Below are 121,896 nucleotides of genomic sequence, written 5' to 3'. Positions count from 1 at the left end.
TGGGCTGGGGTTGTGGCTCAGCGGTAGAGCACTCGCCTCGCGCATGCAAGACCCTGGGTTCGATCCACAGTACCACATTAAAAAAATAAATAAATAAAACAAAGGTATTGTGTCAAACTACAACTAAAAATTTTTTTTTTTCTAATTAAAAACTGTAGAAAAACAACTCTTCCCTAATACTTTCACTGAGAGCAAACCTCACCTCCGCAAGGACCTAGGGTTTCTGGAACCACCCCTCTCAGAGGTCAGTCCCCACTACCCCTTTCCCTCTTTGTGCCCCAAGAAAGGCCTTTTTCCTTTATCATATTCCTCTCCTATGGCCTCAGGACCTTTGCACTTCCCAATCCCCTTGTAGAAAGCCTGCTCCAGCTCTGTGACACTCTTCTTAAGCCAACCATCCCTTTTCTGGTTCCTCCTTAGCATTTCAGTCTCAGCTGGAATGTGCTTCTGATCATCAGTGCTACCTCCATAACTTTCAGGTATTACAGAAACAGTCTGTATCTCATCAACTGTCCTACTGAAGTAGTTATCACATTTACCTGTTTACTCTCTGTCTCCTGAACCAGAGTGGCAGCTCTGGCCGGCAAACACCCTAACTCAGAGGAGAAGTCCAAGAAATGTGACCCCAAATATGCTTCTTTGGCCTGCTGATCACTTTGAGATGAAGACAAGTTAAAGACAACAAATGCTGGTCTTCTGGTTCCAAAACTTCCTTTCTGTTTCAGAATAGAAGAATTGATGGCCACTAATGCCCTCCAGGGAGTTTTCATCAACCCTGGGAAGATTAAGCAACAGAGAAGGGGAGGAAGAGAACTCTAAACCTATGCAAACTTTGTTATGAAACATCCCTCACTTTTCTAAGGACCATTAGTCTTTGCCCCCACATCATTCTCTCTCCTGAGTTGCCTCCCTACAAGAGCGCACATAAGCTCCTAGACCTTACTGTTTGTTTGCATATTCACTCTTCTTCGTGTAATGCCCATCATAAGCCTGTCTACATTTCTTCCTCTGTACCTGCCAGTCAAGTGGTTTCATAGATTCAGTCACGGAGCCCTCACAGGGCAAAGGGAAGCTCTTCCCTCCCCTTTACTTGACACATAGACAGGCTTCCTTCCCAACGAATACTGGCTGAATCGGAATTATAAAATCTGGTATGGATTCATCAGTATTCATTTTTATTATTTTTGGTGCTGGGGATTAACCCAGGGGCGCTCTACCACTGCGCTACATCCCCAGGCCTTGTTTTTGAGACAAGGTCTTCCTAAGTGGCTGAGGTTCAGTTCGAATTTATGTTCCAGCCTAAGTCTCCCCAGCAGCTTGGATGACAGGCATGCACCACTACGTCCAGTCCAGCTCCATTCTAACCACTCTCAACGTGCGGAGCCGTGAGGCACGTTCACTGCGGTGCGATCAACCCCTGGGCTACCTCCAAACTCACATCTTCCTAGGCAGAAACTCGGTGCCCCGTAAGCACCAACTATTCCCAACCAGCCCTGGGCAGCCGCCTGGTCCTTTTTAAGGATAAGCACATTACACAACAAGCAGGTGCCCTCCAGCCTAGCTAAAAAGATACAGATGCAAACACCTAACAACCTGTGGAGGTACTAACCACACTCCAAGGCATCCGCCTGGCCGTGCGCGGCCAAAGGGACCGGCCACGCCCGCCACGTGACCGCGTTCGCTTGCGTGTGAGGGCGGCGGTCTCCCGCGGACTGAACCATAGTGCTAGTCAGAACCCCGGGAAGGCCCAGCTATGGCCGCGGGGCCAGGGGAGGGCGTAAGTGACTACCGCCACTGTCATACGTTTTTGTATCGCGCCAGACAGAAGTCGTCTTAGTAGTTTTGGCCTTCCGTGGTTTCCCGCGAATTCTTCGTGTATTTTGGAATCGTCCGTTCTTTTGCCCCCGTCAGTGGACGAGTCTAAAACACAGAGACGAGGGGGGGGTTGAGTCATGTAAGCTTAACAATTTGCCTGTCCAAAGACGAAACTAGCACAAGGAGAATCGTTTGTTACGCCTAAAGTTTTCTGTGGTACTGATTTTCGAGTTACATCATATTTTCATGCAACTCTGCATATTAAAGTGATTTCCCCGATTCTGCCTTCGGCGCCTCAAATTGTTCAATCTTCCCTCCGCAGCGCCGGATGGGAGAAGGAAGGGAGCGGCTGCCATTTTGGGCGAAACCATCCGCTCTCACGAATGGGATGGTTGTGGATTTCGGCGAGTGTGAGGACTGCTGGATGAAGCCGTGTTGCTTGGGATCGAGCACATTGTCGTCACGGACGCCGCGCTACTCTCGTTTCTGAACACTTTCTCTGGTAACTGCGTTCCTCTGGGCTCGACACGAGGAACCACAGCGCGGGAGCCCCTCCGCTGTAGCTTGGTTGGGCCCCTGTCGTACGCACGTGGCTGGGCGCTAGCGGGCGCGCGAGGCGGCCTGGGAGTCGGAAGCGCGGCGCGGAGCCGGGAGAGGAGCAGCGCGGGCCCATGCAGGACGCGGAGAACGTGGCGGCCCCGGAGGCGGCCGAAGAGCGGGCCGAGCCCGCGCGGCAGCAGCCGCCGCCGGAGGAAGAGCCGGCGGGGCCCGGCGCGCCCGAGGCGGCGCGCGTCGAGGACGCTGAGGAGGAGGCGGCGGCCGGGCCAGAGCCAGAGCTGAAGGCCCAGGCGGAGGAGGTGGTCCCCGGCCCGGCCGCGTCTCCGCCGCCCTCCCACGAGCCCGCGCCGCAGGCCGAGCTTCCCGCCCCCGCGCAGAGCTCTGCCTTGGCGGAGCAGGTCAGCGACCCGCCTGCCGATGGCCCGGCTCATGCGTCGGCAGAGGAGACTGGCGGATCCGAGGGCAGCGCGGCCGAGGCCGAGCCGCGCGTGGTGGAGAACGGCGAGGCGGATGAGCCCTCCTTCAGCGACCCCGAGGACTTCGTGGACGACGTGAGCGAGGAAGGTGAGGCGCGTGAGCATGGCGGAACCTTCTGGCTGGTTCCCCTGCCTGGGCACAAATCCGGTGAGGGTGTGCGCGAAATTCAGCCAGGCCGGGAGGGGTGCCCGCCTGCAGCTGCTGTCGCTGCGTGCATCGGGTGTCCGGACCCTGCTCTTTCCTCTCCAGACGGGGTTCGGAGAGCTCTTAGGAGCTCGGTGTGTATGAGTAGTACCATCTGGGGGGCAGAGCCTAGCAGAATGCACCCATTTCCGGGCCCAGGACCCCGGAGCTGACCAACCAGATCTGAGCAGGCCGAAACGAAGGGATAGGTGGTGCAGAACTTGGTGCAGTGTTGTTCTACTAATTTCTTAATAGAACAGTGCCAGGCAGAACCTGCCAAGTTCTCATCCTCTTTTTTTTAAGTCTACAGAGAAGACCATTACTTTTTCAGATTTAATGGCATTTAAACATTTTTAAGCGGCTCCCAGTTACTGTCATCGTTGTTTTACAGTTTTTTGATATAAAAATATTTTAGCGTGAGGAGCAGAGTAAACACCACGTACTATGATATAAAGACTGTGAGCATCTATTCTGCCACTTTTCCCTGAGGAAGTGTGTCCCTTCGGGTAAACTAGGTTACTAGGATTATAACCGGACTCTTTGTCCAGACCGGTGATTTCTTTAACACACCAATTCCCGCCCCGCGCCCCATCCCAATATTCTTATTTATTTATTATGTGGTGTTGAGGATCAAACCCATTGCCATCAAGCGTGGGAGCTCCACCTCTAAGCTACAACCCCAGCATCTAACACACCAGTTTTGTTTTCTAATTTTTCTTAGTTATACATGGAAACAATATCTTTATTTTGTTTATTTTTATGTAGTGCTGAGGATTGAACCCAGTCCCTCACATATGCAAGGGAAATGCTCGGCCACTGAGCCACAATCCTAGCCCTGTTTTGTTTTTTTAATCTAACTTTTGTTTATAGGCTCATTTTGAAGCCTTGGTTATTTATTTTGCAGTTGAGTTTTAAAAAAATCATTCTTTAAGACCATCACTCACAGATTGGAGGGGTGTGTGTGTGCCCGCGTGGGCGCGCCCCCTGCTAACATCATAAGTTCAACCAGGCTGGGTGAAGTCCTAGTGGGTTTCTGGGAGCCTGTATGATCCTGATATTGCAATGTGGTCCATAGGGAAGGGAGGCTTCTTGGTCCTGAGGAGCCATGTATTTTTCAGTGTATGTGTTCTTTACAATATATATATACATATATACACACACATATATATGTGTGTGTGGTGTTGGTGCTATACCACTGAGCCACCCCCCTCCCCCACTCTTAAGGCCATAGACTGGTAAGGTAAGACCATAGAAGTGTCTCCCTTTAAAAAAATGGACTGTTTTTAGGAGGAGTCGTGCAGAGTCTGCCTTGTCCTGTTCTTTTTCTTTTTGAGACAGGGTCTCCTAAGTTGCCCAGACTGCTCTTGAATTTGGGATCCTCCTGCTTCTGCCTCCTGGATAGCTGGAATGACAGGCCTGTGCCTCAGCTGCACCACAGTTCCACAGTCACATTTTAATCTTTTTAAAAAATTAATTATTTTTTTATTTATGTTTTGGTGTTGAGGATTAAACCCAGGGGTGCTCAACCACTGTCATATCGCCAGCCGTTTTTCACTCTATAGAGACAGGGTCTCACTAAGTCACTTGCCAAGCTGGCTTTGAACTTGGGATCCTTCCGAGCCACTGGGATTATAGGCATGTGCCATCACACCTGGCTCATTCTTTAATTTTCATCTTCCGTTCTGGCTAAAATTTGAGCCCCCTCGAGTTTGGCCATACAAAAATGTGAACAAAATCTCTTAACTTCTAATGTCATCTTCTTTGGTTCATGAAATATTATTTACCTGTATATTTGCTATTTAGTTTTGAAAATTGTTTCTTTTTTTCTGGAGCCAGATGGGGAATCCAAGAGCCAGGAGTAACCCAACAGTGATCAAGATAGGTCTCCCATTGTGTAGTTACTGCATTTATTCCCTTCCCAAATACGGGCAGATTCTTATAGACTAGGTAGATGCTTTGAGCTTGTGGGAAGGAGGCATAGTTTGTAAAAGCTGAGGTTTTTATTATAAGCCTTGTAAGTTCAGATCCGGCTTAACAGGCCTCCTAATTGTATGGTGAGCATTGCTTTAAAAATAACCCAGAGATTTTACTACAGTGTCTTTTTTTTTTTTTTTTTTTTTTAATTATTGCCATTTTAGGGCTGGAACTGTGGCTCAGTTGGTAGAGTGCTTGCCTGGCTTGTGTGAGGCCCTTGATTCAATCTTCAGCACTGCATTTAAATAATAAATAGATGAATGATAAAAGATCCATTGACAACTGAAAAATATTTTAAAAATTATTGCCATTTTTTATGTTTATTCTCAGTGGTCTTTTTAATTCTGTTTTGAAACCACGATTGTGCTTGGTTCCACTACAGTTTCTACAGTGAAGATTTCTGAGATTGCTGTTTCTCTGAGCTGCCTCTTTTCAGCTTTTTTCCTTTTTGACTAGTCTTCATTTTGAAATTCAGGTGGTGGTTATTTTTGGGCCAGGGGTTGGTGGGAGGATACTGGGAATTGAACCTGGGTCCTGTGTGTGCTCTCACTGAGCTTCACACCCCCCATCAATTACTTTAACTTTTTTTGTGGAAAATTTAAAACATATACAGAAGCTGAGAGAATTCACCTTTAGCTTGTGAGAATGGAATGGAATATTTTATGACATCTGTCACGTTTAGCATGTTGAAATTCTTTTTCTGTGGGGGTTACCAGGAATTGAACTCAGGGGCATTCAACCACTATGCCACATGCCCAGCCCTATTTTATATTTTTTAAAATTTATTTATTTATTTTTTAAAGAGAGAGAGAGAGGAGAGAGAGAATTTTAATATTTATTTTTTAGTTATCGGCGGACACAACATCTTTGTTTGTATGTGGTGCTGAGGATCGAACCCGGGCCACACGCGTGCCAGGCGAGCGCACTACCACTTGAGCCACATCCCCAGCCCCTGTTTTTTTAAATTTAGAGACAGGGTCTCATTGAGTTGCTTAGTGCCTCACTTTTGCTGAGGCTGCTTTTTGAAACTCAGCCTCCTAAGCTGCTGGAATTATAGGTGTGCACCACTGCACCTAACTAGCATGTTGAGATTCTTGAGTATAATAATGAATTAGGGTATAGTGTTCAAACAACTGGAAATATGTATAAGAAGCCATTCTTCAATGATGTTTAAAATTACCTGGTAATCTCATATTGACTGTATTTGCTGATGTGGTTTCATGTGATGAGTATGCTTTGAAGGCAGCTTTAAAAGGTATCTTTATTTTCTAGCTCTTAGTAATTTACTGCTTTCTAGGCGCTCTACCTGGGTTTAGTGCTTATATAGAATGCATATTAAAAATATAGAATTTGGGCTGGGGATATAGCTCAGTGGTAGAGCCCTTGCCTTCGATTCAATCCCTAGGACCACAAAAAATAAATTTAAAAAATATGGGATTTACTTTACTCCATCTGATACTCAGTTTTACTTCCCTTGTGCCCATCTCCAGCTGGAGGTCCGGTATTTTTAACAGTTGGCAGTGCCCCAGGGTCATTGTGTCACCCACCAGTATGTGGGCTCCAGGCTGCTTTCTGGGACCTGTTTATTTCTCTCTCTCTTTTTTTTTTTGGCCCTAATACTTTTTACTCATTTTCTCTTCCATTTCTTTTATTCTAGCTGGCCTTTTTATGGAAATGAATCAGTTCTTCAGCAGAAGTTTGAGAACTGAAGTTTTGGGGTTTAAATGCCTGTCTGCCTTAGTACTGTCTTCCAAGAGCCTATTGAGATATTGAAATAATAGGAAGTAGCATTTACTTTTACTCTCTGCCCTTGGTTCCTGGCATACAACTCTTAATAACCTTGGGATTGCCAATATATTTTTTGTATTATATTAGGTGACTACTGGCTGGAGATTCCTGAGTAACTTTGAGGTGAGGATGCTGGTTGCTAGAGGAACAAACTATGTAATCTTAGGGAGAAGGGCTGAAGGTTGAGTCCATTACTAGTGGCCAGTGACTTAAATCGGTCATGCAACATAAAGTGTTTTTTGGATTCTATGAGCAGCTCTAGCAGATAGTGCCTGGTGGTGGGCTCTGACTGGAGAGGCAAGATAGGCTTACTGAAACAGTCCCTGGCCTGTCTCCTTGTTGGATTCCCTGGTCTAAGGCTGGATAGCTCACCTGCACAGGATAGTAGGCACTGGTCTGGAACTGGAGAGTGGGAGGAAAGTGGGTGTTCTCCACACATTTATTTCTCTTTTTAATTATTCACTTAGTTCACTAAAAAGATATTTCTTCCTCCCTAAATTTTCTAGTAATTTGTATTCACTAAAACAAAAGTATTGTGAATATTTCTAGCACCTCAATATTTGCATATTTGCTAAACTCTAACATGAAAAACTTACTTTAGTGTCCTGCATTGTTGACACTGTCATGGAATTTTGCCCAGTTAATTGCTAGAAACCTTTTGAAATCTAGGGATCTTTGGAAGATCTAGTATTTGGTCTTCAAGTTTTCTGCCTTGTTTGCATTTTGCATTATTAAAAATTTTTTAAATTACTTTCAGGTCTTCATTGTTGCCAGAATCAGTGGATAGATCTTGACTGTTTATAGTTATATCAAAGGCAGTATGTACAGTTTTCTTGATTCTTCCATGTTTAAGTTTTTTTTTTTTGTTTGTTTTGTTATTTTTAATTTTATTTTTTTTTTTGGTACCAGAGATTGAACACAGGGGTGCTCGACCACCGAGCCACATCCTTAGCCCTATTTTGCATTTTATTTAGAGACAGGGTCTCAAGAGTTGCTTAGTGCCTCGCTTTTTGCTGAGGCTGGCTTTAAACTCTCCATCCTCCTGTCTCAGCCTTCTGAGCTGCTGGGATTATAGACATGAGCCACCAGGACTGGCTCATGTTTAAATCTTGAAGTGAACTGGGTCATGATTTTTTGTGTCATAGTAAAAGCATTTAAATTAGATCATTGATCCCCCTCCCCAAACTTGTCAGTCTTTTTAGTAAGCTAATGTATTTTTTGGTTTCAGAAAGTCATTTGACAATTCTTTTACTCACACAGAATTACTTGGCGATGTACTCAAAGATCGTCCCCAGGAAGCAGATGGAATCGATTCAGTGATTGTAGTGGACAATGTTCCTCAGGTGGGGCCTGACCGACTTGAGAAGCTCAAAAATGTCATCCACAAGATCTTTTCCAAGTTTGGGAAAATCACAAATGATTATTATCCTGAAGAGGATGGAAAGACAAAAGGGTAAGTCTGCACTCCTATCATTGAAATGCCATGTGTGTATTTTGCTGTCCACATGATTATAACCTGTTGTGGGAACTCACTGTGAATGCATGCCGCAATAGTGGGCATTCATTTATTTAGGCCACCCCCAGTTGGAAACTCTCAGAAGCTGGATTTTGGTCCTGGGGTCAGCATGGAGGTAGAATGAACAAGGTGACTTGTGTTGGCTGCTGACTTGGGAAGAGTCAGAGTCTGATGAGCTTGAAATTGTCCCCCATAGTAGTAACAGGGATAAGGGTTTGGCTGATCTGGATGCTGGCAGAGTGTCAAGAAAATTTTACATGTGGAGTTTTATGCTGATATCCTTTTATCCTACATTTTAATTTTTTTTAGAGTTTTAGATGGACACAATACCTTCATTTATTTTTTATGTGGTACTGAGTATCGAACCCAGTGCCTCATTTGCCAGGCAAGTGCTCTGCCACTGAGCTACAACCCCAGCCTCTTATTCCACATTTAACATCTCTGAAATGGGGTGCTTCTTGCAATCTAGGTGAAATTGTTGCATCACTGCTTAATTAACATTTATTAGTGTTACCAAAAAGAGTGGTATATTTTTTAAAAATAACGGTAGTGCAATTGCTTTTTCTGTTCAGAATTAGATCTTTCATGTCGATAAGTTATATTCTGATTCCTTTATGTTGTTTTTTATGGTGATGGGGCTAGAACCCAAGCCTTAAAGCACATTAGGTTAACCCTGTGCAACTAACCTAGTCCTCCATATTGGCAAATTTTAAACACTGTGATACGGTTTTCTATTATGACTTTTCCTGTTTTTTTTAACCCAGTGTTTTACCATTATAAAAGTCCCCTACCTGTAATCTCACTGCAAGTGTGTACCTCTCTGTTATATACCCAGGAATCAAGATTGTTGAGCTGTGCAGACTGCCTGCCCATGGTGCACTGGGTGATGTGCTGTGTATGGTCCAGTGTCTGCTGCCAACAGTTTTGGGGAGTTTGTTTACTGCCTCCCAGTCTTGTCAGAGCTTCTCCGTTAGTCTTTCATGTAAATGCCAGCTTTTGAGAGCACAGTCATCTCATGGGAATGAGAAGATGATAAAGTTGTTTTTAAGTAAAGTTTTGAAGTTTTTAAAACTACCTAGGATAGTTTGTTTCTGGAAAAAATATCAAGTAGAGGTGGTGCTGCTGACGTTTTACATTTTGGGAAGTAGGTTGAAGGATGACTTTTTTGTCCGGGAGTTGCTGTGCTATAAGTTTTCTTAAAATTAACATCCTCTGAGGTCCTTTGTAACTTTGCATTTCATACATAATAGTAGACTTAAAAAAAAAAATGTAGTTGTAGATGGACAGAATGACTTTATTTTTTTTTGTGTGTGGTGCTGAGGATCAAATCCAGTGCCTCACGCACACTAGGCAAGTGCTCTGCCACTGAGCTACAGCCCCAGCCTAATAGTAGACTTTTTTTAACAGCTTTACTGAGATAATTTATATCTAGTAAACCTACATCATTTTAAAGTATAATATTCGGTAAGTTTTGACATAGCTGTACACATCTTGACATCACCAAATGTTTCCTATATTCTTATTATCTTGTCTATAGCTTATAACCCCTAAAGTAGAAACTTTGAATCCTCTAGTTAGGAATTTCATTCTTCTTTGGGAAACTACTTGGTCTGTCAGTTGTACTTGGTTCTTGTTTGACTGCCTAGTGTTTTATTTATTTATTTATTTATTTTGTACTGGGAATTGAATCCAGGGATGCTTTACCACTGAGCTACATCCCCAGCTCTTTTTATTTTTTCAGTTTGAAACAGGGTCTTGCTAAGTTACTGAGGGCCTTGCTAAGTTGCTGCCTTCAAACTTATGATCTTCCTGCTTTAGTCTTCCTAGTTGCTTGTGCCACAGTGTATGACTATAAAAGAGTGCACAAGCTGAAATTGCTCTCTTTCACACTTCAGGTATATCTTCCTGGAATATGCGTCTCCTGCCCATGCTGTGGATGCTGTAAAAAACGCTGATGGTTATAAGCTCGATAAGCAGCACACATTCCGGGTTAACCTCTTCACCGATTTTGATAAGTAAGTTTAGACTTGACTGGGGAACATGAACATTGATATGTGCGAGTGTGTGAGTGGTCACCCTTCCTCAGTGGGTGCTACTGCCTTAAGACCATAGATGTCTTGTTGGTCAAACAAAATGACAGTCATGAGTCTTGGCCCCATGCTCTTGTCCAGCAGCTCCCCTAACCAGTCCTAACACTAGCAGACACTTAATTCCTTCCCTACCTCTGGTGTGGGCTGGGAGGGGTGCAGCACTGCCTGGGCTTGCACTGTGTTCTCTAACCCTACCCGGTCGTCAGTGTGTGCTGCTCAGCAGTGTCTGTTCTCCAGGTATATGACGATCAGTGATGAATGGGATATTCCAGAGAAACAGCCTTTCAAAGACCTGGTAAGTTGTATAAAACCCATATCTAAATAGTTAAAAGGAATGCTGGATATTTTGATTTGAAGTTAGTTATTCCTTGGCAGTTAAAGACGTTCACAGAGTTTGTTCTCTCTCTAGGAGTTAGAGTTATAAATGATATTTTTTCTTTGATTAAAAGTAATGCACCAGGGGTTGGAGTTGTGGCCCAATTCTCAGCACTGCATATAAACAAATAAATAAATAAAGGGGGGCTGGGGATGTGGCTCAAGTGGTAGCGCGCTCGCCTGGCATGCGTGCGGCCCGGGTTCGATTCTCAGCACCACGTACAAAGATGTTGTGTCCGCCGATAACTAAAAAATAAATATTAAAATTCTCTCTCTCTCTCTCTCCCCTCCCTCACTCTCTCTTAAAAAAATAAATAAATAAAATATAAATAAATAAATAAAGGTCCATCGATAACTAATAAAACATTAAAAAAAAAGTAACGCACTGTTATTAAATCCCTCCTTTTTTTTTTTTTTTTTTTTTAAAGGGAAACTTACGTTACTGGCTGGAAGAGGCAGAATGTAGAGATCAATACAGTGTGATTTTTGAGAGTGGAGACCGGACTTCAATATTCTGGAATGATGTGAAGGACCCTGTCTCAATTGAAGAAAGAGCGGTTTGTATTTGCAGCCCATGGGTCCTTAGTTATTTTGCAATTCCTTAACAAAGTAGAACTTTGTTTCCATTAGAAAGTAACAAAAGAGCTAGGTGCAGGGGAGTACATCTGTAATCTCAGGAGGCTCAAGAGACTGAAGCAGGAGGATCACAAATTCAAAGCCACCCTCAGCAACCTAGGGAGACACTTTCTTTAAAAAAAAAATGAAAAAAAGGGCTAGGGATGTGGCTCAGTTGTTGAGCGCCCCTGAGTTCAATCCCCAGTACCAAAAAAAAAAAAAAAAAGAAAAAAGAAAAGAAAAATTAACGGAAGAGCAGGTGTGTTTTTTTTTTTTTTTTTTTCCTTTGAGATAACTCTTTTGAGAACAGCTTCTTTTATTCTTCTTCCAGCTTTGAAATGAGTCCTGAGAAGTATATGGTAGATTCACTGACCCTACCTTTTTCCACAGAGATGGACAGAGACATATGTGCGTTGGTCTCCAAAGGGCACCTACCTGGCAACCTTTCATCAGAGAGGCATTGCTCTTTGGGGTGGAGAGAAATTCAAGCAAATCCAGAGATTCAGTCACCCAGGGGTTCAGCTCATTGACTTCTCACCTTGTGAAAGGTAAGCTGGTAGCCTTGTTAGCAGCCTTCTATGGTTAATTTTTTTTGTACCTGGAATTGAACCCAGTGGTGCTTACCCACTGAGCCACATCCCTATTTTTATTTTGATAGGATCTCACTAAGTTGCTTGCTGAGTTGTGTGGCTAGCCTTGAACTTGTAATCCTCTTGCCTCAGCCTTCTGAGTTGCTGGGATTAAAGGCATGAATCACCTTGCCAGTCTCTAGGGATAATTTTTTTGCAGGGGGCTGAGGTTTACCAGGGATTGAACTCAGGGGCGCTCAACCATTGAACCCCATCCCTTGCCTTATTTTGTTTTTTATTTAGAGTCAGGGTCTCACTGAGTTGCTTAGTGCCTTGCCGTTGCTGAGGCTGGCTTTGAATTCGAGATTCTCCTATCTCAGCCTCCCAAGCTGCTGGAATTACAGGTGTGTGCCAATGCACTCTGCTCTAGAAATAATTTTTAAAACCTTTTTATCTTGTGGTAATTTCAAACTTAAAAGGAAAATTGTGGGAAGAATACAAAGAACTTCCATGAACTTTTTCTACTGAAATTCTTCAGTTAGCGTTCTGTTACTATTGCTTTGTCATTTTCTCTGTGTATGTATGTAAAACTTTTTTTACTTGACCTTTTTGGGAACATAGCAGTATGTGTAGTTTAACATTATGTAGTTTCCCCTTAAATGTAGTTTCACATTATTACAGTTTTATTTTCTTGTTACTGTCTTATTTATAAATTAAACTTATCATAGATATGTGGCATAGAAAAGATAAACAAGTATATGTGGTTTGGTATGAGGCTTTAGACATAGTTGCAAACTCTGTACCTGGGCCTGGTTAACGTGTAAATGTTGTGTATGGTAGTTGTGTCTCTGAAGACATCTTTCCCTGTCGTTTGATTTTCATATTGACTTGTTAAGACAGAATCAGATATCCTAAAAACTTTTTTTTTTTTTAAGAGAGAATTTTAATATTTATTTTTTAGTTTTCGGCGGACACAACATCTTTGTATGTGGTGCTGAGGATCGAACCCGGGCCACATGCATGCCAGGGGAGCGCGCTACCGCTTGAGCCATATCCCCAGCCCCCTAAAAACTCTGTATGTTCTGGATCAGTCTGATTACTTGAGGCATCATTTAACTTATTCAGTCTTATGGTTTTTGTAAGCTAAATTCTGGTGGATATTTCTTAAAATTGATATAATAGTTTTTATGTAGTGTATTTGGAGCACCCAATTAATTCCTAACCATTTTATTTATGTCTGGTTCAAAGTAATTGATGTGTCTCATTTCAGCAACAGTATATTAAAACTGATAGAGACACTTAGCCTGAGACATACAGGCATACCAGGCTTTATCTACTGTGAAGCCTTTCTCAGTTCCTTCAGGCAGCTAGTTCCACCTGTATTCCTGTAACTTGCCACATTAAGTTATAATTGATTTGTTTACACATTTGTCTAGATCTGCTTGAACAGAGTCTGGGATTTCTCATTCATTATTGGTGAAATGCTTGGATGGTTGGATTCTTTGATTATATAAATTGCAGTGGGAAAAGTCTATTTTTAGTTAAGGGCTTCATCAGTTGCTGTAGTTTAAGGGCAGTCTGAAAGATCCAAATAGGGAATTTCATACCTGGTGGTAAAGGTGACTCAAGCTGTGATTTTTAAAATTTTTATTTATTTTAAATTTTTTTAGTTGTAGACGGACACAGTATCTTTATTTATTTTTATGTGGGGCTGAGGATCGAACTCTGTGCATCCTTCTTGTGTGGCAAGCACTCTACCACTGAGCTACAACCACAACCCTCAAGCTGTCATTTTTAATTTGGCTGATTAATCTGGTGTCAGAGCCACACCAGGAAAAGATGCAGTCATTGAAAGCCCTGAAGAAGCTGTTTGCCCTGCCTTTCTCAGTCTGCTTGCTTCTGCTTTTCTGCTGCACATTGTGAAGAGGGGGCAGTCTGGTTAGGAAATCTGCACTATGTGTGAACAGGGACCAGGTGTTAGGTAAATAGTTGATGTTTCCCTTTGGAGGTATACTTGATTTCCTTTGTAGGTATATTTGATTTTTGGATCCTGTGTCCATCTGTTCTGCTTACCTGGTTAGTCTTAATTAACAGTGGTAAAGATGCTGTGAGAATCGCACACTGCTCCTTCCTCTGGGCCAACCTACTCACGCAGACTCTCATTTGGGGTGTGTGTAGTCTGCCCTGTGCTGATCTTGGTGGAGACCCCATTCTTGGGGACTCTTGCACCACCCTGGTACTGAGAGTGGATGAATGTCTCACACCTGCGCAGGCTGGCTTCTCTCCCTCCTTTGAGAATGCTTTTTGAGGGATCAGAGAGCATTCTAGGGGAACATGGTGTGTGGGAACAGTGCTGATCCCTCAAGTCTTGACTGCTTATTCTGGGTGTTCTATGCCTGTGACTTCCTGTAGCTGTCTGTGCTGGAGCTCAACCTTCAGCCCCCACCAAGGGGAATCACACTCATTGTACACCAAGTCACAACCTCACCGTGTCTCCTTCTCTTTCAGATACCTGGTGACTTTTAGCCCGCTGATGGACACTCAGGATGACCCTCAGGCCATAATTATCTGGGACATCCTTACTGGGCACAAAAAAAGAGGATTTCACTGTGAAAGCTCAGCCCATTGGCCTATTTTTAAGTGAGTAGATCAGAGCAGTAAACTGTGTATAGCTGTTTCTTTTTTCATTAAGGTAGCCTGGCACTTCTTTTTTCTTCTTAGGTGGAGCCATGATGGTAAATTCTTTGCAAGAATGACGCTTGATACCCTTAGCATCTATGAAACGCCTGTGAGTGATTTTAAGGATCTCAAAGACAGACTAAGGTGTCTGTTGCTTATAGTTGTCAGTACTCTTGCTCAAGGATATAATGCTTTTCCTTAATCTGGTGTAGTGAAGGGAAGGCGGGGCTCGACACACACCTGGTACGGGTGCTATACTCTCCCAGTTTCTCATGTTCTGGATGGAGCTCTTGAATGTTTTCTGCCTTGAATTGTGTGCTTTAGGCAGTGGCTTTGGAAGTGTGTGTTTTGCTTTTGGGTAGGGGGAGGTGGTTTTGCCCTCTTTGCCTATTACCCTTGGTGTTATACTGTTCCCCAGGTAGACTCAGTGGGTACTCGTTCCCTTTTTAAATAATTACATGTACTATTGAGACATTGGCATGATCTAACTCAACTATAATCCTCGTTGGTTTTTTTTTTTTCTTTTTTTGCAGTCAATGGGTCTTTTGGACAAGAAGAGTTTGAAGATTTCTGGAATAAAGTAAGTAAAAATTTCTGTTAGATTGGTATAAATGTGCTCTGGCTGCTCTAATAAAACATCATAGACTAGGTGACTTCAACAGAACTGTATTTTTCTCAGTTCTGGAGTCTCAGATAAGGGACCTACAGATTTGGTGTCGGTGAGGGCTTCCTCAAAGGTGAATGTCTACTCCCTAACCTCGCATTGTGAAAGGGTACTAAGCTAATTCACTAGGGCCCCAGCCTCATAACCAAATAGTCTTGGGCTGTACCTGTTTTTGAACTGGAGACTCTTCAGGTACAGAGGCTTCAGCTTCTTAAGGATGAGCATTGGATGAAAGATCTTCCCTATTGGTCCAGTGATCTGGGAAGTGGGAGTGGTTAGGTACCAGTGAACCACAGCGTGTTCTCATTGTCATGGACAAGCATTCATGTTTTTATTCATCTGAATGCTCTTGCCACTGTAAACTACCCCTAGTCCAAGGATGTTGATGTATCTTACTCCTTTTGTGTTTCCATTCTTTGGTATAATTTGGGCTTATAATTAATAATGAAATCAGGACCTGGCTCCCAATAAATATAAAACAGGATTTTGCACATAAAAAGATGTTCTTCAATATAGAGGAACTCACAGATTGTTTGTTAAAATAGCCACTTTATGGGGAAATTTATAGGGTAGAGGGATTTACGCCAATTCTTCAAGTTTTGACTTGGGTGCTTTCCCCTTTTGCACCTTAATTAACCTTTAAATTTCATGTAGCTAGATCCATTAGCCTAAAATTAATTTTACTTGCCTTGTAGCAGCAGTACTTGGTGGCTAAGAGTGTGGGAGTCAAGCTGCTATGTGACAGTGAGTAGGATTAGTAACATCTGTTTTTCTTACAATCAAAATGAGTGTAACGACGCCTCAGGGTTATAAGGACAGCTAGACTTCACACAGAGTACCTGCAACAGTCTGGAATGTACTGTGTGTGGTGAACTAGGTATCAGTTTAGTGTTAGCTGGTCCATATGCTAGTGTAGCTTTTACAGAGTGAGTTCTGTTCTTTCCTTTTTCAGTTTTATAATAATTTAGTTTTTGTATAACATTTTATTTTCTTTGTCCTGTAGAGACTTTTCTTGGTCTCCTGGTGGTAACATAATAGCCTTTTGGGTCCCTGAAGACAAAGACATTCCAGCCAGGGTAACCCTGATGCAGCTTCCTACCAGACAAGAGATCCGAGTTAGGAATTTGTTTAATGTTGTGGACTGCAAGCTGCATTGGCAAAAAAATGGAGATTATTTGTGTGTTAAAGTAGATAGAACTCCAAAAGGAACCCAGGTAAGTGGACATCAGAGGGAATAGGTTGTTCCTTGTACTTGGTTGTAAACTAGTTGGTCTTTTTTTTTTGGAGGATGTTAGCGGAATTTTTTAGATTTTGAGATTATTTTCAGCCCCACTTCATACTGAAAGTAGTTAGCTGGCATACTTTAGTAAGAACTCTTTGACACAGTCTACCTGAGAAATATAACTTCTTTTCTCCATGAAATAACTTTCTGGTCTGTATTTATTATCTTTGACATGAAAACTCTGAGGAGATGGAGGTTTTAGTGTTTTGTTTTTTTGTATCAGGGATTGAACCCAGGGGTACTTAACCACCGAGCCACCTCTCTTGTCAACCCTTTCTAAATTGTATTTTGAGACAGGGTCTCATTAAATTACTTAGGGCCTTGCTAAATTGCTGAGACTGGCTTTGAACTCATGATTCACCTGCCCTCAGCCTCTCAAGTTGCTGACATTACTGGCCTGTGCCACTGTGCCCAGCGAGGCTTTATTCTTTTAAGCCTGTTCTGTTTTATTTGTTAATAGATAATACACTCAGTTGCTTAGCATTCACATCGGTAGTAGAAAAGAATGCATTTTCTTTTTAAATACAGAAAACATTTTCTTTACGTAGTTCCATACCCAGATTTTTTATTTGTACCATTTTATTGTTCGCCTTATCAAATTACCTGAATTTTCCTTTTGGTGGAATTATTCACCTTCCCTTTCCGTTAATTTTTCCCTTTTAATTTTATTAGTAGTTGAATAACTATTTAAAATTTAAAACATTGTATTGCTTATTTTATTGTTTTGAGGGCAACATTTGTTTTCACGAATCATGTAATCAATATTCAAGGTAGTTCTCCTTTATTGAGACATAGAATCTTATCCTCATATAATAACATAGGCTAGGCATGCCTGAGTAACTCAGTGTAATTCAGGAGAATGTCAGATTTCTAGGAAGGACAATAATGGGTTTAGAAAAGAGTTCACAAAATGTCAGCAATGATAATGTCTTGGAGAAGGTTGTGTATGAGATTTGAATTAGGAAAAAATAATCTCTTTAATATACAAGAAACAAATTTGATACAACCATCTGGATTACAGGAAAGTTGAATGTAGCTTTTTTATTCATTATTACCCATATGATGGTAAAGCGGGGGGGGGTAGTTGTAAGTTAGTTAGAATGAGGAAATATTTAGTACACATCTGGAGCTTCTTTGCCTGAGAGAGTATACTGTCTGAAAGTATAAAAGAGGATCAACAAAAGCTTGAATAAATCCATGAATGACAGACATGGTTGGGTATGAAGGCCAAGTTCAGGGCATGCTCCTCATCTCTGAGCCTTGAAGTAGCAAAAGGTCACCATCAAAGTCATTAATTTTTTTTTTCTTAAGGTGCAGTTAACACGATACATGATAAAACTCACCTTTTAGTGGTAAGCCAGTTCAGTGGCTTTTAGTATATTTACAAGGTCATATAGCCACGGACTGTTAATTCTAGACCATTTTCTTCACTCAGACGAGAAACTCTGTACCCATTAGCAGTTACTCTCCATATCCCTCCTCACTCAGGACATCTGGTAATCTACCTTCTGGCTCTATGGATTTTCCTATTTTGGATACTTTCCACAGTCTGTTCTTCTGTGTCACATCTTTTATTTCACCTCTTCACAGTTCATCCATTTTGGCATGGATGAGAATGTGTAAGCATTCATCCTTGTTTATGACTGAATAATACTTCATTCATGTTCACTTTTGGATGTTGGCTGTGGTGAGTAGTGTAGTGCCCTGCTTTTGGACATACTGCTGCTTAAAGATCATGGTGCAGATTGTTCCACTGTATCAATGTAATTTGGTCTCTGTTAATGGACCTTAAAGGGCACTTGGGAACTTCTTTAAACAAGCCACAGTGAGTATACCCTCAGGGTAGTTAGAGTCAGCACAGGTCTCCACTGTTCTCTGCTGCATTTGTGTCAATTTATACTCATAAGCATCAGGCACCCTTCTTCATGGGAGAATTTTAATCCCATCAGTTATTTGGGAGTGGTTTACTAGTTGTAAGAATTTATTCTTTTATTAAATTCTTTAAGTCTTTTTCTCCTGCTTTCAATTTCCAGAATGTCACCCCCTCCCTTTTTTTTTAAATCAGGGTGTTGTCACAAATTTTGAAATCTTCCGAATGAGAGAAAAACAGGTACCAGTAGATGTGGTTGAGATGAAGGGTAAGCTTCATTTTATTGTCTTGTGGTGGGATGGGCCTCCTGTACTGTTTTGCTCTTGACTTCTGCAGCATTCAGCTGACCCCCTAAGCAATTGTAAAGGGTGTACTTGCTCTGTGAATAGCAATCTCTAGACCTGAGCATGTGGAATTGCAGTGGCTTTTGTCCTTTTCAACAAAAAACAGCCTTTAGGTTTTATAAATGCTGGTTAAAGTTGCCCCACTTTTTCCCCCCACACCTCTGTGACCTGTAGCACAGGAGCCAGGAGGTGTAGTTGTTTTCATACTTAGAAGAGAACATGTGAAGAATGGGTTTTCTTTCCACATTTAAGACGCATCACAAGTGGTGTCTCAGAAAATAAAAGTAGTTCTTGATCTAACAAGAGGCAAGCCTTTTTTGTTTTTGTTTTTTGTAACCTTAAAGAATATATATGTGTCTGATTTCTTGAATGAGTTTCCTTTTTACATTTTGGTGTAAAAAGGGTCACTTTACCATGGAGTTATACCTCCAGTCTTCTGTTTTTATGTTTACTTTTTTTATGTGGTAGTGCTGGGAATTAAACCCAGGGCCTTGTGTATGCGAGGCAAGCACTCTACCAATTGAGCTTATCCCCAGCCCTATTTTTAACTTTGAAACAGGGTCTCACTAAGTTCCTGAGGCTGTTCTTGAACTAGTGATATTCACACCCCTTGCTTAAGATTTGACGTTTGAGGGTTGGAGTTGTGGCTCAGTGGTAAAGCGCTTGCCTTGCACGAGCAAGACCCTGGGTTCAATCCTCAGCACCACATAAAAATAAAGAAAGAAAGAAAGAAAAAAAGAAAGATATTGTGTTCATCTACAACTAAAAAATATTTTTTAAAAAAAATTAGACGTTTGACTCGTGTGTATCTTTGTGTGTATACTGTGGTCTCTGAGGTTGCGAGCAGCAATAGTCAAAATAAGGAATCTAACATGAATTCCCACTGTGTATGTTCCCAGTGAATAATTATCCATGTTTCACTGTTAATGAGAAAACCTGACTTGTAACAGGGTTCCTTACTGTCACGAACAGTGCTGTTTTTGCCTTTATCTGGGAAATTACTATGTGTTCTGTTTTGTTGTTGTTGTTCTTCCATGAAGAAAAGGAGAAAATACAGAAATGAAAAAATGGTGAAATGTGGCCATTGTGTCAGGGCAGAAAAGTCATAAGATTCTACTGCGGGGGACTGGGGTTGTAGTTCAGTGGTAGATCACTTACCTTGCATGCATGAGGCACTGGGTTTGAATCTCACCACATAAAAATTAATAAATAAAGATATTGTTTCCATCTAAAACTAAAAAAAAAAAAAAGATTCTGCTGCAGGCCTAGCATTGAGTATAGGAAGGGGGTGCCCTCAGGCCCACCAAACATTGGCCAGACCTACTGTGGGTGTGACTCTTAGGAAAGCAAGAGCTTCTGGGACGGAGGATGAGTTTCACCTAAAGCATCTCATGCAAATTAGATCAGCTTCTTGTGTCGCTTATGATGAAGTCTTGTGTTGCCCAGAGTGGCGTGGAACTCCTGAGCTCAAGTGACCTTTCTGCCTCAGCCTTAGAGTGCTGGGCTCCAGGCATGCACCACTGGGTTCAGCTAAGTCTTTTGCTTTCAGCTTCTGTAATAGTTGCCTTTTCTTGCTGTCACTTGTTCTGTGGGCCTTTTAGTAAATTTTAAGAACTTTGGGGGCTTTTATCTGGTTGAATAGTGAACATCTTAACTGATTAGAATGTTCTCGTAAATGATCACAAAGGATGCTAACTTTTTTATTGATTATAGAAACCATCATAGCCTTTGCCTGGGAACCTAATGGCAGCAAGTTTGCTGTGTTACATGGAGAAGCTCCACGGATATCTGTCTCTTTCTACCATGTGAAGAGCAATGGGAAGATTGAGCTCATCAGTAAGTGGCCTGGCCCATCTTGGGCCCCCTTTCCTTGACAGACGAGCGTAGGTGATAGGATTTGGTTTTTGCCAAGAGTGAGTGGTGTACTGAACTGGTCACACTTCTGAGCAGGCCTGAGTTTGATGTAAATATGGCAGCCATGGTTCAGGTGATGTGCATTTATTAGTGAGGCTGAGATTCTTCATGGGAAAAGGCAGCCATGGTTCAGGTGATGTGCATTTATTAGTGAGGCTGAGATTCTTCATGGGAGAAGGCAGCCATGGTTCAGGTGATGTGCATTTATTAGGGAGGCTGAGATTCTTCATGGGAGGGAACTTCATGACCACAGAGCCTAAGCTTCTGTGACCCTGGATTTTTTTATAACTTGGGGTTTCTCAGACCCCATCTTCTTTCATTGGTCTGAGTGAAGTTATATTTTGTCCTTTTATAGCTAGGTGTTTGGTGGGGGGGTCACTTGATTGCATACATGTGCATGTCACTTGGCCTTCGGGGTCCTTCTGACCCAAGGCCTATCATGTCTCTGATCACCTAATGGGTACCATGAGCCAGAATGATGAACATTTATAATAAGGGCAATTTTTTGTCAAATTGCCTTCTGAAATTAAAAAAAAAAATTTTTACACATATATAATTTTTATATATGTATGTAATGTTCTATGTATAATGTTCTACATCTAAAAAGAACTCTTGTGCTCTTTTTCTTTTTTTTTTTTAAAGTATAGATTGCATCTTAGATGCACCTAAATGATGGATTTTCTAAAATTGTTTTTCAGAGATGACCAATGGTATGATGTGTGTGTGAATTCTGTACGAGTCCGTTTTTATCAGACCTAGCCTAGAGCAGTAACAATGTATCTGGGCTGTAGAACCATGCATAGGCTCCTCACAGGCACCTCCTTTCCTTTCAGAAGTGTTCGACAAACAGCAGGCAAACACGATCTTCTGGAGCCCCCAGGGGCAGTTTGTTGTGCTGGCTGGTCTGAGGAGGTGGGTCCAGCAGTCCTGTTTTTGTAGCTACACCCTGACCCAGGTCTGTGGGTTGTAGTAGACTCTATGTCCCTTTTCTCTTGCTTAAGAGATGAAATGGTATCGTTGAATTGTGTCACTGTCCCAAACTTGGGTGAGATCAGGCAGATTTCATGGATGGGTATGAACATCCTTCTGTGATTGAGCAAGGGACCTTCCCAGCAATCTAGTTACCCTCATGGGAAGTCCCACATCTTCTAGCATGACTGCTATTTAATTAGATAGCTGTGAGATTATCTTTTAGCAATGAGAACTTTTCAATGTCTCTTTTCCCTACTTCCCTACCATACCAGTTGAATATTTAGAAATAGTAAAGATATTTAGCATTTTACACCTCAGTTAAAAGAACATCAGTTTGTTGCTTAATTCCCTTGCTATTGCAAAGAGGAGTTGTTACTCCATTTTGGGAGGCGTGGTTAGCCTTGGTGCACTTTTTTTCAGAAACAGTAGCATAGTGCCCCACAACCAGCAGTGGTCAGTTGGCTTCTGGTCTCTGCATATTGCCCTGGCCCTCATGCCCCTCAGAGCAAGGAAGTGGGAATGAATATGTGGAGCCTGACTGCTGTGTGTTGTCTCTGCAGTATGAATGGTGCCTTAGCATTTGTCGACACTTCGGACTGTACTGTCATGAACATTGCAGAGCACTACATGGCCTCTGACGTCGAGTGGGATCCAACTGGGCGCTATGTGGTCACTTCTGTGTCCTGGTGGAGCCATAAGGTAGGGGCTGTGAAGCCTCAGCAGGAGAACCAAACTGACTGTTTGGGGACCTTAAGAAAAAGAGCGTTGTGCCTTTCCCATCCCATCAGAGAACATTGGCATTCTTATTTTTAACTTTTTTTTTTTTTTTTAATGTTCTTTGTAGTTGTATATGGACACAATACCTTTATTTTTTGTTTATTTATATGTGGTGCTGAGGATCGAACCTAGGGCCTTAGATGTGTGAGGCAAGCACTCTACCTCTGAGCCACAACCCCAGTCCCTTCCATTCTGTCTTTGACAAAAGAGCTAAGGTTGGTGTCAGTGAAAGGAGGGTTCAGGAATTGTAGAAAAGGTGGAGCCTGGCACAGGAGCAACATCTGGGGAGAGTCATATCCTAAGCCTGGGATTCTGGAGAAGGCTGAGATTGTGTTACTCACACGCCTTTTGGGGGAGAGTAGTATGGAGGTACATCCCAGCTGAGCAGTTTCCTCTGGAGTCTCACAAAAGATTCATAACCTGAGGACTTTTCAAGGGAGCGTTTCTCCCTGCAAGGCCAGTCTGCAAGAGTACAAGTACATCTCCCCACCTCAAGTTCATTGTGCCAGGTCTTCCAAGAACTTCTCTTTGTATTTAATGAGTCTCTTGTTGGTGTATGAACATCTGACCTGATCGTCGCAGATGGAACCTTTGTGATCAAATGGGGTGATTCTGTTTAGTGAGGCAACAAACTGGTAGGAACACCAACTTCCCAGATCTCTCTGGGAACAGTGTCTTGAGTCACAGTCTCTGTGTTCAGATTAGGGTGCCTGGTCAAGGCCCATGTCCAGACCTGTTCAGCTGTCACCGCAATAAGGCCTGCTTTCACACCTACTTAAGGTCCTTATAAACTGCTGGCCACTGTTCTAGATAACTCACTTAGCTAAAGAGTAATGAGGCAGTGAGGAGTCATACCAACACATGAGCTAAGGCACTGCATCCTGCATTAAGGAATGAAAAAACAATGTGGCTGGTGGTAGGTGACTTGCATTCTGGGGCAAGTTCCTTATTGCAGTAGGAATAAACAGGCTTATGCTTTCCCAAGTACCCTGTAAGCTGTGTTCTGCAGTTCATCTGTCTCGTTTGTTCACTGTCTTGTTTACCCCTGCTGAGGGGCCCTTGTTTTTTTCCCTATTGGATCTCAGATACCCAGGATGTCATTGTGTAGCTGCCAGGGTTGCTATTATGTGCAGTGAAGGTTCCAGGGTCTTTTGTCTCCCTGCTGGAGCAGTGACTCACAGCACACACTGTGTTGTAGGTGGACAATGCTTACTGGCTGTGGACATTCCAAGGACGCCTTCTGCAGAAGAATAATAAAGATCGCTTCTGCCAGCTGCTGTGGAGACCACGGCCCCCCACACTTCTCAGCCAGGAACAGATAAAGGTGTGGGATCTCTTGAGCTTCAGTGGAAGCAGTGTGGCCCTGTTTTTTCCCCATGATTGTGGAGGTGGTGGTGGAGGGTAGAAACAGGATATTTCTGGACAGGCCTTTGAAGAGATTCAAGAACAGTGGGGACTAAATGGAAAAGAATAGTTTCAGGATTCTAACATAAATTTTCGGGTTGTTTAAGGAAATTCCGCATTAACTGGGAGGGGTGAACAGAAATGCTAGGAGCTGTTAACAATCTGTGTGGGATTAGGAGAAACACATCTGGGATTTACATAATTGTTAAGTAGGTCAGTGGTATTAGACCAACACTAAAGAAAATAGAAATCCCAGGAAAAAGTCACTCAGGATGAAGTGAAAGGGAAACCATGGTGTTCCTCGTGGCACCAGGTGACTCGCTCTGAAATCACTGAGCGTTGTTTCATGTTGGCAAATTTGAAGGCTGCGTTTGTGGTTCTTGCTTTAAATGTTAAACCCTGAGTGACTTGGTTTTGTTTCAGCAAATTAAAAAGGATCTGAAAAAATACTCCAAGATCTTTGAACAGAAGGACCGTTTGAGCCAGTCGAAAGCATCAAAGGTAAGCCTCACTCTGAAAACTGAGGGGAATGCCGAAGCTGCCATGGCACTGGAGAACCAGTGTGGGTGTAGGGGAGGGTGTGCTACTGGTCTCCATGGGACAGATGTGGGCGCTGCTCCTCCCCTGGACCATTGACCTGTTCTGGGGCAAGGCAAGGGGGTAGGCCAGCAGCATTGGGTTTGGTGTCCACCTTGACCTTGTTGCTGGCTGCTTTTTCAAATATAGGGTCAGGGAGAGGGACAGGAAGAACACTGAGAACTGACATATTCCTTGCGGGAAGAGTTCTCTGTAAATGGAGTGGTGGGTACATTGCTCAACAGGATGCAGGCTGCTTGTGGCAGAACGCTTTCACTTAGGTTAAGCAAAAGCACATGAAGATGAGTTCTGTTAATTCTGTGACTTTCCACTTACCTGTACTTAGGAATTGGTGGAGAGGAGGAGAACCATGATGGAAGATTTCCGGAAATACCGAAAAACGGCCCAAGAACTCTACATGAAGCAGAAAAATGAACGTCTAGAACTGAGAGGAGGTAACAAAGGTTCTGAGGGTGTCCAGCAGTGGAGAGGGCTTCCCAACCCATGGGTGGTGCGACTCCTTAGTGCAGTGCCTCTCTCCTACGCCAGGCTGTGGCTGTAGCTTCTGCAGCTGCCGGTGAGCATCTATGATCCAAGGGTCAGCACACTTTGTCCTCTCAGGGGTGGATACTGACGAGCTGGACAGCAACGTGGATGACTGGGAGGAGGAGACCATTGAGTTCTTTGTCACTGAGGAGGTGATTCCTCTTGGGAACCAGGAGTGACCTGAGCACTGTGTGGTAAGACTGTCCTTGCTGTTTTGTTGCCCCATGTTAGAAAATGTTGGTTGAAGGTGGGTGGAGTGGGCCTCAGGGTCAGCCAAGACTGTGTGTGTGGAATGTGAAGAGCAAGTTCAGAGCTGCTCTAGGGACCTGACAGAAAACCTGGTCAGTTAGAAGATGTCATGAGACACCTTGGATTATGAATGAGGTTGATGGGAAGAGACAGAAGTCCAGCCTGACCATCTCTGGAGGGCTTTGCTAGTGGACAGCCTCAGGGTGCCCACAGGAAGAAGAGTTGGGCACAGCAGCTGTGACTCCCTATGTCAGTCACTGTCAGTTCTGAGATAGAACTGCTTAGTGATTGTCTCTTGTCCTCACTTCATGGCTGTCTAGGGGCAGGAGTACTAAGCCACACAGTTCCTTTGTGTTTGGGTGCTTTGTGGCTACCTGCAGTGGGCCATGGACTCAAATGATGGTGTTTGCGCTGGGAGCTACCAAGGGGCCTGCTCGGCGGGGAGGGCAGCGGCACCTCCTGTGGTTCACCTGTCCCTTTGTTGCAGCATCACCACATCGTGCCCTGAAGCGGAGGCCACCCTTTTGCAGAAAGCCTGCACAACTCTGAATCTGCACCTGTGCTCTCGCTCTCTCTGGGCTGTGAACGCACCTGGGATTCTTCCATCCTGACACTTTTTTGTGCCTTTAAACCCCTGGTGTGCACAGTGGGGAGGTTTCGAGGCACTGCTTTGGTTTTTCTCATCTGGATTTGTCGACCACAAGTGGTTGCTGAGCAAGACTCGCAGCAGTGCTCCTGTCGTCTCCTCTCTTCCTGCGGTGGTGTTCCAGGGGTTCCACCTGCTGCTGAGCTGGGTTTTAGTTCAAGGACTCACTATTCTCTATGTGGGCCAGTGTTGGGTGCGTCCTGGTGACTGGCAGGGGGACAGCATACTGCCCGTGTCCCACCGAGCTCAGGTGCCATGGCTGTGGACTCCGTGGTGCAGGTGTGGCAGATTCTCTCAGCAGGTTGAATGTGGAAATAAAGCAACCCTGTATGAAAAAGCTGTCTTTTCTCCTCTTTGCATGTAGGTAAGCGCCTTGACTCTGGTGCCTCTGTTCCCCTTCTCCCAGGACTAAGGGTCTGTAGCCAGGCCTGGTTGCCCGCAGGGGAGCTGGCAGTCAGTCACTCCACACATACAATTGGCTTCCAGGGATCCTGATGGCAGCTTGGAGAACCCAGCCTCCCACCCACTCTGCTGCCTTACCAGCCATGAGTTGGTCTAGTGGGTCCAAAATAGTTTCTTCAATTTTTTCATTCTATGGGGAAAAAAAAAAGTGCATGTCATTTCTGAGAACCCTTTAGTCTTTCTGGAGTTAGAAAGTTTGTATTGAGTGCATCAGTTCAGCCACTGTGATGTCGTCACAATATTTACTTTTACTATCGAGAAGGGAGAGAACAGATCCCTGTGGCTTCAGTCATTTTCTCTGTAGTGTCTTGCCACCCATCTGTGCCTTGTGATATTGCATTCTCTCCCACCTCCTTCCCTGCATCTCACAGAGCCTGAAGTTGTGCTAAAATAGCAGGACACACGGGAGGGGCTTTCTAGTATCCACAGCCATGCGACATCTGCAAATCTAAGGCATGCTTGAGATGGCAGGATAGGCTGATCTACAGGCAGGGACAGAGGCCAAGTACTGCACTTGAGACACTCAGTTGGCCCCTGAGAGGTTGCTGCCTGGTCCCAAGCTCCTAGCTGAGTGTCCTCAGGAGTGAGGCTGTGCCCCAAGCTTATCTGGCCTGTCATGGAGGCTCCAGGGTGACTGACTGGGTTTCCCTGGGGCATGGAAGGGGCTTTGTACCTTTCCCTTCTTGTGAGACTTCCTCTCCAGGTTTCTCTAGATTCTGTCACTGTTATAGTTCTGCCATGTCTCACCCCTCGTCCCTCGCCCCTCAGCACCCATTTTTATAGTATTCCTGTTCACTCTCAGTGCTTCAAACTCTAGAATGCTCTTTTCTAATTTCATGGCAATGAGAAGGCGGCACACTGTTCTATCATTAACAGGTTTTTAACAACTTTTAAAAGTTTTTTCACTGTTTTAATTTGTAATTGTTTTACATGATTTATAAATAAAAGGATTTCTGAAACACTGGTGCTGGCTCTTCTGAAGTAGAGATGGATTTCCCAGGATGACAATTTTTAGGGGAAGTTAACTGATCGTTCCAGAGCCAGAGGAGGGGGTGTCCCCATTGCTTGGGGGCTGTTGGGTGGGCCTGGGCCCTCTGAAGCCTTGTCTTGGTCCTGTCTCTATGAAGCAAAAAGAGTGCCTTGTTCTGTTGACCAGGCTGGGGCTTTTACTTCCAGGGCAGAGGTTGGGAGACTTAGCTTTTAAAGGGTTGCTCTCCCTCCCTCAAGGGAGGGTATCTGGATACCAAGAAGGGGAGAGGAAAATGACCAAGTGTGAACTGTTCCCTCGCATGAACCATCCAGTGGTTTTCCAAAAGCAGCACAGTGGTTTATGGAACAGGAAGGCTTAAGAGCTCCTGGTGAGCTTAAGGGATTGATTAGCTGGGGCTCACCTCTGCCAACTGTCCAGCTCTAGTTGGGATCCTGGAGGGGGCTCAGACTTGGGCTTCACAGGCCCTGGCTTTGTGTGACTTCATCAGCACGCAAGGGCATTGTCCTGTTTGTAGCGCATCTCTGACTTTGGGCTGGGTCTTCCTGCAACCCCGCTGCCTGCATGGCCTGACAAGTGCAGTCTGCTGCACTAGGTAGGTTCATAGGCAGTGCCTTCCCCAGGGACTACAGTGGAAAAGTTGAGCATAGCGTATAAGCAAGGAATACAAGCTGAGCAGCCTCTAATCAGGCCCTGGGTGTGCAGATGAACCATGTGGGAGGAGAGAGAGAGTCATGTGGAAAAGGGCATTTACAGTGTGGTTATTTCCTTTAGCTGTTGCTGGTTGTCCCTTGAGTGGGAAAGCCCCAAGATGACCATGATCTGCTGCACTGAGGCAGCCCCTGAGGTGGGCTACGGCTCCTGTGTTCAGGGTGGGAGAGGGGAACTCTTACAAAGAGTAGGTGCAGGCCTGTCAGGGCAGGCTCACCATAGACCAGTAAGACCCATGGACATGGGGGTTGCTATGGCATTAGGTGGTACACAGATAGGAAGCCTGCGCTGACTTCCAGTTACTGGCTCATGTGCTCCTGTCTTGGTCTTGGAGAGTTTCTTTCTTTTTTTTAAAAAAAAGAGAAAGAGAATTTTTTATGTTTCAGTTCTCGGCAGACACAACATCTTTGTATGTGGTGCTGAGGATCGAACCCGGGTCGCACGCATGCCAGGTGAGCGCACTACCACTTGAGCCACATCCCCAGCCCCTTGGAGAGTTTCTTAAGCATCACCCCTGGGACCCAGCTGATGTCATGGGGCAGGGCGGGGCTGAGCTTAGACCGCAGCTGGCTCTGCTTCTGCCAGGATAACGGCCAGACCCTGTTCTGCAGCATGCCTTCCCACCAGGTTGCTGGCCCTTCCCCAGCCCAGGGTAGCCCAGCCTTGAGGGAGATGGAGCCCAAGGACCAGCAGCTCATGGTAAGCACCCCTCTCTCACCCTTTGTGTCCCTTAGCCTCCCAGTTCTCACTCCCTTACACTCTGAACCCACCACCCTGGGACAATCTCTTAACAGCCGTCTCATGTCCAGGGCCCCACCTCTGCTCCGTCAGAGACCTAGCAACCCCATGCCCTCCTCATCATGTCTCCAGACTCCTTACCCCCTGCCCTGTGACCCTCCCTCCCCAGGGAACTTGGGACCTGGACCAGGACTCAGATGGGGGCAGGACTGTGCTCCTCAACCCCTACATAGGCCCTATCCAGACCCATCTGTTAAGTGACTTGACCTCAGCTTTTCTGACTTTGGGGGAACTAAAACCAGGGACTGGCCCCAGTTCATATATAGTCTAATTCCAGCCATCTTCCATTTGGGAAGTGTTTTTTTTTTTTTTTAGTTGTTGATAGACCTTTATTTTATTTATTTATTTATGGTGCTGAGAATCGAACCCAGTGCCTCACACATGCCAGGCAAGTGCATTAGCACTGAGCCACAGCCATAGCCCAGCTATGTAGGTTCTTCTGAGTGCTCACTTTGGGCCTGGTCACACTCTATAGCTATGTGACCTTAGGCAAATACTTCCCTTCTATGTGCCTCAGTACCTTCTTCTGTTCCACAAGGGGGACATAACCATGTATTCCTCAAAGGGTTGCTGCAAGACATAAATAATTTCATGCCAGTGTTAAGTTAGGAAGGGGCTCGAGTAAGGCTCAGTAGTGGAGCCCTTGCTTTGCTTGCATGAGGCCTGGCTTCCATCACCAGCAACACAAAAAACAAAATAGAAGGGAAAAAAATGACTCCGGAAGGCTCCTCCTGCTTCACTGAGTTTGTGTGGGACATCAAAGGAGGACAGGAGGGAGTTTGGGCTGGGCAACTTGCTGTTTGAGGAAGAAGGAGCAATCTGAGAGGGACTCATGAACGTACTGCTCCTGTCCTACCCACAGGTGGCGCTTCGAATCCGTCCACTCAATGCAGCAGAGTTGGAGGAAGGAGCCACCGTCATTGCCCACAAAGTGGGGGACCAGGTGAGGTTGGGAGGCACAGGGTAGCTGTGAAGCTCACCCAGCCATGCACATTTACCTGTGTAACTCATTCTCTCAACAAATGCTTATATAGTAGCTCCCACCCACGGGTTAAGTGGAGGCTGACAAGGGTCCCGCCCAGTTTGTTTTTGTTTTTTGTTTTTTTAAAGAGAGAGAGAGAGACAGAATTTTTAATATTTATTTTTTAGTTTTCGGCGGACACAATATCTTTGTATGTGGTGCTGAGGATTGAACCCGGGCCGCACGCATGCCAGGCGAGCATGCTACCGCTTGAGTCACAACCCCAGCTCCACCAAGTTTGTTTTTATTAATATTGTGTATAATGTTGGGAATTTCATCCAAACAGCTGTGGTAAAGACCTCTGGTGAGACACTGGAGCAGGGCTGGGAGGCAGGAGAAACTAGGCAGAGTGGGCAGCAGGCTGGAGCCCTGAAGCAGCCAGGTGTGGCCTATTTGAGAAGCAGCCGGAGTGAGCAGAAGAGGGTGGGAGAGCAGTTTTAGTAGGCCCAGGTCTAGATCTGCAGTCAGATTCCCAAGAGATTCTCCTTCACAGCCGGCTCACTGCCATTGCTAAGGATTTCTCCTTAGAGACAGACTCAGAGCCAAGCTAACCACACGGTTAGCAAAGCTTTTGCCCTTGATTTCCACCTGCAAGAACAAATGCCAAATTTGGGATATGTCATTGGAAAGTGGGTGGGTTTTTTCATTTGTCATTAGGAAGGTGTCTTCCATGAAGAATGAAATGTGGCTCTGGAGAGGTGGTTTATGCTGAAGCCCGAAGGACCCAGATCTTGGTGGTGGGCAATCCCTGTTGACAGCTGTCCCCTGGGGTGGGGGTACCTATCTTAATTTGGCAGGTCAGGAAGAAGACAATTGGACAGAACATCTGTGGGGTGAATGGCCGGCAAAGAGATCAGGGTGAGTCAGCACTGAAGGTGCAGAAAACTAAGCTAAAAACACAAGAGGGAGTTTACATTGAGGGAGTCAAAAGTTTTGCAGGAAAGGATGTGGATTTGCTACAAAGGATGTGGGAACACTGAGTGTTACTCTACTGAAACTCATGAGGTAACAGCATAGTGCAGTTAGTGGTGCAACTGTCACCTGATAGCAGTAAGTCAGGAAGTGGTACAGAACTGACAGAGATGCCACCCCCAGCATGCTCATGGACAGATGTGATGGTGCAGACCCAAGATCAGTGAGAACAGTGGACATGTTAGGCGCAGGGCCTGTGCTTCACACAGGCTCATAGCATCTCGCTGTGCACTGTAGATGACTCACTCTGAGAACTGAGTTCACATCACATACATTTCACCAATTCAAAGCACTCCATCCAGGATGTTTAATTCACCCTCAGGGCTGTGTTACCAGCATCTCTATCCAGTGACAGAATGGTTTCCTCACCCCAAAAGAAGGCCCCATTCCTCTTCCCCCTCTTCCTGCCACTGGAAGCCACCAGTCCACTTTCTGCCTCTATTTTATTTAAATGCAATCTTGGAGATGCAGCCCATTGCTTCTTCATCTAGCCTGAGGTGTATGAGGGTCATCTATGTTGCAACATGTATGTGTCTGTGTGTATATGTATATATATATGTGTATATATATATGTATATATGTGTGTGTGTGTGTGTGTGTGTGTGTGTGTATAAAATCAGGAATTGAACCCAGGGGTGCTTAACCACTGAGCCACGTCCACATCCGTTTTTATTTTTATATTTTTTTGTGATGCTGGGGATTGAACTCAGGGCCTTATGCATGCAAGGCAAGCACTCTACCAATTGAGCTATATCCCTAGCCCTCCTGTGTATTTTTTGAGACAGGATCTCCAGAGTTGCTTAAAGCTTCCCTAAGGTGCTAAGGCTGGCCTTGAACTTGGCAATCTTCCTGCCTCAGCCTCCTGAGCCACTGGGATTGCAGGTGTGCATCACCCACACCTGGCATGTTTTATTTTAAGTTTTTATTTTAATCTTTATTTTATTTATTTTTATGTGGTGCTGAGGATCGAACTCAGGGCCTCGCACATGCTAGGCGAGCGCTCTACCACTGAGCCAAAACCCCAGCCCTTATTTTAACTTTTTATGGTGAAGTAACTTCAGACCCACTGAAAAGTTACAGGAGCCCTACAAGGCTCCCACATTCCCTGTGACTAGATTTTCCGAATGTTAACTTCTATCCATGTTTGCCTGCTCTCCTATTTCCCTGTGGTGCAAACCTTTTTTCTGGAGTGCTTGGAGTAAGTGGTGGGCATTAGGGCTCTCCCCACTCAAACATTTTGGCATATGTCTCTTGACATAGGAAAGGCAGCAGAATACAACAGACTCCAGAATGGCAATATGTAAATCAATGGTTGTGCAACTGAAGTGATTCTGCAATCTGTATATGGGGTAAAAATGGGAGTTCATATCCCACTTGAATCAAAGTGTGAAATATGATATATCAAGAACTATGTAATGTTTTGAACAACCTACAATAAAAATTAATTAAAAAAAAAAAAAAAGAAATAATGAAAGTTGAACATGACTGTGTCTCTGTAGCAGGAGGTCGGAGAAGAGACCTGGACTTGTAGTTTTGTTTTGTTTTGATACTTTAATTATAAACCTTATAACACTGTCTGATCTTGTAACTAAATTGTATGCATTTTTTTCATAAAGATAAATTAAGTTCAAAGCAATGAAAAATGAAAAAAAAAAAAAAAAAGAACATTCTTGTAAATGACCTCAGGGCAGTGACCGAAACCAGGAAGTACATGTTGATCTAATATTATCTAATCTATAGACACTCATATTTTGCTGATTTTTCTCAATAATGTTCTTTATGATAAAAGAATATTTTTTGGTCCAAGAGTCATGCAGCTGATATATATATATATATATATATAAAATATTTTAAAGTTAACAGGATTCTCAGTTACTCTTTTTTTTAAACCTTTATTTTATTTATTTGTTTTTATATGGTGCTGAGGATCATACCCAATGCCTCACTTGTGCCAGGCAAGTGATCTACCATTGAGCCATAACCCTAGCTGATATTTTTGAACACCCAGGACTCAGTGATTTCCCACCATCACCCCTCACAGCTCTTAACAGGTGGATTCTATGATCACAGCCTTGTTACAAAGGAAAAAAACTGAGGCCTGGAAAGTTGAGGCAAAGGATCCGAGGTCTCCCCGCTGGTAAGAAATAGGAATCCAGGCTACAGGGCTCCAGAGCACACTTTATTATTATTATTTTTTTTTGTAGTTTTTGATGAACCTTTATTTTATTTATTTATATGTGGTGCTGAGGATCAACCCCAGCACCTCACATGTGCTAGGCAAGTTCTCTACCACTGAGCCACAACCCCAGGCCTCCAGAACATTTACCTCCTTCCTGGCTCTGCTGGGTTAGGAGCTCCTAACAGAGATTTGATTTCTGATTTCTCCTGCAACACAAGCCGAGCCTGCAGTGGGTTTGTTCCTGCAATCCTTGGAAGGAGAAGTAAGACACAGGAAAGAGGGTTGGTTTATATTATGGAACAAGTGCTGGCCAGAAGGCAAGAGCAGGCCTGGAGACCTGGACCCAGCCCTGCCACCAAATCCCCAACAACCTCTAGAAGGCCCTTGCCTCCCAGGACCTCTATTTCCATCGGGCTGTGGCCAGATGGTAGGGCTCTTGGTGTTGCCCAGCAGTGTCCCCCTACTCCACGGTTCCTCTCAGGTCCCCACCAGCCAGGATGTGTTTGGCTTCTAATTGCCACTGTCTTCCCCACCTCCCAATTCCCTGGGAAAGGCTCCTTTGAACCTCTCTGTCCCCAGAGAGCCTAATACACTTTGCTTCTTAATTGCGTATTTATATGAGGTCTTTATGTGAGGCGTGTGAGGTTGGAGACACCTGGTGGAGGTTGGGAAAGACCAGGCTCTCAGAAACAAAGCTATGGATGGAGGGTTTTGTTCTCTTTCCTTTTGGTCATTTTGTTCTCTTTCCTTTTTCTGGCTTCCCCTCCCACACCTGGCCCCAACCAGAGGCAAAAGATGAGAAGGAATGAAAATACTCAGTCTCCATGGGGTGACTATGGTGTGAAGTGGTCAGCCCAGCACCCTACGGTTTATTTTTATGGAAAATCCCTTGTTCCCTTTTGTCTTCATAGTTCATAGAAGGGTTTGTCACACAGGCCTTGGCCCAGGGTGCACACTGAGAATGCTGGCCTGTTGTGCTGAGCTGGTCTGTACCAAGCGTGGCTGGGTTGCCCTCCTCAGGTTGAGGTTGGAGGGACATCTCTGGGATGAATGCGAATGTGGCTGCAGAGCTCAGCAGACCTGGGGTTGCTGATAGTCATGTTTTGGTGGTTCAATAGCAAGAGACATCACCCCCTCAGAAAGTGAGTCGGGGGGTGCTAACGTTGGGGGTGGTTTCTCACCACACCACCAACTTGAGCACAAAAGACGTAAGCCCTTCTCAAATCCAGACCTCTTCCAGGTGGGTGCCTGAGCTGGAGCCCTTCTGGTGTTCTGACCAGCCCTCCACCTGTCTCGTTGTTCCCAGGTGGTTGTGCTTATGGACCCCAATGAGGATCCTGAGGACCCTCTGCGTGCACACCGGTCACGGGAGCGCACCTTCATTTTCGACACTGTTTTCGACCAGCAAGCATCACAGGTGCCCACTCATCTGCCCTCCCCCTGTCCACATTGGGCTGCGGTGCCTTTTGGGAGGGACTGGTGACCAGGCCATCTCATCGGTCTTCTCCCCAGGTCTCCCTCAGGAACAAGGAGGGTGTGGCCAAAATACCCACCCAGGGTTCAAGAGTAGGAGGCCCTTCCGTGGACACAGGGGCCACCAGGTGCTGGCACTGAACTCTTTAGTTCATTCACTCACTACTTCGTTCCACAAGGCGGGCTCTGTCCTGCCCCCCGGTTAAAATACAGTCCCTGCCCCATGTGGCACTCATCCCAGCAGAAGAGGCAGATGAGGGCGAGGGGAGAATACGCTTATTTGTGACATCGGCTGTACCAGGCCAGGCAGGAGTAGGCAGTGAGGGCCTTTCTGAGGAGAGACATTTATGCTGAGACCTGAGGGAGGAATGAGCCAGCATGGAACTGAAGGCAGGTCCAGGTGAAAGCTCTGTCATGCCCATTTCACAGGTGGGGTGCCTGTGGCTTTGTAAAGCCACATAGTGAGACCCAGAGCTGGACATTTGTGTCTGGTGTGAAGACCCACTCCTTCACCTTCACATCACTACCACCAGTTAAGGGACAAAACACTGTCCAATGTGTCATCTGCCCCTCCCTTCTGAGTGGGACCTGGATACTCTACATTATAGAGGGAGCCAGGGCTCAGAGTATGACAGAGAGAGCCAGTCCTAAAGGCTGGTCACCTTCTGGGGTACAGGAATTGGACTCCACACCTCAGTGGAGAACTGGTGGAGTTTGTGGCCATCTTCAGCCTACCACTCTTTCTGACTTATGCTGTCTGCCCATTGGACCCCCGAGGCCAATTCCCATGGATGGCATCTCAGCAAGGATTGCAGAGCACACCAGAGGGCCTGCTGGAAACACAGTGGCCACCTTCTGGTACTAGGAATGTCCCCCTCGGTTCAGGACTTAATTGGGAAGCAGAGCAGAGCCCCCATGGCTGTCTGAGCAGGCTGTTTTTCCTCATTCTCAGAGTCTTCATGGCTTCAAAGGTAGAAGGAACTGCTCATTGACGGGCATCAAGTGGCTGCTCTGTGCCATGTCTGTGCTCCAGGGCCCAGTAAACCTCATTTGACAAACCTTACAGCAACCCTGTGACACAGGAACACACCCTCATTCTGCAGATGAGGAAACAGATCTCTGGAAGTCAGCCACCTGCCTAAGGTCACACAGAAGGCCGCAGACGCCAGATTCTGATTGTACATTTGAAGCTAGAGGGAGGCATTGCCAACTTTGGGGTCTTCCAGCCCAGGCTCAGGGGAGCTGTGACCAGTCAGTGCTACAGATCGTATCATGAGTGGAGAACAAGGTCCAGAGTGGGCACCCAGGAGGTACAATATAAGGGGTGTCTGCTGTTTCTATCAGGCCGGTGGGACCTACAAAACACACCAGCCCTGGAGTGTCTCTCCTTGGACTCCCCTGTGGACAGCGTGTTCACCACCCATACAATCCTGTTGCTTGGCACTGCTGCCTTGTATCATGTTCTACCTGCCCACCTTCCCAGTTTATGCTTGTAAAGATGGTCAAATACTCTTCACATACTTCCAAGTCTGTCCCTCCTTCTAGTCCTTTGTTTCTTTTCTGCTCCTCTCAATTCTCTCAGAAGCCCTGGGAAAGACTCACCTGTGTTTAGTAGCTTCATGCATTAGGCCTTCTGGTGGCAGGTCCCTGCTACCTTCTCATTTAATCCTCATTCAGAACCAGCCTGTGAGGTCAGCACTGTCTCACACCATGAGGCTTGGCATGGTGGAGGCAGTGGCCAAAAAACTACCCAGCGACAGCCTGGGGTTAGTACCCAGGCATTTCTAACACCAGGCTTCTCTCTAGTCTCCCTCCTGTGTGTTCCTGTGCACATTCAGAGAGAGCAGACATTTGTAGGTTCTGTCCTCGCCAAGCAGTCAGATGGTCAGACTTGGGCTGGACTGTCCTTTGACTAATCTTCTGTCTTCAGGAAGACGTGTACTGTGCCACCATCCAGCATTTAGTGGAAGGCGTCATTTCTGGATACAACGCAACAGTGTTTGCCTACGGCCCCTCAGGTACCAAGCAGGGCTGGTGGCAGTGGGCCCTCTTAACAGCATCAGACCCTGTGTGGGGGCACCCTGTAGCCTTTCAGCAGCTCTAGGAGTGGGTAGAATATTCTTTTTCCACAGATGAGATGCTGCTTAGGGGGGCTTGGGGAACTTCCCCAAGGTCATATAATCACCAGGGGGGATCTGGAATTGCACCCAAGCCTACACTTTGCTGCCCACAAGAACCCATAGACTTTCTGTAGTTGTGTTCAACAAGCATTTGCAAAGCTAAGTTACCTCTCATCCCTAGAAACTAGAACCACAGAGGGTTAGAGCTGGGCAGGCCCTGACCTACCACTGTTTAGACAAGGAGAGAGGTCCTAAGAAGCACCTTGGTCAAAGTCATGCTGTGTGCATCTGTTCCATTCATTCATTCAATATGCATAACAAGCCCTACCATGTGCCAGGCTTTAGAAGGAAAAGAACAATCTTTTCCTCACCTTTATGTGCAGAGATGAGGGAGACATTGAAGCATCCTTGAGAGGGAAGCACCTCCTTACCTAATGCAATGTTAATTCTCTTTATTATAAACAACATATCAGGGGCTGGGGTTGTGGCTCAGTGGTAGAGCGCTCGCCTCGCACGTGCAAGGCCCTGGGTTCGATCCTCAGCACCACATACAAATAATAAATAAATAAATAATATAGTTTAAAAAAATAAAAATAAAACAACATGTTAGGCCTGGGGTTGTGGCTCAGTGGCAGAGTGCTTGACTAGCATGTGTGAGATTATGGGTTTGATTCTCAGCACTGCATATAAATTTAAAAATAAATAAATAAAGGTCTATCAACAACTAAAAAAAAAATTAGAAACAAAACATGTCTGAGCCCACTCAGGAATTCCCACCCCTCCTCAGGTGCAGGGAAGACCCATACCATGCTGGGCATGGATGCGGAGCCTGGCATCTACCTGCAGACCCTCACTGACCTCTTCCAGGCCATTGAGAAGACCCGGGACAACATGGACTATAGCGTGTCTATATCTTATCTTGAGGTGGGCCTGCCCACCTGTCCCCGTTACCCCATCTCCATTACCCCATGGACATGATGTCACCAGATTAAACAGCTGTATGTGTGAAATCCCCAGTTCTGTGTGTTGCCCCAAATGCTGGTTGGCCTATAAAAAGCCTTGGTCCTTGGGGTTGATGTTTTCTGGCAGTTCAAGCCTCCATGGTATGTAGGTCTTTATAGTTCTTTGCACCAAAGCTACTTTGTTTCAAACTTTCTCTTCTCCCAGATTTATAATGAAGTGATCCGGGACCTTCTGAACCCATCCTCAGGGTTTCTGGACTTGAGGGAAGATTCTAAGGGCAGCATCCAGATTGCAGGCATCACAGAGGTCTCCACCTCCAATGCCCAAGAGGTGAGGATGATGGCAGCCACACACCAGAGCCCACCATCCTCTCCTGGCAAACATCCACCTGCTGAGGTGCTCAGGGCAGACATTACTGATGGGTCCCACATGCTTTCCTTGGCCTCTGGTGCTGATCTGGGTCCTTCTCAACACGGTGCCCCAGCAATCACAGCATCAGAATTGGCTTAGGTCCAAATCCACTTGCCATTCTGACCCTAATGATGACTCCCTTAATGAAGGCAGGTTGCAAGTACTTCTCCAGCCCCATCCTCTCTCTCCATCTGCTGCCTCTGCTGATCCTCCCTGGGCACCATGATCAGGGTGCTCAGCTGAGGTTACTGCCTTGAGTTCCGTAGCATAGCAGATGGGTTTTTAGCACACTTGCCAACTCCAGCAAATCTGTACTGTTGCCTGGAGTTCCACGTAACAGTGTTGTGAAGCTGTGCTGGACTGTGTGAAGAAGGGATAGGTAGTCCACTGGTCGGGTAGGGGACAGGATGGGCAGTGGCCAGAGCCAGGATTCTGCCATCTCCTGTTAACTAGTTGACCAGAATTGCTCCCACGGGTGAGGTGCTGCCTTCCTGCTGTAAGCATCCCAGCCCTGAGGCCATCCTTTTTCTCTTTTCTGGGTGTTTCTAGAAATGGTGTGTGGCTATGCAGACAGTCTTTGACCGCCTGCCTGCTTCTGTCCTCAGATCATGCAGCTCCTCACCAGAGGAAATCGGCAGCGCACGCAGGAACCCACAGCCACCAACAAGACGTCATCCCGCTCCCACGCTGTGTTGCAGGTCACTGTGCACCAGCAGAGCCGCAGCACAGACCTGGCAGAGGAAGCGCGCCTCGGGAGGCTCTTTATGGTGGACCTGGCGGGCTCAGAAAGGGCATGCCAGGTCCATGCCCACCCTTTCAAATGTCATTATGATCACTTCCTTAGTGTCTTGTCCCCTTCCAGTTTCTGGTGGAACCTTGTCTGTCCCTGACTAGCTATGTCTCCAGTGCCCAGTGCATCTTTCTGATGGAGAAGAAGCACATGCTAAATGTTGAGGGAAATGAGCCCAGAGATACAGGGGCTTCCTTTGCCGCAGGCTCTTCGGGGGCATGAGCCACACATGTGCTTGCCCTTGGAGAACTTGGAGCTCTTGGGAGTTGCTTGTAGGCAATTTCATCCAGGGAGGCAGGTCTTTGAGAGTCAGGGTCCTCAAAGAAGCTGTGGGAGCCAGAGGTGATGGGGTCTCAGGGCTGAGCCTTAAAAGGTCCTGAGGAGCTAGGTGAAGTACAAGGAAGAACATTTCAGCAGAGGGAACAGTCGGGGCAGAGAGGCTCTGAGGGGACCGTACATGTGACTTGCGTAAGAGGCTACAGGCCCTGCTCTAGGCACTACAGAGCACCAGCCCAGTGCCCTCCCCAAGTTCCAGGCTCCTTTTTCCTTGCTCCTCCTGTCTAAATGAGGGCACTAGGCTCCTTATCTCTTGTCCAATGGCCTGAGCATTGCTTAAGGGCAGGCACTAGCCTAGGGCCAGGCCAGAGAAGGAGCTCATGGATCTGTGTGGGTCATCATTGTCATCAGCAAGTGACACTCCATGTCCCTCTAATTAACCAGGCACTTAAGGTTCATAGTCCATGTGTCCCTCCTGATGTGGACTGAGGTGGGCAGCATTGTGCCTGTGCCATAATGTGGAGCTGTGGCTGGAGTCAATGTGACCTGGACATGAACAAAGGTGATAAGAAGTTACCCAAGCTTTGAACCTGGGAGAGTCTGGCCCAAACCGTGCCATTCTTGCTTTGACACTTCCTTTCTCATTTTGGTTTGCACTGTATGCCCTGGATGTTGGGATGGCGATTTATCACTGCCCTATATCTACCCCTTCCCTGGGTCCCCAGGTTGCTAAAGCAAAGCAGGGCCTGGCCCTGTCAGACTCTTTTAAAATGTATTAACAGAAATTGTAAGGCACAGTGGGGCCAGCAGATCAAGGAATGACTGCCATTCCAAGCTTGTCAGGGTTCCCAAGAGAAGCAGACAGAGAACAAAGGGAAGCACTGGGTAGTTCAGAAGGGAGTGGGAGCAGGACTGTAGCAGAGACTTTGATGTGGTTCCCCAGGAAGGAACAGGTGAGCAGAACCAGGACAGGCAGGCAGAGGGTTGGCCAGTCTGAAAAATGCCAGTGTGCTCTGGGACCTGGGTGGGGGCATCCCTAGTTGTCTGTACCTGGCCCTGGATGACTAGGGTAGGGGGATGGTGGCCCAGAGAATGAGGGTCGACAGCAGTGGTGGTTGGGGTATGAGCTATGGATTGGTGAGTTGGCAAGTGAAAAATGAATACTCAGGTGAGTAGTTTACTGGCTTCAGGAATTGACTAACCCTGGGAGGATGGTCCCCCCAGCGTCAACAAGGCCCCAGATGTTGAAGCATCAGAAGGCAGAAAATAGAAGGCATGGTTAGTACAGACAGATCACACACAATGCTGAATGCAGTGGAGGAGAGCCCTGAGCTCTGGGCAGCAGCTAGGATGGCAGCTGTGTTCTTAGAAGGCAAAGTGGGGACCAGACTGGCCTTCCCAGAATGTGGCTCTGGGAGAGGGTAGTTAAAGGGTCCATGTCCTGGATCCCTGCCCTCACTTTGCTCTATATTAGTGTGTGCCTTTGGGCTTGCCACCGTCCCTCTCTGGCCTTGGTGTTTTAGTGTTTACTCAGTGGCCTAGGTGTACTGTCTCTGGGGTCTGCTCTGCTCTTACAAAGAAAATCACTCACATAAGACAGTACAAGGTGTCTGAGAAATGCCCTGGTCTTTCACAGGAATGTGACACAAGTGGCTGCCCTGGCTCTAGGCCATGCTGGCAGCCCAAGTCCTACCCTGCACTGGCTTCTGCTTAGTGAGAGCAACAGCTATATTTGTTGCTCTCTTGGGTACCTGCTCCATGTGGCCTTTCCATACACTATTCTGTGAAATTATCACCATCACTGCCCCTTTGAGCGAATAGGAACACAGACAGGGAGATTTGTCAGCAATAAGTAGTTTCAGTCATTCTCAAACCATGCTTTCAGTTGACTCCAAAATCCTGCCCTTAAAAAGAAAGCAATAGTAATTTTTTTTCTGATTTTAAACATAAAGGAAAGAAATTTGGAAAATATGGATAGGCAAAAGAAGGAAAACAAAAATCCCTCCCTGCAGTGACAGTATTTTGGAGTCACTTTCTTGAGGCAGCTTGGACTTAAGAGAGTGTGTGCGGGGCTATGGCATATGCATTGATTTGGCATGCTGCTGTGTCTAGGGGTCTGCAGATGAATGGGCTCTGGGGACACATGGCCAACAAGTGACAGGTGGTGCCTGTGTGGAACTTGTATTCTGTGGAATATCAGGTGAAAAACACTGAACACATGAAAAGTGAATGGTTTCCAAGAGAGTTAGTGATTTGAAGAAAACAAAGAAGATGGCATTGGAAAGTATGGAAAGCTGGGGCTGTGGTCTCCTCTCAGAGAGCCGGGTGGGAGCCCTCAAAGGAGGGGGCCTGTAGGACCAGAGAGTGCCAGGGTAGGACCAGGTCTTCCCAGGCAAAACCCAACACACCAGTTTTTAATATAAAGTGGGTCTCTCTGGACAGATGTCTCTGTTGTCTGTGTTTACCTCATCCAACAATGAGCATCTTTTGCACATGGGTCAGAGCCCAGCATCACTGGGAATGCTGTGTGCCACTCCACTGCACGATGCCAAGGGTGTCTTCCAGCCCCAAGAGCTCTCGGAGAACAACCCCACCAGGATCAGGGCAGGATGGGGGCTGTTTCACTCCCTTGCCTCCAGGCCTTTGTCCCCTCCCTGAGGATGGAGAAGTGGAGGTGGAAAGAATGAATGGGCCCAGAGCCACCTGCTCAGCCTGGCCTCTTCCTGCACAGACCCAGAACCGGGGCAAGAGGATGAAGGAGGGCGCACACATCAACCGCTCGCTGCTAGCACTGGGTAACTGCATTAACGCGCTCAGTGAGAAGGGCGGCAGCCGGGCACAGTATGTGAACTTCCGCGATAGCAAACTCACGCGTCTGTTGAAGGTGAGTGCTCCTGGCTGGCTAGGCTGTGTGGGCCTCAGTGGGTGACCGAGTCTCTCAGGAATTAAGTCACCTGTCAGGAGTGATGCCCAGGCCTGAGAATCAGGGTCCTTCCAGGAACCTCTGAAGGCAGGAGAACACCATGAAACTACCCTGGTCACTTGTCCCCATCCACTCCCTGCCCCCAGCAAAGTTCAGCTTTATTTGCAAACCCCTGGTGATGAGGAGCCTACTGCTTCCCTGTGGCTGCTAGTCCCATCCCAGATGGCTATGATGTGAGAAGATACCTCTTTTTACTGATCTGAATGCTGTCACCTTATTCTACAGCAAGGCAGGGTACCAATAAACACATAGGCAAAGCAGTAAATAAATGTCCCTATAAATTTCATCTCTTGGTCTAATCTGCTCTCATCAGAGCGGAAAAAAGACAAGGTGGGCCTGGAATGGGTCCCACTTCATCCTGCAGTCACTAGCCCCTTGTTCCCAAGCATCATTGTCCCTTTTCAGGATTTGATCCAGGCAGGTCTGGTGGTGGCTGGGGGAAGGCTTTGCCCTGGCCAGAGGGGAACGGGACTCCCATCACCCTAACTCAGTGGCTTCCACCTAAGCAGGATGCTCTGGGAGGGAACAGCCGCACAGTAATGATTGCCCACATCAGCCCAGCAAGCACCAGCTTCGAGGAGTCGCGGACCACACTGCTTTATGCTTACAGGGCAAAGAACATCAAGACGCGGGTAAGGTCCCTGGCTTGCTCACTCACTCAGTCACTCCCTCTCTCACTCACTTGCTCATTCATTCATTACTCCTTTTTTGTGGTTGTTGTTTTATTTGTTCTTATTAGTTATATATGACAGTAGAATGTATTTGACATATTATACATACATGGAGTATAACTGCCCATTCTTCTGGTTGTACATGATATGGAATCACATTGGTTGTGTGTTCATATATGTACATAGGAACATTCATTTACTCTTGAACTCACTCGTCCATTTACTCACTGATTCATTCACTCTCTTGTTCATTTATTCATTCACTCATTTATTCGTTACTTGCTCACCCACCCATTTTCTCACTCATTTGCTAACTCACTCATTCATTCACTTGCTCATTCATTCCCACATTTTACACTTATGTTCACTGCTGGGGGTGGCTGTCATGCACAGACCCTGCAGCTAGATGGCTTGGGTCTCTTTCTGTACTGCTGTCCCTGGCTAGTGACCTCTGTGCCCACTTCCATTGTCTCTGCAGTAGGGAGATGAAATAACAGCCAACCCTTGTAGAGACTTTACCTACCCACATCTGCATGCTTCCTGTGGCTGCAGCAATGAGTTACTACAAACTAGGTGACTTCGTCTCTCACAAGTCAGAGATGAAGGTGTGGACAGTTCCTTCTGAGCCCCTCTGAAGGCTCTACTGGAGGATCCTCCTCCCCCTTCGGCTTCAAGAGGCTCTGGGAGTCCTGTGGCTTATGACTGCCTCTCCCCATCTCTCTCCATTTTCACGGGGCCTCCCCTCTTTTCTTTGTTTCTCTCTTCCCTCTCTTTCTCTTCTTGGTGGTATTGAGGATCAAAACTAGGGTCTTACACATGCCAGGAAAGTGCTCTACCATCGAGCTACACCTCAAGCCCTTTTTATTTCATTTTGAGACAGAGTCTCGTTAAGTTGCCCAGGCTGGCCTCAAACTTCAATTGTTCTACCTCAGCCTCTGAGTAGCTGGGATTATAGGTACGAACCACCACACCTGCTTCTTTTAAAAGGACAATTGGCATTGGATTTAGGATCCATCCTGATTGAGGATGTTCTCATTTTGAGGTCAATTATATCTAAAAGACCATTTTCCCCAAATAAGTTCATACTCACATGTTCTGGATTAGGCCATGGGCACCTCTATCTATGTGCCAGGCATGGCTGTAAACTCTCCCTGTAGTTTAATTTATTCCATTCTCCCAGAAACTCCGGGTGAACTGAGCTGCATGAAATAACCACACAGGAGACAGAGATACCTTTTTCTTTGGGGTCTTGTGACGGCTCCTTTGATCTTAAGGGTCTGCAAAAAGAGAGAGAGCAAGCTCATGCTGAACCCTTTTATTGAAGAGAAGCCATGCAAATGAAGCAAGGGGTCAAGTTTCAGGGGGTTGAGTCTAGCTTTGAGATGTTTGCTGTCAGCAGGTTGACTATCACCTAGGAAGGCCACAACCAAAGGCAGAGCAAGAGAAGGGGACACACAAAGGGTGTTTCCATGAAACAGTCTGTCCCAAACAGGGCAAAGGGGTAGTATTACACAGGAATAGGTGAGTGTAGCTCAATCCATGGGGCGACACACCTACATCTGAAGACGCGTCTTCAACCTTCCTGGACCAGGGGAATGTCCAGGTCACTATGAGATGTAGTGACCAGTCAAAGTTTCTCTGCTCCAGGATGGAAGGCACGAATCATTCAGAGTGGCTCCCCACATGCTGCTATGGCAAAAGTAACAGAGAATACTGAATTAAAGGAACTTCAACAAAGAGGGCTTTCAGGTGAGATCTTTTGGGGTGACATGAAAGCTGAGCCCAAGAGACAAGCACCTAAGAACTTCATCACAGAAACAGAAACCCTGCCCGCTAGACACTCCTCCCCAGCTGGGCTCCCACTATTCTGCTCTCTGTCTGTGGATTTGACTGCTCTAGGGACCTCAGAGAAGTGGAATCATATAGTATTTGTCCTTTTGTGACTGGCTTATTTCTCTGAGCATAACATCTTCAAGGCTCATCCATATGGTAGCACAGATCAGAATTTCCTTCCTTTTCAAGGCTGAGAATATTACTTTAAAGATTACAACTTAAGCATGTTTTTTTTAATTTTTATTTATTTATTTATTTTTAGTCATACATGACAGTAGAATGCATTTTGATATGTAATACATACATGGAATGTACATACATCAATCATATTGTCTATTCTATTCTGCTGCCCTTCCTATCCTCCCTACTCCTCCCCTCCTCTCCCATCCTTTCTCTCTATCCACTCTAATGTGACACACTTTTTTTTCCTTTTACTCATTACAATGTCATATATATATTCTGTATAACAATGAGGTTCTCCTCCCATCTTCTGTGCAACTCCCCTTCTCCCTCTTTTTCCCTCCCACCTCTCTTCCATATTTAGTGGTAGTCTTCTTCTCATGCTTTTTCTCCCTATCCCATTTTGAGTCACCCCCCTTATATCAGAAGAAGACATTCGGCATTTGTTTTTTAGGAATTGGCTAACTTCACTTAGCATAATCTGCTCTAATGCCATCCATTTGCCTGCAAATGCCATGATTTTATTATTTTTTAGTGCTGAGTAATATTCCATTGTGTATAAATACCACATTTTTTAAAACCGTTCATCTATTGAAGGGCATCTAGGTTGGTTCCACATTCTAGCTATTGTGAATTGTGCTGCTATAAACATTGATGTGGCTGTATCCCTATAGTATGCTCTTCTTAGGTCTTTTGGGTATAGTCCGAGAAGGGGAATAGCTGGGTCAAATGGTGGTTCCATTCCCAGCTGTCCAAGGAATCTTCATACTGCTTTCCAAATTGGCTGCACCAATTTGCAGTCCCACCAGCAATATATGAGTGTACCTTTTTCCCGGCATCCTCGCCAGCATTTATTGTTGTTTGACTTCATAATGGCTGCCATTCTTAATGGAGTGAGATTAAGCATGTTTATACATCATCTCCCATGCAGTTTTGACCTAGGCCACATGTCCTTTCCACTAGGTCAAGCGCAACCTATTGAATGTCTCCTACCGCATCGCACAGTACACGGATGTCATCTCTGACCTACGCAGGGAGATCGAACACCTTAAATCAAAAATTGAGAAACAAGAGAAGAAGAAAAGCGAATCTGGCGTCCCAGATGTACAAGGTAGTATGAGTGTACATCATGCCTCCTGCTGGCCTCAGTGGCTTTGTCCCCCACCATGGTTCCATGGCCAGCATCCCTGACCACCAGACCCATTCCTTCTCCTAGCCTAAGCATGTGGTACCTTGTTCACTATGAGCATCTTCATTCAAAGAGTGACTCAGTGACCCTGCCGTGGGCTTTTGTCCACTCAGACGCTACTTAACTAGGAACCCATAACCCCAGCTTCAGTTTCTGCTCCTGTAAAATAGAATTGGACTATTTTCTGCTTTTCTCTAATTTTTCAGTTTTTCTTTCTTTGTTTAACATTACTTCTCCTTTTCTCTTTGTTCTCTCAACTTTTCATTTTTCTAAACTTTTCATTTTTTAAACTAATTCAGCTTTTTTAAAGATAATCATTTTATTTTGAAATAGTTCTTAGATTTATAAAAAAGTTGCAAAGTCAAGGCATTAAGTTTCTAACTTCCCTGATGGTTGCTTCTGATGCCTATTATGTTATTGAGGTGGAGTCACTTAAAATCAACCATTTTAAGGTGAACAATCCAGTGGCTTTTAGTCCAGTCACAATTTTGTGCAACCTCACCTCCAAAGCACTTCCATCATTCCAAAGTGACACCCCATGCCTGTAAGGCAGTTTTCCCTGTCCTCTGTGCTCCACAAGTCAGTTTCATTCAGTTAGTTTCCTCCTAAGTCTGGAAGCACAACATAGTTTGACATTAAGATGACAAAATTTGGGGCTGAGATTGTGGCTCAGTAGTAGAGCACTTGCCTAGCATATGTGAGACACTGGGTTCAATCAGTACCACATAAAAATAAATAAATAAAATAAAGATATTATGTCCATCTACACCTAAAAAATTTTTAAAAAATGACAAAACTTGTCAGCAGTTAAGAACATTCAAGCATATTTTTATCAAAGCTGGGTGCAGTGGCATACATCTGTAATCCCAGCAACTCAGTAGGTTGAAGCAGGAGGATTGCAAGTTAGAGGCCAGCCTCAGCAACTTAGTGAGGCTCTGGCCAAATTAGTGAGACCCTGTCTCAAAATAAAGAAAAAGGGCTGGGAATGTAGCTCAGTGATTGAGTGCCCCTGGATTAAATCCCTAGTACAAAAAAAAAAAAAAAAAAGAACACTTCTATTAAAGTCAAATTCAGTAGATGTGCATGTACATACATATTCTTTGCTCTGTTAAGAAGGTATGTCTTAGGGCTGGGGTTGTGGCTCAGCTGTAGAGCACTTGCCTGGCACATGCGAGGTTCTGGGTTTGATCCTCAGCACCACATACAAATAAATAAACAAAATAAAGGTATTAAAAAAAAAAAAGAAGGTATGACTTGCCAACATTTATAAAAAAACTTCTAAAATCAATAAAAAAGAGTAAATGGGGGCTGTGGATGTTGCTCAAGTGGTGGCATGCTCGCCTAGCATACATTAGGCACTGGGTTCAATTCTCAGCACCACATAAAAATAAAATATAGATATTGTGTCCACCTAAAAAGCTGATAAATAAATATTAAAAAAAAGAATAAGTGGCTCAGTTTTTAAAAAGGAGCAAAGCACTGTCAATTTATAGAAGAAGAATTTATTTTTTAATTTTTTATTTTAATCTGTTATATATGGCAGCAGAATGTATTACATGTTACATATATAAAGCACAGTTTTTCATATCTCTGGTTGTACACAAATTAGAGTCACACCATTCATATCTTTATACATGTACTTAGGGTAATGATGTCCATCTCATTCTACCATCTTTCCTACCCCTATGACCCCTCCCTTCCCCTCCCTCTGCTTTGCCCTATCTAGAGTTCATTTAATCCTCCCATGCCCCAACCGCCCCCCCCCAAGAAGTAGGTGGTGGTGGTGTGTTTTTTTTGTTGTTGTTGTTGTTGTTTTGATACTAGGGATTGAACTCAGGGGCACTGAGCCACATCCCCAGCCCTATTTTGTAATTTATTTAGAGAGATAAGGTCTCAGTGAGTTGCTTAGCACCTCACCGCTGCTAAGGCTGGCTTTGAACTCACAATCCTCCTATTTCAGCCTCCTAAGCCACTATGATTATAGGCATACACCACCATGCCCAGCTCATAGAAGAATTTTTAGTGACAGTAAACATATGGAAAGATTCTCAAATGCACTAGAAAGCAGAGATGCAAGTTGGAAATAAGTTTCACTTCTCACTTTTCACTTCTCAGATCAGCTAAAATTAACATGTCAGGTAACATGGGCTGGGGCTATAGCTCAGTGGTAGAGCACTTGCCTACCATGTGTGAGGCGCTGGGTTCAATCCTTAGCACCACCTAAAAATAATAAGATAAAAGTATTTTTCCCATCTACAACAAAAAATATTTTGTAAAAAATGCCAGGTAACTGAAATGTTTATTAAATAGATAATATAAAATAATGTAAAATCAAGTGTGGAAAGATAGCCTTAAGCAGTGTTATTGGGATTGTAAAATGGGATTGGATTAACACAAGAGTGTGGGTTAATGTGTGTCTTTGGGAGCCCTGGTGAGCACAAACCTAGCAGTTAGCCCCTTCATGCCTCTCAGAGAGGACAGGCCCTCTATGCTCAGGGAAGCTGTGACCAGCGAGCCCCAGAGTACCCATCTCAGGGATAGAATGAGAATGCTGGGGTGGCCTCCTATGGAATGCTCTGTGCCTGTTTCATAGGATAGGGTGAGCATCATGCAGACAGATGGCCCCCAGACACATAGCTGGGGAGAAGCACTGGAAGGAATAGGGCCACTGTCTGATGCTATAAATGAACACCCAAAGCCAAACACAAAACCCCATTTAACTTCGTAGACACGCCCATGTCACAACTGTGCAGAGGAAAGACCTGGAACCATGATAACCATGGTTATTGGTGAGGAGGGGACTGGTCTGAAAGAGAAGGTGATCAGATGATGAAGAGGGTCTTTTGACTCTTGATGTATTATTTGAAATTTTAACAACAAAAATATGTTCTCATATTGCTCATGTGAATATAATCATTGCTTTGTATTTGAGGAGAATCGGTTCCAGTCCCCCTAAATATGTAAGTCCTCAGATGTTCCGTCCTTTGTGTAAGATGGCATAATATTAGCATACAACCTACACAATCCTCCTGTATATTTTTAAAGTTTTTTCCTTTGAGATGGGATCTGGCTGTGTTGTCCAGGCTAGTCTTGAACCCTAGGGCCCAAGTTATCTTCCTGCCCCAGCCTCCAAGTAGCTGGAACTACAGTTGTGTGCCACCAAGCCCTGCTAGTAGCTACATTTCTTTACATGCTTCTTCTCCAGCCACATATCTGGGGGTCATCTGTCTGCATGATATCCCACCCCACCCTCCATAATACCACATTCCATAGGAGGCATCCCAGCTTGCTCATTCCAGCTCTGAGATGGGCACTCTAGGGCTTGTGGGTCATAGCTACCCTGAGAATAGAGGATCTGTTCTGGAAAGGTGAGAATTCTGATGAAGCAGCAGAGCTGGTGAAGGGAACTCAAAGAAGGGATGCTGCAATTGACGACAGGCTAAATTCCCTGGGCCAGTGAGACTTTGAGGGCCAGAGGGACTTGGGGGTGAGTAGAATAGGAAGTATGATGTTGCAGAGAATTCACTAAGCTAGATAATTATCAAGAAGCTTGGGCTCTGGGGCCAGTGGTCAACAGAGAGTCACACCATGATAATTTCTCTGCTGGCTCTTATTTATTAGAGTTGGTCTAAGGTGGTCTCTTGCTGACCTGAGATCATGACAGGTTCCCCTTAGGTCCTGCTGTGCTATGGGGCACTGATGTGTGGAATCTGGAACATTACTCCATGAGCATTATCTGGGGTACCGTGCTCCCCAAATCTTGCTGGTATGGTTGTAGTGACTCCTCTGGACACATCACGATTTATTTCATCAATTCAGACTCCTTGATATTTAGGTTACGGGGACAGGCAATAAATTACATAAATTAGAGTCCAGCTACCTACTGGGGCATGTGGGAAGACCACAGGGCCTGAATGAGGACTTGGGTTCAATCTCCAGCAACATGAGAAAACAAAAACAAAAAAAGCCATTGATTAATTACTGGTTAACTATTAGGTAAGAATCTATCACTGAAACAGAAAGCATAAGTTTCCTCCTGCTCTGTGGAGCTCACAGTCTAGAAGCAAAACAGATATGAAGTATTTATTACAAAATACCACCTAATTCCAGACATATAGAGGACTGTGATGGAGAAGCCAGGGTGTTATCAGAGCAAGGGGCAGATGCAGAGTGAGGATCTGGCAGGGTTTTGCTGAGAAAATAAGGTCTAGACTAGAATGGCTAGCCCAATCTTGCCCCTCTTTGAATTACTGAGACTCAAATGCCAAACTCTTGACCAGAAACCAGATAAAGAGAGGGTTTTAATCCTTCTAAGTCATCTATCCATTTATCTATTAGTATAACCATCCATCCATCTACACATCCATGCACCCTCCTACTTACCAGTCCTTCTCCTCCTTCTCCTCCTTTTTCTCCTCCTTCCTCCCTGCCCACTCCCTGCAGGGAATACTGGGGATTTAACTACTGAGTCACATCCCCAGCCCTTTTTATTTTTTTATTTTGAGACAGAATCTTGCTAAGTTGTGTAGGGCCTCACTAAGTTGTCCAAGCTGACTTCCAATCTGTAATCCTCCTATCTCAGCCTCCCAAATTACTGGGATTACAGGTGGTGCCCACTGTGCCCAGGCCCTACTCATCTTTCTACCCACACACATGTGTATTCATCCATGCAACCATCCGTCCACCCACCCAGCCAGCCATCTTCCATTCATCCACACATGTATCACTCCCCTCCATGGTGGGTGAGCATGGGGTTCAACCCTGGCTCAGCCAAACTGCTCCTGGTACAGCCATCCCCCTTCCTGCCTGCAGTCACAATCACCCCCCACGACACAGAGGAGGACAGCCGCCTGCAGATGAATAAGATCCGGGCACAACTCATCGGGGCCTTCAAGGAGCAGATGGAGATGCGGCGCAGCCTGGTGGAGCTGGAGAACACCAACATCGAGCTGCACATGGACATGTCTCGCCACCTGCTGACCATCGCAGAGTGAGTGTGGCTGCCTGCTGTGTATCCTACATACCCAGCACTGTCTTTCCTGGGTAGGGGTCCCTGCCTGAGGTAGTGGGGACCACTGATGGGAGCCCCATACATCCTCTCCTGCCTGTGTTGCCCCAGAAGGATATCAGCCAAAGTCAGTCTCCTTTACCCATTCACCCCCTACTCTTCTGCTCCAGTGGCTAAGCAGAGCCAGGTAGGAGAAACTTCCAGACCCCTTTGTTCTCTCATAAGCTGTGATTCAGGGTCATCCATGAGGGTTGGCAAGGATCAACACCATTTTTGGAAGAGTCCTAGAGAGCTATCAGCTTGCAGATGGTGTCGCTTCTCCTGGGCCTCAGCTCTTTCTCCCATTGCACGCTTGCTCCCTGTCCATCCTTGCTGAGGGGAGAGTGACCACATTAGAGACTGACCATGACATCCATCATCTACCCTAGGACACATTTGGGGGCAAAAGGGGCACTATTTACCATTACACTGGAACAAGAGGTATCCCCTCAACTGCCCTGGACAAACTAGGGTACACAGCTACCCACTATGGGTCATTTAAAACAGCCCTGGGATTTAAACTCATTTATTTCCTTTACCCTCTACTTCCAGTTCTATCTGTATTTATTCTCCTTCCTTTCTGTTTTGTTTCTTTTCTTTTTTTCAATGACACAAACAGCACAAGTCTTATATTAGAGGAATTCTAGATTTTAAAAACGTGGTCACAGTCTTGTCCTTCTCTGGCCAGACATCTTCTGCCCTGACTCCCTTTATCCCTCTTTCTTGCATAGTTTCCATGGGATCCTCCTGTTTAGATTTAATGTGGCACCTTGCACAGAGCCCTGAGTTGTCACAGTTATCATCACGAGCCCCAGAACCTGCAGGCTGTCATCATCCAGCTTTTTAAATTTTTTTTTTTAGTTGCTGATGAATCTTTATTTTATTTATTCATTTATATGTGGTGCTGAGAATTGAATTCAGGGCCTCTCACATGCTAGGCAAGAATTCTACTTTTGAGCTACAACCCCAGCCCCATTATACAGCTTTATAGTGAGGAAACTGAGGCTCAGCAGGGGCACATTTAAGGTCAAGGTGGCTGTAGGGAGTCCTGGGCAAGCAGGGAGGGAATCATATGTAGAGTAAAGATCATACAGAAGATCCAATTCTGCTCCATTTTCATGTCCACACCTGTGAGGTAGCCAGCTGGGGCCAAGAAAGGCTCTGGGACCTGAGGCACCAGGACTCCCTGCCCCTGGTGTGGCTTGCACTCTGTCCCCTCTGCCATGCTACAGCTCGGAACGGGAGAAGACCCACCACCATGTGCACAGGGACAAGGGTGACCCAGAGAAGGATGAGGAGCCTGCAGATGCTGATGGGGATGAGGGCGAGTCTGTGGAGCCGCACGAAGTGGTTCTGGCCAGAGAGGAAGTTGGCCTGCTTTTAGCTGAGCAGCGGAAAACTGCGGCCCTCAAGGTGAGAGAGACAGACACAGCATTTTCATGGTAAGTGGGATGGTGCTTATGAACCAATGGATGGGTGGGCTCTTTGTGAACATCAGCTCATCCCATGGAATAAATCAATCACAATCATTTTAGAGATGAGAAACTGAGGTGCAGATATAAATTAAATCAGGCATGGTGGCGCACACCTGTACTCTCAGCAATTTGGGAGGCTGAGGCAGGAGGATTGAAAGTTTGAGGCTAGCAACTTAGTGAAACCCTATATCAAAATAAAAATAGAAGTAACTAGGGATATTGCTCAGTGGTACAGCAGGAGAAAAAAAGATGTATTGAGTAAATTGAAGGAGCAGAGCTGGGACCTGACCTGGTCTGACCCAATGCCTTTGCCCCCTCCTGAGGAGTTTTGCTGCCCCAGGGAGTGAAGGGGGAGCTCAGGGCAGGGAGCCTGAGTGTGTGTGAAAGTGGGGCAGGAGTGGCAATGTTTGCTCCACTGAGACTCTGCCCGCCTCGCCTTCTCTGGATACCCTGGAATGGCAAAGCTTGCTCATTCCCTTTGCAATAACCCCCATGCAGAGCGAACACTTTGTAGTTTGCAGAGTGATTCCATGAGCATCTGGCTCATTCCTCCCCTCATTCTGGTCTTGGGCATGTCATGCAAGGACCAGGGGCACCATCAGAAGGAAGCCACATTCAAGTTCCTCTCAGGAGATGGAAGTCTTTTTACATTTGAGCTATTTATATAATAGCTGGTTATCTAATAGTCTCACTTCAGGAAAATTGCTGAACTGGTGCATATTGGAGATTCCACAGAAGCATGTACTGTAGCAGCTCGTTAGTAAATGCTTTCAGGTATCTTCTCAGGCAGTGCAAAAAGTGTCTGATGACATCATGTTGTTACGAGTAGGTAGGATTTATTTCACTTAGAAGCTATGAACCAAACCAAAAACTTGATACTACCACATCTGACTGCAGCATGGGGATCGTGCAATTTCATTTCAAAATTCAAAGTTGGATTTCCTCCAACTTCTAAAAAATAAGAAAAATGGCTTCTGCCTGAGCCGCTAATATGCATCAATAAGAAAGCATGGCTTCAAGAACAAGCATGAATATTGATATGCAATGGAGTCTGTAAATGATAAGTCTGTTACTTGACTACTTAGTTAACAGTTAATCAAACACAAATCAATGTTTTAAGTGTCGTTAATGACAGGCCCTAGGGACCTAAAGATGAACAAGACACATTCTATGATTTGTGCTCACACCTAGTGGGAAGAGATGGCATGGCAGTTCAGTACAGCAGCACAGCAACAATGCAGGAACAGGGGCAAGTGAGGGAGGGGAGGGACTGTTAGTGTAGCCTGGGAGTCAGGGAGGTCTTCAGGGAAAGAGTAATGCCCAGTAGGAGGAGAGCAGCTGGGGAGCTGGGCCAACTCCTTCAATGTGGTCCCCTTTTGATCCCAATTAAGAAGGTGGCCAGATGCAGCTCTTCAGTGCTTTGGAAACTGTCATCTGACCCATTCCTGGGGACCTTGTTTCTGGGCTCACCAGGTGGCTTGGCCCACATGTTACTCTCTGGGGGCCTGGATGGAATTGTGAGGTATGATGGTTACTTTGATGCATTCCCTCAGGCTACAGGATGCAGTGATGCCATCAAACACTGGGCGTTGCTCTGAAGGTGTTTTGTAGGCCTGGTTAGCATATGCAGTCAGTTGACTTTAGTATATATACACACGTGTGCATAGACATGTACACAATATATGTCTATATCTGTATGGGGCTTCTGTGGGTTCAGTTTCTCTGGAGAACTCTGACAGGGCTTCCAGCCCATTTCCTACAAGGGGGACAGCAGTCTGTGAGTGTATAGTGGAGGAGCTGGGCCTCAGCCCTTCCTGCTTCCTCTCATGTGCTGCTTGGTTTGGGAGACCCAGAACCTTGGCTGTGGACCATCCATCACACGACAGATGTAGGGGCTGCTCCACAGTGTGAAAGTGGGCATCTCTGTTTCCCATGGCAACAGGTGGGCACATGGTGAGTGGTGAGCCCTGGTGCTATAGCTAAAACACAATGTGTCAATAGGAAACTTGAGGTTCAGTGGGGCTGATGGATCAAGAGACGACTGCCATTAAAAAGTTTGCTACTCGTGGTTCCCAAGAAGAGGGGCTTGCTGTGCCATAAGGGCCACATGGGGGGCACCAGAGTGGGTTAAGAGGCAGGAAAAGCAACATGGCCAAGGCCTTCACTGTGGTTTCTGCAGGAAGAAACAGTCAAGGAAGGCTAGTAAGGTTTAGGATTGGCTGGCTAGAAAATTTGGGCCTAGGGGCTGACCTAGTTGTCTAGTACGAGCTCTGGGGAGATTAGGGTAGGTGGAATGTAACCCACAGTGTAAGAGTCCCATAGAGAGAACTCGCGGATGAGTCATTTGCCTTGTCCAGAAGTTGGCGAGGCTGAGAGGGGCTGCCACTCCAGGATCAGTGAGGCCCCAGGTGTCAAAGTGTCAGAATGCAGAAAGTAGAGGACAGAAAGTCTAGGGGACAGTGGCACATCCTAGAGCCTGCCACTGTGTGTCTCCTGAGCGTGATCAGTAGACCTTGGCACATAGGAATGAGCGGCCATCGCTGGCAAGGTCCCATGTCCTCCCTGAGTCCTCAGTGTCTTCCTCAGGCTGGGCTGGAGCAACGCCTGGCCCATGCCAAGCAGAAAGCCTCACAGATGGAGAAGCTGCTGCCTGAGCAAGTCACCAGTGAGGACCAGCGGGAGGTGCTGAGGCTGCTGTGCAGGGCCCATGAGCTAGAGGTGGAGAACACGGAGCTGCAGGCCAACAGTCTGTACTGGAAGAACTTGCTATGCCAGAAGGACTTTGTGATCCAGCACTACCACCAGCACCGGCTGCTCTGTGAGCAGGTCATCCAGGAGCAGCGGCAGCTGATGCAGGGTAGGCCACCTCTGGGACGTGCTATTCATCATGGTTGTTTTCTGGAACCATGCCTGAGGTCACAAACCCCAGCAGTCCCCAGTGGCAGCAGAGCAGAGATAGCAGGCAGCTCCTCCCTTCCCCTCTGGGAGCCTGGCTACTGCCAACTCCCTGCGTGTGCTCTCTAGAGGTCTGTGCAAAGAGATAGCATTTGGATGGGGGTTTTACACCCACATGAGCATGCCACACACCCTTACCTTCTTTTTCATTGACTTCTTTTTTATTGAAACTTCCCTTTAAGGGGACAATGAACCACCTTATCTGTAGAAATGCCTGCACTTTCTTAACCATCCAATTGAGATGTTTCTTCATCTTGTGTTCTGATACCCACCCCTGTGTCTCCTCTTGTTCACATGTTTGTGCAAGTGTGTAGCATCCTGAGTGTGTGCAGATACCATAGTCATCTTGTTCCTGCAGTCAACACTCACTAAATTGCATAATAGTTTTCCTTTGGGGAGATATTTCATGATTTTCTTTATTATGAGAAAAAGGCATGAATTATAACAGCATTAATGAATGTTCTGGAAAAGATAGCAAGTCCCCTATAACTCAACACCTTGCCTAGAAGCAGTGAAATTAATTTTGTCAGAGCTGTAACCGTACTTTTTTTTTCTTTTTCTTCTTCTTCTTTTTTTTTTTGCAGTGCTAGGGATGGTACCCATGGCCTTGTGTCTGTTAGGCCAGCACTCTACCACTGAGTTACATCCCCAACACTTTTTTTTTTTTTTTTAAGGCACCGTCTTGCTAAGTTACCCAGACTGACTTTAACTTGCAATCTTCCTGCCCAAGCCTCCAGTGTCACTGGAATTACAGGTGTTCAACACCACACCTGGCAATTTCCTACTTTAACTTCGTTTTTCTTCATGATACTGGAGACTGAACCCAGTGGCATTCTACCACTGAGCTACACCCCTGCTCCTTTTTTTTTTTTTAGTTGTAGTTGGACACAATATTTTTATTTTATTCATTTATTTACTTAATGTAGTGCTAAGAATCGAACCCAGTGCCTCACACACTCTAGGCAAATGCTCTACTACCAAGACATAACTCCAGCCCCCCTGCTCTTTTTATTTTCTCTTTTAAATTGTGAGATAGGGTCTCATAAAATTTCCCAGACTGGCCTTGAACTTGAGATCCTCCTGCTTTAGCCTCCTACGTAGCTGGGGTCACAGGCATGCACTGCTGCACCCTGAACATCATAATCTTTTTATGACTGAGTCATATTCCATGTGTGGATTAACCATTATGTTCACCATTCATCTGTTTATGGGAAAGGGGGTTGGGTCTGTCTTTTGGCTATTGTGAATAAAATTTGTGTTTGAGTTTTTCTTTGAAACATGTTTTTAATTCTTTTGGGTAGATCCCTAAGAGTGGTCTTTTAACTTTTTTTTTTTTTTTCTTTTTTGTGGTGCTGGGGATTGAACCCAAGGCCTTGTGCTTGCAAAGCAAGCACTCTACCAACTGAACTAAATTCCAAGCCCTGGCCCTTTAACTTTTTTTTTTAATTCTTTTTTTAGATGGACACAATACTTTTTTTATTTATTCATTTTTATGTGGTGCTGAGAATCGAACCTGGTGCCTCACACAGGCTAGGCAAGCAATCTACCACTGAGCCACATCCCTAGCCCCAGGTCCTTTAATTTTTAACTTAAGTTTTATTTGTACTTTAGAATTGTTAATAATAGGGCTGGGATTGTGGCTTAGTGGTAGAGCGCTTGCCTAGCACATGTGAGGTATTGGGTTCGAGTCTCAGCATCACATAAAAGTTAATACATAAAATAAAGGTACTCTGTCCATCTACAACTAAAAGTATTTTTAAGAATTGTTAATAATAATATTTTATGACTGAAAGGCAATAATGAACATAATAGAAAAATTTTAAACTTGGATCGGTGGTGTAGCTCAGTGGTGGAGCACTTCCCCCGCATGTAAGATCCTGGGTTCAATATCCAGCACTGCAAAGACAAGAACAATTTTTTTTTTAAGTAGACAGAAGCAAAGACAATGTAACAGAAAAGCCTCTTCTATCAGATTGGAGTGTTTGCCTTCAAATCTCCCCGGACACAATACTGTCTTGTTACAAGTAGTGGACATTTTGCCTGGTTCTAGGGGTTGTCCTTCCTCATTCTAATCCTGCTTTCCTGGCTCCCTCAGACAGTGGTATCCAGGTTCCAGAGTCTCTGGACAAGCAGTACCGGCTGTACTCCCAGGAGCGGAGCGAGGGCACACTAGACCGCCTGCTGCTGCTGCACTCAGTGATGTCTGGGCCCCTCCGGGTGAGTCCCGCTTGCCAGTCATCCCCCACCACCCCCGCCCCAGGCTCAGGCCATAGTCAGCCTCTCCCATCCGTGGCACTAGGGCCTGTTTGTGCCAGGCCCTATGAAACAGAAGAGAAAATTTGGAAACACCCGTAGACCAACTGCCTAGTGCCAGAGCAATAGGACAGGCCGAGTCACAGGCTGGGGATTCAGGCAGGTTTCAGGATGAGGCCAGCCCTCCCTGGGCTCTGATGATCATGGCTTGGCCAGAGATAGTGGAGGAGGTCCACTCACAGGACCAGGCCACTCTGTTCTGTCTCCTAGGACCTCTCTAATCCTTAGCTATTACCAGCATTTCTGCCAGTGGCAAAGCCCAACAGGGATTCCTGAGTTTCCTTGAGCAGAGGGCCTTATTGCCTTGATGACGTAGAGAAGTGTCCTCTGGGACCCGTGACGAGATCTCAAGAGTTAGGTCTTTCTTTGCTCTGGGTGTCTTGTCAGGATGGGCTTGGTGAGCTTGCAGGGGAGAGGGCTTCGAGGTAGCCTCTGCATTGGCTATTGAGCATGAATGCTGCCGTACCTGATCTTCGCATGCCATAAAGGAGGCCTGATGTCCCCAGACCATAGACCCTGGACTTAACTCTCCAGAGGAAAGAAAGAAGAAACTTCTAGACTTTAGTCGGGGTGGGTGATACATGGCATGAGGAAGGCTCAGCCAAAGCACTCCCCACCCCACCCCTTCCCCTGCTCAGGCTCTGGCAGTACACTGTCTGTGCTTTCCAATGGAGAGCAGGATGAGTCAGGGTGCTGGGCTGCTCTCCTGGGTCTGTGGGCTCAGTTACCTCTCGCATATCTGCTTCCTGTTTGAGAAAACCTCTGCTCTGCCCTGCTTCCCCATCCTTTCCAGACATCTGTCTCACTTTGGTTTTTGTCTTTTGTTTTTAATAAACTTTCTCTTTTAGAGAAGTTTTGGGTTCATAGCAAAGTGGAACAGAATGCACAGAGTTCCCATCTCCCCCACCCCTACACAAACCTCCTTTACCCACATCACACACAGCACCATAGTGGTCCATTGCTATAATCAGTGGACATGCCAACACATTATTATCACCAGAGGCACAGTTTACTGTAGAATTAATTTGTAGTGTCATGCTGTAGGTTTGGACACTTAGAAGGCAAGTGCCTGCCATGGTATTGTTCCAGCAGTCTCCCTGCCATGAGCATCGTCTATGCTCCCTTGCTCATCCTTCCCTCCCCACCAGATCCTGGCAACCACCAATCTTTTGGTTGTTTGCCTCTGACTTTTTTGCCTTTTCCAAAACTATATGGTTGGAGTCATACAACAGATTTTTCAGAGTGGCTGCTTTTACTTAGTAACAGGAATTTAATGTTTCCTCCATGTGTTTTCATGCTTTGATCACTTTTTTTTTTTAAGTGTTAAGTAACTATCCATCAATCATCTGGCTGTTCCAAAGTTTGTTTTTCCATTTGCCTGCTGAGGGACATCTTGGTTGCTTTTAAATTTTGGCAATTATGAAAAGAGTTGTTATAAATATCCATGTGCAGGTTTTGTGCAGATGTAAGTTTCTAATGCCTTTGGGTAAATCCCAAGTAGCATGATTGCTGGACCATGTGGCAAGAGTAAGTTTACTTCTGTAAGAAGCTGACAAACTGGGCTGGGGATGTAGCTCAGTGGCAGAGGACTTGCTTTGCAAGTGAAATGCCCTGGGTTTAACTTTCAGTACTACAAAAACAAAAAAAGAAAGTAATAAACTGTCCTCCAGAGTGGCCATAGAATTTTGCATTCCTTAGTAAGGACCATGAGCTCCTCTTGTTTGTGTCCTGGCCTAAGCCCCTGTTGTCTCCTAAGTGGTGGGGTGACAGGAGCATCTTCTGCAATGCTTTTCTACACTCATGTCCTTTTCTGGTCTGTAACCCAACTCAGGATCCACTTTTCCTTTAGCAGTCATGTCTCCCTAATCTCCCTCAGTCTGGGATGGCTCCTTGGTCTTTCTCCTTCTCCCAGGTCTGACACTTGAAGACTGTTCCTCCATTACTTTGCAGAATGTCCCTGTTCTGTGTTGGCCTGGTGTTTTTCCATGAGTAGATTGATTGAGCTAATTCTCATGATGATGCATTTTGGCAAGAATGCCACAGCAGCAAAGTCTCTTTTGAGTCCCTGCTTTCAATTCTTTTGGGTATAGACCCAGAACTGGAATTTCCAGGTCACATAATAAGTCTGTTTAACTTTTTGCAGGCCTATAGACTTTTAGGGTTTCTCTCACATAGGTGTCTCCTTGCATATCACTGTTGCTCAGGGTCGAAGTGGTGGGATGGTCCCTGGGGAATTGACATGGGGGATCTCCTTGGTGGGGGCAGAAGTTAAGAAGGAGTCCACTGACTGTGTTAAGTGTTAAGTAACTATCCATCAATCATCTGGCTGTTCCAAAGTTTGTTTTTCCATTTGCCTGCTGAGGGACATCTTGGTTGCTTTTAAATTTTGGCAATTATGAAAAGAGTTGCTATAAATATCCATGTGCAGGTTTTGTGCAGATGACTGGCCTCCCACTGCATGGCAGTGGCAGGGAGGACATGGACCTTCCCATGTCCCTCAGAAACCCTCTGCTTGATAACATGGCTTTCTCACATCCCCGCCGGCCTCACTCAGCAACTGTCTGGTCCCAGGATGGCTCCATTCTGCATATCTCACCCATGCCGGAGGAGCCCAGCCGAGATCAGCCTGAGGACAGGAAAGACTTCCCGCTGGGCCCCCAAGTTGAGCTGCCCTCAATGCTACTGGAGAGAGACAGGTAGGTGAGATCCAGCCTGGTGGAGACCAAGGCCATGAATCCCAGGCTCTTGTTTGGCAGGTGGCCTGAGGTTGATCTCAGAGCCAGTGCTTCCTCTTTCCTGGAGTGTCCAACTTCTGTTGCTTGAGAGATCCTTGTAAGAATAACAAATTGCCCTAGGAGATAACCACTGAATGGTGTAGCTATGAGGAGGCCGTGAAGTTCCAATAGAAAGCCCAGGTCTACCTTTGTCACCTTTGGGCAATGAAAATCCCAGGGCTCCAGGTAGAGGTGGCCTGGTTCCTTCAGTATATGGGCATATGCAAGCATGTTGGTGTGGCAGTGTGCGCTCTGCATGTGCACGTTTGTGCATTTGTGAGTGCATGAAGTTGTTTGAGTTCACAAGCTTCATATGCACACAAGTGTACACATACATTCATCCATGTGAGCACACACATGTGTTTGTGTGCAAATGTTAGTGTGCCTGTGTACATGGGCACATGTGTGTCTATAGGTGGTGTGTGCATGTTTGGGGGAACAGTAAGAGGACAATCCCTCTCTTTCCCATCTTGATGATCATGGCTGACACTCTATAACAAAAGCAGGTTAACAGGAGACAAGCATAACCAAATTATTTATTTATTTAGTGGTATTGGAGACTGAACCTAAAGCCTCAAGCAAATGCTCTACCACTGAGCAATACTTTTCAGTCCTTTTTTTAAATTAAATTTTTTATTCTTTTTTTTTTAGTTGTAGATGGACACAATATCTTTATTTATTTATTTTTATGTGTTGCTGAGGATCAAACCCAGTGCCTCACACATGCAAGGCAAGCACTCTGCCACTGAGCCACAATCCCAGCCCCTTATTTTTTAATTTTTAATGGTAATTTTTATTGATGCATTATAATTATATATAATAATGGGATTCATTTTTACTTATTTGTATAAGCACACAGCATAATTTAATCCCCTCCCCATCCCTTTCAAAATTTTAAGTCACCCAGACTGGCCTTGAACTTACAATTCTCCTGCCTAAGCCTCCCACGTCACTGGGATTATAGGTGTGTGCCACTGTGCCCAGCCAGCATAACAAATTTACTTGATCATAGTCTTATGTAATACTGGAGGCTTCAGAATGAAGACCCAAAGACCCAGGGTGAACTCACCATTTTTATGCTCAGGTCTGAGCATAAAACTGGAAGTTTTTTTGGAAAAGAAGTGTGTGAGTAATGGTAGTGAACTCAGGGGTGGCCCAGCTAGGCCTGTCTGTGCAGGCTCTTCGGGCCACTCTGCAGCATTCCTTCTGTAATAAGGGCCTGATGATCTGCAGTTAAGCCAGGCAGGTCAGAAGAATTTCTTTATTGCGGGAGTGTTGGTGGGGGTAGGGGAGTTAGAGTAGCATTCTTATTTTTCATGGCAGGTTTGGGGACCCATCTTGGAGAAGAGGAATTCTGGTTTCTATGGCTTGCCTTGAGGGAAGAATGGTGGCAGAAGATGGGAAGGCCTCAGAGGCCTCCACATAAAGTGTCATTTTTTTTATCCCCAATGTGTGTCACGTGTGCACACATGTGCCTGTATCTGTGTGATGAAGGTGCATTGGGTTTGTGTGCACATGTGTATGTATGTGTATGCAAACACAGTGCCCTGGGCCCCGGTCCAGGCTACACACCTCTCTACTCCCCTGTGTCCAGCCCACACCTGGCATGAACTTGGTCCTTGGCCCATTGAATAAGCTCTGAGAACAGCTCAGAGGAAGTGCTCCTCTAGATCTGGTGAGTGAGAGGAGGGGCTTCCCCTCCCTTCCCCAGAGCCAGACCTGGGAGCAGCCAGGACTGTGGTGAGTCTGGGCTGAGCTCCCTCCAAGCTGTGCACAGGAGCACAGTTAAATGTCCAATGTGCGCAGGAGTGAGTGTGCAGCTGGAATGCCAGCTATGTTGGAAGTCAGGCCCTGCCAGCCCTGAACCTCACCTTTCACACCAGGAAGCCACCGGGAACCTCAGAGCCCCGGGGTTCATTTGTGGGTGTGGTCGATATCTCCTTGGCTAAGTGACTAAAATCAATCTCTAACCTTCTCCCCTCACTGGAAGTCCACTGGCCCAAAGTCCCAAACTTTCTGGCCACAAGTTTGGTAGCCAGGCCTACCAGGAGCCAGCTTATCAGAGTAACCAAGACCTCCCTGTCATTAGCGACAAGGGAGTGGTCTATGAAGGTCTGTGCAGGGTCAGGAGGGGCCCAGAGGGCAGATATCTTCACTGTGCCTCACCTGTCCTGAGGTGGGTGGGTTTTCTGCTCACCTGCTCACTTTTTTATTGTCCTAACTGCTTGCCCATTGGGTGGTGTGTTCTTGGACGGAGTGTGGGACAGGGCCTAGTCTGCCAAGGACAGTGCACGCCTGGTCCTAGGGATAGGCATGGCTACAGTAGGTGACCAGTGCATAATGTCAGGTGAATGAGCTCAGCTTGGCCCCTACCACAGAAGCCTGGCCACAGCCACCACTGTGCCCTGGTGCATGACACCATCACTCTGCCCCCATGTGTGGGCCACAGCCTTGCGGCCAGAGAAGAAGCCGAGGCTCAGGCTCAGGCTGGTCCCTGGATGTATCAGAGGGCACAGTGGTCCTACTTGTGCCTCCACTTCATCCACAGTGATGGTAACAAGTCATCAAAAGCCACGCCATTGAAAAAGCCAGGAAAGCAAGACTGTCTCCTCCCTCCGCCGTCCCTCCGAGTGCTGCTGACTCCTCCCATCCACGAGGTCGGTGTGTGCGGTGCTCAGCGGGGCCTGGACTGTGCAGAGACTCCCCACTCCCCAGCAGACCCTCAACCCTCAACCAGAGCTGCACAGGGCCAGGGGCGAATGGGTGGGGCATCCAGAGGGAGGGCCATCCATCCTCCTGCAACCATCAGGATGGTAGCCTGCACAACACTAGAGGTTAGCCTGTGACAGTGTCCTGAGGCTGCTTCAGGTCCAGCATCAAACACAGGGCTACATCCTCTCGAGTTCTGAAGGCTGAGTCCAAGGTAAGTGTCTGGTAGGCCGTGCTCCCGCTCAGGCTCCGGAGGAGGAGCCTTCCTGCCTGGTGGCTCCTGGTGGTTCCTGGCTGCAGCCACACAGCCCCATCTCCCCAACGTCTTCCTGTGGTTCTGCCTTTCTCTTCCTGTAAGGACTGCAGTCCCTGGATTACAGCCCATCCTGAATCCAGGATGCCTTCCCCTAGAGAGCCTTAACTAAGAACACCCGCAGAGATCCTAGTTCTGCATAAGGTCCCCCCAGGTCCTGAGCAGATGTGAACTGGGGGCATCCTGTCACCCTAGTGCTGGCTGCTCCCACTTGGCGATGAGGCCATCTTTCTCCTCCGCTTACAAAGTAAGAAAATGAGACACAGGTACTGGAAGTAAGTGGCTCTGTCCCCCTGTGGCTGGCTGTGGTGGCTCTGCAGGATCTTCCTTTGCTCATAGTAGGTTGGGGTGATCACACCTACCCCCTGGGGTGCTTGAAAGGATTATAAGAATGAAGGAGTTAAAAGCATCAATGTGCTCCTGTGTCCTCCCAACTTGCTTTTTAGCTTTCCTGGGGTGTGGGCACTTTGGGGCTCAGGAACCAGCCAGATCTGGGCTCAAATTGCACTGTATCCTTTGCTAGCTTTGTGACCTCAGACAAGTTACTGCACGTCTCTGTGCTGTTTCTTCACCTGTAAAATGGTGAACGTAAGGGTCTTATTGTGGTGCCAAGTTCAAGAAAAAGCAGTCTAACAACTCAGGGAGCAGTGCCTCTCCTTTCCCTGTGTGTCTCTTGAGGAAGGCTGACTGGGCCCATTCCTTGCCCACCCCTTGCCCTGACATACTTGGTGCCTCCTCGTTCTCACTGCCCTCTGATTCCTATTTTTGAGCCTCTCTCTATATGGCTTGAATTTTCTTTCTTCTCTCCCATTTTCTCTGCTTCTCTTTATTGTGTAGACCAGCCTAACTTTGCTCCCAGAAAGCAACAAGTCTCCTCTTTCTCTAAGGGTTGGGGAGGGGCGGACAGTGAGAGACAGAATGGCAAATATGAGACTCTTGCAGGGGGTGGGCTTGGTGAAGGAGAATCCCTGCAAGTCAGTGATTTGGTCTTTTCCCATGAGCAGTTACGTAAAAGCTATTAGTGCTCGTTATGACTACGAACAGAATGAATGAGCAGGCTCTGACACATCCCACTGCTGCCCGCTATGGTGAGGACGCCCCATCCCCTGACACCATGGGGCGCTGCAGGGCCGTTCTGCAGTGCAGAAGTGCTGGGGAACTCCTGCCTGGAGAACTCTTGGTCAGTGACCCTGGGAGCCCCTCCCTGTGGTGGCAGGACCCCACACCTGAGTGCCAGTCTTACTCCAGGATGTCCCACACATTCAACACAATCACCAGAGTGGCACTGTCTGGTCACACACCCTCCTTAACCATGTTATTCCCCAGTATCTTTCCCCCTTATAAACTACCTACCTGGAGTCATTGTCTCCAGGTCTGCTCTGGAATAGTAGTGACACTTGGGGATAACAGTCCCATCTAGGGCCTCTGACCACTCTGTGGGTATTGCCTTCCTACAGAAGCCGAGCTCCCTGAATATGAAGAGCCTGCTGTCCAAGGTGTACCCCCCAGCTGGGTTGGAGCTTGGCACCCTGTGGCCAGCAGGGGAGGCTGGCAGCCTAGCCCTGAGTACCCAGGTGCTCAAGGAGATGGCCCTGGGCACCAAAAGCATTGCCCTCATTGCAGCCAGCCGACGCTCCAAAGCACAGGATTGGGAGGGCAATAGCAGGCGCTCCTCCCGCCACCTCCTAGAGGAGGCAACCCTGGATTCCAGAGACCTGAAGCCCAGCACCACCCCTGACCCCACCCTGGCAGATAGGATCTGGCCCCATGCCAGCCCACGCAGGGACCATTCCATGGACAGGAAGTCCTGGAGGAAACACTCACCCTCGCTTACCTGGAGCCTGCATTCGGTAGGTGCTAGGGCACTGGAGGAGGACAGGAGGGCAGGTCAGGGACACTGAGTCATGTGGACACGGGAGGCCCCAGTTCCTCACCTGTCCCTCACCAGTTTCAAGCTCATATGTGATCTTGAACCACATGTGTCCATGTTCCATTTGAGAGAGAGATTGAGACTTATTACCAGGAACTGGCTCAGGTGATCATGGAGGCTGGAAAGTCCCCAAATCTGTAGGCTGAGTCAGCAGCTGGAAGCCCCAGAGAGTCAGTCTCAATTCAAGGCTAAGGGTGGGAAAAAGTCAATGGCCCAGCTGGAGGAACTATCTCTTATTTGGGGAAGGGCCTGCCTTGTGTTCTGCTGAGGTCTGCACGTGATCAGAGGTGGCCCACCACATTAGGAGGGCCATCTGCTTTTCTCATCCAGATGTTACGCTCACCCAGAAGCACTCTTCCAGACATCCCCAGAATAATGTTTAGCCAAGTATCTGAGCACTCCATGGCCCAGACAGGTTGACCCACATAACTGACCACTGCCCTGGGTTTAGATGAAAATTCCCACTGCTAGAGGACTTTATGAGGGGAAAGGGGGACTCACTGTTAGAAAAGGGTCATTTATTCATTCAGTGAGGACTGAGGAGATTAGTAGGAATTCTGCACATTTTGTACCTAGAGGCTCACAACAGTCTGTCACATGGTAGTTGTTTAATCAGTGCTCCCCTCGCAATGCTGTCCCTTCAGCACCCATTCCTCACTCCACACCACACCTGTTGTGTGATCTTTCCTGTAGGAGAAACTTCAGCCCCACTCTGTGGAGCATCTGGTGGACAGCCAGCTGCCCCCAGCGCACCTTCAGCAGTCAAAGTCGCCAGGAAAGAGCTTTCTCCCTGCTGTCCCCGTGGCCTCCAAGATAAAACCCAGCCTCAGTTTCCACACAGGTACGGCATCCAAGGCAGAAAACAGCATGTCCGTTTTTTCTGTATCCTATGACACTGTCCCTCCTTCCATATGAGCACCTTAGAAAGTATGAAAGGCTGCCCTGTGATCAGCTGTCCCAGTGAGCTGGGGCCACCGGCTTCCCCGTGGGCTCGCCTTGAGCCTGCCGACTCTCGGGATGGCGATTGAGATTGGGTGTAGTCCCCAACTCTATGCGCCTGTGCTCCTGTCCTAAAGGCCAGTTAGTGAGGTCAGAGGGTGGCTCTTTGGGTGTTATGATAAAAACAGTAACTTTATTTTGCTACGTAGATCAAAATTATACATGAGAAGAACCATTTATGAACCCTACCACCCAGAAGTAGTCACCAAGAATAGTATCCTGTCTCTGCCATTGATGTGAATAGCCCCTCCCCTTACAGGAAGTCAGGGCTGTGTGTGATTCATCACCACCCCAAACGTGGTGACCTATAGCAGAGGTCAAGACCAAGTATTTGAGAATACAGTACAAGTTTGGTGGTACCATGACTCATGACCAATGGCTTAGTTCTATATTTTTGTTTACTGATTTATTTTTGCAGCATTAGAGATTGAACCCAAGGGGACTCTACCATGAGGTGTATCCCCAGCCCTTTTTGATTTTTGAGACAGGATCTTGCTAAGGTTGGAGACTGGTCTTGAACTTGTGACCCTCCTACCTCAGCTTCCCAAGTCACTGGAACCAAAGTGTGCCCTACTGTACCCAGCTAGTTCTGTATTTTAAAAATGCTATATTTTGCTGGGGGCAGCGGTACATGCCTGAGGCAGGAAGATGGCAAGTTTGAGACAGAAGAGACTGTCTCAAAATAAAAAATAAGAAGGGTTGAGGATGTGGTTCAAAGTGTCAACCCACAGAAGATTGTAAGGAAGTAGAGCAAACTCCTCCTCACCAAGGTGGCTGGGAGCACCAGCTGACCCAGGGGTTACATGATGGTGCCCATTTACTGAGCACACACTGCACCAGGCACTATGCTATGCACCCTGCAGGGTGCATCTTTATCCTCATAATAGTCCTGTGAGGTAAGGAATGGCCCCCTCCATGTTATCTGATGAGTAAACTGAGGCACAGAGATGTTGAGGAGTTTGCTCAAGTCCACACAGCTGGGAGTGGCAGAGTTGGGACTTGAAACCAGGGACTTGAAACCAGGAGTTGGGACTTGAAACCAGATTCCTAGTTCATGACCACAGTTCCATGTCCTTTTGATTTTACTTTATAAAGGTGTGGTCTCTGGATCAGAGGGTATGCACATTTGGGGGGTTATGGATGGTATTTCAAGACATGCAGCTTGGAACTTCAGAAGTGTTTGATCCTGATGACAAAATTGACAGAATGAAGTCATCAGCAGTGTGTGTGTGTATGTGTGTGTGTGTTTGGTATCAGGGATTATTAAATTCAAATGCACTTAACTATGAGCCACACCATCAGTTCCCCCTTTTAAAAATATTTTTAGTATTTATTTTAAACGAGGATGGAAAGAAAATATTTTAAGTGACCCAATGAACTTAATCCATGGAAACAGTATTCATAGTTGATATTAGAATATACATATCTTTGGGATTTTTTAATTCTTTTTAGTCATGTATCACAGTAGAATCTATTTTGATATGTTTATACAAGCATGAAATGTATCGATATTCTAGTTAGGATTCCAGTTCTTAGGGATGTACATAATGGTGAGATTCACTGTGGTGTATTTATATAGTGAATCTCACCATAAGAAAATTATGTCTAATTTGTTCCTCTGTTTCTCCTACTCCTATCCCTCTTCCTTCCGGTCATTCCCCTTTATCTAATACACTGAACTTGTATTCTTCCTCTACACATTTTTATATACAACTAATTGTTTCTGTAAAAAACAGGTAATGAGGGCTGGGATTGTGGCTCAGTGGTAGAGCACTCATCTAGCATAGGCAGGACCCGGGTTCGATCCTCAGCACCACATAAAAATAAAGGCATTGTGTTGTGTCCATCTACACCTAAAAAATAAATATAAAAAAAACAGGTAATGAATTATATATAAAACTGATACCAAATTGTTGGGGGGAAACTATCAAGCTATTTTTTTCCCCAGCTTTAGGTGAGTCAAAGATTTTAATATAAACCACCATGTCACATGCTCATGTGACTTTGGGCATGAGCAGGAGCAGAATGAGCATGTTCAGAGGATGCTTTCCTGTTTCCATTATGTAAGCTATCCATAGTGAAGAATAGGACCAGGAGAAGTCAAGTCCTCTTCATTCTCACCTTCTATGAGCCCAAACTCTCCCAACATGTATCTCTATGTCTATGTCAGACCCCCAATTCAAGCAAAATGCAAATTGTTAAATCCATAACCAAACCACCAAAGAAAGCAGACTAAATTTATACAGAATTGTTTCCCTGATGAGTTTAGATGTTTTTCATGTTTCTTAACATATTTTTGCATACCTGGGCTCGTGGATGCAACTTAGGAACCAAGTTCACCTTTTTATTTTTTATTTTGAGACAAGGTCTTGCCAAGTTGCTTAGGGTCTCATTAAGTTGCTGAGGTTGGCTTGAACTTGAGATCCTCCTGCCTCTGCCTCCTGAGTCTCTGGGATTACAGGCATGAGCCACCATGCCCAGCTTGTAGTACCATTCCCACCCCCCCCCAAACTTGAAACACTTTTAAAAACAAAATGTTCTTTATGGGATTTTCTGTTTTTCAGGAGTAGCCCCCTTCCCATTATGTGCTCTTAAAACAATGAAAAGTCACAGAGAATACAGAGTGGCCTAGAGTGGGATCTGGGAGTCAGGGATGGGGCTGGCCTTCTCCAGCACTCCCAGCTGATGGGCAGTACACAGTGCCAGGCTCCAGTCATGCCAGGGGGTGTCCATAATAGCCCCTTCCTGGATCAGGGACTTATAAATGCCTGTGCAATTATGTGTAATGGCTCAGCCTGGTGCAGATACAGCAAATACCACATAGACATGCCCACTAGCACTGCTGACCCAGAAGAGTCCCCTATTCTGCCCACAGGGGGTGAGTGGGTATTCATATCTCCTCTAGAAATGAGCCTGTGGGGATGTGTTTGTATGTGATCAAAAATTACACTTTCTTTCCCCAAAAGTCTATTGTGAAATTTCTAAACATAGACAGAAGCTGAGAGAATAATTACAATAATCTCCATGTACCCACCACCCAACTTGTTTCTTCTCTCTCTATACTTTTGTTTGTTTGTTGTTTGATTTCCTGGAGATGTCTCAAGAAAACACAAGATAGTGCCATTTTATTTCATTTCAAGAGCTCCCTGACAATAGAGCTTTCCGTGTGGTAGATAGAAGAACAAAGAGCGGTTCCCTAAGATCATCTCATGCTATCTGCGTACAAAAGAAGACCAACTTTGCAGATAAGCAAGAGTAGTCTGCACTGGCCCTCTCAGTGGGCAGGAAGGGGCTTCTTCTCCAGGATCAAGCCGAATTCCTGCTGTCCTCCCCAGGAAGTGGCTCGATGCCCTTCTCAGTGGTGCCAACACAGTCTCTGTGGGGCCAGGGTTCTCAGCTCTACAGCTGTGGGGTTCTGTGGAGATGGTCCTTCAAGATCTATAGCCCAGCTGATTCAGGTAGGTAAACTGAGGCCCGGAGAGTAGAAGTGACATCTCTAGGGTCACATCAGGTATTGATGGCATGGTTAAGATTGGTGCCAGTGCTGCTCTCTCCACCTGGCTGCCATGCTTCAAGAAAGAATGTACTTGTGTTTTCAGGTGTACAGAAAGGGCTGGCAGGAGGTGGGGCAGACCAGGTATCCCTTCTTGGCAGGGGCCAGACAGCTCTTCACTGCACACAGGTCCCCTGGGGAGCTGGAAGATCACAGATGTACAGTGTTTGCAAAAGGCTGGGCTCCCAGATGGCACCTTGGCCCAATGAGTTTCGAGAGCTGAGTGAGACAAGGAGCAAGAAGTGTAGAACAATGCAACTTGGGCTTGGACACTCAGGGGGCTTCTCTGTAGGGTGATGTTGGGCAGAGACCTGAGGAAGTGGGAACCCAACTGGATGGAAGGGAGAGATGCCCTTCTCTCCCCACAGCCCACCCCCTGGCTTCCTTTTCTATTTGAGTATGTGCAATAAACCCAGCGAGTCCTCTTCGCTGCCATGTAACCACCAGCCAAGAGCAAGAGGGGATGGAGAAGGAAACACAGTTGCTGATGGGAAGAGACAAGAACCAAAAGCTGGGATGGGGAGACTTCTTGAAGGACAGAGTGCAAGGGTTCACATAGAAAAACAATCCCTGGGGGAGTCCCAAGGAGGGGTTAGGCACAGAACCTGACGTGGGGTGACTTCTTGGTATGTGTTGTCCATTCTTCAGTTTGATTTCCAGGAATCACTGGGTAGTGCTAATAATGATATCGTCCTGTCTTTGTTCAGAAGAGAACACACTCCACGTGCCTGAAGTCAGCTTCACCTTCCCCAGCGCCATGTGGCAGAGCAGCACAGGCCCAGGCAGGCCACCCCTCCTGCCCAGGGACATCCGAGGTCAGTGTCTGCTTCCTCCCCACCATGCAGTCCTGAAGCTCCCACCCAACTGGCTACCAGGATTCTCCTGTCCCCTCCACGGGGAGAAGTAAGGGCAGGAGGGTCGTTGTGCACAACTCAGTCCACTCTTGCCATACCGCCTCTGTGTAGGCCCTATTATTGTCCTTGTTTGCAGGACCCTGATGTTCACAGAAGATAGAGACTTGACTGAAGGTCACTAGGGAGTGAGAGGAGAGCCAGCATTTGAACTTGGGCTTTTTGTCTGCAATGCTCAGTTGTTCTGCTGGTAGAGAAGAGACAGCTGGATCTGGCCTGGCCCCAGCAGCTCTCCCATCCCTGATGCTGTACTTCACTTGCCTCTCACACATTTGCCCAGCTTCAAATGAACTGTAGGCCACAGCCCCAGATCGGCCAGGAAGGCTGGAGGAAGGCTGATGGCAGAGGAAGGTTATAGTTGGGCTGAAAAGGGGAAGGCTGGGCAGCACCTCTGATGGGGTGCAGGGGCTGGAGTTGGAGAGCCACATCAGGTGAGTCAGCATGTGGCAGTAAGCTGGGGTGTGCACTCAGGACAGAAGGAGATGGGACTCTCAGGGCTGAGTCCTGGTGATGTGGAGCCAGACATCTGGAGATTGGAGAGATACTCGGGAAGGATGTAGGTACCTGGTTGGTAGGTGGGAGTCTAACTAAGCCTATTTCCTATGTCCTGTGTATAGACCCATCCAATTCTTTTAAAGAACTTTTATTATTTCTTGTATCTTCAGACACGTACAAATAATAGCTTAAATTATAGTGTAGAACTGCCCTTCCCGGTAGAAGTATGAGGTGAGCCACATATATAATTGCAAATGTTCTCATAGGTACAGGTGAAACCAATAATGTGTTTTATTTACCTCAATGTATAATCAATGTAAAAGTAATAATGAGAAAGTTCACATTCTTTATTTTGGTGCTAAGTCCTCTGAAGTCCATGTGAGTTTTGCACATACAGCACATCTCAATTTTGCATTTTCGGTGCTAAGTAGCTGCATGTGGCCAGTGGCTGCTATATTAGAGGGCACATTCCAGAACATTACCAGAGCACACCACCTAGTTTTTGGGCCCCTTCTGGAAGACAGAAAGCTCTCTGGCATCATTGACACCATTTTGTCACTCCCTGAATCACCTTGCAACCAAACCATCAGGAAGGATAGGTTCAATTATTAATGGGCTTATGGACCACTTGGGACCATCTGGGCCCATGCAGGAGGTTCATTCTTCTGTTTGATCTTAGTACCTGCTGCGGCACTTTAACCCATTCCTCTTGTCACTGATTAAAAACTTGTCATTATTATGTCATTCTTTAAGGATTCTTGGCTCTCAATGATGTTTAGCAGTGGGACAGAACTCCTAAGCCAGAGCATGCTGAGTTTTAACAGTCTCTAAATGTGAGGGATGAAGAAGGGTCCATAAACACCACCTTTCCTAATTGCATCTGGCCAGAGCTGCTGAGTGCACCCCCATGAGGAGACTGTGGCTCTGGGAGGGTCCTGAGAATGCTGGAGCAGCCAAGACCACACCAGACCTGGAGGGTTCGGGAGAAAGTCCCAGAGGGCTCAGGGGTGGATCTGCCTGGGGAAGTGGCTTAGGTCATGGTGAGGCACCACACCAGCAGGTGCCCAGGCTCTTACAGGAGCAGAGAAGAGGGGCCATTCCATGTGGTGGGTCCCCCAACTTGGGGTGCTTGCTTCACTTGAGTTTGCCTGGACCGCAAGCTGAAGTCTCCCCATTCACCCAGGGTCTACAGAGAGTGGAGGGCCACACCACAGCCCGCTGCCCCCCAGCAACTCCCGGAAGCTCCGGGGTGGCAGTGCCAAGAGACCAAGAAGACCCAAATAGATGGTGGAGCCAGAGCCTCACACAGGGAGGCCAGAGGAGCTTGGCCTTAACCCAAAGTTGGATTGGAGAAAAGAGGGCCCTCGCTGAACACTTTGGGGATAGCCCCTACTCTAGATTCAGGGGCTACCTCACCTTCCAAATGAGGGCTGCCTGTGGAGTACCAGGGCCCTGACTGTGGACCCTTCCCAGAGGTCCCTGGCCTTTCTTGGGTGGCCACAGTTGCAGATGCTGTTCCTGGGACCACGCCACATCCTATTGTTGTCTCTGGGAGGACCTGTGTCTCAGAGCACTCTGGTCACTGCACACCACTCAGCCCAGGATGAAGAGGATGCCCAAGCAGCCACTGGTAGGTCATAGGGAAGAATCTGTCCCATCCCCACAAACTTCAGCCAACCTGCAGAGTGAACCTGGTTTCTCCCAGGTGTGCAGGCTATCAGAAGCATGATAACTTAGAGGAAAGCTATATCCCAAACCCTCATAAATGGGAACCTATATTAAGGTGAAGGCCTAAGGGGTTTATGAGTTTTAGTAATTTTTTCATCAGAAAAGCACACAGAAAGCTTGAGTGCCTTCCTATGGATACACGGTCGCGGCATCCTCTGATCATGTTTGGCACTTGCTTTCTCAAATCCACACCTTCACCCCTCGCACTCTGAGACTCCTGTGTGGAGGCTGTGGGGGTCAGAGACACCTCCCTGGTGGTGGGAGCCACTTCTTGTTGGCCAGCTTCCTTAAGCCAGGAGGTGAGCAGGACCAAGACAGAAGCAGAGATGAGCTCTGTGGACTTTGGTTTCAGCACCTCAGGGACAGGAGGTATGGGTGGCATTCTGGCCTCTTGGCCCGAGTAGGATGCCCATAATTGCTGTGTAGACTCCATAGCTAGTGCTGCAGGCTGACCTCCCTGTCATGACACCCTCTGTCAATGAAGACAGGCTTGGGACTTGCACAAAGCCAGGCTGCCCTTCTGGAACTTCTCTGCAACCTCTGGGGCACATCAACACCCACCCCTTCACTCAGAGGGAGGCACCATGCCTGGAGTATAGGATTTCAATTTTTCTACCTGGTCCCAGACCTCTGAGCTGAAGCTGGCCTGGGTCTCATGGCCCTTCGGCCTGGTGGCCCTGATACTGACACTAAGTACCTCCTGAGATGTGGTGTGAAATGACTTCAAGAAAGTCATGGACAAATATTTTTATCTTAAGGATATTTATCATAATGTGTATTAGAAAAATATGTAACTGGCCCATAAGACATTTGAGTCCATTAATCATGTCTAAACTTAAAGAGTGAGTTGCTTCAAAGGAAAAAAAGGATCCACCCTCTAACTGACCAGGTGGTACTGGGGCAAAGCGGCGATCATGAGTGTGGTCTGCAGTATCTGAGGAGCAGGTCACACGGCCTCCCCTGGGTCTCAGAGGCTGAGTTTGGCTGCCTAACAGAAAACCCCCAACAGTGACTTAGACAAGGTGGGGCTTATTTACAGGGAAAAGCGGGGCAGTGGCATCGTGTCAAGCTGTTCTCTGAGGTCATCAGTATCGCGGAGGAGGAAGCCCAGGGCTCAAGGTCACCAGGTGACTGTAGAGCTGCAGCTAGCATATCCACATCCCAGGCCAAGGAGGAAAGACCACCTGCCAACCTCTGCCTCTGCCTCGCTGGCCAACACAGTGCCCTCATGGCCCTCTCTTCTTCAAGGCCTTCTGGAAATTGTAGCTGTGTTCATTGCCCCAATATAACCAGATTTCCATGATTAGGAAGGAAAAATGGACACTGGGTTGTCACCCAGCAGTCTATAACACCCTCCCCAGGGTGCAGATAGCAAAGTTGAGGCCCAAAGAGGGATCCAGTATTCCGAAGTGATTGTTGGCTCATGCCACTAAAAATGGAGGACGCCCTTGGCTCAGCTTCGGGGCCCCTCCTACACTGCCTCCCTGCCCTTCCATTCTCGGCCCAGCCTCCGGCCTGGCCCCTGGCAGAGCCTGGGGGTGACTGCAGGACCTTCCACGGCCCCTGGGCACCTGCCGCCAGCACTCAGGCACCCTCAGCTGCTTGTCCCTCAGGTAGGGTCCCTTCCCACCCCTGCCGGTGCTCCTCCTTCCACGCCCGGTTGACCTGCAGGCTCTGTTCTGCCACAGATGACCCTCCCTGCCTGGGCTTCTGCAGGGGCCTGAACTTGCCTATTGGGGGTTGCAGTCACGTCTCCTGGGAGGGTTCCAGGGTGGTTGAAAGGATGTGCGGGTACACAGTGCGAGAACAGGGTTGGCTGCGGCACAGGCATTCACTGTGCCTCAGCTGTGGCAACTGTCATTGCACATTTGTTGCCTCGTCACCCATCTGTCTCCGGAGTAGTCAATCTTGTGCTTTCTCAAAGCTCAGACCTTGACTGGGGGATGGGACAGCCCCCCTCTCAGGCAGGTGCACAGTGGTCACTCAGGAGATGCTCATGACAAGTGAACTGTGAGAAACTGGCACACTGCAGGCTGTGTGCCCAGGGAGAGGATGGTCTGAGGCCCCTGGTGGCTGCACAGGGTGTGGAAGGCAGGTACGAGTGGCAGGCCCAAGACAGCTCTTGTTTAAAAGCAGTAATTGTACCATTTGGCTCATAAAGCACTTTCTCATCCATCAGCTAATCTGAGTTTCATTTAGCAGCACCCCCCCACCCAGGCCTGTGGGGAGGGAGGAGCAGATTTTCTTTTACAAGTGAGAAGCTAAGGCTCAGATGGGTTTGAGACTTGCTCAAGGCAAAGGAAGCAGGATCCAGTGAGGATGAGCCATGCCTCCGCCCCTCTGAGAACAGAACCCCGTGCTCCCCCGTCCCTGTCTCCTTCCCTCTCTCCTAAGGCCACCAAGCAATGCAGCATGAGAGCTGCTGTGAAAGCCCCCCCCCCAGCAGACTGTGGCAGGAGACACCCCAGATGCCACCCAGACATGGCCCCAGCGTGTCTCGGGGCAGTGCGAACTAGCCGGCACTGGGCCAGCAGGCAATATCTGTGCTTTTCTGATTCTAGGAAAGTGCTCAGGTATTCTGTGAAAACACAGTGAAGTTCACGTGTGCCCATCACGTGTGTCCCCACCAGGATGGAGGTGGAGAGCATGTGCCCTCGGGAGCTCTGCTCTGATTCCATCTCCGCAGGGCAGTGCCGGTTCCTCGCCTCCCCATCACATGGAAAGGCCCCCCTTCTTTGCTCCTGTAAGAGCCTTCACATCCTGAGGGTTCATGGCTGTTCTCTTTTGTAGCTATGTGACACTGCTGGTTAAATGTCATGATCTGCTTCTCTCTCTCGCTGATGCCCTTTGGGTTGTTTCCAGATAGGCCGAAGCCATGGAGCAGCTGTGAGGCCCATAGTTGGGCGCACGCGAACCCTCTCCACACTGTGTATTGGGTTGGACCCAGGAGTGGAGTTGCTGGGTGACCAGATGATCGCTGGTCTGCTCTTGGGACTACATGCTGTGAGATGCCTGCCTTACAGCCCTGGGTGGGACACTGCTCTGGCCTTCCCCAGTCAGGACCTGGGTGTCTGCTCTTAATGGGCAGTGGCCCCATGTGATCTTCACTCTGCTAGGGCCTGGCAGGCTGTGGAAAACACCTAATATCCAGGACCCAAGTGGGGCCTTTATGAAGTCTCCCTGGAACTCTCTTTAGGGCATTTTCCCATGACCTCTTGACCCCTGAGACTCTGGCCCTTGCCCTTTCTTTGTGTCCCTTGGCCATGGCAGAGGGATGAGAAACTGCCACAGATATGATTACTCATTGGGCTGAGACCATAGGCTCTTTCTCACTTCCAGCCTGGATTCAGGAACTCCGTTCTGCAAATGTGGCAGCTAACATTGACCTAAGGATGTCTATTATGGCCACAGCATGGAGGGAGTGAGGTGGTGTGTGCCCCAGTGAAGCAGTGTGATATGGTGGCTTCAGAGTCAAATAGCTTCAGGTGTGATATGAACTTCAGAATCTAATAACCTAAGACACATACCAGCTCACATCTCCTTCCTGGGCCTCCATCTGCAAGATGGAGCCTGTTATCCCAGTAGAAAAAGCATAAGAGAGATTCTCCTTAGAGTACTCATCATGCAATGAGGCATGATTCCAGGATTTCCAATTGGCAACCTCAATTTCCCTCTGTGCAAAACAAGTAGCAGGCCTTCCACTCTATGGAGTAATTTTTTTTCTTAATTTATTTTCCTTCCTTTCTTTGTGCTGCTGGGGATGGAACCCAGAGCCTCACACATGCTAAGCAAGCACTTTAGTACCAAACACAACTAGCCCTGATGAGCAATTTTTAAGCATACAAATATAATTTTTAAAAAACAAGAACATGAGCCAGGGTGGGTGGTAGATGTCTGTAATCCCAGCCATTGGGAGGCTAAGGCAGGAGGGTCACATGTTTGAGACCAGCATGGACAACTTAACAAGACCCTCAAAATAAAAATTAAAAAAGGCTGGGGGTTAGGGCTGGGGACGTGGCTCAAATAGTAGTGCGCTCGCCTGGCATGCGTGCGGCCCCGGTTCGATCCTCAGCACCACATACAAATAAAGATGTTATGTCCGCCGATAACTAAAAAATACATATTAAAATTCTCTCTCTCTCTCTCTCTCTCTTCAAAAAAAAAAAAAAAAGGCTGGGGATGTAGCTCAGTAGTCGAGCACCCTGGGTTCAATCTCTGGTACTGAAAACAAACTACAAGACCTCCTGCAAAGACAGCTGGAGGCTCCTGTACCGTGACAGGTCTGGGGAGGGCAGCCAAAGCTGTGAGAGGGCCAGAGCTTCTGCTTGCCCCCCAAGAACTCACAGCAGAGATCTGCACCAGCCATTTCCAGGAATCGGGGAACTCCACTGAACAGGATTCCTCATGCAACTGGGATGGATAGATACCTCCCAGGGACGGATAGACCTGGGAAGAAATCCCATCTTCTACCCCAGTGTCCTTTCCCACCAGTCTCAAGAGTAGGAAAATAGGAGGATGTCCTTTGTGTGGTCACTGGGGTCCTGGGGCTGCCCTCACAAATGACTGCAGTCTGGGTGGCCTAGAAGAGATTGATTCTCTCACATTCTGAGGTCCAGGTGTTGGCCAGGCATGCTCCCTCTGAAGGTGCCAGAGAGGGTCTGCTCAGGTCCTCTCCAGCCTCTGGTGGCTCTTTGGCTGGTGGCAGCATCTTCCTGTGAGCATGTCTGACTCATCACATGGCTGTTTATTTATTTACTTATTTATTGTCATCATTTAGTGCTGGGAATTAAACCCAGGACCTTGCACATGCTAGGCAAGCACTCCGCTCAGCTGTGCCCTTGGCCCACATGGACATCAGTCATATTAGAGCAGGGTCCACCCTTCTCTGGTATGACATCATCTTTACACCTATAGCAATCCTGTCTCCAAACATGCTCCCATTTTAAAGTATGGGTGGTTATGGCTTTAGTACTGAATTTAGGGTTGGGAATGGGATAAACAACTCAGCCTATATCACCTGGGGAGGCAGAAAAGCCACTAAACCCCCCCCCCCAGAGACCACGTCATAAATATGTTTGCTGATAGCATACAGTGTGAGGCAGGGTTTTTGCAGAGGGAATGCTGAATCAGTTGCAGGAATGTATTGTTTTTCATTTTTATAAGTGTATACAAAGAGATTTGTCATATTTAAATTCTCATTAAAATGTCTAATAAAGTCGTTTTCTAGTATCCCTTTATTCATGCTTCTGTAAGCTATTTGTGAAGTGATTTCAAACATATGTTACATGGATCTGCTGGGTCCAAGTGGCAAATGATGTCTATGATGTTTCTGAGTTTGAAAGGTTAAGCTGAATTAAAAGTTGCAAACTTGTCAGGCACCGTGGCGCAGGCTTGTAATCCTAGCAGCTTGGGAGGCTGTGGCAGGAGGATCTCGAGTTCAAAGCCAGCCTCAGCAATGGTGAGGTGCTAAGCAACTCAGTGAGACCCTGTCTCTAAATAAAATATAAAATTGAACTGGGGATGTGGCTCAGTGGTTAAGCACCCTGAGCTCAATCCCCAGTACCCACTCCCCTGCCCCCCAAAAGTTGCAAACTTGTGGGGCATGGTAGCAAACACCTGCAATCATAGCAACCCAGGAGGCAGAGGCAGGAGGATCACAGTTCAAGGCCAGCCTGGGCAATTTAGTGAGAACTTATCTCTAAATAAAAAAATTTTTAATGTCTTCTTTCACCCATGTTACCAATACAAACAAAAACTGGGCTAGTAGCACCCATGTTCTGAGTACCTTTGTCTTTTGGCCAAATCTGTAGCATCAAATTGCCTCAACTACCCCACACACAGTCTCGAGAGTAGGAAAATAGGAGGATGTTCTTTGTGTGGTCATTGCTGTCCTGCCCTGCCACTAGCAGCATGGACCTCACTGGGACTGCAGCATCTTACTCAGATAGAAGTTGACATCAGCCCCATGGGCTCACACCAGGCCACTCCACTGGAAATGTCCCTGATGTTTTCTACTGTGGCTGGTCCCAGGTGTTGTTGCAAGAGAGGGATGTGTGGAAGCAGAGTGGACAGTGTGACCCAGAGAGAAGCAAGGAAAGAAAGTTATGCAGGAGAGGTGGAGAGCACTTGGGGGTTTCCTGGAGGGGAGAGGCCTGAAGTCTGAGTGGCTAGTAGGCCACTGGTGGGGAATGAGCTTCCCATATTGGTGACATGGGCATCAATCACAAGCAGTCCTTCTACAGAGCCAGTCATCCCTCAGAGAGGCTGAGACTCGCATTCCCCACTGGCTTATCCTTTTGATGTTTTTGCACAGATTCATGTTTCAGTCCATCCAACCTCTATAAGAAAATGCGAGACTGGCTGGCTTATAAACAGGAAGCCATTTTCTTTAGTTCCAGAAGCTGGGAAATCCAAGATCTGGGATCTAGTGAGGGTCTGCTGCTGACTTGCAAAGTGTTAACTACTGGCTGTGTCCTCACATAGGAAAGGAGGGTTTTCAGGGGTCTCTTTTATGAGGGCACTAGTCCACCCTTCTGACTTGGTCACCTCCCAAAGTCCACATCCTAACCTTAACCCTAACCCTAACCTTCCTAATATCATCACTTTGAGATTAGGTTTCAACATAAGGTCAGCCGACACAAACATTTCATCCATTGCAATTATTCTGTGTGAATACTTCAGTTCTTTTTTTTTAAATATATTTTTTAGTTGTCAATGAACCTTTATTTAATTTATTTATGTGTGGTGCTGAGAATTGAACCCAGTGCCTCATACATGCTAGGCAATTGCTCTACCACTGAGCCACAACCCCAGCTCTGTACTTTGGTTCTTGAGTACAACTTCCCCAAGCTTTCTGTCCCTCATGGTACCCTCAGCCTGTGGAAGGGGAGCTGATTTCCACCCACCATGCTCTGGGAACTCTTCAAGCCAGGACCCAGGTCCACCCTAACTTGATTTTCCATGACCCACACAGAGCCTGGCCCCCACTTTCCTTCCTTTGGGGTTTCCTTTGCTTTCAGAGTGAAATGTAGTCCCAAGCATCTAGCCTCCTCTGGCTATTCCCCAAACCTGCAAGACATTGGAGATAGAAACACTGCAGAGATAAGACTCCACACAGGGGCGGGAAGTAATGAGTGCACAATTAATTAAGAGGGTTTGTCTGTCTGTTCTCCTGGATTTTCACATCTTGTAGGCAGTGTGGAATAATAAGGGTGGTAGGAAGCTGGGTATGGAAACTGAGGCTGTTGCTCAGCAGCTGTGCCTTGGGCTAGTCACCCAACCTCTGTAAGTGGCTCAGCTTTGGCCACCAAGCCAAATCTTGCCCCTCATCCCACAATCAGATCCTCCCAAATCCCCTCAGGAAGAATGTTTCAAAAACAGAGGTGAAAGTGACAAAGTGTAATGTGGAGAGCGGATGAACCCCCAGTTATCAGCTGATCCTGTGGTATCAACAAAAAGCTAAGTCTGGGAAACATTCCTTGCCAAAGCTCTGATGCTAACAGTTATCAGACATCCCGGGACAATGGGTGTCCTGGGTACAGCAGGATAATAGCAAAGTGTTCTTAGCACTGCAACAGTAGGAGAGCTACAAAAAATGTTTCTAGCTCTGTAACTTTTTAGTGCATAAAGAAGCCTCTGACAACTTACAAGCCTTGGACAATTTACAATGCCCCTGTAGTTTAACTTCCTGATTCAGAGACCCTATGTAATAAACGAGGGGAGCTAGTTCTGGGTCCCTGTTGCTCCATCAGAGTGCAGTCTCCCACTTGGCCCCAGCTTTTTGTGAAACTACCTCTTTGTCTTCTTTGTCCCTGTGTTTTTCTTCATCTCCCATCGCCCCTACTCAAGAATCCTTTGTTGATGCTGTGAGGGTTGTGGCAGTTGGCGCCCAGCAAGGGGCTCAGGCACAGGGGAACTCAAACAGAAGAGACACTCCTGGAAACACATGCATTGATCCCCACATTAGTAGTAATCACTGTTAAACAAGGTAAGGAGCACATATTTGTGGGATCAGCCACTAGATGTAAAACATGGAAAATTCCAGTTCTCAGAAGAGAAACCTTTATGTGCAAGCACTTAAAGCAATGCTTAAAGATCAAGGATGAACTTTATTTATTTACTTATTTATTTGGTACCAGAGATTGAACTCAGGGGCACTCTACCACTGAGCTACATCCCCAGCCCTATTTCATATTTTATTTAGAGAAAGGGTCCCACTGAGTTGCTTAGTGCCTTGCTTTTTGCTGAGGCTGGCTTTGAACTCGTGATCCTCCTGCCTCAGCCTCCAGAGCCACTGGGATTACAGGCGAGCACCAACTCACCTAGCAAGGAACCACTTTTAAAGATAAACAGCGTATTAAATTTTTAAAAATCTGTTGATAAAAAATTGTTGTTGGTTTCCAGAGGAGGGTACTTTCAATTTGGATACCTGGGAAAAAGTTGGGGAGCAACCGTGTGCTTGCTATATTAATGAAGGTTCAGATAAAATTCCCATGTCAGCTTTTACTTTAAGATCATAATTAAAGACTGTTTAAATCCTACCCAAGAGAAATCAAGATTACTTTCCTCTACCAAGGTAACAGATTTAAAACAAACTTTAGACGGGTGTCAGATTCTAAAGTTGTCCACCCTTTGCCTGGCCTCCCTCTCTAGAGGCTTCAGGGATAAGCTCCGTTAAACCATTATCCTTACAATATGAGCAAGAATTAAGGGCTGGGGCTGGGGCTCAGTGGTAGAGCACTTGCCTAGCCTGTGTGAGGCACTGGATTCGATCCTCAGCACCACATAAAAACATACAAATAAAATAAAGGTATTGTGTCCATCTACAACTTACTTTGTTACTGTAACTCTTAAAAAACTTTTTTAGTTACAGACAGACACAATATCTTTATTTTATTTATTTTTAAGTGGTGTTGAGGATCGAACCCAGGGCCTCCATGTGCTAGGCAAGTGCTCTACTACTGAGCCAGGACCCCACACTGCTACTGTGATTTTTAATGTATCTTCTGCGTCCTCTACTGTGGGTGCCTAATCAAAAATTTCAAGCCAGCAGCTCAGGAGGCAGAGGCAGGAGGATCATGAGTTCAAAGCCAGCCTCAACAAAAGCCAGCCTCAACAATGGTAAGGCCCTAAGCAACTCAGTGAGACTCTGTCTCTAAATAAAATACAAAATAGGCTGGGGATGTGGTGCAGTGGTCAAGTGCCCCTGAATTCAGTCTCCAGTACCCCCCACCCACTGCAAAATGTCAACTGTTTCCCCATTGTTGCATTTGTTTCCATTCTAGTTGAGCCTACCAGAGTCTAGACAGGCTGGGGAAGACACCAGGTTTTCAAATTTTCCCTGTCATTAAAAGGCATGATCCTAATAATCCTGGACAAATACTACACATATACGAGCCTATCCCTTTTAAAACCTTCAAGGACTTAAAAACAGCTTCTAGCTCATTTTGGGCCAATTTTTCCATTTGTTATTAGCTTGCTTGAAAATATCTCTAATGAGGCTCTGACTCTAAATGATTGGCAAGCTCTGGCTAAGGCATGTTGGAATCCAGGAGATTATCTCATGTGGAAGTCAGGGTGGAAGCCGATAGAGACCAAGTAACTTGAAATCAAACACATGCTGTAAACAGACTGTGGAAATGTTAACAGGAACTGGAGCTTTTCAAAATGTCCAAAATCACCTAAGTTATACATTACAATCTTATTTGCAAATAAATAAATATGCAATAAAAGCATGGAGAAGTTTACCAACTAAAGGAGAAAAAAAAAAACAACAGATATCAGTAAAATAAGATAGGAGCCTGATGAGCTCTATGCTGATTCTGTGGCTCACTCATTTCAGGCTACAAGTAGAATTATTGCAGATCCTGATGCTGGAAATATTCCGGTAAAACAATTGGCATTTGAAAATGCAAATAAGACTTGCCAAGATGCATTGCATACCATGAGTGATTTTATTTGTTTATGTGCAAACATTGGGCCATCATATATTCAAGAGACAGCTTTTGCCACAGCATTAAAAGAGGTTTTTCATCCAAAAAAAAAAAAAAAGAAAGAAAGAAAGAAACAGATAAGTTCAAGGGACTTGAGTTTCAACTGCGGCGAGTCTGGGAATTATGCCAGTGATTGCAAACAGCGCTCCTTTCCTGTAATGGGTTAGTGGAAGGCAGGGCTCTCCCCAGCTACAGGAGAAATGCCCTCAGTGTCAGTGAGGTTATCACTGGATAAAAGAAGGTAGATCAGCCTGGTGTAGTGGCACACGCCTGTAATCCCAGTGGCTCGGGAGGCTGAGGAAGGAGGATTGTGAGTTCAAAGCCAGCCTCAGCAAAAGCAAGGCACTAAGAAACTCAGTGAGACTCTGTCTCTAAATAAAATATAAAGTAGGGCTGGGTGTGGCTCAGTAGTCGAGTGCCCCTGAATTCAATCCTGGTATCCCCCCTTCCCCCACCAAAAAAAGGTGGATCAAATACAGATATACATGTATATCCTTCAGTTCCTCCACAGGGAAACTGTTGAGGGGGCCAGCCTCAGCCCCAACAAACCTTGGGGGCACTGATACCATGGCAACCAGTCAGAGGCCTCTACCGTGCCACCCTGGAAGCACAGGATTGGACCTCTGTCCCACCTCCAGATTCATATTGACCTCAGAGATGGGTCCTCTGGCTATTCCTACAGGAGTATATGGTCTCCTGCCACAAGATGTTATGGGATTTATTTTGGGAAGAAGTAGTTTAACCACAAAAGGTTTTCAAGTATTACCAGGAGTCATAGATCCTGACTATCAAGGGGAGATTAAGGTCAAGGCTCAAACAATACTATTGTTCAAATTCTTCCTGAGACTAGGATAGCGCAAATTGTTCTTTTACCCTACAAGCTAACCAGTAAAATTATTTCCCCTGAACCTAGAAAAGAAAGAAATTTTGGCTCCCCTGTTCTGGTGTACTGGTCACAATTGATTAAACAGGAGCGTCCAGAACTTAGATTGAAATGGAATGAGAAGTTGTGCTCCATTGGTGTACAATGAGTTGAAATGCATTCTGCTATCATGTATAACTAATTAGAACAAATTTTAAAAATTTAAAAAAAATTAAAATGGGAAATCTTTTCAAAGTGTGGTAGATACCCCGGCTGATGTCTCTGTCATTGCCCTGCAACATTGGCCAAAGGCTTGGCCTCTAGATATGGCCTCTGCTGACAAGTTTCCCTGCCCCAACAAAGTGCTCAACATCTTAAATGGGAGGACTCTGAAGGTAATACCGGAAGCCTCATGTTCTTGATCATCTTCCTGTTAGTCTTCGGGGAAGAGCTATATTAGTTGAGATGAGTGTCCTAATGTTTAGTTCCAATTCAGTGGTCACCTCTCAAATGTTAAATCAAGGTTTTGATTCTACTAAAGGATGAGTTAAATGCAGCAAGACATCCAGAAAACAGCAGGTAGGATCACCTGGCTTCTGAGGACCCTGTTGGCTCCATCAATGGTCCCTAATGGGAGAGAAGCTCCCAAGCAGCTCAACTATTAATACAAGAACAGCTTCAGGCTGATCATATTGAACTTACTTTTAGTCCTTGGAATACTCTTGTTTTTGTGATTAAAAAATGTATATATATGGAAGGTGGACGCTACTACAGGACCTTAGAGGAGGTAACAGAACCATGGAAATTATGGGTCCTCTACCACTGGACTACCATCACCTACTGCCATTCCTTTATCTGGTCATTTATTTATACTGGATCTAAAAAATTGTTTTTTCACAATACCTTTGCACCCGGAGGATTATACGCATTTTGCTTTTAGTGTCCCTTCAGTCAATTTTGAAGAGTCAAATGTTATTGCTAAAAAGTATTACCACAGGGATTGGCTAACAGCCCTACCTTTGTGCTGACATTTTACAGATCAAGCTGTTTCCTTCATTTGTATAAAATATCTTAACGAATATATGATCCGTTACATGGATGATATCTTAATAGCTCAGGCAGAATTTCTTGTGCTCCAAGAAGTCTTTATGGACTTGCACACTTCTTTGATCATTCCAGAACAGTTTCAAAAGACTGATCCATTTCAATATCTTGGAAGTCCAAAGGGCATACAGTTCAATCCCAGCAGCTTCAAATTAGAATAGACACCTTATGGATTCTCAATGACTTCTGAAAACTTCCGGGTGACATTCATTGGTGACATCTGTCTTTAAAATTGACTACATCAGAGTGGAGGCCTGATTGTTCAATATCCTTAAAGGAGATCCATCTCCGTCTTCTCTTTGGCAACTTACTCCAGAAGCTAAAGCTGTGTCAACTTGTGTAAATCTGCTTTTCAAGCAGCCCAACTTACTAGGGTTGATCTAAACAGATCTACTCAGGACTGGGGTTGTGGTTTAGTGGTAGAGCACTCGCCTAGCACGTGTGAGGCACTGGGTTTGATCCTCAGCACCACATTAAATAAATAAATAAAGGTATGCATCATCTACAACTAAAAAATTTTTTTAAGTAAATAGATCTTATCGAGTACTATTTTTTTTCCTACTACTCATACCCCTATAGGAGTTCTTTGGCAAGAAACAGGAATTATAGAATGGCTTCATCTCCACATTCTTTTTCTAAATCCTTAATGCCATTTCATGATTTAGTTGCTCAATTAATTGCAAAAGCTCCATATCAAGTGCAGTAGCAGCTCTTAGGGCTGGAGCCATCCTTTATTGTCGTTCCTTTTATTACTGCGCAAAACAAGATTGGTTTTGGCAAAATTCCACAAGCAGGCAGATTGCACTTTCTAATTTTTCTGGCCAAGTAGATAGTCATTACCCTGCTGATAAAGTTTTATAGTTTGCTTCTATGACTACTTTGGTTTTCCCTAAAATTGTTTGTACTAAATCAATTTCTCAGGCTTGAATGGTTTTTACTGATGGGTCCAGCTCAGGGATGGCTGGATTTTATAACAAAAAAGAGTCTGACAATTTTTTCCTCTGCACAACGTGCTGAAATACAAGCTATAATTTTTGCCCTACAACACTTTTCATCAGAATCTATTGATATTTACAGTGACAGTGTTTATGTAGTAGGGGCTACTCAAGAAATTAAAATAGCCACTATTGGGCATACTAACTCTGAGGAATTATTTCAGCTTTTTACAAAATACTATGCAACAATGATGTTATCCATTTTTTTGGGGGGGTAGGTTACCAGGGATTGAACTCAGGGGACACTCAACCACTGAGCCACATCCCCAGCCCTATTTTGTATTTTATTTAGAGACAGGGTCTCACTGAGTTGCTTAGCACCTCACCGTCGCTGAGGCTGGCTTTGAACTCATGATCCTCCTGCCTCAGCCTCCCAAGTTACTGGGATTACAGGTATACACCACCACATCCAAGTTATCCATGTTTAATTGGTCATATTCAAGCTCATTCAGGTCTTTCAGGACCTTTAGTAGAAGGTAACAATGTTATAGATCATCTTGTTACATCAATAAAATGAGTGTCACCTTATTTCTTTGCTCAAGCATTGGGTGTCCTCTATCACCAAAATGCTTTTAGTTTGCACAAAGAATTTCATCTCACTAGGGAACAGGCTCAGACCATAGTTAACAATGCCCTCAATGTGTTATTCACCTCCTGGTCTGATCAACCGGAGTAAATCCTTGGAGCCTAAAACTAAATCATATTTGGCAGATGGATGTTACCCAGGTACAAGGGTTTGGAAGAAAACAATGGATACAGGTGTCTATTGACACCTATTTTTATTTTATTTTTGCTACAGCACAAACTGGAGAAAATGTAAACATGCTATGAGGGATCATCTGACCACTTTTGCCGTCATGGCCAAAGCTCAGGAATTAAAAACTGATAATGGTCCAGCTTATGCCAGTTCTTCTTTTCAACGCTTTTATGTTTCTTATCAAATTATTCATAAGACAAGAATCCTATACAGTGCTCAAGAATGAGCAATAGTAAAATGAGCTAGTAAAATGTTAAAAATTCAATTTTAAGAACAAAAAGTGGGAGAGAGGCATTATCCATCTCGGCAGAATCGATTGTATCATATGCTTGTTTTACTTCAAATTTGTTTTTGGGGTGTGTGTGTGGGGGGGAGAGAATACAGGGAATTGAACTCAGGGGCACTTGACCACTAAGTCACATCCCCAGCCCTATTTTGTATTTTATTTAGAGACAGGGTCTCACTGAGTTGCTTAGCGCCTTGCTTTGAACTCACGATCCTCCTGCCTCAGCCTCCTGAGCCACTGGGATTACAAGTGTGTACCACTGTGCCTGGCTTAAATTTTGTTTTATTTTTTCTTTTTTTTAATCTTTTAAAATTTTGTTTTAATTAGTTGTACCTGACAGTAGAATGCATTTTGACATCTTGTACACGAATGGAGCACAATTTCTCATTCCTCTGGCTGAACATGGTACAGAGTCACTCCAGTTGTGTAATCATACATGTATGTAGGGTAATAATGATTGTCTCATTCTATTGTCCTTCCCATCCCCACATCCCCACTCCTCCCCTCACTCCCCTCTATACAAACAAAGTTCCTTCATTCTTTCCTACCCTGCCACCCCCATCAGAGAAAACATTTAGCTTTTGATTTTGGGGGGATTGGCTTATTTAACTAAGCATGCCATTCTCTTGTTCCATCTATTTACCTGCAAATGCCATAATTTCATTCTTCTTTAAGGCTGAGTAATATTCCATTGTGTATATGTACCACATTTTCTTTATCCATTCATTGGGTTGAAGGGCGTCTAGGTTGGTTATAGTTTAGTTATTGTGATTAGCTGCTATAAACATTGATGTGGCTGCATCACTGTAGTATGCTGATTTTAAGTCCTTTGAGTATAAACTGAGGAGTGAGACAGCTAGGTCAAATGGTGGTTCCATTCCAAGTTTTCTGAGGTATCTCCATACTGCTTTCCATAGTGGTCGCACCAATTTGCAGTCCCACCAGCAGTGTATGCTGGCTTAAATTTCTTAAACTGTGATGAGGAGGGTCTCACTGCAGCTGAGAGCTATCAAGTCTCTAGTTTGTTCAGCAGGAATGGTATGGCAGATAGATTTACAGTCAGGATCATGGAATGAGCCAGATCCAGTAATGATGTAGGGAAGAGGTTATGCTTTTATTTTTCCAGAAGGTGCTGAGAAGCAGATTTGGATACCTGAGAGAGCAGTGCATCATCAACATGGATCTAACAGCCAGACTGGACCCCCAGTTCAAAAGATTGAGGATCGCTCCAGAGAAACAGTAGTACTACAACAACAGCCGCCCCCAAAAATCTCAGAAGAAAAGAAAAAACCGACAGAAGTAAGTAACCAGCAAAAGGCACACTAAGTGCAAATCTCCCAACTTGGGATCAGATGGAGAAGTTGATGATTGGGCTGGGGTTGTGGCTCCATGGTGGAGCACTCGCCTAGCTTGTGCGAGGCCCTGGGTTGAATCCTCAGCAAAAAATAAAAAGTAAATAAACAAAATAAAGGTATTGGGTCCACCAACAACTAAAAAAGAAATTCTGCCATGATGGGGGTGTCAATCTGATTTTCATATCACTCCCTATCATTACTTTAATTGTTCTTATTCTGGATATAGTGTTGAGACTCCTATTTGTCTATTTATCAAAAAACAGAGTGCTTACAAGTGTCCCAGGAATATAAGATATCCTATGGTGGTACTCATGTTGCCACAGTTTCCGGTCCTTGGGATTTAAAAAAATATGTACAAATTATTATCAAAATAGGTTTTCCTAATTCTGGTTATAAGGATTCTGTCAAATACCCTCCATTTCCTTATTGCCCTAATTCCACCACTTCAGACCTGTGACTTTTCCTCATTGGCTAGATTGTGCTAATTTAGTTCCTGTAAGACATGATATTTCCCAGTCTGAGTCATATGTCCTAAACTGGTCTCATAAGTTTGATTTAGCACAACCTCATAATGAACTTACAACTCCTGGAGGGTTTGCTAGTAATATCTTGACTATACAATCAGAAGGCATTCAGAAGGATTTATGGCATCTAGCTGCTGCTTTAGATTTTGTTAACTCTAGTCAATTGCTTGCAGATCTAACCAGTGATTGTATTGATAACTCATGTTATGGTTTGCAGGTGCGTGTCCAGACTCCTATTTTATTAACGGGAAATACTAATATCACAAAAATGGACAGTAACTGACATTTTGTACAGTGTACTAACTATAATCTCAGTAACTGTGTGACTAGATATAACAAAGATCAAGATATTTGGCTTTATATCAGTCTTCCTCCCTTATGCTTCCCACTAGCAATATAGAAGACTGGTGTCAAGATGCAGGGCTACAGATTCTTCAAGAACTTCATAATCAACTGATTGGCTCATGGAGTGAAGTGGGACTTATAGTCTTTGGTATTGTTATTTTAATTACTGTGATTGCTTCTGTAATCACTGCCTCTGTTTCTCTGGTGCAAGACATCCAATCAGCTTGTTTTGTCAACACTTGGCACAAAATACTTCAAGAGCCCTCCAAGAGCCCAGTGCGTGGCATATGCCTGTAATCCCAGTGGCTTGGGAGGCTGAGGCAGGAGGATCGTGAGTTCAAAGCCAGCTTCAGCAATGGCAGGGCACTGAGCAACTCAGTGAGACCCTGTCTCTAAATAAAATACAAAATAAGGCTGGGGATGTGGCTCAGTGGTTGAGTGCCCCTGAGTTCAATCACCAGTACCCACCCACCCCCAAAAAAGCTAAGTTAAATCTTTTAGAAGCTACTGTAATGAGTTTAGATGATCAGATTCAAAGTCTTAAGGTCAGACAACAATTACAATGTCATATTGCTTATTGATTTATTTGTTTTACACCTCTTGTTTTATATGATAGCTCTCAATGGGATTGGAATAAGATGAAGATGCATGTATCAGGTATTTGGAATCATAACAATGTTAGTTTAGATCTTTTACAATTACACTGTTACATCTAAGATATGTGAAAAACTAAGATTTCTATGTTATTTCCTGCCATTTTTGTAGAAAAGCTGTTAAATGACCTAAATGGTTTCATTCCTTGGAGTATGCTACTGTATACTACATGGTGTCTCATAGGGCTTGTTTCCTTACTTTTAATTCTGTTTTATTTTCTTGCTGTCAGCAGCAAGCTCATCTGATCTCAGCTCCAACACCTTCAAGTAGACATGCATTGGTTGCAATTAAAAAATAGAAAGGAGGAGCTGAGCATGGTGGCATACATCTGTAATCCCGCTGCTTGGGAGGCTGAGGCAGGAGGGTTGCAAGTTCAAAGACAGCCTCAGCAATTTAGTGAAGCTTTAAGCAACTTAGCAGAACTCTGTCTCTAAATAAAATATAAAAAGAACTAGGGTTGTGGCTCAGGGGTTGAGTGTCCCTAGGTTCAATTCCCAGGGGCAAAAAAACTAAAATATAAAAATAAAAAGCAGGGAGATATGGAGCGCTGATGAGCCCCTAGTCATGAGCTAAAAGTCAAGCTTGGGGAACATTGCTTGCCAAAAACGAGAATGTTATCAGCCTTGACTCTCAGCTCTGATGCTAACAGTTATCAGGCATCCCAGGACAATGGGTGTCCTGGGTACAGCAGGATAATAGCAAAATGTTCTTAGCACTGCAACAGTAGGAGAGCTACAAAAAATGTTTCTAGCTCTGTAACTTTTTAGTGCATAAAGAAGCCTCTGACAATTTACAAGCCTTGGACAATTTACAATGCCCCTGTAGTTTAACTTCCTGATTCAGAGACCCTATGTAATAAACGTGGGGAGCTAGTTCTGGGTCCCTGTTGCTCCATCAGAGTGCAGTCTCCCACCTGGCACCAGCTTTTTGTGAAATTACCTCTTTGTCTTCTTTGTCCTGTGTTTTTCTTCATCTCCCATCACTCCTACTAGAGAATCCTTTGTTGTTAGCTGTGCGGATTGTGGCAGTATAATCCACCATTTTAATAGTGAACAGCTCTGTGGCATTTAGTCCATTCACAATGTTGTACAACCCTCACCTCTGAAAGCTCCAAAACATTTTTGTCACCCTAAAAGGGGACCCTACACTCATTATACAATTGTTCCCCATTACTCCTTCCCCCAGCAAAGGCACTTTCTGTCCCAGTTCTAGTTCCTAATTTCTGAGTCCCTCAATCCCTGTACTAATCAAATTGCCTTCTAAGCCTTTTTTCAAACTCTAACAAGGCTTTTGCTATTGTGAAGCCACCATCTCAGGGGGGAGTTTGGGAATTGCCAGCTTAAGTAAAAGCATTAATTGAGAACCTCTGAAAGCAGGCACTCTGGATCCATGATTTCATCTAATCCTCATTATGAGGCACTTCTCAGTAACTAGAAAAACCTCAGCTGGGGGAAATGACATTTTTAAAGATTTTTTAATAGAGATATAATTTGCATAAGACAAAATGCATCCTTTGAGTGTACAGCCTTATGGGTCTCCACAAAAACATGTGGCCACACAGCCACCGAGGCCATCACCATCAAGATCTAGAACCCTCTAACATTTCTTCCCCCTAGTCACCCTCTCCCCAACGTCAATCCCTAGAAGGCACCTGTCTACAGTTTTGCCTTTTCCAGAATATCCATTGTATGGACTCAGTATGCAACATTTTGAGACAGGATTCTTTTACCCCTTATGATACACTTGAAATTCATCTACACTGTTGCACATATTGACAGTTTGTTTCTTAATATCTCGGAGTAGCACTCCATTGCGTCAATGTATCACTGTTAATTTACCAGGTTCAGGATATTTGGGCTGACTCCAGTTTGGAGCACCTGGGAACAAAGCCATGAAAACAATCACATACAGGTTTTGTGGTAATATGAATTCCATTTTCTTAGGCAAATATCTAGCAGTGGGTTTCTGGGTTGTCAGAAAGGTGTGCACTTGTATCAGAGACTGCCCCACTCTCTTCCAAAAGGGTCACACCATTTTGCATTTCCTAGCAGCTGGAGTGCACACCTTCTTCTTTTTAGATATACACACATGGAGGATAACTCATTCTAATCAGGATTCCATTCTTGAGGTTGTACATGATGTGGAGTTTCACTGGTGTGAAAAAAAAAAAATGTTTGAATGTGACGCTAAGAATGATGCCCTGCGCACTCGCTACGCTGAGCACTTTATACGCACGCATCGTCTCATTTGACTCTCACAAGCTCCCTTTAAGGTCGTGTCGCTATCCAAATTTTAATGAATTTGGAGACAGCTTCAGATTGGTTAAGTCATTTTCCCAAGGCGCACAGCAAGTCCAAAGTCCCAGCTGGTGAGCATCACAAGTTCGGATCCTGAACGCGGCCGGTAGACGGCGGGAGATTCCCGGAGGTGGATTAACCGGGTGGCAACTCGCTGCAACGCCTGCCAGTGTCCAGGTTCAGGCCGTGGAACCGTCCGGGTCCCGCCCCCGCCGCGGGAGGATCAGGGCTGAGGATTGGCTGCCTGGGGAGGGGGTGGAGCTCCCGCTCGTCGGTGGGCGGGGCTGATCGCTGGCGGTAAATACCGCGCCACATGGCACGGAATAGCGGGGGCGGTGTGCGGAGGGCGCAAGCGCATTGAGAGGCGGCGCCCACGGTCTCTGCGGCTCCGCCGGCGAATTCTCGCGAGAAGATGTTGGGGGCGGGACCTCGGCGCCGGGGGCGGGGCCGTGCCTGGGGAGGGTCCGCTAGTCGCGCGGCCGCGGCGGCGGAGGCTGGCGAGGTGAGGAAAGGGGCGCGGGGACAAGGTGAGGACAGGAGCGCGGGGCAAGGGCGTGGGACGCAGCGTGCGGCACTCGGTCCCCAGGCGGGGACGGGCCGGGGTCCCGCGAGTGGGGCGCACTCTGGCCGGCTGAGGGCGCGGGTCGGTCCTCTCCGCCCGGCCTTGGCAGGTCCGGCGCGGCCCGGGTTCGAGTCCCTGCACCGGCTCGCTGTGTGACCTTGGCCTGGCGATCATCCTCTCTGAGCCCTCTGCTTGCGGGGTCCTGGCCCGCAGGATGCGCGGAGAAAGCGTGTGGCCGCCTGTTCTCCTACCCATCTGCCGGCCACCTCTCCTCCGGCGACCGAGCTCCTGGCCCTGCCGGCGTTAGCAGTTTTGTTCTTTGGCTGCTTGAGCATCTGCGAGCAGAATCAATAATTGTTGAGAGATGACAAAGGTGCTGCAGTGTCCCGCGGAACCCGTCCAGAGGCGCCCTGGCGGTGGTTAGTGTGCGTTGCCCCGCGGGCAGAGACTGTGCACCCACCCAAGCCTCCCGGTCCACACCTCCCCCCCCAGTGTGCGGGCGGCTTTCTGCTCCAACTCCGCTTCCCTTCGCTGTGTCAGGCCAGCAGAGCGCAGACCCCAGCTCCAGAAGGAGGTGGCAGAGCATCACCTAAGTGACCCTTTGCTCCAGTCGGAGCCCCCCTGCCTCTTCAGGGGGAGGAAGCCTTGCATGAGCCGCTCACAGGAGGACCTATCTTCTCTTTGGGCTCTTGGCCCAAAGGCATGGCTGGCAAGCCCCTGGCCCACACAGGGGTTCCGTCTGGCAGGGCACACAACAAGCTGTAGTGTTTTCACAATTATTAAATTATTTATTTTATAATCCGACACCGGAGGGACTCGGAAGACCCGGGATGAATAAGAATGTGAAGTCCCGGCGTCTGTCTGCGGGTGCCCTGCATTGTCACCAGTGTTCTGGGTATCTGGGAGCAGCTTTCTGGGCTTTCCCTGCCCCCACGGCAGGACCCGGCTTAGCCTGGGTCAGCCCTTCTCTGGGAGCATCATGTGTTGGGAATGTGAGTCAGCGCTGGTGTCTGGGTGGAAGGAGAGAAAACAAGGATCATTTGGAAATTGCCATGTGAAATCCCCTTTTTGTGGGTTTGAAGTGTGTCTGTCTGGGATGACAAGGGGCTTGCACATGAGTCCATAGGACTTTGTGTTGAGGCTTGCAGGCTGGCAAGGTCGGCTCACCCGGTGCACCCCAGCTCCATCAAACCTCCAGTCACTGCAGGGCAGCAAGTTGGGCTGGATAGTGCATATCCAAGGGCCTTGCCCTGGGCTGGCTGCTCCATGGTCAGCCTGGAGCTAATGCAGGGTGGCTGGTGCTACAAGCCACATGTTGGCAGAGTGAGGGAAGAGGGAGCAGCTCAGCTTAGTCGTTGAGTTGAAGTTTTCCACAGTGGAGCGGGCCTTGGGGGATGAGTTTGGGGAAGATTCTGGTGGAGTCAGTATGCAACATTTTGAGACAGACTTCTTTTACCCCTCATAATAGGTTTGAAATTCGTCTACACTGTGCACATATTGACAGTTTGTTTCTTTTTTTTTTTTTTTTTTAGTATGAACTGTCCTTTACATTTATTGCTTGTATACACATGAGATTATAAAACTCAGTGGGAGGAAGAAAAAATAATGGAAGAAAAAGTTACCTGCTTTACAATTTTAAGAACAGCTTTTATAACTTATTATAATTTTGGGGGGAGTACTTGGAGTGGAACCAAGAGTGCTTTACCACTGAGCTACATCCCAGCCCTTTTTATTTTGAGACAGGGTCTTGCTAAGTTGTTTAGAGCCTCACTAAGTTGTTGAGGCTGGCCTCAAACTTGCAATCCTCCTGTCTCAGCTGGAATTACAGGCATGCGCCACCATGCCCAGCGACAGTTTGTTTCTTAATATCACAGAGTAGCAGCAGAGTGGTGGAAGTGGAGATGTCTGAGAGACGTGAGTTGCCCTGTTCCTCCTGGAATGGGAATTGGGTGGAAGGATGCATTTATGATTGGGAAGAACCTAGAAAGCCAAGCTGGGGAGTTTGAGTTTCATGTCCTTGGAGAGGAGCAGTTGAGGTCTGGGATAGAAGATGGTTGGATCTGTATTCCAGACAGGCTAGTCATACTAGTGGAAATAGGGAAGGTGGATTTAGGGCCTAGGGAGATGCGGACTGTTGGGTAGGCTTACAGGGGGAGGGGGTGTTGAAGACAGTTGCTGAGAGAATGGGGGGCTGCAAGAAGCTAGAGACTCGCCTGGGTGGTGGTGTCTTGTGGGCTGCGGGGAGAGGCAGAGAGAAGGCAGAGGTAGCTGGATGTCTTGAATGGGTGCTGAGGGCATTGTTGGCACCTTTGATGATGAATAGCTGGAGCAGGGTGGGAGCAGGAGAGGGGAAGACGTAGCCCACTGTGGGGCTGCCTGTGGCCAGGCAGGTCACTGTCATTCTGCACAAGTATCAAGGCTGGTGGGTGATTCTCTTCTAGAGAGGCCCAGGGCTGAAGGTGCCATAGGTAGAAAAGAGACTGGTTATTGATAATTCTGAAACAAATGCAGCTAATCTCTAATTTTAAAATCTTTAGTTTCAAGTTTCAGATTCTTTCTCTTCAGAAAGTAGCTGTAAGCTTCACACCCAGTTGGTGGCTCTAGTCAGGGCTGGTGCCTGGAGATAACTGACCTTCTAACATAATGCTTCCTGCTGTTAACTAAGGAGGTGGTTTCTGTAACTATTTAGAAACTTCAAAAGTATTTCAGACAAGAATGGGAAACACCAGGCACCACTGAGAATGGGCGGGGGTGGGGGGCAGGTGCACTGCTATTCAGAACACAAGAGGATGCCACAAGAAAGCTCCAGAACACGACCAGTGGGTCTTTCCCTCCAGGCAGGAGGATGGCTAAGTCTTTGGGGAATCTGAGAAGCCCAAGAGAAAAGACCTAAAAATATCAAGAAAGGGGGACCCTGGCAAGAAGGCCTGGCTGGATCACTTACTAACAGAGTTCGTAATTAATAACCCTCTCCCAGTGTTCAAAGCACCCAGGTCTTTTACCCCCATCCCTGAAGTGTGCACAGCTAACCAAGGACACCGAAGGAGCACCTTGATGTGGGAGCCCAGGTGGGGCACTCGCCTGGGGGCAGCAGCCAGTGTGCAGGAAGGAGACCCGGGAAGCAGACGCCCCTGCTCTGCAGTGAAGAGGAGAGAAGATATTGCAGACATGGAACAAGGATGGAAAGTTTTACCAAAAAAAGGAATGTTCAGAGATCCAAAAAGAGAACCCTTGGATATAGAGAGTGACCGTGGAAATAAGAAACCCAGTTTGCAAGTAAAAAATAAAGTTGAGAAACTCTCAGAAAGTAGAACAGATGGCAATCACAAGGCTCTGGGTTCAATTCCCAGCACCACAAAAATAAAATAAAAGTAGCACAGAAAAGCAGTGAGATTGGAAGAAAATGAGAGAAAAAAAGAAGAAAATCAAATAATTAGTTCAGGAAATCGGCAGCTAAATAGTAAGAGTTTCAGCAAGAAAGAATTGAGAAAAGAGCATGAAATCATTCACAGAATAACTTCCGGAACCCACATACTTGCCAGACTGAAGGGGCCCCAGTGCCCAGCACCGAGGATGAGAGCGCAGATAGCCCTGGTGTGCGGGGCTCCATCCTCACCCAACCTGGGCAGGAGGATCTGGGGGTGAGGGATGCTGTCTCAGACCGAGACTAGTGGAAGTTTGGCATGCAAGGGATTCATCTGAAAGTGACGCTGTCAGCTCCAGAATTTAGGTGATGAGTGAGGTGGAGAAAGATCTCTGAGGCCCTGAGGCCCGCTCCAAGGCACCCTGTTGCAGGTTCACAGAACACGGGGACATAGAATCTGTGGTAGCTTTTAGCAAAAAATAAATAAAAACAGACCATAGACAGGTCCCCACTCACCAAGAAGCAGCATGGCTTTGGACTCCACAGCAGCCTTGGACACTAGAAGATCAAAGAGCCATGCTTTCAAAATTCTGAAGGAAAACATTGTCAACCGTGAGGGGCGGCAGGAGGGTAGAATTGACATCTCCAAGAACTTTCCCAAATTTGCCACCTCTGAACTTTAAGGAGGTGACTGGCCAACATGCCATCCCCGCAAGTGCGCCAGAGAGAGATGGGGGTGGGGAGACAGCTGGCTGCAGGCAGGGTGGGGCCTGGTGCCTGGCAGCTCCCTGGGAGTTGAGGTCCCTGCCCTGAGCCGCTCACAAAGCTCCTTGAAGGGACGTTTTTTGGAAGAAGGAGATGATGAAATTAACAGGACACCCGATGTGCTGGGACATCTGCAGAGGAGATTTAAACCTTGGCAGAGTTGGGGCTGGATTAGTGATAAGTGCACGGAAAACAAAGCAAAGAAAAACATAAGACTGTTATTAGTTCCCAGGAAAATAAACCATTGTGCGGGCAAAGAAAAATAATTACCGTGTCCAGGACAAGCTGTGAATAGTCTCTCCACACTGGTGACAGTGTGGGTAAACACTCACTGCTACTCTAATTGGAATGATATGCCTGTGTGGGGACCAGGTGGGGAGGGGATAGCAGGCTTGTGAAGGGTCAAGGGCGGGGGAAGGGAGCTCCATTCTCACCTGCCCTAGTGAGAGTTCAGTCCCCAAACAGAACAGCTAAGTGGTAGCTCTGAGGCACGTGGTGAGCAGGAGTCACACACTAAGATCAGCAGATTAGCAGGTGAGGGTGGGGGAAGGAGGGAAGGCCTGCTGTGCTTCCTAGTTGGGGACAGTTTAACCCCTTGATGGATGTGCAGGTACAACACTGTCACCCTGCAAAGGCTCTCCCAGCAGCCCTTGCTTTGGTGGAGCGGGGAGACCAGTGCCGCCTGTGTTGTGCACAGGGCCCTCTTAGCAGGCAGAACTTACTTGTTCTCATTTCCCTCTTTATTATTGTCCTTGTTCTCTGTATCCTGTCTCTAGTCCATGGACACTTGTCAGAGACTTGGTGCTTTTTTTTTTTTAAGCCATTTTTGTTTCTTTTAATGTTTGTAAAGGGATTTTTAAATGGAACCACAGGTACAGTGCTAATGAGCCCTCTTCACCTGCCACTGGTTTCAGAAATGAGCAGGGTCCGTGGTGTCTGTTTTTATTAGCACAGCACCTCCTTGTGTCCTCGAGGCACTGCCCAGAGCCTTGAGGACACAGCTGTGATAAGCAGGAAGAGACTTCCCTCCTGAAGTTTCCGTTTTGTGCAGGTGGTGATGGTAAGCAGACAGATGTGACTAGGACCCGAGGTGGGAATGATGCTGTGGAGAAGCAGGAGCTGGGCCACAGGGTGGGGCTGGGAGCTGCCTCCTTGAGATGCCCAGGGAAGGTCTCACCAGGATGAGCTTTGGGATAGCTTGGGCGCCCTCCAGCACAGGGATGGTCCGTGCAGAAGCTGCAGTAGAAGCCTGCCCTACTAAGCAGCTGATGAGCTGATGAGACCTTGACTGGAGTCAGCAAGGAAGACAGGGATAGGAGATGAGATTACTGGGTTGCTAGTCAGAGCCGCTGGAAGGGCTGTAAGTGGGAAACTAGAGGATACCAATGATTGCAGGATTTTTTTCCTTTCTTTCTTTTGAAACTGGGATTGAACCCAGAGGTGCTTAACCACTGAGCAACATCCCCAGCCCTTTTTAGTTCGTATTTTAAGACAGGGTCTCACTAAGTTGCTTAGGGCCTCATTAAGTTGCTGAGACTGGCTTTGAACTCATGATTCTCCTCCTCAACCTCTCGAGGGACTGACATTATAGGCATGCACCACCATGCCCAGCTGATTGCAGGATTTTGAGCAGAGATTTTGAGCTGACACAATCTGCTTTTACCAGGATAGCCTTGGCTCCCGGGTTGATCACAGGGCAGGAGGGCAGAGCAGGGAGAGGGTTTGGAGGCTGATGCAGTGGCTTGAGAGCTGACGGTGGCTCAAACCATGGCAAGCATGTGGGCAGTTGTGGGCTGAGAAAGGGTGGGGTCTGGGTAGATTTTGCAAATAAATCCCCCAAGCAGGTTTTTAAGTTTATCAATGATGAAGTATATTATTATTTTCCTTTGAAATCATTTCTTTGAATTGACTTAACTCTTGTAAATGAGTTATCTTTTGGATCATGCAAGAGTATTTGAATATTGTGTGGAACAAGATACAGTAGACCCGATCCCTGTCTTCTGAGAACTTGAAGTCTGGTTTGGGAATCAGGCTGGTAGAAAGGTGCTAAAATCTCATCCACTTGTAAGATGGCAACTGAGAACATGGTGATCAGGAAAGAAAGAGCTTATGTGGTCTGATAGCCCAGGTGCCCAGGCCCAGCTCTGGGAGGAAGTCTTTATTTCAAAGGCCAGACCTGCACTCCATTTTCATTCAGGTCTTCCAGGACATAAATTAATGTTCTGTTCTCATCAATGTGACCCTTTATTACTTATTTTTATCTGTATATCCTGTCAGATTTAGTTTGCAGGGTTAACTAAATACAATGAAGTAATTTATAAGCAAATAAACCATCATCATGGCGAGATCTGGTTTAATGCAGCCCACAGTGTAAATTGCAGAGCTGGGCAGCTCGGGGTGTGCCCAGTGTGCCTGTTGACCCCAGTAACAGAAACTCCCACAGCAGTAGAGCTGCAGGGGATTATTTGTCTTATATAATGTTTGTTAAGCTGTAAGAGCAGTAAGTACTTTCTGATCTTTTTGCCAGTAGCATAAATAAATAAAACCTGAAACATTCTTGGACTTCTCAATGAAGGTCATGTCACTTGATTTTAGAGCGTGGCTGTTTGGACACGAAGGAGCTAATTTTCTCAGAAATAAAGGTAATAAAGAGCCAAATGTTTAATAAAACCCCACCAATTCTGCATCAGTTATACCACAGAGGCCAGTTGAGCACAGCAGTTGGAACAGTTGGCTCTCAGACCAGTGGCCAGAGCTCAGGTGCCAGCTTGCTTGCTATCTCTGCAGATTTGGGCAAGCTAAAGCTTTTCTTTCTTTCTTTTTGTGTGAAAACTTCTTAGAACAAAAATTTTATTTATGTATTTTTGCAGTGCTGGGGATGGAAACAAGGGCCTTGTGCATGCCAGGCAAGCACTCTGCCACTGAGTGAAACTCAGATACAAGTAACATGCCAGGCTGCTTGCCAAGCCAGGACTCAGTCTCTGACTCTCCCTTTTCTCCCAGCTCCTAAGTGTTCACATGAAAACTTCTGCACCAATCATCTTGTAGAAGTCTGTGAGAGCTGGACCATGGACCACTGCATTCTTTTTTGAGGGGGTAGGTACTGGGGATTGAACTCAGAAGCAGTCGACCAAATAGTTCCCATCCCTATTTTCTATTTTATTTAGAGACAGAGTCTCACTGAGTTTCTTAGAGACTCTTTGTTGCTGAGGCTGGCTTTGAACTTGCTATCCTCCTGCCTCAGTCTCCCAAGCTGCTGGGATTACAGGTGTAAGCCACTATACCCAGTGACTACTGCATTCTTGTTGAGAACTTTCAGCCTCTGGAGATCAACTTCATGAGACCACTGGCTTTTGTTGTTGTTTTTTACTTGGAATTGAACCCAGGGGCGCTTTACTACTGAGCTATATCCCCAGTCCTTTTTACTTTTTGATACAAGGTCTTGCTAAGTGACTTGGGGCTTTGCTAAGTTTCTGGGTCTGGCCTTGAACTTGCCATCTTCCTCTCTCAGCCTGCTGAATCTCTGGGATGGCAGGCATGTTCCACCATACCTGGTGACCATAACTTGTTAAAAATTTTAACTTTAAGTGAAATGTATTAAGATACTATTTACACACACACACACACACACACAAAATTGCATTTATAAGCGTTCCACTAAATGGATGCGGAAGCACTGAGCCGTGGAGCCATTTGGAGGCAGCAAGGTGGGCTTCTTCCTGCCAGTTTTCTGTGCTCCTTTGTAGTCCGAGGAGACTGCTCTTACTTCTCTTCAGCTTCCCTTAGGTGGAATCAAACAGCGTGCGCTCGTGTCTGGCAATCGTTTTCCAGCATGTCTGTGAGATCTGTCTGGTGCGTGTGAATCACTGGCCATTCCTTTTTATGCTGGTGGTGTTCATGGGATGAGGATCCCACAGTTTGTTTATTTACTCACTCACTGATGGCGATCAGGGTGGTTTTCTGTTTTTAACTATTTTGAATAAAGCTACCATGAATGTTCTCGTACAGATCTTTGTATGGACAGGTGCTCGTTTCTCCTGAGCACCTAGAAGTGGAAGAGCAGGCTGTATGTCTGCCTTTACTGCAGACCGCCAGGCTCTCTTCTGTGGGGACTGGACCATCTGCGCCCACACTGGCCCCACCTGTCTGGCATCCTCACCAGCAGACGGCCGTCTGCTTCATCTGGGCTACTCCAGTGGTGGGAGGCGGGTATCTCCCTGGTGGCTAATGATGATGAGCACTTTCCTCCGTGTATTTTGAATATTGAACATCTTTTGTGAAATGTCTGTTCCAGTTTTTTTTTTTTTTTTTTTTTTTTTTTGCCATTTTTTTAATTGGATTGTTTGTTCTTAATTTAGATCTAAGAGGTTTTTGTGTGTTCTGAATATAAATCCTGCATTATGTGTATATTGAGAATATTTTCTCCCAGCTTATGGTCTGGCTTTAAGTTTTCTTTCTTTCTTTTCTTTTCTTTTTTGTCACTGGGAATTGAGCCCAGAGATGCTTTACCACTGAGCCACATAAGCAACCCATTTTATATTTTCTTTTCAGACAGGGTCTCATAAGTTGCTAAGGACCTTGCTAAGTTGCTGAGGCTAGCCTGGAACTTGGGATCCTCCTGCCTCAACCTCCTGAGTCGCTGGGGTTACAGCAAGCACCATTGTAACCAGTTCTGGTCAGTTTTCTTAAAGGTGAAATTTAAAGAGCCTGAGTTAAGCTGGATACTGTGGTGCATACCTGTAGTCCCAGCAGTTTGGGAGGCTGAGGCAAGAGGATTGCAAATTTGAGGTCAGCCTCAGCAGTTTAGGGAGGCCCTGTTTAAAAAAAAAAAAAAAAAAAGTCAAAAGGCCTAGGGATGGCCCGGCAGGGTGGTGCACACCTGTAATACCAGAGATTTGGGAGGCTAAGCCAGGAGGATCACAAGTTCAAAGCCAGCCTCAGCAAAAGTGAGGTGCTAAGCAACTCAGTGAGACCCTGTCTCTAAATAAAATAAAATAGGACTGAGGATGTGGCTCAGGTGGAATGCCCCTGAGTTCATTCCCTGGTACAAAAAAAAAAAAAAAGGAAAGGACTAATGATGTAGCTTAGTGGTAGAGTGCCCCTGGGTTCAATCCCAGTGCTAAAAAAACAAAAAACAAAAAAAAAAAACACCTGAGTTCACCAAAACTTTCTCATGGTTTGTGCTTTTGGCATCAGTATTAGTCAGCTTTTCATTGTTGCAATAAATACCTGAGAAAACTATTTAGAGGAAGAAGGATTCATCTGGGCTCCCAGCCTCAGTTTTCAGTCTGGGTTGGCTGTTCCATTGCTCTGGGCCTGAAGTGAGGCCCAACATCGTGGCGGAAGGACATGTTGAGGAAAGCTGCCTGGTGCATCTGCCCGGAAGCAGAGACAGAGAAAGGGTGGAGCTCAAGAAATACTCTTCCAGGCCACACCCCCATTGACCTACTTCTGCCAAGGAGGCCACCTCCCATAATTTCCACCACCTCCCATAATGCCATGAAATTAGGAATCCATCAGTGCACGGACTGGGGGGCAGAGCCCTCGAGACCTAGTCACTTCCCCGAAGTCCCAGCTCGGAACGTTGCTGCATTGAGGACCAAGCCTTTAGCATGAGCCTTTTGAGGACTTTCCTGATCTTACCCTCTGGAGTTTTTATAGCTTGGCGTTGTGTTTAGGGCACTGGTCCATTGTGAATAAATTTCCTGTATGGGGTGAAGTTCAGTGTTGAGTTTCATTTTTTTCCCCATGCAGATATCCAGTTGCTTCAGAGCCATTTGTTGAAAATACTCTGAATTCACGATCCTCCTGTCTCAGCCTCTGGAGCCGCTGGGATCACAGGTGTGCGCCACCGCACCCGGTGCTAAAGCTGGCTTTGAACTTGCAACCCTCGTGTCTCACCCTCCTGAGCTGCTGGGATTACACACATGTGCCACCATGCCCAACTTTTTTCCTTGTTGAAATGCATTGACACTTCTGTTGAAAATAAGTTCTCCACATATATGGGGTCTCTTTCTGGACTTGGCGTTTGTGGACGTGTCTTCACATAGCTTACTGTGCCCTTAGCACTGCTTTGCTACTTGCCAGCTTTACCATCGGTCTTGAAATGAGCTACTTTAACTTCTTCAATTCTGTGCTTCCTTTTCACTTGTTTTGGCCATTCTAGGTCTTCTATATTTCCTAGTAAATTGAAAAATTAGCTTTTCAGTTTCTCTGGAAAGCCTGCTGGGATTTTGATGGAGACTGCCATGCTTCTAGAGCCCAGCACTTAGGGGAAAGGACTTCTTTATGTCAAGGCTGTTATTGCACATGTTTGACACAGCTCTTCATTCGTTTAGAATCTCACTATCTCCATGCAGCATTGTGGATGTCAGTGTGGGACCCCTACCGTTTCATAACTGAGTAGTTATTAGCAATCTAAGATTTGTATGCCACACTTCAACAGTCAGTCAGTTTGATTGGTCTTTAAATGAATTCCTAGCATTGGTATAGAATATCTTTTATGCATCTTGCAGAATTTCCCGACAGCTGAAGAAGGTACTTGATTTTGTTTATACCACCTTGTCACGCTTTTTGAAAGTCTCAGTATTAAAAAAAAAAAAAGTTCTGGCCTTAATACAATAAAGTTAGTGGCAGCTTTATTCAAAAAGAAGGAAATTGGGCTGGGGATGTGGCTCAAGCGGTAGCGCGCTCGCCTGGCATGCATGCGGCCTGGGTTCGATCCTCAGCACCACATACAAACAAAGATGTTGTGTCCGCTGAAAACTGAAAAATAAATATTAAAAAAAAAAATTCTCTCTCTCTCTCTCTCTCCCTCTTTAAAAAAAAAAAGAAGAAGGAAATTACCCCAAAGTCCATTATTGGGAAATAGGTTAACAGTGGTATATTCATACTGTGAATACTACTCAGCAATAAGAAAAGGAAATTTTTACTGACACAGACCTGTATTGTTATGCTAAGTGGAAAAAGCCATACACAGTGGCCTGTCCTGTGTGGCTCCATTTATATTCTGGAAAACAGCTTGGCATTGCCTGGAGCTGGGTGACCAGGCAGAGGATGAAGGAACTCTTAGGAGTATCGGAAATGTTCTGTGTTTTAATTGTAGGGCATGTTTGCCAAACCTCGCCCAACTGTACCTTTAACAAGCAGAGGGGATTTTATTGTGCGTAAGTCATACCTCCATAAATCTGGCTGAAAAAATGAAAAAGATCAGAGGTGCCAGAGTGACTCAGTCAGGAAGGAATGGGCTTCCCACAAACCTGGCTGAGACGCTGGGTAGCTACATGGGAAAAAGTGGCTTGTGGGCCGTCCCCTGGAATACCTGTCAGACAGGCTGAATGTCTCCATGTTTCTGACATCCTTGCCACGTGCCGAGTGTGTTGGCTTCCTTTGCTTAACACTGACTGGTTTTCATTGGCTGGATCACTTCTGTTTACTCTCTGCAGTGAACACGTGCCTGCAAAACCCCCTGACTAAATGGCAAAGCAAATGCTAGTATTGGGCTTCTCCAGAGGATCAGAACCAATCAGATGTGAGGGCTGGTGTGTGAAGAGATGGATTTAAAGAATCGTCTCACACACGATTATGGAGGCTGAGATCCAGACCAGGAGAGCAGTGATATAAATTCCAGTCTGAAGGTGTTACTGAACTTGGGTTCTTGGATCCAGAGCTGCAGAAACGAACAGTGGACCTAAGGAGACTTTAAACACAGCTAAGGGTTTATTAAGGACATCTGCCTGAGCTAGAAGAAGACAGCACAGGAGGACAGAGACCCCAGGCTGACCCAAGCAAGAGCAAAGGTACAGAGCTTTTATGGCAGCTGCCAGGTGGGCAGGAACTGGTCTCTTGTTGTAGCCACAGGTAGAGGTGGGCCTGTCCCACCTGCGTTGTTCTTTATCATACCTCCTCAGGCCTCAAGTGTCTGGTCACTGATCACTACCTGGGTGTGTGTGTGTCACTGTGCTAGCAAGGTCCAGGTGACTGTGGTTACTCCAGTGACTGCTCTATGGCCCTTAACACCTGGAGTGGCCCTGATCATCTGGGAGAGTCTCTATACTGTTATTTTCTGAATAGTGCAGACCCAGCTTTGTCTGGTTCAGCTGGGGTCTCTGCTGACCACATAGTCTCGGAGGGCTGGGATGACTTTCCCAGCCTTGCATCTCTTGGCGTGCTATGTCACTCCTGTGACTTTAGAGACAGTTGCCTTTTAACTACTGATTTTCTAGTATGGCTGTTGGGCCATGAGGCCAAGAGTTGCCTTGGCTTTTTATTTCCCTTGATAATCCTAAGGTTCCTGTTTTTCATGGGGTTCCCTCACTGTCAAAGGCTGGAGGAGACTGTGTCCCCTCTTACAGCCAGCCAGGCTCAGAGAGCAAAGTGTCTTTTGCCCAGCCTTTGGTGCTGTTTGAGCCCCGTGTGGGTTGGCTGAGACTCACTCATGATGGGGAGGGCTAACTGCTTTGTCAGCCAGCTGATGCACGTGTTCATCTCATCCAGAAACACAGACACAGGCAGAATAACATCTGACCAATTGGGTGAGCACTCAGTGCCTTTGCATGTTACCTAATCTCTTGGTACCATAGCCATTGGCTCTGCTTTAAAAATGTGGGAAATGCCTCATTAAGGTCTTTTTTTAAAATTGAAACAGGGTCTTGCTAAGTTGCCTAGGGTCTCACTAAATTGCTGAGGCTGGCCTTGAGCTTGCAATCCTGCCTCAGCCTCCCAAGCCTCTGGAATTACAGGTGTACACCACCATGCTCGGCCTTACTGAGGTCTTAAGGTGAATCTGGTGTGACTCTCGCCCTGCTCAAGATGATGGATGGACTGGATGAAAGGCAGCTGAGACCACTGCTGCCCACCACCAGTGGCTCCTTCTGCCCCCAGCTTTTGCCCACTGTTGGTGTGAAGCCTTGTTGAGACTGGTTGGGCCCCAGCATAGGTTCCTGCCTTCTAAGCTCCCAAGTCTACCCATGGCATTGTGCCTTATGTGTCATGTGCGAGAACAGAAGTGACCTAACAGCCCACTCCAAGCTAGAGGACAACTCATCTGCCCAGCAGCTGTTTGGGTTTAAACCCTGTGCTGTTGTCATAGTATGTAGGGGACAGGAGTCCCTCCCAGAGCTCTCTGGCTAGAGCGTTTGAATGAGCCTCTGCTCTCGAGTCTCCCTGGGGAGGTAGAGGCCAGGCCTCTCCCTGTGATGCCGCACGCTCCTGCCGCAGGACACCAGGGCTTTGTGTTGACTGTGTTTTTGAAATACTGGGAGATCTGCCTTTGGAAATAGTGCCCTTATTTTTTTTTTTTTTTAATGGAAAGTGCTTTCTGAGGTCAGTGCAGTTCCTGTTTCTGAGGCAGTCGGATCGTGACCTTGGTTCTCAGCCCACCTGCTCCCACATGGTTGCCATGTCTCTCTGTCGCCAGGCAGTGAAGTGCTTCCTGGTCTTCAGGTTGGAACTGTGTGGCCCCAGGGCCAGAAGTTCCCAGATGCCCAAACTGCTTGGGGCTGGGGTGCGGCTCAATAAGTACTAGAGCACTTGACCTAGTGTGCAAGGCCCCGGGTTCCATTCCCAGCCCTGCAAAATAAAAAGTGACACTTGGCGATCTTGTTGGTAGCCCTTTTCCTCCTTTGCTCTTGCTCCTTGCAGTTCTAAGAACCGCAGCACTGCACGAGTTTTAAAGTAGCAGAGTTCCCTCTTCAAAGGACTCTGCCCTTAGAGCTGCCTTGTCCTCAGTGGGTTTGTTGCCACAGCTGCTGTTTATGTGGCTTGTCTGAGGTTAGAAATGACAACACGAGGCCTTCCCTTGATGTTAAAAATGAATCGTGGCCTCTCAGACCCATCAGTGACTCCCTCTGCAGCCAGAATTGAAGGCTTATCCCCATGATGTGAAAGGCCTGGGAGGGACTGCGCCCAAGCAAGTCTGGTCACACATGGACTCAGAGCCACAGGGCCTTGGATCAGTCACAGAGTTGAGTGGTGGACACACAGGGCTTTGGTTGTCTGAAGGGAATCTCAGGGAGCAAGACAGAATGCATTCCCTACCCTGTTTTCATGGACACCACTATACATTTTTAAAAACTTAAATGTTTGTTTAATAGCTGACTGCAGGGAAGTCAGTTGGCGATTTCGGGCAGGTCTCTGGAGCAAGGGTGAGTTGTGGCCTCAGCGGCAGGCCCGGTTTCAACCTGCGCTGGAATCATGTAGTGGACTTCACACCCACCCGGCCAGAAACACACTGGCCTGCGTTTTGCTGTATTTCTTCAACAGCACCCAAGAGCCCTGTATAGCTCCTGTTCTTTCTTTTTTTCTTCCCCTAATTTTCTTTTATCGTGGAGTTGAGCACATTCCCTTGCACAGCCATCCAACACCCATCTCCAGAATCTTCTCATCTTGCAAAACTAATGCTCCGTGAAACACTAACTCCACTCCTTCCCTCCCGCTTCTAGACTCTGTCTCTACCTATTTGTCTGCTCTGACTACTTCACATATGATATGTGTCCCTTTATATCTCTTATTTTCCTTGGCATAATGTCCTCCAAAGTTCACGCATATTGTAACATGTGTCAGAATTTCCTTCCTTTTTAAGATTTGAGTAATATTCCATTGTATGCAGAGACCACGGTTTGCTTACTCATTTACCTGTGAATGGGCACTTGGGTTGCATCCATGTTACTTTAGCCACTGTGATCATGTTGCTGTGAACACAGGGTACAAATAACCCCTCAATATCCTGCTTCCAACTCTTCTGGGTATATTCTCAGGAGTGGAATGACTGGGTCATAGGTTAATGCTGTTTTAATTTTTTGAGGACCCTCCAAACTGTCCTCCATGGAACTGCACTGTCTCGCATCTCACCAGCAGAGCATGTGGGCTCAGTGTCTCCACGTCCCAGTAGTTGCTGTTTTCAGATTTTTGACAGTTGCCACCCTAATAGGTATGAAGTAGTACGTTGTATTTGTTATTTGTTTTTGTTTTGTTTTGCAGTACTAGTACCAGGGCCTCCAACATGCTAAGCAAATGCTCTACCTTTGAGCTACACCCCTAGCCTTTAAAAAATAAAAAATAAAAATGTTTATTTTTTTTAAGAGAGAGAGAGAATTTTAATATTTATTTTTTAGTTTTCGGCGGACACAACATCTTTGTTTGTTTGTGGTGCTGGGGATCGAACCCAGGCCGCACGCATGCCAGGCGAGAGCGCTACCACTTGAGCCACATCCCCAGCCCTAAAAATGTTTTTTGAGACAGGGCCTTCCTAAGTTGCCCAGGCTGGCCTTGACCTTGTGATCCTCTGCCTCAGTCTCCTAAGTTGCAGGAATTACAGGTGTGCCCTACCACTCGTGGCTCTCATTGTGGGTTTTTTTTTTTTTTTTTTTTTTTTTAAGAGAGAGAGAAGAGAGAATTTTTTTTTTAATATTTATTTTTCAGTTTTCGGTGGACACAACATCTTTATCTTATTTTATGTGGTGCTGAGGATCGAACCCAGCACCCGGCGCATGCCAGGCGAGTGTGTTACCACTTGAGCCACATCCCCAGCCCTCTCATTGTGGTTTTGATTTGCATTTCCCTGATGACTAGTGATTTTGAGCACCTTTTCATGTGCTTATTGGACATTTGTATATTGTCTTTAGAGAAATGTCTATGTAAGTCTTTTGCCTTTTTTAAAATTGGAGTGTTGTTGGGTTTATGAGTTCTTTTTATATTTCAGATGTTAATCCCTTATCAGATATATCATTTGCAAATATTTTTCCCATTCTGTGCTTTTTTAATCCTATTGGTATTAATATCTCTTGTTGTACAAAAGTTTTTAATTTTATGAAGTCCAATTTGTTTATATTTTGTTTTGTTATAACTCCTTAATTTTTTATGTAGTTATTTTTCTGGCCAGTCCAAAATAGACCTGGTCCCTTGCATTTTCAAGAGTTTTTAAATTACAGATTCACTTTCTTCCATGAGAATAGGGCTGTTTCTTTGGGGAGTTTGTGGTTTTCAAGGACCAGTCCGTTTCATCTAAGCTGCTGGGTTGTGAGCATGTAGTTGTCCACGCTGCCCACCCTCTCTACCTGCAGGCTCCGTGTCATCTTATTCCTGGTTATTCCTGGTGACCGTTTCTACCACAGTCAGTCTTACCAGAGGCTTATCAATTCTGATTTTTTTTGTTGTTGTTGATTTTTCTGTGTTTCCCTGTTTCCAGATTCATTGATTTCTGCTCTTTCCCCTGTTCCTCCCGCTTGCTCTGGTTTATCTTGCTCCGGGTTTATCCTGCTCGTCCTTCCCAGCTTCTCGAGATGGAGCTGGTTATTGATCTGCAGTTTCCCTCTTTGCTTCTGCTCTTGGCACTGCTCCACCTGCAACCCATGGAACTCGACACGTTGCCTTGGCATTTTCATTCAGTCTTGTGTGTGTTTTATGATTTCCTTTAAGGCTTCTTCAACTAGAGAATTATTTAGAAGGGGGTCATTTAATTTCCAAGTGTGGAGATTTTCCAATTATTTTTTCTGTTATGGATTTCTAGGTTTATTCCTATACAGCCAAAGGATTCTGTATGATTTCAGTTCTTTTAAGTTCATTCAGGTTCCGTCTACCATGGTGATGTTTTGGGATGCTTCGGGGGGAAGCATGTGTTCAGTTGCTATCAGGTGGAACATTCTGTGACTGTCAGTTGGATCCTACTGGTTGCTGGTGTCATATCCATGTGGATTTCCTGTCTAGTAGTTCTCTCATCAGCAAGAGTGGAGTGTTAAGTCTCCCACTAGAATTGTAGATTTGTCTATAGATCCCTTAGCTCTGTCAGTTTTGCTTTGTGTGTTTTGAAGCCCTGTTGTTTGGTGCATACACATTTAGGATTACTGTGTCTTCCTGGTGGGTCAAACTTTCTGTCATTATGTAATGTTTCTCTGTCTTTAATAACGTTTTTCCTTCTGAAGTTTACTTTATCTGATACTAACATAGCCACTCCTGCTTTCTTTTTATTTATGTTGCATGACTAATGTTTTCCATCCCCAGGAAAGAGGAGTAAAGAAAGTGGAGTGCCAGCCACCCCACCTCCACCCCTCTCACTCCGCCCACTGATGCTGGTAGGGGTCAGAGTGGGTGGAGCTCAGCTCCCCACCAGGCCCCAAGGTGGCCATGCAAGGAGGAATCAGAGTGCAGCTGTCCTGCCTCTCATCATCTCCTCCCACCCTGTTGATGCCAAGTGGAGTCGAGGCCCAGCTCCGCAGCAGGACCACACTGGCACTGTGCTGGGGGTGGGCAGAGCACCTCCTGCTCCCCTGGGTGGGGATGGGATCAGCTCCCTGCTTGGCCCTGCCAACACCAGCTGGTGCCCACTAGGGGGTCAGGGATGTGGCACCTGCTTTTGTGGGGCTGGAAGATCAGTCCCAGGGTGGCCCTGATGAACTCTGGGGGTAGGTGCAGTTTCTCATTGTTCTTTGGCTCGAATAGAACTGTTGTTACCCAAAAGATGTTTCTGTCATTAGTCCACTGTGGACATACTCCTGGCCTCAGTTGTGGGACTGCTGCCCTTCTTCCTCAGGGATCCTCCCCCTGACCCGGGCTTACCATATGACCCTGAGATCCCACACTCAGGAATCTACATGAAAGAAGTGGATTCTCTGCCCTTTCCACATCAAGGAGGCCCTGACTCTGGTGGGTTTTTTGGTCCACATCTGCTTGGCAGGTTTTTTTGGGTTTTGTTTTTAGATGAAGTTATCTTTAGCCCTTTTTTTTTGGTGTCCGGGATTGAACCCAGGGGTACTTAACCACTGAGCCACATCCCCAGCCCTTTTAATATTTTTTATTTAGGGACAAGGTCTCACTGAATTGCTTAGGGTCTCCTAAGTTGCTGAGGCTGGCTTCGAACTCAGGATCCCCCTGTCTCAGCCTCCCAAGCCGCTGGGCTCACAGGCGTGTGCCACTGTGCCTGGCCATCTTTAGCATTTTTATCAACTTAGCTGCAGCCTCCTGGTGACTGACTTCCGATTCCCCCTCCCTCCTCTTCTTTTGTCAAAGCCTTCTCTTCACAAGGATCAGTCTCTGAATTGGTTTCTTTAGACCATCCTCTTTTTCAGTTGTCGCTGCTCTCCTCCCTTGTCACACTTATTTGTTTGGCCCTGGTGGGTGGCATTGGCCATAGTCACACAAAGAAGTTGGAGTGACTGATGAGGCCCCTAAAGGAATCTGAGTGTGGGATGGAGGTGGGGTGGGAGGGAGGGCAGAGGGTGGGCCTTCTGGGTGGGAGAGAAACGGCTCACTGGATCTCAGCCTCTAACCCCGCGTTTCTGGTCTCTCCAGGTTCGTCCATTAGGGCCATGCCCCATGTCTCCATGAAGCTGAAGTGAGGGGTCCAGCTGCGGGCCCAGCCCTGGCCAGGGCAGCATGACCAAGCCCCGGCTCTTCCGGCTGTGGCTGGTGCTGGGTTCCGTCCTCATGATCCTGCTCATCATCGTGTACTGGGACAACGTGGGCACCGCCCACTTCTACCTGCATACATCCTTGTCCAGACCGCACACCCTGGAATCCCTGCCCACCCCCGGACAGCAGGAGGAGAAGGAGTTTGCATCTGATGTGGATGAGTTTTTGGATAAGCTCCTAAGTTCCGGCTCGAAGCAGAATGACCTTTCCAGGAAAAAGACGGAGCAGCCCTTGCCCGCCTCTGGCAAGCCGGCGTTGAGCCACATGGAGGAGAGCGTGCGGGGCTACGACTGGTCCCCCCATGACGCCCAGCAGAGCGCCGACCAGGGCCAGCAGCAGGCTGAGAGGAGGAGTGTGCTGCGGGACTTCTGCGCCAACTCCAGCCTGGCCTTCCCCACCAAGGAGCGCTCCTTCGACGACATCCCCAACTACGAGCTGAACCACCTCATCGTGGACGACCGCCACGGGGTCATCTACTGCTACGTGCCCAAGGTGGCCTGCACCAACTGGAAGCGCGTGATGATCGTGCTGAGCGAGAGCCTGCTGGACGGCGGCGAGCCCTACCGCGACCCGCTGGACATCCCGCGCGAGCACGTGCACAACTCCAGCACCCACCTGACCTTCAACAAGTTCTGGCGCCGCTACGGCAAGTTCTCCCGCCACCTCATGAAGATCAAGCTGAAGAAGTACACCAAGTTCCTGTTCGTGCGCGACCCCTTCGTGCGCCTCATCTCGGCCTTCCGCAGCAAGTTCGAGCTGGAGAACGACGAGTTCTACCGCAAGTTCGCGGTGCCCATGCTGAGGCTGTACGCCAACCACACCAGCCTGCCCGCCTCGGTCAGCGAGGCCTTCAGCGCTGGCCTCAAGGTGTCCTTCGCCAACTTCATCCAGTACCTGCTGGACCCTCACACCGAGAAGCTGGCGCCCTTCAACGAGCACTGGCGGCAGGTGTACCGCCTGTGCCACCCGTGCCAGATAGACTACGACTTCGTGGGGAAGCTGGAGACCCTGGACGAGGACGCCGCCCAGCTCCTGAGGCTCCTCAAGGTGGACACGCGGCTCCACTTCCCCCCGAGTTACCGGAACAGAACTGCCAGCAGCTGGGAGGAGGACTGGTTTGCCAAGATCCCCCTGGCCTGGAGGCAGCAGCTCTACAAACTCTACGAGGCCGACTTTGTGCTCTTCGGCTACCCCAAGCCCGAAAACCTGCTCAGAGACTGATCCCCTGCCTGAGCGCGGCTCCTTCAGCTCCTTCAAACTGAGCAAGGGTTGGGGCGTCTCCCGCGGACAGGGCTGTCCTGGGGTTTCCTCCCAGTTTGATGCAGCCGGAAATGCCACCGCTCCCCGGGGGAGACCCCAGGGGGAGACCGCGGGGAATCTGGGCCGCGGCACACACACTCCATTTTTTTTTAAATAACCCATGGTTTTGCAATCCGGACTCATTGTTTACTCCACAGCCTGTATTCATTGAGCACTGTTAATACTGTTTTGTAAGATTAATATATTTCAGATATTTAATATGAAAGTGGGAGGAAGCTGGAGTAAAGCGTGGCACCCGAGCTCTCACCAATCTCGTGGTTTTTCAGATCTGGAAACACATGCATGCAAGGTGGGGCCTGATGGTCAAGGGGCTCCAGACCTACACACTGCGATGGAGGAGGGAGGCATCGGAGGCGTCTTCAGTGGAGAGAAGGTGCCTAAACTTGAAGTTGGGCTGTTTAACTCAGGTTTTTGTTACTATAACAAAATCCCCAAGGCTGGGTGATTTCATAAATAAAAGAGGTTTGTTGCCTCACAGTTTGTAGGTTCAAGGGCCTGGTGCTGGCATCATCGTGGCTCTGGTGAGGACCTCAGGGCAGGTGGCAGTGATGGGACTGTGTGTGAGAGGGAGAGATCATATCAGCAGACAGGAGGCCAGAGCCCGACAGGATCACATCCTCCTCTGAGGTTTCACCCACTCAACCTAAAGACCTCCCTCGCCCAGACCTACCTGAGCAAACCCAACACATGGACCCCGGTTACCACACCCACTCCCATACTATAGCACAGGCCTTGCCTGTATTTGTAGAAGGGCAGCAGACAAATCCACCCAGGGTGAAAGCCTTTTACTAAGTGATGTGTTTGAGCAGCCAGATCTTTCAGGCTTTCTGTTGAGATTAGGTCATGGATAAACCGTCTTCGGGTCAGAGTCACAGAGGAAAGCCCTTCTCACTGCAGCCCTCCCTTTAACCCAAGTCCAGTCGTGGCTGTTAGGGTTTGCAGCCAGCAGGAATGGTGTGCACTGGAGGTTGTCACTGGGACATGTTTTCTGTGGTGTCCAGCATCACTGAAGAGAGCTTAGGTGCCACCGTCCTGCAGCCTGGGAGCTTTAGCTCCAGTGCTATTCACCCTCAAGGACGTGCCTGACTTTGAATGTGCAGGTCTGAGGGACCCAGCTGGGTGGGAGCCCCGGAGAACTCCCGAGGAGGCCTGTTCAGCATCCGGCTCACACTCCTGGGCAGTTTGAGCTTGTGACCCGCAGCGCAGGCATCTGGGTCTATGCTGCAGCAGCACATTGGTCTTTTCCTTCCAACTGTGGATTGGTCATTGTCTCCCAGTCCTGGAGAGCTGGCACTGCTCAGTGGGGCACCATCCGCATCTGCCTAGGCCCAGAGGGACGGAATCCTTGGAGGTTGTGGCTGCTGGGTGCCCTCGGCTCTGTCTCCACAGTGTCACCCAGCTTCCTTTAGAAGCATCTTTTCTTTTTAAACGCAGCGGATGTGGCAAGGAGTCCAGTGCTAAGCAACTTCTGAGTAGCCCCATGTCGGCACCTGCTGGGTACCCTGCTCACCACAGAGTTGTCTCTGGTGCCTGGTAAGCAGGGCACCATGCCTATGGACGAGTCAGCCACTAACTGTGCCTTCAAGCCTTGTGGTGAGGTGGGAATCTTCTGCTGCTAGGCCAGAAGTTGATCCCCTTTGGGGACAGGGCACAGAGGAGCACAAGGCTTCCTGCAGAAGGCGCATTTGGGCCAGGCCTGTCAGAGGGTGAGGTTTTAACTCTTGAGGTGGAGTGCAGAGCATCAGGAAATGTGGGGCTTATCGGGGGAATAGAGAGGGTGGCGCAAGCTCTACAGTTAAGTATGGACCACACATTACCTCATCTCTGCTCTGACACCCGCATATCCTTGGCAGGGAGGAAAGAGGTGGAGCCAGCCACGGTGGGTGGTTCCTGTCTATAACCCCAGTGACACAGGAGGCTAAGGCAGGAGGATCACAAGTTTGAGGCCAGCCTCAGCAACTGGGATTTAGCTCAGAGGTAAAGAGCCCCCAGGTTCAATCATTTGTGCCACAAAAAGAAAAGAAAAAAGAAACAGGATGTGGGTTCAATTTTGACCCCAGGGCCTGTCACATGGCTACCACCCTGCCAGGATGGGATGGGGTCACAGGTGCTCTAGGGGACAAGGGTCCAGTGTGACCTCTGCTTCTTGACCGTCAGGCCAGGAGCCGAGGTTTCATTGGTAGATGGCTGCCACAAATGTTGATGTTTTGGACAGAGGAAGTTGGGTGCTTTGGGAAGGCCAGTGCTGTGTGGGTAAAGGGAGTGAAACAGAGGTGGTCCTGAGAGGCAGGGAAGCAGGTCAAGAGGCCACTGCAGCTGCCCACAGAGAGGGGGCTGGACCCAGCGGAGCTGACCAATGGGCAAAGGTGCAGCCTGAGGTCACCAGCCTGCAAACCCTGGGGACGGGAGCACAGAGCCTGCGAGAGGGGCAGCACCTTCTCCTCTCTGTGTTGGTGAGGAACAGGACAGGAGGATCCAGAGCTACCTTGTTCACTGCGCCCCGTGTTCTGGGGTGCCAGCAGGTCCACTGTGCATAGGAGGACCCCTCAGGCCTGCCACTCTACCCTCCGGTGTGGGAGAGGCAAAAGCAAGTGGCCCTGGAAAGTGTGGCAGGGAACATCGGCTCTTTTCTTACAATTGTTTTCATTTGATAAAATTCACATCACGTAAAATCCATCATTTCAACTATTTTTAAGCACATTCATTTGTGCTGCCCCACAGACTCATATTCCCAGCCTAATGACCGTCCCTGGTCAACACTGCCTCCCCAGGCCCTGGCTCCCACCATCTCCTTCCTGTCTATAGGGATTGGACAACTCCAGGGACTTGTAGAGAGGTGGACTCCTACAGCGTTTGTCCTTTTGTGACTGACTGATTTCACTTTCCATCATGTCCTCAAAGTTCATTGTGTTGTAGCACACGTCAGAATGTCTTTCCTTCTTGAAGCCAAATAACAAAATGCTCTGTTGTGTGATAGACCACATTTATTATCATTTTTCACAGTGCTGGGGATTAAACCCAGGAGCTCGTACATGCCATACATGTTCTACCACTGAGCTACATCCCAGGCTACTTTATTTTTATTTTGAGACAGAGTCTTGCTAAGTAGCCCAGGCTGGCCTTGAACTTGGGATCCTCCTGCCTTGTCCTCTGGAGTAGCTGGGATTACCACTGTGCCCAGATAATGACCACATTTTGATCATCTGCTTATCTGTTTGATCCTGGGTTGTGTTCATCTTTTGTGAATTATGCAGCTATGAACAGGGGTGTGCAAATATCTGAGTCCCTGCTTTGGATTCTTCTGGGTCTATAGGAGTGGAATTGCTAGGTCCTAACTGACTGCTAACTTTTTATAAACTGAGTCATTGTGGGAAACACAAAGAATGTGTTCAATTGGACTGACTGGTGTGTTTGTATTGCAAATTATATGTCACAGTTTAGGGTGAGTCAAGAACATTCTGCGGAAAAAAACAAGATTATATTTGTGCTAGTTTCAAATCTCCCTTATTTTGTATTCAATACATTGTGAATTTCACCAGGGTCAAAAAATTTGAGTAGCCAACATTATGGAAACGAATCCCAATGTTAAAGTATATCATGAGGATCCTGCATCTGAGAGCCCCTGGTCCCTATTTCTGTCCAAGTCATCTCACCGAAATGGTTCATTTAGAGCATGTTTAGACAGATGTCAGAATGTCTGGAGCTGTTTGCTCATTGAGGAAGGACCCAACCCTCCTTCCTTTCTGCCTTCTGGGTTCTCCGTGTAGTTCTACCACAGGTTGGTGTTCCTGAACGCCTGGGGTGTTTGCAGTGATATGAAAGGGGTTCCGGAAGGAACACTAGCTCCGTCTATACACTCACACCCAGATTTCACACCCAGAATCACAGTAGGAGCTTTCACCTGGCCTAGGGCCAACTCAGGATTTGATGGCAGAGAAGGTCCCCCTGGGCCATAGGAGACAGGCTTGGGAAGAGTGGGCCCTGCCTGGCCCCAGTGTGGAGTCTGTGAGTTCACCCAGGGCAGAACTCAGTTCCCCTGATTGTCTGCCTTTCCTCTGATCCATGGTATATGGTGTGCAGAAATTTGACTTTTTTTTTTTTCTTCTGCAAAGATAAGACAAACAACGATTTTAAAGAATTAATCCTGTACAAGTAGATAATTTAACCAAACAATCCAAATACTTAGAATTTACTTAGGATTCTTCCCACCCCCCCACCCCCACCCCCGCTCACTCTGGGGGATGGAACCCTGGGCCTTGCACACCTGGTAAGTGCTCTACCACTGAGCTGCACCCGTGTAGACGGCTTCACCACAGCCACAGGCCTGGTCCTCAGTGCCATGTCATGGTGTACAGAATCCTCTCAGGTGGGTATCATGGGGGTGCTGGGCCTGCTGACAGGGAAGGGACTGTCCTGGATGGGGCCTGCACCCACTGTGCACTCGTCACCTGACCTTGGGTGCTGGTTCCCACCTCCCCCAGCACTTGAGCTGGGTGTGTGCAGGGCGTGCGCATGGCCCCCTGTTCATCTTTCCACTTAAAATGCCTTGTGCCAGTGGCTTCAGAGGAGCACAGAGGTGGCCTTCACTGTCCTTTCACCGCTTATTTGAGAAGTTATTTCAACTCTTTGAAGAATTTGAGTTCGGTTTCTCGCCCCATGACTCAATAGAGAACAAGAACTGGATTCCCTTTCTCTTCCCAGTGAGGGGCACTGAGCAGGCAGCTTGTCAAGGGGGGCTTTCCCCCAGCCCCACCGCTCAACCCCATGCCAGAGAGACGAAGGTGACAATCGCAGCTGCCAGGCCTGCAGGGAGCCTGAGCCCATGTAGGTGTGGGGGGGTGCAGTCTCGGGGGTTTTCTGTGTGGAGTCTACGCTCTCAGACACAATGCACCTCCTATTTGGCCGGCACGTTGCCATGTGTGGATCTCGCTCCCATCTGGAGCTGTGCCCGGCGGCTATGCCCACTCAACTGCTTATGAATGAAGGAAGGAAAAACGAAGCCATTGAGCCTCACTCCAGCCCCGTGAGATCTGAGGGCCGCATCATTGCCCCACATATTTATTAGGTGTCCAAGGCCCCGGGAGGCGCAGTTATAGGCCCTGAGGTCACGGGGCTTGTAGCCCATTCTCTCTGACTTCTGGCACTTTCTAAGCACAACATTCCTGGGGGAAATGAACTGTTTCATCTCTGCTTCAGCATGTGTCTTTATTATCTTCCTGCATTTTCTTCCTCTTTCCTCCTCCCTGAGGGTGTGGGAATTGTGATATTTTCTATTCACTTTGGGCAAACCCTCAAAGGAGGGACACCCGTGTGCCTCGGGAGCAGGAAGGGCAGCCAAGCTGGAAGAGGAGGGTGCCTCTCAATCCAGTTGCATGGGCTGCAGGGATTGGGAATGCAGGCAGGGGGTCTGCCAGGCTGCCCGCCAAGTCCTGGTCCCCAGAGGGGAATGGGGGGTGGATGGGAACAGCACCCTGGGCTGGAAACTGCACTTTCTCCCACGTGAGGCCAAGCAGAATGAATTTGTGTGGCTTTGTGAATATGTTGGTCGGCCACCTGGTGTACACTGCATTGCCAGGGCTCTCCCGAGCTGCCCTGGGCCCTTTCCCTAGAGGTGAGCCACCTCGGACGCACTTTGGGGAGGACCTCACTCTGGAGCAGGGGTTCCAGCCCCTGGCTGAGTGGTTTCCTGCAGCAGGACTGACATTCCCAGAGCCTTCCCTTGAAGTTTTTTGAAAAAAAAGCTCTTTCCTGGTGGGGTTCTTTCTTCATTGTGATGCTCCTGGCAGGGCACTGGGGACAGTCTGTTCTCATCAGTGTCCCCGCCCTGAAGAATAACAGACTCCCAAATTTCACGCAGTCTACAGAACTGATCCCACCCTGGGATGCACCCCAGGCCGGGGCAGCTCCCAAACCAGTTATCCAGGGATAATTATTCCTCACTTATTTATAAACCACATGCCAAATCCACACTCCCAAAACCCCAAAATATAATAAAATAAAATTTACATAGCATAGACAAAATTAATCTAACAGTATTTAAATGTTTCTTCTGAAAGGGAAAATTGGAGTTGCTACTTGGAGGAGGTGACTGCTGTTTTCTGCCCACACACATACCTTGGCTGGTCTAGAAGTCCATCTCTTCCTCCCCCGCCCAGCATGGGAGAACTGAGCAGGGCTGTCCCCACCCCAGGAGGGAGGTGAACATACCTGAGCAGTTAGTTGCTCACCATGCAGGGTGAGGTTCATAACCAACAGGGACCAGTGTCCTTTGCTGGGGAATCTGGGAACTGTGCTGCTGGTGGGACAAAAGTTCAGAGAGCTTGTGATCATCTGTGTCCTTCCTAGAACAGCCAATCTGAAACCAAGACCAACAGAAGACCAACGGCCCAGGACCATCCAGATGATTCAAGCTCTGAAGTAGATCTACCTGCACTTTTCAAGTATGGGGGCCAATTAGTTTCTAAAGCTAATTTGAGTTGGATCTGTGTCGTTCAACATACAGGATCCTGACTCACACAGTGTTGAATTAATATGTTGATAGTTGATAAACTGTGATTGAAGACATTCCATGAATGGAGAAGCCACATGACCTTTGGGGAGTGTAGGTTAGTGTTCCTGTGGGTGCCAGTAATTTCTTAGCATTATGAAATGTTATAAATGTTTCCTGAATGCTGCCGAAATGCTCACTTATTTATAAACCACATGCCAAATCCATGGGGCAAAGATCCCCTCTGAGGTTTCCAGTTCAAACCAGCAAAAAGACTCATTGAAGAATGTGGGAGCTTTTACCCCTTGGAATTATTTCTTGGTCCATCGGGAGAGGGAGGCTAGTGAAAAATGACACCTGGCTGGAAGGCATCACCACATTTGTCCTTGGGTGCTACAGATCCATGTGGATGTCATTCCCAGGCCTGCCTGCATGATTCACGGTGGCCAGCCGGTGGCCATCTGGAGAGCATTTGTTCAGGGACGGGGCCACCACGCTTGTCTGACAAGGGTCTGTTGTGACTCTGACAGTGATGAATGAACACAGTCCATCTTACTTCCTTTTGCTCTTTGCTTATTTTCGGTTCTGGGATTTGGGGTGCTGGCTGGGAGCTGGCTAGCTGGTCGGACTGTGAATGCGTGTGCAGGCGATTGGAGAAGCTGATTGGGAAGCCACAGCTCAGGTCTTTGGGTGAAGTTTTTCCTGAACTTGGAGTTACAGGATCTAAACTCTCCCAACACTTTGGGGGACTGCACTCACTTAGACAAGCTGAAGCTGGTGTTGGAACCCCACTGGGCTTTAGAGAGAAGGGTCCTCAGAGGGAGATGCTGCAGGTCAGGTGCCCAGCCCGAGGGGTCTGTGAACTGATTTATGAATTGACTTTCTTTACCAGAGTTATCTTCTTATTGGATGGGAATTCTTTGTCATGTCAAGTGAAAGGTTTTTGTATACTCAAAACAAAAGTGCTCAGGTCTATCTGACAGAATGAGCTATTTGAAGGATGGCCGGAAACTGATATGATTCTGTCTCCTCCTGGATTTGTCTGGGGCTGGGAGAGCCAGCAGTATTTCTTGTGCCTTCATTTCTGCAGTCATTTGAAATGACTACCTTATGAGCAGCAATAAGTCCTTTTGCCTGGGAGCACTTTGAAATCCTTGGGTGGAAAACCTGAGGTTTGCTCTTTTCTCCTTCACTTAGCATCTGAGTGTGGATGCTTAGTAGAGACATAATTGTGCCTTTCTGGGACAAAGTTCTACTTATAAGGTTTCAAGGGGTTCAAAGAGCTGGGTGCAGTGGTGTATGCCTATAATCCCAGCAACTGGGAGGCTGAGGCAGGAGGATCTCAAGTCCAAGGCCAGCCTCAGCAACTTAGTGAGACCCTGTCTCAAAGTAAAAAATGAAAAAGGGCTGGGGATATGGCTCAGTGATAAAGCACTTCTGGGTTCAATCATCAGTACTAAAAAAAAAAAAAAAAAAAATGGAGAGAGAAGTTCAAAGTGTGGTTGTGCTCAGTAAGTCCTAGACCTTCAGCAGAGGCTAACACAACTGGTCTGGAGAATTTCCACAGGGCTTGAGGATGAACAGAGCAAGAGAGTGAGTGCAGAACCTAATTTAGTGCATAATGTCAGGACTAGCCTTCGGATGCAGAAAGCAGGACTTCTCTGGGATCCAGCTTGCCCACCCTGTGTGGCCCACACCCCGCTCTCGGCCCCACAAGGCCCTGGAAGCCACATCCAGAGAGAGGGCCAAGATACTGGGCAGTGACTCACAGCCTCTGGTCTTCTTCCCCAAAACCAGAGTTCAGCTTTTTGGAGTAAGGGCCTTGAAAATGCTTTTGTACTCAGTAAAATCATGCTATGAATAAAATTGCTGTGTTTTGTCATTAGATGGCAGGCCATCCTGTTTAAAAGAATGGACGTCTCACAAGAGTAAAAAAAATAATAACCTGGGGCTGAGGCTATAGCTCCGTGGTAAAGTGCTTGCCTGGCATGCATGAGGCCCTGGGTTCAAATTCCAGAATCACCACACACACACAAAAAATGCTGACCTTGCAAGTACATCTTCTTAGATGAATTGGGTTGGTACTAGTGGTGATTCCAATTGGTGATGATTCTTTTTAAAACTGTGGTAAAACACACATCACATAGAATTACCATCTTAACAATTTGTAAGTACACAGCTCAGTGGTATGAAGCCCATCCATTACCAGCCTTCACCACTATGCTCCTCCAGTACTTCCTCATCTTCTCAAGCTGAAACTCTGTCCCCACTAATCACTAACTCCCCATCCCTCCCCAGCCCCTGGTTCCCACCATTCTACTTCGCATCTCTAGGAACCCGATGTTCCAAGACCTCAGATCTAGAATCTCACAGCATTTGTCTTTTCGAATCTGACTTATTTCGTTGAGCATGTCTTCAAGGCTCATCAATGTTGCAGCAGGTGTTGGAATTTCCTTCCTTTCCAAGATTGAATAACATTCCATGGTGTCTAGACCACATTTTGTTTATCCATTTGTCCATTGGTGGACATTTAGGTGGTCTCCACTTTTGGGTTACTGGGACTAATGCTGCCACACACATGGACATTCAGATATCTCTTGAGTTCCTGCTTTGATTCTTTTGGGTACAAACCCAGCAGTGGAATTGCAGATCATATGATAGCTCTGTGCTTAATTTTTTGAAAGGTCGAATGTTAGTTCTTTGTGTTGGTCCAAAT

The 121,896-nt window shown here is 46.7% G+C and overlaps 3 protein-coding genes across 5 annotated transcripts; all 3 read left to right on the top strand.

Moving 5' to 3' along the window:
• The first annotated feature begins 2,185 nt into the window (after nt 1-2,185).
• On the top strand, nt 2,186-27,304 carry Eif3b (eukaryotic translation initiation factor 3 subunit B). The gene is made up of 19 exons (XM_076840990.1): nt 2,186-2,937; nt 8,056-8,248; nt 10,207-10,326; nt 10,639-10,696; nt 11,205-11,333; nt 11,782-11,939; nt 14,469-14,600; nt 14,682-14,748; nt 15,173-15,219; nt 16,307-16,517; nt 18,651-18,723; nt 20,513-20,635; nt 21,547-21,625; nt 22,246-22,384; nt 23,661-23,786; nt 24,290-24,367; nt 24,789-24,897; nt 25,064-25,182; nt 25,725-27,304. The coding sequence occupies exons 1-18, from the start codon at nt 2,487-2,489 to the stop codon at nt 25,165-25,167; spliced, it is 2,397 nt and encodes a 798-aa protein (XP_076697105.1). The 5' UTR covers nt 2,186-2,486; the 3' UTR covers nt 25,168-25,182; nt 25,725-27,304.
• A 1,352-nt stretch (nt 27,305-28,656) lies between these two features.
• LOC143385233 (kinesin-like protein KIF19) lies at nt 28,657-72,661 on the top strand. The gene is made up of 20 exons (XM_076840600.1): nt 28,657-28,743; nt 29,705-29,785; nt 34,321-34,431; nt 36,418-36,505; nt 37,395-37,531; nt 37,775-37,900; nt 38,587-38,781; nt 41,779-41,931; nt 42,540-42,662; nt 45,678-45,825; nt 50,716-50,893; nt 52,183-52,363; nt 55,012-55,282; nt 57,476-57,597; nt 60,265-60,389; nt 63,016-63,124; nt 64,947-65,339; nt 66,116-66,260; nt 70,679-70,786; nt 72,561-72,661. The coding sequence occupies exons 1-20, from the start codon at nt 28,657-28,659 to the stop codon at nt 72,659-72,661; spliced, it is 2,982 nt and encodes a 993-aa protein (XP_076696715.1).
• A 20,065-nt stretch (nt 72,662-92,726) lies between these two features.
• Nucleotides 92,727-112,939, top strand: Chst12 (carbohydrate sulfotransferase 12). Of its 3 annotated transcripts, none has more exons than XM_076840351.1 (2): nt 92,727-92,778; nt 111,254-112,939. In XM_076840351.1, exon 2 carries the CDS (start codon nt 111,338-111,340, stop codon nt 112,592-112,594), a length of 1,257 nt encoding a protein of 418 aa, XP_076696466.1. In that variant the 5' UTR covers nt 92,727-92,778; nt 111,254-111,337; the 3' UTR covers nt 112,595-112,939. The 3 variants fall into 3 exon arrangements, with proteins under 3 accessions (XP_076696466.1, XP_076696465.1, XP_076696467.1); XM_076840350.1 differs by having other exon boundaries at nt 92,739-92,803; XM_076840352.1 differs by lacking the exon at nt 92,727-92,778 and adding an exon at nt 102,736-102,808.
• Nucleotides 112,940-121,896: the final 8,957 nt, after the last annotated feature.

The sequence above is a fragment of the Callospermophilus lateralis genome, chromosome 19 (genome assembly GCF_048772815.1).
Source record: "Callospermophilus lateralis isolate mCalLat2 chromosome 19, mCalLat2.hap1, whole genome shotgun sequence".
NCBI classification, from domain to species: domain Eukaryota; kingdom Metazoa; phylum Chordata; class Mammalia; order Rodentia; family Sciuridae; genus Callospermophilus; species Callospermophilus lateralis.
Note: the sequence above shows the minus strand (reverse complement) of the source record. Positions and strands in the feature narration are given on the sequence as shown.

Coding starts and splice junctions, on each gene's coding strand:
- Eif3b (XM_076840990.1), top strand. CDS start 2,487: ATGCAGGACGCGGAGAACGTGGCGGCCCCGGAGGCGGCCGAAGAGCGG. Junction 24,368..24,788: donor GCCAGTCGAAAGCATCAAAG/GTAAGCCTCACT, acceptor ACCTGTACTTAG/GAATTGGTGGAGAGGAGGAG. Junction 24,898..25,063: donor ACGTCTAGAACTGAGAGGAG/GTAACAAAGGTT, acceptor TTGTCCTCTCAG/GGGTGGATACTGACGAGCTG.
- LOC143385233 (XM_076840600.1), top strand. CDS start 28,657: ATGCCTTCCCACCAGGTTGCTGGCCCTTCCCCAGCCCAGGGTAGCCCA. Junction 37,532..37,774: donor TGTCTATATCTTATCTTGAG/GTGGGCCTGCCC, acceptor CTCTTCTCCCAG/ATTTATAATGAAGTGATCCG. Junction 52,364..55,011: donor GGAAAACTGCGGCCCTCAAG/GTGAGAGAGACA, acceptor TGTCTTCCTCAG/GCTGGGCTGGAGCAACGCCT.
- Chst12 (XM_076840351.1), top strand. CDS start 111,338: ATGACCAAGCCCCGGCTCTTCCGGCTGTGGCTGGTGCTGGGTTCCGTC.